We start from the raw sequence: 144,179 nt of genomic DNA on the forward strand, positions 1-144,179 counted from the left end.
CCTGCTGCTTGCACCGGTTGGAGAATTACTCTGTCACTTGATTGTGACCTGCGATGCTGCACCATACATAATCCTGTCCAGATTTTCTACAACCAATTTGCAGGAGTTTTCTTTTATTTTGGAAAATGAATTTTGTTGTATGATTGTTTAAGCTCTTTACAGCCACTGAGGTTTCAAACGTGGTAGCATCTGGAATTTTAAAAAATAAAAATAAAAAAAACAAAGATCCTAGCTTCCTATCAATCTTTAAAATTGTTGAAAATTCTGAATATCAGCATGAACAATTTGGAATCACTAAATTGAAAGCAGATTAATTGTTAACAATGGATCATCTAGTGTCTTTCTTTAGACTATCTTTAGACTATGCTTTCCTTTTTTGTCTTCTGAGATGTTACCCTTCTATGCCTACTCAGGACCATATTGATTATCAGAGGACTTCCTCCTGGGCAAGCTCATACTGTGGAGAGTCATACATTTCAAGAAACAACCTGTTTTGTGGATCTTTGCCTATTAGACAGCACTCCATCGTCTTTTGGAATTTGCACATTTTTTGCTTTGTACCTACTAGCCTTAAAAGGTGTTTCCTAATTAAATTTTCACTGAGGCAAAGGATGTGGGACAAAGCCTCTGTGGTGGCTTTGCATAATAGGCATCTGGATGTGTTTCACCAGATAACCTGACATAGCAGTAATCCCAAGGGGAATCAGCCCAGATCTTGTTCGTATTAACTCTTTTTTTTCTGTTTTACAGACAGTGGCTGGGCCAGGTATTTTTGAGTTGTCAATATCTCATACAATTGGTGACCATTCATGTGCAGTGTTTTTCTCCAAAGTCGACACATCTTCCTCTGTGGACACAAGTTGAACTTGTTTTGGGGCTAGTTTAGTTAATTGTTTTACTTAGTCTCTTTTCCCTTTTTCCATAAACTGTTGGTCATTTAAGGCTGATGACAAGCAGCGGCTTCTCAGTGATTTTTCTTGCAAAAACACACCAGTGATTTTAAAGAGCAGTAAGTCACAAAACCGATGCGGAGCATAGGTGTTTGTTTTGTACCTTCAGTTCCAGGTGTAGCTGTGCTTAAGAGGTGCTGCCTGTCAGCTCGAAGAGCAGCCTGTATGCTGGATTGACATTAGGTTGTGTGTAGCCAATTTATTCATGGTAGGTTATCATCCCTAAGTGAGAGATGGCATTGGTTTGCAGTTCACTATTATGAGTACGGCACTGATGTTTGGGCCAGAGAGCTTGTTCAGTAGATGGGCGAATGAGTTATTTAATGATAGTGCTGTATTTGTCAGTGCTACAAGCTGGGCGGTAGTAGCACCCCACCAGCCCCGTTCGTTTAACCAGACTCCCAGATGTTTATAGTGTTTCGCTACTGCAATGTTAGTATCGTTAGTTGCCAGCAGCCATTGGTGTAGATCTTTTGGCCAAATATAACCATCTTGATTTTGTTTTTAATTATCTTAATATTGTTATCATTGCAGTATTTGTTCAAGGCATTCAGGGGTTGCTGAAGGCCAACTGGGGTTTGGTCCAGTATCACTGTGTCATCAGCACAACGTAAAAGATGTTAATATTTTGTTCTGCTAATTTCAGAGGAAATTAAGGTGAGGTTGTCAACTCCTTGTCTATGTATGCTAGTTATGCATTGAAAAGGACAAGGGCTAAAAAAAAGTCATTTGGTTTAGACCATTGGTCGTGTTGATATTTTGTGCCATGGCCCACTCCAGCTTTAGCTTCACTGTTACCCTTGTGTCCTGGTAGAGGCCTATGGTTGCTCTTGGTGGGCTGGATAGATGCCCCAGATGTTTAGTTTTCCCTTCAGCTTCCTTATGCCCTTGTCAAATCAATGAAAGCTGCATATGGTAAACAAGCCTTTCATTGTCATTGTTTTATCTATTAGCAGTGATGGAGTTAAATGCTTGCCCTCTATAGTGCAGGCTTTTTGGAAGCTGGTTTGGAAGTAAGGAACAGGCTTCATTGCCGCGGTCCATTGTTCCAGTTCATAATTTAAATTTGTAATTATAACATTTTCCCTCAGTACCCAGCAATGCTGATAGGTGATAATTTTCTGGTGATTTGGTGGCCCTTTTTTAGGTCTCTCTTGTGACAGATATGGTTTAATAGATCCATTGCTGGTCATAGGGGGACTTCTTTGTCACCCTTATTTGCCTCCTCTTTGCACATTTGGAACCAGATGTTCTAACTTTCAGCCAGTTGGAAAGAAATATCATTAACTGGTTTCATAGCCAATATGTCACGTGGGTTACTCATCAAATAGCTAGAAGCATGCATTTTGCTAAAATATTCTTCCCACCTGGGAGCGGGAATGACTGTAGTTAAAACAGGTGAAGAGCTCCCTCAGACGTATGGAGCTTTGACCATCTTCCAGAATTCGCTTTTGTGGCAGAGTGCACTAGTGCACTGTAGGGAAGCCCACGCTACAGCTGTGGTAGATGATTTCTTATGCTCCAAGGTTTTTTCATAATCTGACCTGCAGATATAGATAGCATCCACAGAGCGGGTTTAGACTTTAAGGCTACCATCAAATTCTTATTAGCAAGAGGTCAGTTCTTATCAAACCAACTGAGCTTTCACAGGGTATTGACAAGGAAGACTGTTCAAAAGGTTTTGAAGTGTCTTGCCAATAGACTCAAATACATTAAGAATACTTAACGGATCACCTTGTTCCCCCGACATACCATGAAATCAGCGCGCAGAGAGCTCTATTGGGTCACAGATTTTTAGAATAATCAATGTTGAGCCATTTGTATAGGATGCCTTTGTTTTTAGCCAAAGCAGATTCCAGAATCTCCTGAGGTTGTAAGGAGCTGCTACAGGCATGCTTAATTACATTAATGTGTTATGATCACTTGCACAACGCAGTGATCTTAAAATCCAATACAAAAAGGCATCAGCCAATGGAAAACAAAATTATTAAATCAATAGTTGAGGAAAGATCCCTTCTGTTGAAAGTAGGAACCCTCACAGATTAGTATTACACGTCTGATTAAAAAAATAAATTATATTTCAAAACAACATTGTTAAACACGTTACCCAGCATATCATGTTTAAAGAGAGTGATCGGGATTTGCTAAACCACAAACGTCAGTGGAATTGAGTGGGTAAAGTTCCATATTAAAATCCCTTAAAACAAATTAGCGACTTGGCCGCTTCGTTATCCTTGAATGGATGAGTTAAGTCAGAAACAAGGGTTTTAATAACATCCAACTTGTTATGAAGGAAATTATTATTGTAATAGTTTATCACTATCAATTTAGCTAGGCCTAAACCAGAAACCGAGGCATAACTTCAGGGGGGTATTTTGAGTGTTACACCTCCCCCCTGCACCCTCCCCCCAATAAATGCATTCTTGACTTGGTAGTTGAGTCTGGGGGCCCACAATCGGGTCTGCTATGCTTGTGTTGATTTTTCCCACTTATTCAGCTCGGAAATGTGAGATGCACACCCCCTGAGTCTCACTGGCCAAGCTATGCCCCTGCCGGAAACACATAACAATTGATAGTGCAGTGATTAACTTGGGACAATAGGCACTTTATAAGGGGGAAGTTAAAGATGTTAGAGTAGCCAAACCACCTTTAGCCCTTTGTCTCCGTGAAGCGGTGGCTAGAACAACATGCCTAATAAATCGATTGATGACAAAATGTTCCGTAACCCATGATTCTTGCGAACAAACAAAGTCAAACTGGGTAATAAAACTAACCGGCCATTGTTTGCTAAATTGGAGCTGACTTCCATCATATTCCACGAAACACACTGGAACACCTTAGGGTGAGTGGTGGGGGCATCACTATTAGGTACCAGGGAGAGAGGGCTGATGCTACATTGCTTAGATGGAAAATCTCTAACAAAAATACTTTGACTTAACAGACAAATAAAAGACAGCCCTGGGTTTCCCATCACCTGATAAAACGTTATATGTCAATCTCGCCATCAAATGTTTTGATTGGAGCAAATGAGTTAGATGTTGCAACATTGTAGACAGAATTGTGTTGAATAGGATTGTGAGCGTCTGCATCTAGCTAACAGTTAAAATGGAATGAGGGGCCCTGTATAAGTAGTCCAAGGGTAGAACATTTATACTGTCGTTTAGCCACACTAAATTTGATAAATATTATTGAATACGTTGTACAGCAGAAGAATGTTTAATATTCACTGCCAGACAAGTCACCTTTCCTCTCTTTAGGATTATTGCCAATTCAGGACACTCTTCTAACTATCATGGTATCATTATGACATCCAACACTGCCACTCTTTTTATTGAACCAATGGAAGACTATGGGCCTGATTACAACTTTGGAGGAGGTGTTAATCTGTCCCAAATGTGACGGATATACCACCAGCCGTATTACGAGTTCCATAGGATATAATGGACTCGTAATACGGCTGGTGGTATATCCGTCACTTTACCGGCACTTTTGGGACGGATTAACACCTCCTCCAAAGTTGTAATCAGGCCCTATGTTTTTCAACTTGGGCCACTGTTCCTTCTGGATATATCGTAGCTGAGGAAGATCAGGCACAATAACAACATAGGGAGTAGCATCAGGTGGTCGCTGGAGGTTAGGAATGCCTTACAGACTAGTCCTGAGATGGTTGATGATTGGGAGGAGGGTCTGCCTGTTGCACCCTCGATATTAAAACATTTTTGAGAGGGCGCATTAACCTGTCCTGTGACCCAACCTTTGCCTGACTGGGACCCAAACTAAGTATCACAAGTAGAAGTAACAGAGTCACTTCTCTGCCCAGAACTTATCCCCTCTATCTAACCCCAACTAGTCCCTTCTGTGACACCAGTGTGGCTAGACTGTGTGCCCTCCTTGGTCCCCAGTTTCATGGCAGCCTTGATTTCTAAAACCTCATCAGTAAGTGAAAACGAAATTTCAATACCACGTAATTTGTTTAAAAAAAGAGACAAAACTAATTTGAATGAGCTGTTAATTAATGCCTCCAAACAGTGATTAATCTGTAAAACAATAAGGGCCAGGGTCCTTGTCAGGAGGCCAGTGCAGTTTGCACCACACATCGCCCCTGCCAGCGCTACCAATGACATTAGTAAAACAAATAGTAACCACCACACTCCTACATGTGTGATAATTCAGGCTATTCCAGACCCCCTAAGATATAAGAGTGGATTGGGTAATAGTCATTTTGATGTATGCTGTATTAATAAATAACTGTTTTTATGCTCATCTCTAACTTAGACAGACAGTGCCACCATGTGGCAGACTGTAACAAGTGCTGGTGTCGAGCACCGGAAACCACTGGATCAAATTAAGCACTGCCTCCAACTGCGGCCCCAGTTTGTTCTACGAGAGCAGGCACTTGCCGAATGTCAACAGAGATTGGTGAGATCATGTCTCCAGGGCAGCTAGCCACAGGACAAATCGCTGATGATTTTTCCCTCATAATGTCTTATTTGTTTTTGCTGGGAGAGGATTGTGAAAATGCAAGTCTGACCTACACTTAATAAGGAGATGTCCACTACACGTGGGTTAGGGCCAAGCTTTGCAGGGGGAACACAAATGGGAGTCTTGTTGGCCCTGGTTACGTTTCAGAACCTAGGTCTGCTAGGTGCAAACATGCAGCTCCTTTCCGCTTGCAGGAGGAGCAGCACATCACGCATGGACCTTGGAAACTTGGCAGGGCTGAATCTGACTCTGAGCAGACCTGTTGTTTATCTCTGCTTTAAACCAGCATATATTACATCTGCTGCTTTTCCCTTTAAACACACAACAGGCCTCCTGTTTACCTTTACATTAAACCTAGAGGGGACTTAATTAGTCTCTCAGCAGTTAACCCACTGCAAACCTACTGCTTCTTTCTACATTAAACCTGCTGTTTCTCTGCATTATACCATGAAGAGCAAACATGTTGCCTTTGTAATATATAGAATTAGGTTCTGGCCTCTGCGTTGGCTCTAGATCCTGTCATTCTGAGCTAATCACTTAAGGCCAGATGTGCATATCTCAGTGTTTGTGATTTTCCAATAGTGAATGTTTCCGATTAGTAAATCGCAAAGTACTATGTGCCAAAGTGTGTTTCACACTGTTTGTGATTCCCAAAGGGTTGCAATGGGACCTGCCTCATCAATATTAATGAAGTAGGTTGTTATTTGTGACCCACTGGGAATGGCCAAAAATCAGAGGGCTAGTGGCCTGCTGGGTTCAGCAGACCACCATTTCAGTGATTCTTTTTCACATAAAGTAATTTTAGTTTTTCAAAAAAGCAAAATGAAAAGTTTTCTTTCCATTTTTTAAGTGTAGGCAGTGGTCCGTGGATGTTTGCATCCGTCTTGGGGACCTCTTTCCATTTGCGAATGGGTTACCACCTCCTTGAAGGAGTCGTTAAAATGTTAATGTTTTGCAACCGCATTTTGGTTGCAAAAAAATCATACATACCACTATAAGTCACTGTTGGGAAAGGTCCCCTTAACATGCCTGCCTAATACCAATTGCAAACCCATTTTGCAATTCCGTAATAGATTACTGAATTGCAAAACAGGGTTTGATACATGAGAAAATGCTTTTAAGTGGTCACAAACGGTCTGATTCTGTGTCGCAAACGGTACGATTCTCCATTTGCGATCGCTTAAAACCTTTGTACATCTGGCCCTATGCCTGCCTGTGCCTTAAAAACAAAAAGTACGATTTGACCTTCTGTAACTGGTGCACATGTAAAGTGCTCCAATGCCTTTGGGTCGAGTTCCCGCTATATATAAAATTGCCAAAAAATATCCCAATAACAGACCAGCAGCTTCTCAGCACATTAGCTTTACTTGTCGTCATTTAAATAGGTATCGAAAAGAAAACACGTGCACGCAAGAAACAGAAGCACGTCGAGATGACGAGCATGCGCTATCACGTATTATCACGTGACGCTGTGTGGCTTCCACAGTCCCGAAAATGTAGTTCCCAGCATGGGCGCACTGCTGCTACTGCGCGTGTCAACGAGATGTGACCTAGCCTCGAGCATGCGTCTTCGCGTTGTGCCCTTTGGCGCATGCTCAGGCATAGGTACACTCTCACGCGCATGCGCATCCGTTCCGATGTCCCTTCTGTTCGCTTTCAATTGTTCCTGCGCATGCCGTTGAGATGCGGCCGGTGGCTGTTGGTATTTTGTAGATTTTTTTGAGGGAGTAACTCCGATAAGAGTAATTTTTTTTTTTTAAGGGAACTGCCCGGTGCACCGTTTCCCCATGTTTACTGAGGGGCGAATTTTTAACTAAGGCATTTTCTCCTTGTTTTGAGCGGGGCCTCCACGTGCATTTTATTATTTCGTTGTTCAGCAAGGGGTTTTGTGCAGTTAGAGATCTCGAGACCTCTGCTGCTGAGCTGACCCCTTGTGCTTCTGTCCAGCCCTGACTCGGACTTTGCCCTTTCACCCGTGGGGTTACAGTGAAGATCAGGAAAGAAATGTCGCACCGTGAACCAAAGAATGTGAGTACATTATGTTTGACGTCAGTACATACATATAGTGTCCTGCAACTGTTATATCGCCGCCCTGCTAGCGCTCAGATGCGGGGCTGAATGTTAAGTCTGGGTTGTTGGCTGCTCGGCGGAGGTGGGATCCGCAGGCGGAGCACAGAAGCCCTTTCTCTGGTGGGTGTCCAGCTCACATCACAGGGGTGTGGAGTGTTATAAAAAAAATATCTACTTGTCCAAAGAGCATGATGCTTCTGAAATCCACTTGCCTCCTGCAAAAATACACTTGCCCCTTTTGGTGCCTGCAGCGTGGTGGCAAATTATGGCAGCTTCTCTAGTTATTTTATAAACACACCACCGCAAATGCGAAGGAAATGTAGAGGGTCAATTATTAGGCCCCTTCCCTTCCTTTACAGGTATCCAAAGGTATTTGGATAGATCACCTCACCAACTTTTGTCGTGGCATGCTTTATCATAGGTGGCCTACAACACCGTAATTGGAATGGTACCACCACAGTGGACTCAGCTAGATTACAAGCGTTCTTTTATAAAATGCACTGGTTAGAGACGAGGATTCTGTTCTAAAAAAAATACCTCTGGACATCCCACAGAAATGTACCTTTATTATCTGAGTGACCAGGGCATGACTAAAAACAAAAGTGTGGATAGTAATCAATATCTAATGCATCGTCTGTCCACTTATTTACATTAAATGTATCTAGCCAACATGTTTTGGGAAATTGCACTGATCCCTGACGAAGGCGCATGACCCATAGGAGTAATGATCAGGCTGAAAGATGTTGGCTAGATACATATAATCTGAATATCTTAAATGAGTGGATAGACAATGCATTCGATATTGATAACTAGCCACACTTTTGGTTTTAATCCTACCCAGCTAATAAAACTAAATTTCTGTCCTTGTTTCTATCCAGTATCATTTATAAAAGAACTCTCAGAATCCGCTTGAGTCAGATGTGGTGGTACTATTTCTACCACAGTGTGGTAAGTCCCCCTATAATGAAGCATGCCACGACACAAGTGAGTGAGGTGACGTATACAAATATCTTTGGATACCTGTACACTAAGGTAAGGGGCCTAAGAACAATTGATCCTCTGCATTTCCTTGGCATTCACTGTGGTGTTTATATAAATTATATCGGAGGTTATGTTAGGTTGAGTTCTGTCTGTCCATTGGTGTATTGAGGAATTGTGTGCTCGTATTATATCAGGGATTGAATTCTAGCAATGCTCACATTTCCCCAATTCCTGCAAATCTACATGCAGGATCTGCAAGTAGGTGTGAAGTGATAGTGCCAGGGTTGGAATGCCCTGTGAGATTGTGAACACCCACTAACTTGCATGTTAAAAAGTATTCTCCAAGTCAAGTCAAAAATGTTTAGGCAGGCCATACATTATAATTTGCACTGAAATAGTCCTAGTAAACCTATCTTGGTAAGATTTTATCTCATGTTTATGAAAGATGGACAATTGCAGTCTGTAGATGAAATTAGAAGAATACAATATGTTTCGTCCCAGGGAAAACAAAAAACAGGACTTCTTCAGGGCTGTCAAATGCATAAGACATAATAGGCAGTCATTACATTCACTTTGAAAAATACACCAATACCAAACTAAAGATATATATATATATATATATATATATATATCTTATCTCCAGGTTACACAAATTTCTGGTTCTGTCTCCCATGGATGGACAATGAATCAGAATGGCATGTCTGGCAAACACAATAAATAAATAAAAAGAGACATAGTTGTGAGGACTATCATCTGGTGTAATTTTGTTCTGCCTAAAATAGTTCCGTTTCGGCTTCTATGATGGGTGCAAAGCTGTCTTCATCCGACACCATATTGTATTGTCATACAAGACTTGTGTGAAGCACGAGCTGGAGAGAAGAAAACCCTGTGCCATTTGAACACATTATGTTCTATATCATGTTTGACCATGTTCATTTTCTGACTGTGGCATAAATGTTTGTTTGCAAACTCTCTTCCAGGCGCTGCTCACATTCCAAGATGTTGTTGCTGGTTTCTCACAAGTGGAGTTTGAGCTTTTACATAGCTGGCAGTCAGATCTTTATGCAAATCTGATGAAGGAAGTTCATCAAGCCTTCTTATCACTTGGTAAATTCACCTTGTCTTTTCGAAATTGTGCACAGTGTATTAATTAACAGACAATCTGCAGGTTTATTTGGCCATTGCCTATGTATTGCTAATGGTTTTTTTAAATTGAGTTCATATTTTAGAGATTTACAAGATAAGTGGACTACATTACGAGCATAGATTCACATATATTACTCTAATTGTATAGTTAGTTGGCTGTGACGTCAGACTTCATTCTATGCAGTGACGTCTGGATTCCTGCTAGGATCTGTGCTTCAAGGACTGCACAGCTGGGGTGAGGAATGTTAGAGGTCTGTAGTGCCACTGCGGCAGTGGGATATTTTAAACATGTGCCACCTGGAAGGGTGGAGTGGATACATTCTGTAATCTGCCTCAGAAGATTATTAAAAACCACGTGGCTGCATTGGCGATCTACACAAAGGGTATAAGGACTTTCTTTGATGGCTTTGTAGTGTGATGTGTGTATAAAATGTGTATGGTGGTGCCATGTCTTCTACAGTGTGCTGAAAGTAGTTTGTTGGAAACATGTTTTATTTTTTTTCATTAACTGATTTTACTGTACAGATTGGTAGTACTGCCTGGATGTGTTTTTCCTAGTTTAATTATGTATACATTTATTTTAATTTACTTTTATCATGTGTACTAAAGGTATAAGTGCCCAAAGGGGCATTTTGTGCACACTAATTCCTGGTTGAATCAATTGTGGGACATTTTCAGTAGAACAAATCCAGCACTAGTCTACATCTTGGTTACAGATATTGCCTTTTTTGAGATGATACTTAGAGGATAGTGTTTTTAGGTGATCCTAGGTGGTTATCCTGTTGCATCTTTACTAAGTATAGGCAGCTAGAAGAGAGGACCGACCGCCTGTGGCTCCCTTGGTTTGCAAAGTGGTGTCTCTTATGGGCTTTCCTGAAAGACATCAATCTGAGAATACAGGCGATCTCATTTTCCTACAGTGAAAATGAAAGTAAACCAACTTAAGATTCCCTGGCTTTATGCATTACGACTTATCTGATCACCATATAGTCCTCATCTCCCAAATATTTAGAGTCCGGATTCCATGTTTATCCTTGTGTTCTAGAAGTTCCTTCCATTCATTCATATATTCTTTCACCAAGTCCAAATGGTAGATAAATCTAAATGAATGCAACAAATAACATACATACATTTCACCTAGTTATTTTTAATAAACAGAAAACAGTGGCCAAACATTTGGTAGCCTTGTGTGAAAAAGCCAGTGCAAGCTTTGATTCAGTAACTTGTGGGACCCTTTTAGGCAACAATGTAAGAGATTAAGAATCTTTTCCCATTTCCTGGGAGAAATTCTGGTCCGCTCCTCGTTTTGATGGCATTTTTAATCCACAGCTGTGTGTCTGTAATTCCGCCACAAAATTTTAAGGGGTGTGAGGTCAGAACTTTGATTTGATTGTATGAGCTTTCTAATTTCTTACTGTTTACCCATTAAGTATCACCCTCATTGATGGTTTTTGGTATCCCCCAGCCCCCACCTGTACTGTTACCCTGGAGAAGGTATCCTGACACTGAGCAGGTCTGTGCCTAGCCAAACCCAGGGAGTAGTGGGGCTGCTGGAAAAGCCAGATTTTCAGCTTCTTGCAGAATTCAAAGAGTGAGTGTCATGCCACACCTTAGGATCAATGTAGGAGAAGTCTCAACTGCTAGATCTAGATTTCTGTATGTGTAGGATATGTGCAAGCAGGAGCCCATACAGGTGGATGTGTCTGGAAAGTTGGTTAAAGCAGATTCGACTGAGGTATGCTGGATCAGTGTGATGTAGTGCCTGGAAAGTGTGGGTGAGGAATTTGGATTGTGCTAGTTTGTGTATGTGGAGCTCCTTCAGGTGTGGTGTGATGCGAGTGTGGCATGGGAGGTTTAGAATGGTCCTGAATGCAGAGTTCTAAGTGGTCTACAGCCTTCTGGTGTGTGTGTGTTTTTTTTTTTTGTTAGTTTATCCTCCCCCTGCCCCCCCCCCCCCCCCCTCGCATGGAGGGTGTTCCCGTAGCCTAACTTACTTCTGGCCAGGGCGTGCATGACGCTCTTCTGGCTGCTGATTCAGTGCCATTTGGCATGTTTGGTATCAAACATGTCAGATACGTACCCCAATACTGTTGCCAATATTGGTTGTATGATTCCATGCACTCTGGGGGCTCCTTAGAGGACCCCCACCATTGCTCCTACTAGCCTTTTGGGGGTTTCCTGGCAGCCTGCGGTGCTGCCACCCCTAAGACAGGATTACCTGTGGGAGACTTGGTTAACACCCTCTCCCTTGGAAATAGGTGTTACGTGGCTTGGTTGAGGTAGCCTCCCCATGCCACTGGTATGCTTTAAAGGCCACATTTGGTGCCCGCCTTGCACTGAACTCTATGCCACTCTGCTCCACTCCACACAGTGCCACTCTGGGCCACTCTACTCTTAACCACTGAACTCTACGTCAGTGCTCTCTACACAACTGCAATCTGTCACTGCAGTCGATGTCAATACACTCTACTCTGCATCACTGCTCTCTATGCCACTCTACACCACTGCACTCTGACTCACTACTTTGCAACACTCCACTCTGCCATGGATCTTTCCACCTCTCTACTCTGCACTACTCCACTCTATGGCACTGCACTCTCTGGCACTATAGTCTACTCTGCACCACTCTATGCTACTCTGTTTTGCACCACTCTAAACCACTTGATTCTGTGCCACTCGACTGTACTCTGCACTCTATGCCACTGCCCTCTGCATCACTCTGCTCTGCGCCACTCTGCTCTTGGGCCCTCTACTGTGCTCCACGGTGCTTTAGTACACACCACTATAATCTACACCACAGGAGTCTGTGCCACTGCATTCTACGCCGCTAAATTCAGTGCCACTGCACTCTATACCACTATGCTCTGCAATACTGCACTCTACACCAGTCCACTCTACACCACTCAAGTATTTGCCACTCTGCATGTCTCCACACTATGCCAATTCAATATACAACACTCTCTGGCACTCCCCTCTGCAACACTCTACTCCACTCTTTGCCATTCCACTCTGTGACACTCTCCTCTATGCCACAAACTTTTAGCCATGCTGAACAGCAGCCACACTAGTGAACAACATGGCGAAAACACATTGGCAAAGCCAATAACGCTTGGCTTTGCCAATGCTTGTTTAAAATTTGCCTTCTGCAGCTCGATACTTTTCTGAACTATTACCAAAACTGGTTTGGGATCTATAGTCCTATTTCTATGTTATTTTAACTTCATTCTAAATAATGTTGCCAATGTTTTAGATATTGGAATTTTTTTACTTCGTAGATTTTAAGATTTTGATTATAATTCAATTTCATGTACTAGTCATATTGATTTTATATGATATTATGTGTATGTATTATGTTATGATCATCTTTGGAAGTGATTGAATAGAGAACTAAGTCAATTCACTAAAATAGTTTCTGACACGTGAGGAACCCCAGTGATAAAGCATTCCACCCAGATTGGTGGGTGGGGGTTCGCCTTACATTTTTGGTAAAATTTAGTGTATTTGTGGCCATATATATGAGTGATACGGGCCTCCACAGTTAGTTTAATATTCACACGAGTTATCCTTTTTCATCCTGACTGCCTTATATGTATACAAAGTACATAATTTGCAGTTGGAATTGAAGCACAAAAAGGTTTCAAGTATTTAAGTATGATATGACTGTGGAGCCCGCCATTGTTGCACCGATCATTGGTTTATATGTGAGATGCATTGGGTTGGAGTCCCATAGGAAACCTAAAAAGTTTGTAGGTAGGTAGTAGTACAAGCAGAGTTTGTCAAACTAGTTATTTTGTTCACTGCTCGGGGTTCAATTCTAACTATGGAAACATGATGACCAGCAACATCTTTCATTTGGATTTTAGGAGATGTGCTGCCATCCAGCTCTTAATGCCCTACCAGATTTTCAGTAGTCCAATATTTCCAGTAAATAGCCTTCTCTAACACACCTTTCATGAGTACATCACAACCTCAGTAGGCCAGCTGTCATTCAGGATATTACTGAACAGCCAGCTCTTCTCCTCAAAAGTGATCTTCGTAATCCTGCCGTTAAATTACTCACTCCTCTAATCCATCCTTTAGACACTTCCACTAACACAGTGGTCACCCTTTCACTTAACCCATGACCTTGACCGTGTCCTCTTCTTGGAATTGTCGACCACCACTGAGATGTCTTACACAAATATTTACATATACCTGCTAATTTTTACTACTGACTGGCTGTACATTGCCGATATAGCTTGATATTTGGCCTTCTGTCTGTATTTACCAGTATAAAACATTTTGACTGTTTGCTGGACAAAGCACATTTGTTGCAGTGACTGCCATTGCACGGGGCTCTTGTTTGCTGTTTATTAATCTTACTCCACTTTTCCTATTTACAGCTTGTATTATGACATGAATATCCAGTTATGTGCTTATTTTTTCAATTTATACTTATTCTCTTTAACTAGGCCCTGTGATATCAAACTTTGTCTTTTCGTTAAAAGAAAAGGAAGGCTTAGTCTTCGTGGATGATGACTCGGATAAAGGACACCGTCCAAGTGAGTAAAAAGGGGGGAGCATGTGTGTTTAATCAGTAAACTGAGGTGGTTTTTCACACAGCCACATTAATAATCACCATAATAAACAAAAAGGTATCCAGAAGGGATGAATATCAATTTAACTATCACAGTGAAAAACTCAATTATTCACTAGAGGATAATTTCTTTGGTGCACTGTAGTGTCCGCGCTTACCCTTCTTGGATCTATAACCGGCGTGTGTATTCTTTTAATCTCTCCGGTTTCTCCAGATAAATTAGCGGCTTTGTGTACCATATTGGTTTTTTCCAATGATTTTTCCAATGTTATCCAGGTCAGTCCCCCTGGCTATGCCCATTATACTTATTCCTTTTATATACTTGGTTGTCTATTTGTTTTTCTTTTTGTTGTTTTTCTTTCTATTGCTGTAGCTTTATCTATATCTTACACAGCTACGAAGTGGCTTTTTGACTCAGTTGGTTTTCCGCCTTTGGGTTTGGATGCAATTTGTTTGCGACCACCTTGCTAGCAGTTTAAGCTCCTGTCTTGGGAAGCATGTTTCCACTTAGATTTTTTCTGTGTCTTTTTTCTGGTGTTTTGTTCACTTGCCACTGTTTTGCTTTCTTGCACTTTGGGTGTTTCTTTACTGAATAGGTGGAGGTTCCCACCTCTTATGTGTTGGTATAGTTGGTATGAACCAGAATGTTTTTGGTAACTTTTGTATATTGTATATACAGGCACTGTTTTTATTGTCCTGAAGAGGCCGGATTTGCTAAGGCCGAAACGCGTCGACTGTATTCTTTGAGGAGTGACTCTTGGAATTTATGAATTAGGAGTTAAGCAATTATGGAATGTATCAGACTTTTTTCTCGGTGACTGCTCCTTTCCACTGGGATAAGATACGCTCCAAGGACTACTGTCATCTTCTCTGTTTTTGACGGCGGGTCATTGATTGAACTCGCTGATCATATTTGTTTATGGTGCTTTAATGGAATTTTTTTGTTGTTGTCTTTTGTGATGTATAATATGTATATACTGTATATTTTTAGTAGATGTATATAATATTTCTCTGGGTGCACAGGTATCTGTGGACACTATAGTTTAATTGCTGAATTTGTTAATAAAAGAAATTATCCTCTAGTGAATAATTGAGTTTTTCACTGTGATAGTTACATTGATATTCATCCCTTCTGGATACCTTTTTGTTTATTATATTGCTCTGTCCCTGATCCAGTGGGTTAATAGGGAACTCCCCTCCTGTTGCCAGTACATTAATAATCACCAACATGCACAATTGTGAACGTGCTTAGACTGCACTCAGGTAAGGTTTCGCTGTGTAAAAGGTTCATATAAAGGATTATATATAAATATATAAAGTTTTAAGGTTTTTACATGTACAGGAACAGGGAAAAAAAATAGTACGCTTACGTTAACATCAGTTGCTATCTGATAGAGACTTCTAGTTGCAGATTCATTACCTTAGAATTTCCCCCAGGTGTCAGACTGAATCCGGAGACTTTTCTTCGAGCAGTACCCTTGCGTGCTGTCGGGTGCGCCGGTCAACTCCACATCTGTCGTAGGCGTTGTGGTCGCCTTGCTGATGTCACGATCTTTTGGGCGAACTTTGACGCTTTGCAATAGTCTTTCATGCTGTTGTTACTAGATGCGTGTATCTCCACTATGGGGGCTTTAAGGGCCATCCAGTGCATGGCTAATTGCCCCTTGGCCAAAGGAGCATTCCATGGCAATGTGTGTGAGCAAATGCAATGTAAACGCACTTTGAATGAGAACAGCAAACATTTTTGCAACAATGTAAGGGTTTGGTAGGCCAGTAATAATACCATAAATGGTTCTGCTTGCTCTCCATCGTACTTGTGGTTGCCCCCGCTCCATTTAAAGGTGGGTTTCCTGTGGCACACCCGTAGGTGGCTCTGTCGATGGAAACCCTTGACCTGATGACTTGTCTGGCACTGGACTTCCAGGTCAGTTGCATTTGCCCCACCATATTTAGGGCAAGACAACCATTACTGGCCTGCTCAGGAGGCCAGAATCTCTGCTGACCTAGTGGGTAACAAGCAAAAGTATAAATATTCCGCTAAGTACTTGCACTAAACCATCAGCATCCAGGGATTTTTTTATTGATTCAGAATCAAGAGTCGAGGTTTTTACTAAGTAGATTTTTAACATACTGTTTTGTTCCAGCCCAACTCGGAGACCCCTTCAACATGGATATTATCTACCCTAGATGCAATTATTATTAGGCACACTCTCTGGAGAGCGATTTTTAAACAACAAAGTTTCCTTTGCATTTTAAAAACAATATTTTATATTATGGGATAGTATGTTCTCTAATAGTATATGTGGGTTGCTCTGTACAATTCTCTTGATACCCTTGACTCATGTTAATGCTTTGTGAAACTCTGTAAATAAATAGATATAAATTAAACGTCTGAATTAGCATGTGTGCTTAAAGCATGAAAGGCTGAGTGAGTAAAATCCAGACCATATTTGAACGCATACTTCTGAAGTTAAATACCTTATTGTTAAATGAGGATCCCTGTAGGTCCTGCGTTAGTATGAAAAGGCATCATCCAGTTCAGTACCAAGCATGAGTTCTGCAGTGGTGTTTATGTCCGAAGTCAGTCCGTGTCTCATCCCTCTTTATCTGGCAGTGCACAAATGTCCATATGAAGATCTTTAATAATGATGTAAAATATAAAGACACCACTGTGTTGTATTAGAAATGCAAACTGCATCACTTCGCAACCAAAAAACCTTTGGAGATGTATTATTCGGCTCAAGCAGTACACAGTACAATTTTGTTTACATATTTCCTGGTTCGTTGGTGTGGCAGTTTTCCCAGGAGTAAAGTAGGAGCCAGCTGTCCTTTGTTTGTGTGGTTTCGCTGCATAAATACAGCTTATTTTCTCTTCTTCACAACTTTAGAACTAAGATTTGTTCTATTCCCGCATTCTTTGTGTGATGGAGTTACCAAGAAAGTGTTGCTCATAAGAAGAACATGCCTAGATAACGGACTGCAGTTATCTGCATTCTAGTGCATGTGGTAGTGGCATTATCTTTATGCTCCTGCGTGGTGTTCTCTACAAAGACTGCACATAATATTAGTTGCACATCTCTGTTCTTCCCACAGTTAGAGAGTTGCTTTTATCTACTTGTACAAAGACTACAGCTAATTCTGGGTGGCACTGATCATACTGTTACTAGGCTGGCAGCATCACTTGGGCACATTTCTGTCAATGACTGAAGCTGGTGTTTTATCTCATGCTTTTAGGTTTCGCATAAGAGAATCAACAGTTAATGCTGCTGTGGTAAATTTTCCCTGGTTGCACTGAAGTCTACGTCTGAGTTTGCTTCCTCTGGATATTTAAGGTTTATACTTGTAGTCAGACAGTAAGTTATGTATGTTCTACTCCTCCTTTAGACTGGAAATGACAAACTCTTTACAAGACCCTTTAAAAAGTGTGCATTCCAACACAACGGAAATGCAAACAATACAGATTCCTTCTTTATGCACCTCGGAACACCGAGGTTTCCAGCTTAGAAGTAGGCGTAGATTGTGGAAGTGGTCATTACTACACCCTACCGCTGTACTGGTCTATGAAGAGAAAAGAGCAGTTCCTGCCCTTAAACAGTTTTTTTCTAGCCACCTCTGATTCATTTGCTCTGTAAAGTCATTTTATTTGACCAGGAATTAGTCATCGAGGGTATCTTTGCCAGTATACTAACTGTAAAAATGATGTCAGGCATGACTGTCATTTTTATTGAGTAAAGGGTCTTTATTTCAGACAGGTATCTATACATGGTACTCTTTCCAAGTCCTTTAGATTTGCTATACAGGTCAAACATAAAAAGTCAGTCATTGCTTGTGAAAATCTGTAGTCCCATCAACTGTTTGTGGGACTTCTTGCACCAGGCTTATTGCTCTGTTAATTCTTGGCCTCAGAAGAACACAAAAGAAATGTGAAATGCCCTGAGTAACTGGTTTCAAGCTCTCTTATCTGTCTCCCACCACCATTACCTGTGTTCGCTAAACAAGTGTAGTCCTTCAGTGACTTGTGGCCACACATACACAAACAGTAGTAGTGTGGTTTACTGTGCAAGGTCAAAAGTGTGCATGTGCCCATGTTGTCTCACAGCTGTGGTGCCCGCACTGCCCGCCAGAACTGCTACTAGCTCCGCAACTCCTTGAAGGGTGACAATAGTACTTGCCGACTGCCACGGCTCAGATTACAAGTCGTTGCAGATTGGTCCTCCATGCCCTTCTCACTGACATGCCGTCCGTGCTAGTTGATCGGGGCATCCTCCCATCTGGCAAGTTCTTCGCGGCATCCCTCCGTGGTCCACGCCGTCTGTTTCAGTTTTCCTGCTTGGCTTTCTTTGGATGTAATTTTGGGTTCAATTTGGAACGCCGGTCTTCCTGGCAGTGTCTGATCAGGCTCTTTGGACCTTCTTCTGAACCTGCTCCACCGTGCTGCCTCTAAGTTCCTGCTCTTCACTCTCCGCCTGGACACACCTCTTGGGCCAGCTTAAATCTTGTGCAATAGGCATGCCATGCCTGATGACAAGTACGTCGCCTTCAGACTAGGGCTTTTAACGTCTGCCTTACTGAAACAAGTGCCATGTTGTAGGGAATCTAAAAAATAAACAGGCTGTAGAAAATATGAAATGTGAAAATATTGCGCAACATCAAGCCCAAGCAGAAATCACACAGCTGTTCGTAGTTAAAAACTACTGTCGTAGTTGGACTGTTGCTCTGGGCAAGACAACTGTAATCCCCACCCTTCCGGATCACTAGCAGCACCTCAACAAAACCCAATCAGTTAAAGGTGATTTGTGGCAGCCTTTACGCATGCACTCAGAAGTATAACATCTCAGGGAGTGTTGTGGTTAAACGGCGATTACCTCTTTCTCACAGATACATTATGTCTCAATCAAACACAGGCAATGCCGAAGAAGTAAGGTTTTAATAGTTTTTATTTAACACAACTCCAATCTGCGATAAGGTATAAGGGCTGCAATGATTAAGATAACGAACAGTGCAAGGAACAGAATGGTAAAGACAAGAGTCATTATTATAAAGACCCCCACCACCTTGCAATAATACAAAAAGACATGAAGTGTGTAATATGTCCTAATACCCTATCATGATAGGCCTAACCTCCTACCTAAAGGAGAGCTTGGTATATTAAACCTAATCTGCCGGTGCCATGTCCCTGGAAGGAGCCCCCAACCCTTGTTACCTTGGAATGAGGTCTCTAGCTCAGACTCCGTAGGGACACGAAGTCCAGGTCAGCATCAAGGCGACGTGCAGCATTGATAGCAGCAATGGTATCTGGTCGGAATCCCTCTGATTATCTGTCTCAAGTGTGATGTATTTATACAGATCTAATTGGACCCAAACAATAGATAACACCGCATGCTTGGGACAGTAATTAATATAAACAATTCCCTCGAAAGCATGAAGAGGGAAAGTATCTAATGTGAACACCTACAGTTTGTTTGTCTTTGCCGCTTGATTTGACGCCTTAGCACGGTGGCACTGATAAGCTAAACAAAAGGGCCTAACTATAAACAAGGCAGCCATCTTAGAAGAATTAATTAAATAAATGGGCTAAGACAGAGCAAGCTAAGTAGGTTAAAAGTCACTAGGTGACGGGGGCATGAGTCTGCAAGCCAAAGCTAACTCCTGTTATCCCATTAAAACAAACTAGGATTCACCACACTACCTTACTGACACGAGCAAGGTGAAAAGTTCATTTAAAAATGCAGTGCAATAGGAAACCTGAAAAGGTTTTCTGTTCCAACTCTTGTCTAACAGACTTAAAAGCATTTACGACATCACCACACAAATCCCCCAGCACGCCCTCCGTGCCTTCAAACAGATTGTGGCCTGATTATACAATAGGTTCATAATCAAATTTGTTGAGAGCACACAGGTGCTTGATTAAACAGTGGGAGCAGGAAAGAAACTGCGTTCTGAGCACACAAGGGTCTCAGAGACACGATGCTGCTGGCACACGATTTAAGTAAATTGCATCTACCATAAAACACACCTGCTTATGCCACCCTAAGGGACCCCTCACCAAACACATGCACACTGGCTTTGCAGCTTGTGTTTGCTAGTAGGGAGAAAAATATAAAATCGACATGGCATCCTTCTCAGGGTGCTATGCCCACAAACCACTGCCTCTGGCATAGTTGTCACCCCTTTAGCAGGCCTTACAGCCCTAAGGCAGAGTGCACTCTACCACAGGTGAGGGCATAGCTGCATGAGCAATATGCCCCTACAGTGTCTGTCCATTCTTAAACATCGTAAGTGCAGTGTAGCGATCCTGATTAAATGGGCTTGGAGTCTGTCATTACGAACTCCACAGCTCCATGATGGCTTCACTGAAGTCTGGGAAGTTTGGTATCAAACATCTCAGCACAGTAAACCAACACTGATGCCTGTGTTGGATTTATTGTGAAATGCACAAAGAGGGCATCTTAGAGATGCCCTCTGTATTTTACCCAACCCTTTAGTGCAGGACTGACCAGTCTGTGTCATCCTTCCACTAACAGACAAGTTTCTGACCCCATTGGGCGAGAGCCTTTGTGCTCTCTGGGGTCCCCAGGGCATTCCAGCAAGTGCAGTTGCCCGCTACCCCCGCTTCCCCCCCCCACCCTTCCCCAGACCAGGCCCCACTTTTGGCGGCAGGTCTGGCAGGAAAATTAGGTAAAACAGGGAGGAGTGACCAATGCAGCTAGGACCACCCCTAAGGTGTCCAGAGCTGAAGTGCCCCCCTCCTTGCAGAATCCTCCATCTTGTTTTGGAGGATAGGGACCAGTAGGGTTAGAACTGTGTCTCTCTCCCCAAAGGGAGTGGGCACCGAAAGAGTGTAGCCGCCCTCAGGGATAGTAGCCACTGGCTACTGCCCTCTGACCCCTGTAGCGCCCCTAGATCTAATATTTAGGGGCATCCCTGAACCTTACCACATTCCTGGCGACCTCAGAAGAAAAAAGGACTGCTAAGCTGACCCCAGTAGTGAAGACTCCAGATGACAATTGACTCAAGGGTTGACACCTCCTGGCCACTACAATGATGATGGCAGCCTGAATCCAGAGGCCCCCCTGACCGCGACCAGATCCAGTGAAGGTTCCCAGCGCCTCAATGTACCCCTGCACCTGTAGGAAAGTACCATCTTGCCTGGCATGTTACCCCCATATTTCACTGTATATATGTTGTTTTAGTTGTATGTGTCACTGGGACCCTGCCAGCCAGGGCCCCAGTGCTCATAAGTGTGCCCTGTATGTGTTACCTGTGTTATGACTAACTGTCTCACTGAGGCTCTGCTAACCAGAACCTCAGTGGTTATGCTCTCTCATTTCTTTCCAAATTGTCACTAACAGGCTAGTGACCAATTTTACCAATTTAGATTGGCATACTGGAACACCCTTATAATTCCCTAGTATATGGTACTGAGGTACCCAGGGTATTGGGGTTCCAGGAGATCCCTATGGGCTGCAGCATTTCTTTTGCCACCCATAGGGAGCTCTGGCAATTCTTACACAGGCCTGCCACTGCAGCCTGAGTGAAATAACGTCCACGTTATTTTCCAGCCATTATTTTACAGCCATTTACCACTGCACTTAAGTAACTTATAAGTCACCTATATGTCTAACCTTTACCTGGTAAAGGTTGGGTGCTAAGTTACTTAGTGTGTGGGCACCCTGGCACTAGCCAGGGTGCTCCCACATTGTTCAGGGCAAATTCCCCGGACTTTGTTAGTGCGGGGACACCATTACACGCGTGCACTATACATAGGTCACTACCTATGTATAGCTTCACAATGGTAACTCCGAACATGGCCATGTAACATGTCTAAGATCGTGGAATTGCCCCCCCAATGCCATCCTTGTATTGGGGAGACAATCCCATGATCCCCCGGGTCTCTAGCACAGACCCTTCCCGGGGTTTCACTGCAGCTGCTGCTGCTGCCAACCCCTCAGACAGGTTTCTGCCCTCCTGGGGTCCAGCCAGGCCTGGCCTAGGAAGGCAGAACAAAAGACTTCCTCAGAGAGAGGTGTTACACCCTCTCTCTTTGGAAAAAGGTGTCAGGGCTGGGGAGGAGTAGCCTCCCCCAGCCTCTGGAAATGCTTTGATGGGCACAGATGGTGCCCATCTCTGCATAAGCCAGTCTTCACCGGTTCAGGGATCCCCCAGCCCTGCTTTGGCGCAAAACTGGACAAAGGAAAGGGGAGTGACCACTCCCCTGACCTGCACCTCCCCTGGGAGGTGCCCAGAGCTCCTCCAGTGTGCTCCAGACCTCTGCCATCTTGGAAACAGAGGTGCTGCTGGCACACTGGACTTCTCTGAGTGGCCAGGGCCAGCAGGTGACGTCAGAGACTCCTTCTGATAGGCTCCTCCAGGTGTTGCTAGCCTATCCTCTCTCCTAAGTAGCCAAACCTCCTTTTCTGGCTATTTAGGGTCTCTGCTTTGGGGAATTCTTTAGATAACGAATGCAAGAGCTCATCAGAGTTCCTCTGCATCTCTCTCTTCACCTTCTGCCAAGGAATCTACTGCTGACCGCGCTGGAAGTCTGCAAAACTGCAACAAAGTAGCAAAGACGACTACTGCGACCTTGTAATGCTGATCCTGCCGCCTTCTCGACTGTTTTCCTGGTGGTGCATGCTGTGGGGGTAGTCTGCCTCCTCTCTGCACTAGAAGCTCTGAAGAAATCTCCCGTGGGTCGACGGAATCTTCCCCCTGCAACCGCAGGCACCAAAGAACTGCATCACCGGTCTTCTGGGTCTCCTCTCAGCACGACGAGTGAGGTCCCTTGAACTCAGCAACTCTGTCCAAGTGACTCCCACAGTCCAGTGACTCTTCAGTCCAAGTTTGGTGGAGGTAAGTCCTTGCCTCCCCACGCTAGACTGCATTGCTGGGTACCGCGTGATTTGCAGCTGCTCCGGCTCCTGTGCACTCTTCCAGGATTTCCTTTGTGCACAGCCAAGCCTGGGTCCCCGGCACTCTAACTGCAGTGCACGACCTCCTGAGTTGTCCTCCGGCGTCGTGGGACCTTCCTTTGTGACTTCGGGTGAGCTCCGGTTCACTCCACTTCGTAATGCCTGTTCCGGCACTTCTTCGGGTGCTGCTTGCTTCTGAGTGGGCTCCTTGTCTTGCTGGATGCCCCCTCTGTCTCCTCACGCAATTGGCGACATCCTGGTCCCTCCTGGGCCACAGCAGCATCCAAAAACCCTAACCGCGACCCTTGCAGCTAGCAAGGCTTGTTTGCGGTCTTTCTGCACGAAAACACCTCTGCAAGCTTCTTTGCGACGTGGAACATCCATCCTCCAAAGGGGAAGTTTCTAGCCCTCTTCGTTCTTGCAGAATCCACAGCTTCTACCATCCGGTGGCAGCTTCTTTGCACCCACAGCTGGCATTTCCCGGGCATCTGCCCACTCCCGACTTGATCGTGACTTTTGGACTTGGTCCCCTTGTTCCACAGGTACTCTCGTCTGGAAATCCATTGTTGTTGCATTGCTGGTGTTGGTCTTTCTTGCAGAATTCCCCTATCACGACTTCTGTGCTCTCTGGGGAACTTAGGTGCACTTTGCACCCACTTTTCAGGGTCTTAGGGTGGGCTATTTTTCTAACCCTCACTGTTTTCTTACAGTCCCAGCGACCCTCTACGAGCTCACATAGGTTTGGGGTCCATTCGTGGTTCGCATTCCACTTCTAGAGTATATGGTTTGTGTTGCCCCTATCCCTATGTGCTCCCATTGCATTCTATTGTGACTATACATTGTTTGCACTGTTTTCTATTGCTATTACTGCATATTTTGGTATTGTGTACATATATCTTGTGTATATCTGCTATCCTCATACTGAGGGTACTCACTGAGATACTTTGGCATATTGTCATAAAAATAAAGTACCTTTATTTTTAGTATATGTGTGTATTGTGTTTTCTTATGGTATTGTGCATATGACACTAGTGGTACTGTAGGAGCTTCACTCGTCTCCTAGTTCAGCCTAAGCTGCTCTGCTAAGCTACCATTTTCTATCAGCCTAAGCTGCTAGACACCACTCTACACTAATACGGGATACCTGGACCTGGTGCAAGGTGTAAGTACCCCTTGGTACTCACTACAAGCCAGGCCAGCCCCCTATAGCACTCACACCCCCCTGGCCTTGGGGAATCCGATCAATGGTCTACCAATGGCCCAGCACCTTGAGACCCTCATGGGTAGGTAGTCGCGCTTTACAAAAACTGATTGATTGGTTGATGTCCAGCAGGCGCCTCTCATTCCTGTCCAGCCTTTAGTTTCCCAGAACCGACCCCCTGGACCTAGCCTGCAGCCTCTTTGTGGCCCCCTGGGTTCCCTCATAGAAAAGTATTGGGCGCCTGATGCTGTGTTTGCAACTTGCACCCATCCCTGCCCCTGTGCTGCTGAGGGTGTGTGTTTGGTGCTGACCTGTGGAAACCCTCCCTCCCCCACCCTAACCTCCGAGGACTGGATTCGTAAGTTCTGTACTTACCTACTTTCTGTGCTAACACTTTTCTCCCCCAGGACTCTATTGACTTCTATGAAAAATTGCACTAAGTATCTACTTTTGAAATTGAGAAGTGTTAATTACTTGTGAACTGTTTTACTTGCAAAATCCAAACAAAATACATTTGATACATATGCTTGATACATACTTACAACTGAACTTACCTGCAGCTGAGATCCTTTGGTTCTAGTAATAAAGTAACAAAGTATATTTTGTCTATATAAAAACAATTGGCCTGGAGTTATCATTGAGTGTTTGTTTCATTTCTTGACTGTGTGTGTACAACAAATGCTTTGCACTACCCTCTGGTAAGCCTAACTGCCCGACCACACTACCACAAAAGAGCATTTGTATTATTTACTTTAGCCTCTGGGGAACCCCTGGACTCTACACACCACACCTCATTTTGGTATAGTATATACAGAGCGCGTTTCCTACAATGGCTCCTGCCGGCCAAATTGTTTACCTGGTTCAAAGTCTGTATTGACTGGCTTTTTCCAGCATTGGAAAGGTCACTGTGGATCAAGTTTAGGCTAGATACTCTTTCACCAAAAACTGATCTAGCAATCACCAGGATTCTGCTGCCTGTAAGTGCGAACAAGGTGGAGATGGATTCTTAATTCATTTCATGCTTAAAGTCTTTACAAGCTAGGGCAGTGCATCAACAAGATCTTTTTTTTGGACGCAGTAGAAAACATTGCAGTGCAGCCACGTTACTCTGCCTCTGATCAGACTCTGAACTGTTTTTCAGCCCTGTAGCTGCCTACATCTCCGCTGCAAAGAAAGCAACAAGGTGCAACACTTACGTTGCATCCGTTCGCACTACAGCTGTGGGGTTAGTTAGTTTGTAGAGCTGCTATTTTGTATATTATTTTATCTAAATATCAAATGTACATTTGAGTGAGGAAGTGCAGTAACCTTCTCAATGCTTGCTGCATGTTGGTTTAAAGTCGGTGTTTACAGCTCGTTTTTAAATTATTTGCTAGTGTTACTGGCACCTTGATACAACCTTTCATCCGCTATCCAATTTGCCAGTTTAGCTGGGAATGAATTATTGCAGGCTGCATTTTAGGCACTTACTATGGAATTGCAGAATGTGTAATCTTGAGTCTGATTTTTAAATAACTTGTTGTTGCAATTTATGTTTTTATTCTGTGGCTTGTATATGTAAGGCTGAAACAATAAAGGCATTGGATTTCCATAACTCTAAGTTGGGAATTTCTTTTTTTTTTTATAACCAAATTTTATTGTTTTTAAAGAAGGTACAGGTAAAATATACAAGTAACTTACAAACCTTGGTCTATTTGACACCGACTGGACAGTTAATTCTGGTCTAACATTTCTGTGTTCGAGATACCTAGGAAGTTCCAAAGTACCATAATTTGGCAGTACAGAGAGAAAGGAAAGAGGAGCATGTGTACACATTTGTCTGAGCCTCTTTAGCTTAGCAGTCCCGCCCATTTCCCCCATATTTTCTCATATTTATGGGGACATCCCCTTGATTCATATACCACTTTTTCTTGGGCTGCACACCAGTCCACTCCCCGTCTCCATTTCTGAAGGGAGGGACCCCTGGCGGTTTTCCAAGCGGCCGCTATGTCTCTCTTGGCCACCATAGTCGCTGTTCCGACCAACATCTTATCTGCTCCAGATCCCTTCATGTCATTCACCACTCCCAGTAGTACCATTTTGGAGGTCAATACCTGTGATGATCCCAAGGCATTGTTCAGCTCGTGATTTACTCCCTCACAGAACTTTCGAATCACGGGGCAGGACCATATCATATGAAAGAAATCAGCCTGGTCCTCCCTGCATCGTGGGCATTGAGCAGAACCGAGGGCACCCATCTTGTACAGTCTGTCTGGAGACAGATATGCTTAATGTAAAAAATAGAATTGTGTCGTCCTCAGCCTCGTCGACACCACCAGCGTCCGGGGAGCCATCAGTGCCTCCGTCCAGGCTTCTTCCTCAAGTGGTCCCACCCACTTCTCCCATCCCTTCCTAAGGTGGCCTAGGTCCCCGGGTGCATTTGTGACCAGCATTTTGTAGATCTGGGAGACACCTTTCTTCCCAAGGCTGCCCATGAGTGTTTTGGCCGCGACTGGATTGAACTGCGGTACAGGGGACGTTTCTTTCAGGTGCCTAGAAAGGGCGTGCTGGAGATATCTAAAGAATTGCTTCGGGGATAGTTGAAACTCTTGCTGCATTTCTTGAAAGGACTTCATCAAACTTCCTTTCCACACGTCCCCCACCAAGGATATGCCCAGTGTGTCCCATTTCCCGAATCCCTCCAATTTGGCTGTCTCTCTCAGCCAGCTACCGTGCCACAAAGGTGTTTGCCGGGTAACCACTTTGTTCCAGCTAGTATGCCTTAGAGCCGCTCTCCATGCTAAGAAGACCGCCTTGGTGATGGACTCCAATTGCTTGGGGATCAGAGCCCCGTATAACACATCCAGGATACGGGAGTACCCCAAAGCGTCTAATTCTACCTGATATGCTGGGTCTGACCAACCCCCGTTGAACCAATCGTGCACCACCAGGAGTTGTGTCGCCAGGTAGTACAGGTAAGGATCGGCCATGCCCAGTCCCCCATCATATACCTCTCTTCGGCAGCTCTGGGACGCTACTCTGTCTCGCTCCTCCCCACATGAAGGAGGTGGTAATTCCATCCAGTTTTCGAAACCACGAGCGCGGGATCGTGAATGGCAAGTTCTGGACCACATACAAGAGACGCGGTAGGACCATCATCTTGTACAGAGCTATACGGCCCAAAATATTCAGTGGCAATGAATGCCAGTGCTTAAGGTCTTCCCGTACACGAGACACCAGTGGATTGAGGTTCAGGGACCAGGATAAATCAGGGAGCAGTGCAACCCATATCCCAAAATATTTAAAACTTAGCCGGCGCAGTGGGACCACCTTCTGCCAGTCGAAGCAGTCTCGTGACCAGTACCGATTTGGACGGGTTCATTTTGAGCCCTGAGGCCTCCTCGAAGTGCCGCAGTAGATGGAAGCTTTGGGGTCCGGTCACTCCCGGGTTTGCCATGTATACCAGGACTTCGTCCGCATATAAGGCCACTCGGTCTTCGCAAGAGAGGCCCCACCTCCAACCCTGGTAAATCGGGTCTTCTCTCATCATTCCTGCCAATGGCTCAATGGCCAGGGCAAAAAGGAGAGGAGAGAGGGGGGAACCTTGTCGGGTTCCCTGATGAATCGGAAAGGCCGAGGACAAGACTCCATTGACCCGCGCCGTGGGCTTGGTATACAAGGCCTGGACCAGTCTGCAGAATCTTGGCCCGAAACCGGCCCGCCGGAGCACCGCATAAAGGAATTCCCAAGTAACTGAATCGAACGCCTTTTCGAAGTCGATGAATAGGAGAGCCAAGTGCTGGGGGTAATCGGTGTCGCCTTGCGAGGGCCACCTGGAGCCTTCGTATACAGTGGCGCGTGCTACGTCCGGTCATGAATCCACACTGAACCGGGTGCACTAGTAGGGGCATCACCCTCTTAAGGCGGGAGGCCAGCATTGTGGCGTAGATCTTTACTTCACTGTTAATCAGAGATATGGGTCTATAATCTGCGCAGGAAAGGGAGGGGGGTTGGGTCTTACAATGGTGGCAACATCTAGCCCGTCCGGAAAGAGGCCTTTCTGATCTACCTCGGCATAGAGATTCATTAGGTGTGGGACTAGTTCCTCCTTAAATGTCTTGTAGTACTCTGGAGGAAACCCATCAGGCCCGGGAGTTTTCCCAACTCCCATCGCCGCTATGGCCTCGCCGATCTCCGCCTCCGTGAACGGTTCCTCCAATGCCCGTACGTCTGCCGTGGGCAGAACCGGGAGTGAAGAGTTTGCCAGGAACCGGTCTGGGGAGCCCGTATTCTCTGGACTTGTCGCTCGGTATAAGGCCTTGTAGAATTCAGCGAACGTTTCGGTCACCTCTTGGAGTTCAACCAACCGTTCCCCTTGCTCATTGCTTATCTCAGGGACGATTCGGGAGCCTGTTGTTGGGAAATGAGCCAATATAGTAGTTTCCCTGTCTTGTTGCCCCAACTGTACACTCGTGCCGTGGAGGCGCGCCACATGTGTTTTGCAGCCTCTAGGGATAGACTACGAATCTCCTCCTGAATCAGCAAGAGGTGTCTGGTTATCCGTTCGTTCGAGTGTGTTTCTTGCTCTGTTGCAAGAAGAGTGGCACGGGCCTCCAGTTGGGCGATTCGGGAGTCCCGGGCGCGTTCCCGTGCACGGATTAGGCCCTTAGCTGTCCATCTCAGCACCACCTTGCTTGCAGCCCATAGGGTTCCGGGTGATCTCACCAAGCCCTCGTTTATATTTAAGTAATCGCGTAACGACTCCCTCAAGCTATCAACAACTTCTTCGTCCTGTAAATACCATGCGTTTAGCCTCCATATGGGGCGGATCAGCGGGTCTGCGAGGCCCATCTTGAGCCGAACCAGCGCGTGGTCCGAGATCCCACGCGGTAGAATCTCGATGTGGGAAAGGTGACCACAGTCCCTGGCCGACACGAACACCAGGTCTATCCTGGATTGTGTGCTGTGGGCTGCCGAAATATGCGTGAATTGTTTGCGTCTAGGGTGCCACGCCCTCCAGGCGTCACAAAGCCCGTTGATGTCATCCATCCTTCCAAACTAGTGGCCAAGGCCTGTCTATGGGCTGAGGGTCCCCCACTCGTATCCAGCCCTGGGTTTGGGACTGCGTTGAAGTCGCACCCTATTACCGTGTTCCCAGGGGGCAGTTCCGCTAATAGTCTTGTCAGATCTCCTAGAGTCTTACGCACCATGTTCGGGGGAGCATATGCGCTCACAATGTTCATTGTCTGGCCCTCTACCGTACCTGAGACCGCCACATATCTCCCTTGCGGGTCTCTCCATTCTTGTCTCACCACCAGAGGTAGTGAGTGATGCAGCAATACTGCAACCCCTCTTGAGCCTCTCATAAACCCTGCGTGAAATACCCTGTCAAATCCCTTATGGGCTAAGAAGGGGCATTGATTCCCCATGAGATGTGTCTCCTGCATCAGGAGTATATTGGGTTTATGTCTGTGAATGTAAGCAAGCACCGCTGACCTTTTTATCTTATCAAGGAGCCCGTTAACGTTCCATTATATTATGTGAGTCACCCCCATTCCTCCCCCCGTCCATCCATAAACTGACCTCATTAATCTTTCCCTCGGTTCCTTCCGTGCGAACCCGGGCTGACAGAATTCAGCTCGGCCTGTGTGCATTCTTTGTCGGAGTGACCTACTACTATTATTTCCAGCCGGTAGTAGAGACCATAGACCTACATTAACTGTAAAGAACAATAACAACAGCCTGCTGGCTGGGTAGAACCAAACATGTCCCCCAACTCCCCGCCCACCCCATACTTCCCCCCAGAAGCATCTGTCGCCCAATACCAACAGCTCATTCCCGAACATAACGAGCTGATAACTTTTAGTGTCTGAGCTATGGTGGACCCCTCCATACTTGCGGATTAAGAAGTGTTATGTTTTGTTACGCTTAAGCATAAGCGCCGTGACCTCGTCTTGGTCTCTGGCCCTCTTGCCCCAGCTTTCCCCTCTCCGGAGGGGGGCTCACAACACTGGGCTTCGTGAGAGGTCAGTGTCTTCTGCTGTTACGGGGAGCAGTTCCCCAGAATCTCCGGGTCGACGGTCCCCTCTTGTGTCTCTTGGTCTCTCCTCTGCCACAGGCCCCTGGGTTGTCTCCTCCGCGGATCCTCGGGGGGAGCCCGAGATCGAGTTTCCGCTCTCCTTGCGCCTTCTGGAACGAGTTCTCCGGCGGGACCCCCCCGGTCGTCGCGACTGGCTGTTCCCCTGCTGCCCAATGAGTGCCAGCCGCCGCTCCTCCCCACCAAGGCCCATCGGGACCTCTTCAGTTAGCCATTCAAAGAAGTAGGTCTTGTTGTTGTGAACCACCCTTAGTTTGGCTGGGAAGAGAAGGCGGAACGGCACCTCCATCGCCCTCAGCTTTTGTTTAACTTCTGTGAACGAGCGGCGTTGCATTTGAACGTCTTTTGTATAATCTGGGAACACCATGATTTTGGTTCCATCACAGTGCAGGTCTCCTCTTGATCGTGCCGCTTGGAGTATCGCATCCCTGTCTCTGAAGTTGAAGAGTCTAAGGATCACTGTCCTCGGTGGAGAGCCCGGGGGGGGGGGGTCTAGCCTGCAAGGCCCGATGGGCGCGTTCAATCGCAAACCAGGGTGTCAGAAGGTCCCGGGGCATCCAGGACTGGAACCAGTCTTCCAGGAATATAGCCAGGGAGGGGGCGGCAGTGTTTTCTGGCAATTCCACAATTCTGAGGTTGTTGCGGCGGGATCTGTTTTCGGCATCTTCAGCCCTTCGGTATAGTTCTGCTGTCCGGGTTGTTAGCGTTGATACCTGTGTTTTGAGGGCAGCCAGATCGTCCTCCTCCGTGGAGATTCTGGACTCTGTTTCCTCAATCCTCGCTGTCGCATTGCGAAGGTCCTGGCGTACTAGTGCCACATCCACCCTCACTTCTACAATTTTGGCTTCCACCGCTTCTTGGGATGACTGTATCGCTTGAAGGATAGCCGCCAGGTCGCTGTTCCCAGCCCGCTTTCCTTCGCCACTCTCTGCCCTTCGGTCATCTTTCGGGGCTCCACCGGGGCAAATTGGTCGATGTGCGCCTGCGCCGCGGCGGGGCGGGTCTGTCTATCTTTGCCCATTTTAACTGCCTTCTGGGGCCTGCTTGTAGGTTACACCCATACCGCGTTTCTCATCAACGTTTGCCGGAATGCCCACTTCTGCCGGTGTGCCCACCTCTGCCGATGTGTCTTTGGCCGTAATTCCCCTCTCGTGGCACAGATTAGGGGGGTGAGGGGGAGGAACACTCCTTGCCTTTGACCACCGTCTCCTTTCACGCCAGCATCCCCAGTAGGGCCTGCTCCCCTCCTCGTCCACCTCACACTGGGGCTCCCGGTGTCTGAAGGTTATTAGTCAAGGGGGGGGGGGGTGGGAGGAGAAGAAATCGCTCCCTCTGTCTCTCAGGGCCCCGGCGTCATCTCCGCTGTGTCTTCCAGGAGGGGGGGGGATTCCTTGAGGGCGCATCCCGGGTCGATGGGGCCAGGGGCAGCAGTCACTCACCAGCGCAGGGGAGAAGAAGCAGGGAGGCCACCGCGACCTGTCCTCGCCCTTCGGGGCGCTCCCTGGTGCTCGCCGGGCCGTCGGATTTGCCTCAGCGCCGCTCGCGCCTCTCTCCGGTCTGGTGTCGCCCTCTCTCACCTCTTGTCCGTGGGAGCACGGGCCTCACCCAGCCGCGGCCGCTAGGTTCTGTCGCTTCTTGCCATCGGAGCGCCCGCCATTTTGTGCGCGGGATGCACCATGCGGAGAATCTCCTCTTTCCCCCTCAGTTTTGCCGGGTTTGCTGCGCGGACCAGGTGTCACCGGTCCCACGCGCTGTCTCTGCGGTTCCCCCTCTTTTCAGGAAGGCCGCCTGCGGCCCCCAGTCACCGCCAGTCCGCCGGCCGCCTTCTATGTGTTCGGAGCGCCCGCCATTTTGAATGCGAGGCGCTCCGTTAGTTTTCGGCTCCTCTTGGGGCTGCGGGCTCCGGGACGCAAATCGGATGTCCCAGGAGCTGCCCATTGCTTTCCGCTGTCTCCCTTCTCCTCTAGGGAGGGCCGTCAATGCGCTTTTCTTGAGCGGATGACGGAGGGGTCCGGAGCACCTTTTAAGGTGCGGCCGCCATCTTGACGCTCAAGCCACGCCCTCCGGGAAATTTATTTTTATTGACTTGTGCACACTGGTCAAATAGAATGAGCCAAGGTCATACAGGAATTTCTAATAAGAGTCTAACCTGGGTAATTTTCTCAGGATCACTTGTGGCACATAAGCTTAAAGAGGAAATAAAGCAGGGCTGTCCTGAAGCTTTTTGCCACAGAGAATGTTCCAGTTTTCATATGAATCAGATGTGTGTCCCAGGCACACGGTTGTGTAAAGTAAATAATACAGTGACATGAAAAATATCATGGCTAATTACATTATGCGGAATATGCTGATAGATGGCATTGCAGAACAGTCACCTTTCAATATTTCATGCTCTTTTGCATGTACTTTGCTGAGATTTAATATGATTGTTCCTATTCTGTGTTTCTTGCAGATGATATTGTTGCTACGGCTGTGATTTCACAAAGTTTTACAGGCGACAACAAAAAACTTTTCAAGCAAGAGTCTGAGAATGAACAAAGAAACACAGGCAAGTCATGAGATCCTAGCATAAAACTGTTGGGTAAAATGTATTACCAGCCTTTCTACATTTCCAAAGGTTTATGAGAATATCTTACAGAAAAGACAGATATGACAGCTCTTAATTCAGCAAACATGAAAGAGGAGAGAGATGATTGTTTTCTGGATCAACTGAAACTCTGAGATGAAAGGAAGGAGTGATACTTTTAAAAGCAAGTATATGGCATTCTTGTGAAAAAGATATGGAAGTGACCTTCTCTAAACCTGCATTAGGATAGTTTACTTCTGTGTTCATTAGTTGTTGCCTTCTCGTCCATTATGACTTCAGTTTGCATAGTTCCTGCTTTGTGATTCTTTTGTTAGTTGTATTTCCCCTTATCCCAGAATTCTTTTTTTTGTCAGTTATTCATGGTTGTTCTCTACCCATGGCAGCAGTTCTATCCTGCCCCTTTTGCCTAGTTCCTGCCTGGTTTCACCTCTTCCTGCTTGTTCACTGCCCACATCCCCATGTAGTTGGCAACATGAGAGCCCTCTTTAGGAGATTGTTTCAGATTATCCCCTGCAAAACCAAAGACCCTGTGGCTTGGGGGTATATCAAAAGTGTAAGTCACCCTGGGCAAGGATGTCTAGAGTGTGGCTGACAGTAGCAGCGGATTCTCAAGTTAAAGAGCATGGCTTGTTTTTACCTGTACCCCTGGGCAGGAGACGACCTGGAGTAAAGTCATTACAGAGACAGAGAGAGAGATATGGATGTGTGTGTGTCTCTGAGGGTGTAGTAACATGAGTGCCATTTATTTGTGGAGTCCATTTAAAATATGGCACATTTCCTAGTGGTTCTCCTTTAAGCTGTTTTTGATAAGCTCCTGAAGTTGCTGGGACCTAGACTCTCAGCCCCAGGGAAAGGGGACATCTGAAAACACCAGCCCTGAGTCCTTGTTTCTCCATGTGATGTGCTGGGACATACCTGTGCAAAGGCTAGTTGTTCAGGGACTCTGGCTCATGATTCCTACTCCACATCCACTGACCATATAATGCCAGCCCTTATTCCTCCAATGAAGATGACAAGGAGGATAGCCTGCAAAGATGCACACTGGTGTAGTTTTGTAAGGAGTCTCAGTTTTGAAGATGATCAAGAATGGTTAGCTTTAGATTCCAGTCTGTGCCCCACCTGAGATAAATATTGGTGTCCTTCAGCTAGTAATTTGTAGTTGGGCTACAAAAGGTTGCCTGTGACCAGCTCAGAGACATTTAACAGAAGTAGGATATCAAATGTGTTTTTACCTTCAGGCCAGAACCAGGCCCATAACCTGGATAGAAGACATGTTGCTATCAGGTGAACGTTTTATAGCCCTGTGTGGAGAAGAGCAGGCCTCATTAGCAGATTCAGAGCAAGGGATGTCATCTTAAAGATTAAGCCAGTATGGAACGACGAGAACCAGGCACCCCATTTGGCTATACTGACAGGACGTTTGAGCTCAGCCGGCCAAACCCAACCTAAGAATCCCTGTCATGCCTCTCAAAATCTGAACAATGTTTCCAGACCAGCAGATCTAGTGACTTTAATAATCTACTTGATCTAACAGTAATGTGCTTGACCCATACACTGGTATAAAATTGTGTGATCCTAGGCAAATATTTTATTTTACAGTTGACTTTCTTCATTATCCCATATAAGAGCGCTTTCAAATATGTGAGTTTCGCATTTCTGAAGTACAAAAAAGGATTTTGTTTGACTTTCTATACTAAACCTTTGTTTCATGTTCAGTAGGAATCTAGCCCACATTTAGGGTACCCATGACTTGTGACCTTTCACTGACACTAATCGCATTGTCATCAGGGCAGGGACAGGAATGTTTCTCAGTATGTTTAAAATTTCACTTTTAATAAATATATTACTAAGCATGATGTGGTAGTGCACTGTCATTTACAGACTGCTCATTTTCCATGGAAATGGCCACAAACCTTCTCACTGACACACAGTTTTACTGATAAAACTATGTAGTGTATAAAAATAATATATGGAAATTGGGTTTCAGCAAACATATCATTTCCACATCACCAAGAGGAGTTTTCCTATTTGTTTCCATCCTAATAAAATCTTTTTTCCATCACACAGAATAGCAAAAAGTGTTTTCCTTGCTACCAAAATGTATTGTGAGATGTATACAGTCCATTTACAAGCTATTTAGATATTGTTTGTCAGAAAAAAAACTGACAGCCTTCCACATCACACTCCTTGTACTGCACAGTTCACTTCACAAAATCCTCTAATGTTGCAGTCAGAGAAGGAAATGCCAATCTCCAGGATAAAATAAGCAGCAAGTTGTAAGGTGTAAGCTGACATGTTATCTGTCTTTGAACACAGAGAAAATGTGTTAAGATAAAAGTAAGATTTAACGTATCTTTATGTTCAATGGCATGTGTAGCTGCAGCTACACATGCTATGCATAGATTCCACCATCTAGTGTTACAAGTTGTTTTTCTTCGAAGAAGTCTTTTTTTCGAGTCCCGGGATCGAGTGACTCCTCTCGATCATAGTGCGCATGGGCATCGACTCCTTTGTTAGATTGTTTTCTTTCCGCTGTCTGGTTCGGATGTGTTTCCTCTCGCTCCGAGATTTTCGATTCAGAAACTTTATATATCTCTATTTAACCATAGGTATTGTTTCGATTGTGTTTTCCATCTATAGTCGAGCCGATAGTACAGTTGAAAACCAAAAAATGCCCTTTTGGGCACGTGCGCCCAACTTGGGCCTGTTCAGGCCTACCACGCAAAGCCTGATGGATCGGACTCCATTCCGATTCCGTCCTTGATGCCTCGCGAAATTTCCATATACAGATCAACACATGGTTTGTAATCTCTCTCTCTCTCTCCCAATCATGGAGAAGAAGACTGTGAAGCCTGTCGGTCGTTCCGGTCGAAAAAGACACTGCGTGACCGGAGAGCCAAAAGACTTGAGACGACGTCTAAAAAATACAGAGTACATCGACACCATAGAGGAAGATCAGGCCCAGACGGCAGTTTCCATTCAGGACACCGACTCTCAAGATGACTTGGGGGAAGATAGCCAACGAATCACTGCGGCTCAGCATGTGAGTACAACTGCCCCTATGCCCACTACCAAATGACCAGTTAAGGCCTTGGGTGCACCACTGCCAGAGAGCTATGGTTCCATCCGAAAGAAAATAGTAGGCGACTGACTTTCAGGTTCGGCACCGAAAAAGGCCACACCGCCTTTGATGTCTGAGTCTAGCAAATCTATCAAAAGCTCCACATCCGAACCGAGCCAGCGTTCACACTCTTCGGAGCCGAAAGTTCGATGTCCAGCTTCAGAGCCAAAACCACAGGCTTTATCTTCGGTACCGAAAAAATTGTCAGCTTCGGACCTGAAAAAATATTCGTATACAGAGGAACAAGGACTTTCGAGCCGATTAATACAGAGCTCCAAGACATTCGATAAACAGTCCTCTAAATCTCCAAAAACATCAAAATAGATTTCTGAAGATTCAGACATTCAGCCTATACTTGAGATCATGGATGCCAAAAAAACAAGGATTCACATCCACAAAGAGACTGGCAGGATCATTGCTTCACCTCCTCCACAAACAAAGAGAAAGTTGTCATTTCAATAACATCTTGATACTGCTCCACCACCAGCAAAGAACTTTAAAAGAAAGAAGAAGCCATTACCTTTGCAAAATTCTCTACCTCATTTGCCACAACTTTCTTTCTCACCACCACCTGTTAGCCCACCACCATTGCCTTCACCAACACACTCTCACACTTATTTGCATGGTGATACAATGGATCCCTGGGATTTGTATGATTCAGATCCCATACCACTAAATGACCCAGACTTCTATCCTTCCAAACCTTCACCACCAGAAGATACAACAGCATGCACACAGGTCATTTTAAGGGCAGCTGCGTACCATGGGGTACTTATGAATAGTGAGCCCTTAGAAGAGGATTTCATTTTCAATACACTATCCTCCACACATTCAAGTTACCAGTGCCTGCCAATGCTGCCTGGCATGCTCAGGCATGCAGACAAAATATTTAAAGAACCGGTTAAGGCTAGGATTTTAACGCCACGTATAGACAAAAAATACAAGCCTGGACCTACAGACCCAGCTTACATCACGCATTGGGTACCACCAGACTCTGTTGTCGTCAGTGCTGCTAGAAAAAGGGCAAATAGCCAGTCTTCAGGGGCTACCCCTCCCCCTGACACAGAAAGCAGAAAGTTTGACGCTGCTGGTAAGAGGGTAGCTACATAGACAGCTAACCAATGGCGCATTGCCAGTTCACAAGCCTTGCTAGCAAGATACGTTAGGGCACACTGGGACGAAATGCAGGAATTGTTACAACACCTGCCAAAAGAACATCAAAAAGGGCTCAGCAAATTGTTGAAGAAGGTTAGGCAGTAAGCAACAATCAAATAAGGCCTGCTCTTGATGCTGCAGATACAGCAGATAGGAGCGTGAATGCTGCCATAACCATACGTAGACATGCATGGTTAAAATCCTCTGGTTTCAAGTCAGAAATACAACAAGCAGTGCTCAATATGATATTCGAGAAAAAACACCTATTTGGTCCTGAGGTTGACACAACAATCGAAAAACTCCGGAAAGATTCAGACACTGCAAAAGCAATGGGCGCTCTATACACAACACCTTTTATAGATGCTCCTTTCGTAAACAACCATTTATGGGAGGCTTCAAGCCCCAATCTACAGATGCTTCCACCTCCCAGCATCAACAGGGCCAGCAACAAAACCAAAGAGGAACATTTAGAGGCTCTTCTAGAGGCCAACACTTCGAGCCAGAGGAAAATTCCAGGCCTCCAAAAGTGTCACCACTCCATCAAAACAGTGACTTCATAAGCATGCCACAACCCCACGCATCTCCTGCGGGGGACAGACTGCAGCAATTCCACTCCCAATGGCAAAATATCACCACAGACCAATGCGTACTTTCAATTATCCGACAAGGTTATTGCCTAGAACTGATTTCAACTCCTCCAAACATTCCTCCTCGTTATCGCAGGTTGTCCCCAGAACACAGCGTTCTATTACAACAAGAGGTACAATCGCTATTACTAAAAGGTGCAATAGAATTAGTACCAAAATCTCAACACGGAACAGGGGTATATTCACTATACTTCCTCATTCCCTAAAAAGATGGCACTCTCAGACCCTTTCTAGATCTCAGACCACTAAATCTGTATATCCTGTCAGTACACTTTCACATGGTGACTGCAGGGCATCATTCCGCTACTACAGAAACAAGATTACATGACTGCATAAATACCTAAGGTTTGTGATAGCGGGAAAGCACTACCAATTCAAAGGTCTTCCATTTAGCATAACAACAGCTCCAAGAGTATTCACAAACTGTCTAACGGTAGTAGCAGCTTACCTAAGAAGACAACAAATACATATCTTTCCTTATCTAGACGATTGGCTAATAAAATCAAGCACTATTGCACAATGTCAACAACACACTCAATACACAATACAAACCCTACACACTTTAGGGTTCACTATCAATTACCAAAAATCTCATCTTCAACCAGCACAGATTCAACCTTACCTAGGTGCTATTCTCAATACGTAAAAAGCCTTCGCCTATCCAAATACACAAAGGATACAAGCTTTCCAAAAACTCATACCACAAATGCAGTCAAATCAACATTACACGGTAAGGTTTATCATGAGACTATTGGGAATGACGGAATCCTGCATAGCAATAGTACTGCATGCAAGATTAAATATGAGAACACTACAACAGTGTCTCTCACAGCAATGGTCTCAAGCACAGGGTCAATTGCAAGATCTAGTGTTGTTAGACCGCCAGACACACAAGTCCCTTCAATGGTGGAATCACAGCAATTTAATGAAGGGGCGGTCTTTTCAGGACCCTGTACCTCAGACCACAATAACAACAGATGCATCAGTGATAGGTTGGGGAGCTCATCTCAACAACCTTACCATACAAGGGGAATGGAATTCAAAACAGTTAACTTATCACATAAACCATTTAGAATTGTTAGCTGTGTTCCTTGCCCTAAAAGCTTTTCAACCCCTTCTCAAACACAAAACTGTCTTGATAAAAGCAGACAATATGAAAGCCATGTATTATTTGAAGAAACAAGGGGGGACACATTCATCTCAACTGTCTCTTCTAGCCCAAACAATTTGGAAATGGGCAATTCTGATGGATACAACTACCTGTGGATTCCTCACCTTATGAATTTGATCCTTGCGCCAATATCTGACGGAAAATCTTCTTCCTAGCTGTCTACGTCGACGAGGACGTCATAATGGCAACTGACGTCAACGTGCCAATAAGAGGTCCTCGTCGGCGTACTGACGTCAGTTTTCCTTTTTTCCGTTCTTCGACGCCAACGGTTTTTCTTCCTGGCCCGTTGGTAACTGTAACGATTTCTCGAAGTTACAATGTCGCCTCCGAAGAAGTCCGGTTTCAAGCCGTGTAGGGAATGCGGGGGTCGGATGTCAGTGACCGACCCCCATTCGGACTGTATTTGGTGTTTAAGCTCCGAACATGATGTGGAAGGTTGTTCTTCGTGCCAGAGCATGAATCCGAAAGCTCTGAAGGAACGTGAGGCGAAGCTCTTCTTAGCCAAGGCAAAGAAGAAGGGACACAAGAAGGTTTCCTCCCATGCTTCTCCCAAAAAACATAAGAAGCGGCGTCATCATGACTCTCGGCGCCGTTCGGAGCGGAGCCGATCGAGGAGTCGATCGAGGTCAAGGTCTCGTTCGTCACGGCGCCAGAAGACGTGGGAGATGAGTCCTACAGTCACGCCTCAGCCGGAGAGTCTGGGGTTGTCACCGGCTCCTTCAGTTTATGAGGTCACTCAAGGTAGTCCTCACCTTTCACCGGCGCCGATGGACCCTGATGCTCAGCAGACATCTGCACAGCAGTACCCAGCTTTTCCGACTCCAGGGATGGATCCGGCCGCATTTTTGAATGCGATGTATGCTGTTTTTCAATCCATGGCCCCTGCTGGTGCACCGGTGGGTCCCACGGGGCCATTGGCTTTCAATTTGGGCTCGCCGGCGTCGTACAGGGCTGCTCCATTCATGCCCTTCTGCCCTTCAGAGACTGGTGGTTCGGCACCGGGGGTCTCCCCTGGCAAGAGTCCTTTGCCTGGGACCGTGGATCCGTCGGCATGTCAACCGACTCCTTCTCCGCGCCATCCGGCGTCATTGATGGCCTCATCCAGACCGGCTCCATCTCCTTCCGTCCATTCGGCTTCAAGAAGGTCATCTGCCGACTTCGGGTCGGCACCGGCACCGACGCCGGTTGAATCTAGGAGCCTTCCTGAACCGGTTCGGGGTTTGAGATCGTCGGCGTCGATGGTTTCCTTGTCGACGCCGGCTCTGGAAACTCATCTTAGATCTCGGAGGAAGGCATTGAGACTTCTGGAGGAGGAAGAATACAGAAGGCTTGAGGAAGGTGAGATAGAGCCTTCCGATGACTTCCAGGGTTTTGCCACTGCAAGTGGTTTGGATACTTCCCCGGAGTGGGACATTGCGTCTCCGGGGGAGTTTACTGAGGAGGCCGCCTCCTTCCATGCGGTGGTGAGGATCTGGATTTGCCTTTGTCCACGGCAGAAGTAAAGACTAACCTGCTTACAGAGGTTCTTCATCCATCTTCCTCCAGTGCTGACCCTTTGCTGCCTTTCAATGAGGCTTTGACAGAGCCCATTTTAGACCTATGGAAAAAGCTGGTTACATCTCCTGCTGTGAACAGGGCAGTGGCGAGGAGGCATAGAAGTGCCCCAGGAGATCCAGTTTTTCTGTCTTGTCACCCTACTCCGGAGAGCTTGGTGGTTCAGGCATCATGTTCGGCAAAGTCTGCCCCCGGTACATTCCCAGGTGTAACGACTGACAGTGAATCCAAGAGGATGGAGATCGATGGCTACGAGAAGGCATGCCTGGTTAAGGTCTTCGGGTTTCTCATCAGATGTACAATCCACTTCAATGGACCTTCCGTTTGATGGGGAAAAGCTATTTGGGGACAAGGCAGACTCTGCCCTTGAACGGTTTAAGGACTGTCGGGCTACAGCTAAGTCCCTGGGTTTACAGGCCCCTTCTACTACATCGTACAGACCTTTTCGTAGGTTTCGAGGATTTGTTAGAGGCTCTGCCTTTCGAAGGTCCCAATCTTATGCCCAGCAGCCTGCCAATCCGCCCTATCGTGCCTTTAGAGGGCGGGGTAGGGCTAGAGGTCCAGCCCAGCAGCTCTCTTCTTCTTCATCCTCCTCTGGTGGACAACAGCAGAAGCAGCCCTAGTTTTCCCCATTTTATCAGTCATACTTCTCCTGTAGGGGGAAGGTTGAGTCTTTTTCTACAGAAATGGAGGTCATTTACAACGGACTCGTGGGTGCTAGGAATTGTGGAAAAGGGCTATGCTCTCCCCTTTCAGGAGTTCCCTCCTCCCTTTCCCCCCGTCCCTCCTTTTGATCAGAAGACCATCTTCTGTTGTTGCAACAGGAGGTTGTAACCATGTTGGCAAAGGGCGCTATAGAGTTGGTGCCGTTGCAGGAAAGGGGTCAGGGTTGTTACTCGAGATATTTCCTGATTCCCAAAGTGGATGGTCGGTTGCGGCCGATCCTAGACTTGAGGATTTTGAATTTGTTCCTCAAGCAGGAAAAATTCAAAATACTGACCCTAGCGCAGGTACTATTGGCGTTGAACGAAGGAGACTGGATGGTGTCTGTCGACTTGCAGGACGCGTACTTTCATGTTCCCATAATCAAGTCGCACAGGAAGTATCTCCGTTTTGTGGTCGGATCGCAACATTACCAGTTTGCGGTCCTTCCGTTTGGACTTACTTCAGCACCCCGGGTTTTCGCAAAGGTGATGGCAGTTGTTGCAGCACATCTCAGAAAGAGGGAAGTAGCGTTTTTTCCCTACCTGGACGATTGGTTGATCAAAGCCAAGTCTCCAGAGCTTGTGTTGTCTCATCTGCGAATGACAACCCAGTTGTTGTTCGATCTGGGTTTTTCGGTAAACGTACCCAAATCTCACCTGGAGCCTTCTCAACGCCTCCTGTTCATAGCGGCAGTACTGGACACGACAATGTTTCGGGCCTACCCTCCGCCTCAGCGGGTTCGGGACATTCAGGCGCTGATTCCTTTGTTTCAAAGTGGAGCGGCAGTTCCAGTCCTCAAGGTCTTACGCCTGCTAGGTCTGTTTGCTTCTTGCATTCTGTTGGTCACTCACTCTCGCTGGAATATGCGGGCTCTTCAGTGGTGCCTCCGCAGACAGTGGTTCCAGCACAAGGGAGATCTCAGAGACACAATAAAGATCTCCAAGAACGCTGTAGCGGATCTTCTTTGGTGGGCAGAGGACGGCAACCTTTCTCAAGGGAAACCATTTTCACTGACCCCTCCAGTGGCCACAGTGATTTCGGATGCTTCCACTCTAGGGTGGGGAGCTCATCTGGGGGACCTGGAGATCAAGGGTCATTGGTCTCCAGCGGAACGGATGTTGCATATCAATCTGTTGGAATTGCGGGCGGTACGTTTGGCGCTCAAGGCCTTCCTCCCTTCTCTTCGCGGTCAGTCAGTTCAGATCCTGACGGACAACACTACCGCAATGTGGTATATAAACAAGCAGGGAGGTGTGGGGTCGTATCTTCTCTGCCGAAAAGCCCTCCGACTGTGGTCCTGGGCTCAGGACCATCAGATTTGCTTGATGGCAAATCATTTGGCCGGAGTGTTGAATGTACGTGTGGACGTTCTCAGTCGTCACTTCTCATTGGATCACGAGTGGCGTCTCCATCCGGATCTAGTCCTCCACATCTTCGAGATGTGGGGTACTCCTCAGGTGGATTTATTCGCCACTCGGGAGAACGCGCATTGCCCGTTATTCGGCAGCCTACAGTATCCGATGCAAGGGGCTTTGGGGGACGCGTTTCAGATGTCCTGGACCGGCCAGTTGCTTTACGCGTTTCCCCCCCCCCCCATACCCTTGATTCCTCGGGTTTTGAGGAAGGTTCGTCAAGACCGGGCCCAAGTCATCTTGGTGGCACCGGACTGGCCGAGAAGGGTATGGTATACAGACCTGCTTCAACTCTCTCAGTGCCCTCCGCTCCGTCTCCCGCTCAGGGAAGATCTCCTCTCTCAATCGCAGGGGCAGGTTTTACACCCCCACCTCCAGAGCCTGCACCTTCATACCTGGAGATTGAACGGGGCAACCTGAATTCCTTTTCTCTCCCACCGGATGTAGTGGATGTTATACTATCGTCCAGGCGACACTCCACTAAATCTATTTATGCCGGAAGGTGGGCAAAATTTGTGCTGTGGTGTGGAGAGAACTAAAAAGATCCCTTAAAGGCCCATCTTTCAGATGTACTTTTGTTTGTTCTTAGTTTGGCGAAGAAAGGCTGTGCGATAGCTACAGTTAAGGGTTACTTGGCAGCTCTGTCGGCGTTTCTTTGCCTTCCGGACCAGCCATCTTTATTCAAGTCTCCAATTGTACATAGGTTTCTTAAGGGTTTGGTGAATAGCTTTCCTCCTACTCCTTTTCATATGCCTCAGTGGGACTTAAATCTTGTTTTAACATTCTTAATGGGTTCGCCTTTTGAGCCCATGCATTCATGTCCATTGAGATATTCAGCCTTGAAGACCATTTTCTTAATCGCAATTACTTCTGCCAGAAGGATTGGAGAGCTTCAGGCCCTTTCTGTGAAGCCTCCTTTCACCATGTTTTTCCCTGATAAAGTGGTTCTAAAAACCAGGACTGCTTTTCTACCGAAAGTTGTCACCCCTTTTCATATAGGGCAAACTATCACTCTTCCTGCGTTTTACCCTCCTCCCCACCTGTCTAAAGAAGAAGAGAGACTCCATAGGTTGGACCGTAAGAGGGCCCTGAGTTTTTACCTAGAAAGGACTAAGGACTTTCGTTTAGATGAGCAACTGTTCGTTGGATATGCTGGTCAGCGAAAGGGCAGAGCGGTTCAGAAAAGAACACTCTCCAGGTGGGTCATCTTGTGTATCAAGATCTGTTACTCTTTGGCAGAGGTATCAGGGCCCACTCTACTAGAGCTAAATCTGCATCCTCGGCTCTGGCGAGGGGAGTTCCATTAATTAATAGATATATGTAAAGCGGCAACTTGGGCGTCCCTCCATATTTTCGTGAAACATTACTGTTTAGACTCTGAGATGAGGAGGGACGGTCATTTTGCTCGCTCGGTATTGCAAGATTTCTTGGTGTAATCAGGCGGGCACCCACCACCGAGTGCGGTACTGCTTGGGACTCTATTCATAAGGTGAGGAATCCACAGGTAGTTGTATCCATCAGAAGAACAAGTTACTTACCTTCGGTAACGCTTTTTCTGGTGGATACACTAGCTACCTGTGGATTCCTCACGGTCCCTCCCGCCTCCCCGTTGCCTGCCTGATTTCGCAGTTATCTTGCAGTTTTTGGTTTAATATTTCTTCTTATATTTATATATTTGTATGTATGTATGTGTATATATATATATATATATATATATATATATATATATGTTCGATGGCATGTGTAGCTGCAGATACACATGCTGTGCACATCCCGCCATCTGGTGTTGGGCTCGGAGTGTTACAAGTTGTTTTTCTTCGAAGAAGTCTTTTTTCGAGTCACGAGACCGAGGGACTCCTCCCATTTCGACTCCATTGCGCATGGGCGTCGACTCCATCTTAGATTGTTTTTTTTCCGCCATCGGGTTCGGGCGTGTTCCTTTTCGCTCCGTGTTTCGGGACGGAAAGTTAGTTAGAATCTCGGAAAAATCGTCGGTATTGTTTGCGTTCGGTATAGGGTTAGTTACAACAGATCGACACCGAATTAAGAAGAGCTCCGGTGGCCCTTCGGGGTTTTCTTCCATTCCCGTCGGGGCCTGGTCGGCCCGGCCACGTGTCTCTTTAAGGCTGATGGAACGGACCCCATTCCGCTTCTGTCCAAAATGCAATAACAAGTATCCATATACAGATCAACATCTGGGCTGTAACTTGTGTTTGTCACTAGAACACAAGGAGGATACTTGTGAGGCCTGTCGAGCGTTTCGGTCCAGGAAGACACTCAGGGACCGAAGAGCAAGAAGACTGCAAATGGCGTCGGCGCCGACAGGACAAGAGCGTTTTGAGGAGGAGGAAGAAACATTCTCCACCCAGGAGTCGGACTCTGAGGAGATCGATCCCGAGGAAACGCCGAAAACCGTGAGTAAGACGTTGAAACCAAGAACTCACGAGAAAAGCGCTAAAGCCCAGGGGACGCCACCGCCAACAGGCCATGGCTTAACCCGAAAAGTAGGTGACCGTTCATCGGCACCGAAAAAGGGCGAGCTGGTCTCCAAGTCATCCGACTCCGGTCGAGATACCGGCACACAGCAATCTCGGGCCCGAGATAGTGGCTCAGAGAAGATTCGGCACCGAGACAGCGGCACCGAAACGGGTCGGCACCGAGAGAGTACGACGCCGAAAGTAAAAAAGGTTTCGTCGGAGCTGAAAAAAGCAGCCGAAAAGGTTTCGGTACCAAAATATCCGGCCTCGGAACCGAAAACAAGTTCCTACACTGAGGAACAAGGACTGTCCACACAAATGAAGACACATAGATTTGGACAGGAATTACAGGCAATAGAGCCAGATCACACACAAAGACGGCTCTTTATTCAAAAAGATACAGGGAAGATCAGCACTCTTCCTCCAGTCAAAATGAAACGCAAGCTTGCCTACCAAGACAAAGACAAACAGCCACACGCAAAGGTGGCTAAACAAGTAACACCGCCATCATCCCCACATCACTCTCTGCAACCATCACCGGTAGCAACTCCACCAATGATGCAATCCCCAACTCATACAGGAATGAGTCAAGATGAACCTGACGCATGGGACCTTTATGACGCACCAGTGTCAGATAATAGTCCAGAATGCTATCCAGCTAAACCATCGCCACCAGAGGATAGTACAGGCTACGCACAGGTGGTGTCAAGAGCAGCTGCATTTCATAATGTCAGCCTTCATTCAGAGCCCATTGAAGACGACTTTCTTTTTAATACACTGTCGTCCACACACAGCCAATATCAGAGTGTTCCTATGCTACCCGGAATGCTAAAACACTCCAAACAAGTGTTTGAGGAGCCTGTTAAAGGGAGAGCCATTACTCCAAGAGTAGATAAAAAATATAAACCGCCACCAACAGACCCAGTGTACATTACACAACAGCTAACAGTTAGTGGGAGCAGCGCGCAAAAGAGCCAACTCTCATACTTCAGGAGATGCACCACCTCCAGATAAAGAAAGTTGAAAATTCGATGCTGCAGGCAAAAGGGTGGCGGCACAGGCAGCAAACCAGTGGCGTATTGCAAATTCGCAAGCTTTGCTAGCCAGATATGATAGGGCCCATTGGGATGAGATGCAACACCTTATTGAACATTTACCCAAGGAGTTCCAAAAAAGAGCGCAGCAAGTAGTAGAAGAAGGACAGGGTATCTCCAATAATCAGATACGGTCAGCAATGGATGCTGCAGACACAGCTGCTAGAACTGTCAACACAGCTGTAACAATAAGGAGACATGCATGGCTGCGTACATCAGGATTTAAACCAGAGATACAGCAAGCTGTGCTGAATATGCCATTCAACGGACAGCAGTTGTTTGGGCCGGAGGTGGACACTGCGATCGAAAAACTTAAGAAAGACACTGACACGGCCAAAGCCATGGGCGCACTCTACTCCCCACAGAGCAGAGGCACATTTCGAAAGACACAATTTCGAGGGGGGTTTCGAGGGCAAACCACAGAAGCCACAACCTCACAAACAAAGCCCACTTACCAGAGCCAGTATCAGCGGGGAGGTTTTCGGGGACAATATAGAGGGGGACAATTTCAAAGGAATAGAGGAAAGTTCCAAAGTCCCAAAACTCCTCCAAACAAGCAGTGACTTCAAGGTCACAAATCCCCAACACATAACACCTGTGGGGGGGAGACTAACCAAGTTTTACAAACATTGGGAGGAAATAACAACAGACACTTGGGTCTTAGCAATTATCCAGCATGGTTATTGCATAGAATTTCTCAAATTCCCTCCAAACATCCCACCGAAAACACACAATATGTCAAAACAACATATAGATCTTCTAGGACTAGAAGTTCAGGCATTGCTACAAAAAGAAGCAATAGAGTTAGTACCAAAACAACAAATAAACACAGGAGTTTACTCCCTGTACTTTCTGATACCCAAAAAAGACAAGAGTCTGAGACCTATACTAGATCTCAGAACATTAAATGCCTACATCAAATCAGATCACTTTCACATGGTTACATTACAAGACGTAATCCCACTGCTCAAACAACAAGACTACATGACAACACTAGACCTAAAAGATGCATATTTCCATATACCAATACATCCTTCACACAGAAAGTACCTAAGGTTTGTATTCCAAGGGATACATTACCAATTCAAAGTGTTGCCATTCGGAATAACAACTGCACCAAGAGTTTTTACAAAATGCCTAGCAGTAGTAGCTGCACATATCAGAAGGCAGCAAATACATGTGTTCCCGTACCTAGACGATTGGTTAATCAAAACCAACACGCTAAGACGGTGTTCACAACACACAAAATATGTCATAGAAATCCTCCACAAACTAGGTTTCTCAATCAATTACACAAAGTCACACCTTCTGCCGTGTCAAACACAGCAATACATAGGAGCAACAATCAACACAGCAAAAGGGATTGCCACTACAAGTCCACAAAGAGTTCACACATTTCACAATGTGATACAGACCATGTATCCAAATCAAAAGATACAAGTCAAACTGGTGATGAAACTACTAGGCATGATGTCTTCATGCATAGCCATTGTCCCAAACGCAAGGTTGCACATGCGGCCCTTACAACAGTGCCTAGCATCACAATGGTCACAAGCACAGGGTCAGCTTCTAGATCTGGTGTTGATAGACCGCCAAACATACATCTTGCTTCAATGGTGGAACAGTATAAATTTAAACCAAGGGCGGCCTTTCCAAGACCCAGTGCCACAATACGTAATAACAACAGATGCTTCCATGATAGGGTGGGGAGCACACCTCAATCAACACAGCATCCAAGGACAATGGGACATACAGCAAAAACAGTTTCACATAAATCACTTAGAACTGTTAGCGGTATTTCTAGCGCTCAAAGCATTTCAACCCATAATAAGACACAAACACATTCTTGTCAAAACAGACAACATGACAACAATGTATTACCTAAACAAACAGGGAGGCACACACTCGACACAGTTGTGTCTCCTAACACAGAAAATATGGCATTGGGCGATTCACAACCACATTCGCCTAATAGCACAATTTATTCCAGGAATTCAGAACCAGTTAGCAGACAATCTCTCTCGGGATCACCAACAGATCCACGAATGGGAGATTCACCCCCAAATACTAAGCACTTACTTCCAAATGTGGGGAACACCACAAATAGATCTATTTGCAACAAAAGAAAACTCAAAATGCCAAAACTTCGCATCCAGGTACCCACAAGATCAGTCTCAGGGCAATGCGTTATGGATGAGCTGGTCAGGGATATTTGCATACGCTTTTCCCTCTCTCCCACTCCTTCCATATCTAGTAAACAAATTGAGTCAAAACAAACTCAAACTCATACTAATAGTACCGACATGGGCAAGACAACCTTGGTACACAACACTACTAGACCTCTCAGTAGTACCTCATGTCAAACTACCAAACAGACCAGATCTGTTAACACAACACAAACAACAGATCAGACATCCAAATTCAGCATCGCTGAATCTAGCAATTTGGCTCCTGAAATCCTAGAATTCGGACACTTAGACCTCACACAAGAATGTATGGAGGTCATAAGACAAGCTAGGAAACCTACCACTAGACACTGCTATGCAAATAAGTGGAAAAGATTTGTTTATTACTGCCATAATAATCAAACTCAACCCTTACACGCACCTGCCAAAGATATAGTAGGATACTTACTACAATTGCAAAAGTCAAAGCTAGCTTTCTCTTCAATAAAGATACATCTGACCGCAATTTCAGCCTACCTGCAAATTACGCACTCAACTTCATTATTTAGGATACCAGTCATAAAAGCATTTATGGAAGGCCTAAAGAGAATTATACCACCACGAACACCACCAGTTCCTTCATGGAACCTCAACATTGTCTTAACACGACTCATGGGTCCACCTTTTGAGCCCATGCACTCTTGTGAAATGCAATATTTAACTTGAAAAGTTGCATTTTTTATTGCCATCACATCTCTAAGAAGAGTGAGTGAAATTCAAGCATTTACCATACAAGAACCATTAATTCAAATACACAAGCATAAAGTAGTTCTACGGACAAATCCAAAAATGTTACCAAAAGTGATCTCACCGTTCCACTTGAATCAAACGGTAGAATTACAAGTGTTCTTCCCACAGCCAGATTCTGTAGCTGAAAGAGCACTGCATACATTAGACATCAAAAGAGCACTAATGTACTACATTGACAGAACAAAACTAATTCGAAAAACAAAACAACTATTTATTGCTTTCCAAAAACCTCATACAGGGAATCCAATTTCTAAACAAGGCATTGCTAGATGGATAGTTAAGTGTATTCAAACCTGCTATCTTAAAGCAAAGAGAGACCTGCCTATTACACCAAAGGCACACTCAACCAGAAAAAAAGGTGCTACCATGGCCTTTCTAGGAAATATTCCAATGAACGAAATATGTAAGGCAGCAACATGGTCTACGCCTCATACATTTACCAAACACTACTGTGTAGATGTGTTAACGGCACAACAAGCCACAGTAGGTCAAGCTGTACTACGAACATTATTTCAAACAACTTCAACTCCTACAGGCTGAACCACCGCTTTTGGGGAGATAACTGCTTACTAGTCTATGCACAGCATGTGTATCTGCAGCTACACATGCCATCGAACGGAAAATGTCACTTACCCAGTGTACATCTGTTCGTGACATTAGTCGCTGCAGATTCACCGGACTACTCTACGACTGTGAGTACCAAAACCTGTCCCCCCTGAGCCCCCACAGCGCCGCCTGCAGAGGGAATCCCGAGGCTTCCCCTGACCGCGACTCTCTGAAACCTAAGTCCCGACGCCTGGAAAAGACCCTGCACCCGCAGCCCCCAGGACCTGAAGGACCGGACTTTCACTGCAGAAGTGACCCCCAGGAGCCCCTCTCCCTTGCCCGAGTGGAGGTTTCCCCGAGGAAGCCCCCCTTGCCTGCCTGCAGCGCTGAAGAGATCCCTTGATCTCTCATTGACTTCCATTGCGAACCCGACACTTGTTCTAACACTGCACCCGGCCGCCCCTGCGCCGCTGAGGGTGAAATTTCTGTGTGGGCTTGTGTCCCCCCCGGTGCCCTACAAAACCCCCCTGGTCTGCCCTCCGAAGACGCGGGTACTTACCTGCTGGCAGACTGGAACCGGGGCACCCCCTTCTCTCCATTGAAGCCTATGCGTTTTTGGGCACCACTTTGAACTCTGCACCTGACCGGCCCTGAGCTGCTGGTGTGGTAACCTTGGGGTTGCTCTGAACCCCCAACGGTGGGATACCTTGGACCAAGAACTGAACCCTGTAAGTGTCTTACTTACCTGGTAAAACTAACAAAAACTTACCTCCCCCAGGAACTGTGAAAATTGCACTGTGTCCACTTTTAAAATAGCTATTTGTGAATAACTTGAAAAGTATACATGCAATTGAAATGATTCAAAGTTCCTAATGTACTTACCTGCAATACCTTTCAAACAAGATATTACATGCTAAATTTGAACCTGTGGTTCTTAAAATAAACTAAGAAAAGATATTTTTCTATACAAAACCTATTGGCTGGATTTGTCTCTGAGTGTGTGTACCTCATTTATTGTCTATGTGTATGTACAACAAATGCTTAACACTACTCCTTGGATAAGCCTACTGCTCGACCACACTACCACAAAATAGAGCATTAGTATTATCTCTTTTTACCACTATTTTACCTCTAAGGGGAACCCTTGGACTCTGTGCATGCTATTCCTTACTTTGAAATAGCACATACAGAGCCAACTTCCTACAGTATATCTTTCTATATTAAATATAATTTTTCATGGTCGGTTTACACCTGTTTGCCTTAAGGGCACGAAAAAAATGAGGTGAAACTGACGTCAGTACGCCGACGAGGACCTCTTATTGGCACGTTGACGTCAGACGGAGTCACGTGGAGCCGTGACATTATGACGTCCTCGTCGACGTAGACAGCTAGGAAGAAGACTTTCCGTCGGATGCTGGCACAAGGATCGAATTCATAAGGTGATGAACCCACAGGTAGCTAGTGTATCCACCAGAAAAAGCGTTACCGAAGGTAAGTAACTTGTTCTTCACAATCACATTTACTTACTAGCAGAATACATCCCAGGAATACACAATCAGCTAGCTGACCTGCTAAGCAGTACTTTCAAAGGTGGGGAACACCAGAAATAGACCTCTTCGCAACAAGCGAATATGCAAAATGCCAAAACTTCGCATCCAGGCACCCACACCCTCTGTCTGTGGATCAACTGGTCAGGGATATTTGCTTACGCTTTCCCCCCCTCTCCCGCTTTGTCAGGCTGTGTCAAACTTCTCTCGCCGTGATACTCATAGCCCCCACGCGGGAACAACAACATTGGTACACAACACTTCTAGATCTGTCTGTAGTACCTCACTTCAAACTTCCAAACAGACCGGATTTGTTAACTCAAAGCAAAGGTCAAATCAGACATCCCAATCCCAGTGCTCTCGACTTAGCAATTTGGCTCCTGAAGTAATAGAATTTGGATACTTGCAACTTCCTTTAGAATGTATGGAAGTTCTCAAACAAGCATGCAAACCCACAACTAGACAGTGTTATGCTAACAAGTGGAAAAGTTTTGTTTATTACTGTGAATCTAAAAATATTGACCCACTTACAGCATCAATACAAGATATTGTATCCTACCTACTTCATTTACAAAAGGCACATTTAGCTTTCTCATATATTAAAATTAATCTTACTGCTATATCAGCATACTTACAAACTATACAACATACCTCTCTCTTTAGAGTTCCAGTTATTAAAGCCTTCATAGAAGGACTAAAACGTATTATTCCAAGAACCCCACCAGTTCTTTCTTGAAATGAAAATATTGTACTCACAAGACTAATGGGGCCACCATTTGAACCCATACATTCGTGTGGGGTTCAATTTTTAACTTGGGAAGTTGCTTTCTTAGTAGCAATTACTTCATTAAGAAGAGTTAGTGAAATACATGTATTCACTCTAGAGGAACCTTTTTTCCAAGTACACAAGCATAAAGTTGTACTTAAAACTAATCCAAAATTCTTGCCAAAGGTAGTCTCTCCTTTTCACATTAACCAAACAGTGGAATTGTCAGTCTTATTCCCACAGCCAGATTCAACTGCTGAAAGAGCCCTTCACACTCTTGACCTTAAAAGAGCTCTAAACTATTATGTAGATAAAACAAAAGAGTTTAGTATAAATTAACCACTTTTCATTGCTTTTCAACAACCACATAAAGGAAATCCTATCTCTAAACAAGGATTAGCTAGATGGATTGTAAGATGTATTGAAACATGTTACTTTAAAGCAAAGCAACAACTTTTGATAACTCCTAAAGCTCATTCCACCAGGAAAAAAGGTGCTTCTATGGCATTTTTAGGAAACATACCAATGGCAGACATATGCAAAGCTGCTACATGGTCTACACCGCATACATTTACAAAGCATTACTGTGTGGATGTATTTTCAAAGCAACAGGCCAGTGTTGGTCAAGCTGTACTAAGAACATTATTAGAAACAACTTCAACTCCTACAGGCTAGCCACTGCATATTTTGGGCAGAAGAACTGCTTTTCAGTCTATGCATAGCATGTGTATCTGCAGCTACACATGCCATCGAACTGAACATGTCACTTACCCAGTGTACATCTGTTCGTGGCATGTAGTGCTGCAGATTCACCTGCATCCCCGCTCCTCCCCAGAAGCCTGTAGTCGTTGCAGTGCCTTATTTGTACATATGTATACATATTTACATTTGCATGGACATCTTATTTACTTATTACATTTTGTAGCACATTTACAGTCTTTCACTCTCACTCCTCCCTACATCCTTTTGCGGGAAAACAATCTAACAAAGGAGTCGATGCCCATGCGCAATATGACCGAGAGGAGGTGTCACTCGATCCTGTGGCTCGAATAAAAGACTTCTTCGGAGAAAAACAACTTGTAACACTCCTGGCCCACTACTAGATGGTGGAATCTATGCATAGCATGTGAATCTGCAGCACTACATGCCACAAACAGATGTACACTGGGAAAGTGACATTTTCATTCTTATTCAGATTCTGAGTTAATAGAACACCTATTCTTTGTCAGCTCACCAGAACGGGTTAGTAGTCCCTAAAAATAGCTCGCCCTGATAAAATGGCGAGTAGATGTCTCGAGGCCTGCCTGTTTATCAAAAGGGTTGAGGACCTGAAGAGAGCATTCAGGGGGTGCACGTGTGGCGCACTTCCGTTGGTCTCCGATACACTGTTTACGCATTTAGTAGGAATCCAAAGCTGCATATATGCAGCTGAGAGAGGCATGCAGGTTCTTTTTTTTTTCTCAAGCTAGGATGTAGGCTAGTCTCGTTAGCTGCCACAGGTTGATTTGATTCTCGAACCCAGGTCCTAATTTTTCCTTTATTGAGGTGTCCTTCAAAGCAACCACGAAAAATGAAAACCCTCCAGCTCCTCCACCAAAGCCTTTTGTCTGGTATCCATCCCTTGCCTGGTGTGGTCGACTTACTCCTCTGCCTCCAGTCCCAAGGGTCCACCATTGAGGCCCTGCTTTCCCTTTCTAAAGAGAGAAAAACAAGCATTTTATTCACCCAGGTATTCGTGGTTAAAAGGGAGTGTCCGGTCTTTGTGTGTCAGAAACTACTGATCTCCCACAGAGCACTGAGAGTAGCCATCAGTACTTTGCTTCAGACATCTATGCTCCTGACTCACCTTTGTGCACGTGGAAGACCTGATGTTGCACAGCAGTTCACACCCAGCACAAGTTTCTCCCTTCTCTGTGCGTCTGGTAAAACTTTCAAACATCCATCTAGCCTGTACTCTGCCTGAGTCTTACTTGTGAGCATCTGCCCTCTGGGGTTGCCCTCCCTGCAGGTTGCTCCTGGTGAGGCAGCGGATGACCAGCCAGGTCAGTCTCCTCCATGCTAATGCAATGACATTATTCTCCATGTGACTGTCTGCAGAACGATTAAGCATATTGAAGCCATTTGGTGCCTAAACATTGTTTACAAAGCTTCTGGCTCCTCAGAGGCACGTCTCAAGGACCATGACTGCGATCTAGCACTCCTAGTGTCTTGGAATCCAGGAATTCAGTGATCTTTTACAAATGTTAGTTGATCAGGAATTAATCATCGAGAGCATCTTTGCCATTATACTAACATTTGCCAGCATCCTGTTCTTGAGGCCACCTCTGGTGTGATTGACCCACTAAAATATTTTTTATTTGAGCAGGAACTAATCTTTTCAGCGCCTTCTTTGGCAATTGTCCTAATGCTTCCTGTAATTGTGGGAGTAACGGATACATCTCCTGATGATTGTGCTCTCTTTGTGTGCTCGTAGTCCCATCTGCTCATGAACCTGTCCTCAGACTATTAAAGTTTATTCATATGCACAAATGTTTACATACCTCCTTAATCACTCTTTGAGAATAACAGACTGATTCCACCGCCCTAGAGCAACATGCATGTTAGAGTGCAAACAACAATGTTTTATGAGTTCATGGTGATTTGGTGATTATTGTTGACGTAGAAACACTGCTATTCTTTTGTATCTTCCATTACTAAATACTAAAACTCGTAGTGCTTTGGTTTTAAAGAAGGAGGCACTGTGTGGAAATTGGGTTTCAGCAAAATACTTATCACCTCCACATCACCAAGTGGAGTGTTATTTGTTTCCGTCCTATGAAAGTCTTTTTCATCACACAGAGAATTACAAAAAATGTGCTTTCCTAACTACTGAAATATATTGTGAAATAATTGTACAGTCCGTATACAAGCTATTTAAATATTGTGTGTCAGAAAAAATTTAGGCAGTCTAATGAAAGTTTTTGCTGCTCCTACCAGTGTGAGGCCTGATTTCTATGGATTCTGGGGGAGCTGGTAGTTATTGGGCAGTAACTGTAGGGGGCACTGTCACTTACCTCCCAGTGCTGTGAACACTGTTGCACCTAACCCTCGAGTGCCGTCTGTACTGATTAATTGCAACACCCTAGCAAATAAAAACGGTCAAAGTGAGTATCTTGGGTATCAAAATACAGAGCAGCAGTATTTCTGGCCCTCATAATCTACAGTTGTACCATAATGGATCTTGTGCTGTAGCCATTCACATCCACTCAGCTCCAAAGAAGAGTGTCTGTCAGTCATTCGTTTGTATTTACAAAGCAGGGTTGTCATTTGGTGGGGGGGTCACAGTTGCAACTTATTTGCTCTCACTACTGATTACTATTTGGTAGACAGGAAATTCAAGTAGCAATAGACTTTCATTAGTCCAGGGATCCTCATACTTTTCACATTTAGGCCACAATGCCAGTGTGTTAAAAAAAAAAAAAACTGGGGGTAGTCTAGGTATTCTGCTGTTTTCGTGTTGATTTAGTGGTTGGCTAATAACTCTAAATTGGGTATTATGAGTTTAGTGACTTGGGCGCAATGGTGTAATAGAAAGAGCCAAGGCCATACAGGAATATGAAACAAGACTCAAATCTGCGTTGTCTTATCAGAATTACTTGTGCGAGCAAAAGTATAAAAGGGAAGTAAAGCCGCAATCTACTCTTTAACACCAGAAAGTCTTTCAGTATCTGTATGAATCAGATGTGTGTTTAATGTCCGTTGCACACAGTTATGTGAAGTGGCGCATGGAAAATAGCCTGGATCCCACCCATGCCTATTACATCCTGCGTAATATGCACACAGATGGCATTGCAGAACAGTCACTGTTCAGTGTTTCATTCACCTCTGCATGAGCTCCGCTGAGATATCATAGAATTGTTCCTATTATTGTTTGTTTCTTGCAGGTCATATCATTACAACTGTGATTTCACAGAGCTTTATTGATGAAAACAAAGCACTTTTCCATCAAGGGTCTGAGGATGAACAAGGAAATGCAGGTGAGCCAGATCAGCTTTTAGCGTAAAACCGATGGTTAAAATGTATTCCCTAATCTTGCTTTATTCCCAAAGGTTTACTAGACTATCTTACAAGGAAAGCTGAATATCATAGCTCTTAATTCAGCGACCATGTAAGAGAGGAGAGTGGGGTTGTTTTGTGGATCGTGTGAAATCTGAGATGACCGGAAGCATTGACGGTGTCCTTGTGAAAGTCCTATCTTTATGTGCTGAGATTTCACAGTCATGAAGATACTACTCACAAGATACCTTTGTTAATTGCAAACAGTGGTAAGTTTAAACACAAGTGTAAATTTACCTTTGTGGATCAGGCCCCTTGTGCTTTGTTTTTAAAGGCGGTAGCACTGGGGAGTATAACATCAACCCCTGCAATTACTGTGCCTCCCTTATCCCAGAGGGAACTCTTGTTGACCTGAGGCATTTATAGCTGTGAGGCAAAGAGCCTATTGAAGTTGTACAGTGATTGCTACTGCTACCAGCGTGAGGCATTATTTGTGGATTCTGGGCAGCGTCCGTGGTGGACACTGTCTCTTACCTCCCACTGCCATGAACATTTTTGCACCAAACACTTGCGTGCTTTCTAGACTAAACCTCGGTTGCTTAATTGCACCACTCTTGGAAATTGAAGATGTCAAAGCGAGTATCTTGGTTATCAAAATAGAATGTAAGAGTATTTGTGGCCCTCTCAATCTACTGTTACCATAATGGGTTTATGCTGTAATCACTCTCATCCACTCAGCTAAAAAATGCCTCAGTGTCATACAGTAACTTATCTTTTCAAAGCAGGGATGTCATTAAAGGGGTCATAATTGCCACCTCTTTTCTCTCTCAACAGATGCATACTTGGTAGACTGGATTTTCAAGACATCAGTCTTTGATTAGTCCAAGACTCCTCATACATTTCACTTTTAGGCCTCAATGACCAAGGCTTAGGCAACTGGGAGAACTCTAGGTAGGCTACAGTTTTCATGGCCATTTAATGGCGACCGACAAACATTGTCTAGTGACATCTTTCATTTGGAGGTTGCGACTTTAGTGACTTGGGCACATTAATCTAATAGATTGAGCCAAGGCCAGGCAGTAATTCTAAAGTCTAATCTGTGTCGTTTTATCAGGATTACTTGATGATATACTCGCACTCTTAACCATTCTCTCTCCATCTGTATGAATCAGATGTGTATTTTGATGTCCAACCCACATAGTGTAGTACAATAAAGATCAACTGACGCATGAAAAATAACATGGAACTCACTTGCGCTTATTACATTGTGTGGAATGTGATTAGAGATGGCATTGCGGAAAAGTCACCTTTCATTGTTTCAAAGGAATGTTCCTATATTTCGGTGTTTCTTGCAGGTGACAGTGTTGCTAAGTCTGTGATTTCAGAGAGCTTTATTGATGACAACAGAACACTTTTCAAACAAGAGAGTGAGGATGAACATGGAAACGCAGGTGAGTCATGGGCTCCCAGTATAAAACCAATAGCTAAAATGTTTTCCCAGGCTTCCTATGTTTCCAAAGGTTTATTCGAATTTCTTACAAAACAGAGAGATATCACAAGCTCTAGATTCAGCAAGCGTGAAAGAGGAAATACAGGATTGTTTTGTGGATCAACTGGGCTCCGAGATAAAAGGAAGCACTGATAATCTTAAAAGCAAGATAATGACATCAGTGTAAATAATGTATGAGTGACCTCCTCTAGACCTGCATTAGGATAGTTTACTTCTATGTTCATTAACTCTTGCCTGCTTCTCATCCTGTTATAACTTCACTTTGCCTAGTTACTACTTTGCAATTCATGTGTTTTATTTCCCCTGATCCATTCATTCTTTATCATTTATTTATGGGAGCCTGTTTGTGAAACAGCTGCCTGTTTTGCTCATTTAACTGACTGACCTTACCTTTATGCCACAAAACTATTACTCTTTATGTTGCTATATGTCACATTATGGCCCCTATATCAACCAGAGACGAAGGGTAAATTAAAATGTGGCTTTACATTTCCTATTCGTTACCGTCTTATTTAGTAGATATGTAAATCAACCTGCAATTTCAGTGGTTGTTCCCTACTCTTTGAAGCTGTGCCATTCTGCCCGGTTTGACTTGTTTTTGTATGGTTTCACCTCTTCCTGTTTGGTTTCTTCTCAATCCCACGTGTACTAGACAACATGGGAATCCTCTTCCTGTAATTATTTTGTCTCAGATTACCACATGCAAAATCAAAGACTCTGGCTCTGGGATATGCCAAAAGTTTACGTCCCCTCAGTCAAGGATGACACCCGTTCATTTTTAGGCTATTCTAGAGTTAAGGACCACAGGCCTTTAAGTGTACCCTTGTTCACTCCTGCATAACTGAATTCATTAATACTGTTGTGTGTGTGTGTGTGAAATGAATGGAATTTGGTTGTGGTGTCTTTTAAAAGTTGATTGATATACAGTGGAGAGCCTGCGGAATATTGCCTGAATCTGTGGTTCTCCTTCAAGTTGTTTTTGATAACCTCCTAAAGTCTCAGGGAGTCGGAACCTCTGAAAAAAACAATGTTGAGTTTTTGTTTCTCCATGTGTCATGCCTGCATTTGCCTGAGTAGTGGGGGATACTGACTCCTACTCCACATCCACAGTCCATTTAGTGCAGTCCTCCAGTGTAGACGACAAGGAAGAAAACCTGCAAAAAATGTTCTAACCTGAGATAAATATTGGTGTCCTTCTGCTGATAATTTGTAGTTTGACTGCAAATGGTTGGCTGTGACCAGCTCAGAGATGTTTAACAGAAGCAGGACATCACATGTGGTTTACCCTCAAGGTAAGAACCCATGATCTGGCAGGAAGACATAGTACTGTTAAATGGAAGTTTTATAGCTCTGTGTGGAGAGGAGCAGCCCTCTGACAGCAGAGTCAGAGCAAGGAATGCCATCTTAACCAGTGAGCCATTATGGAACAACGTGGACTTGGCAACCCAATTGGCTATACCCATTGGCCGTTGCCCGCCCCAATCTAAGAATAACTGTTCATCAAACCTGCAGTGTTGTTCGATGCACTGTTTATGCTCTTAGTAAGACCTTAAAGCTACATATATGCAGCTGAGAGAGGCTCTTGGGTTCTTTTCCTTCAAGCAAGGATGTCGGCTAGTGTCCTGTTGTCTGTCGCAGGTTGATTTGGTTCTGGAATCTGAGTCCCACAGATTGCCTTGATTCTGGAACTCAAGCCCCAATTTTTTCTTTCTTCCGTTGTCCTTAAAAGCATTCACAATAAGGGAAACCCTGAAGGTCCTCCGCAAAGCGTTTGTCTGCAGTCCACCACTTGGCTAGTGTGCTCAAGTTACTCCTCTGCTTCCAGTGCCAAACGGGCACCGCTGATGTGCTGCTTTCTCTTCCTAACGAGGGACCAAGTGGAGTTTTCTTCACAGACTTATTCATGGACTTATCTAGGCAGTTGATGTGTGCCGGTGAACTATTCCACTTAGTGTGTGTCAGGGGAATTCCTTGTAGGAAAGTCACTCTTTTTGGCATGAGTACCCCAACGTTTTGCATGTTTATCAGTGCGTTTAGACTGTTTCACCATACACCAGGCCAGCTTCCTAATTTGGTGGCAGCAGTGGAGTAATACACTCGCAATTGGCTTACCACTCTGTCACTGATAACATCCCACAGGGACGTCCGCCACTAGTCTTGGGTTTCACTAGACTTCTAGCTTAGGTAAAGTGGGGGTCTGGCTTAGCTCGTTTTCTAATCTCGTTAGAAAGTAGACCTAGACCCCACTGGGGAGGGTCAGGAAGAAACTGAGGAACACAGTAGTCCTACAGGGAGCACTCATGGCAGTGAAAAGGGGTGACACACCAGTAGGCTCACTTTCACTCTCAGGGGGTTATGCAAAGGGTCTCCAGGAGGAGGGGTAGGTCCTCCTCATCTCCCCATATCCATGTCTTAGCAGTATGTGATGAGACTACCACCTTAGCTCAGAGGGGGGAGTCCCTAGTTAGGGATTAGAGGAAACTCTAAAGGCTAGAGAAGGCCAGACTGAGGCTGCAGCAGCAACAGTTAGACGTTGATGGGGAGGCCTTGGCAGTGGAAAGGGAAAGGCAGAGTTTGGGACTTACACCCATGGTGGCAGCAACAATTATAGGGACACCAGGGAATAAAACTGTCCCATCTTACAATGTTGGAGATGATATCCACAAGTAGTCCACTTCCTTGGTGGGGGCCTGTAACGTTCAAAAGGTCCCTCAAAGGCAGCGGGCAGCCATCTTGTGTCTTTCCTTTTGTGACAAAGGCAGGGACAAACTCCTCACTGTCAGAGAAGAGGATGCAGGTAACTATCAAGCACTTAAGAATGCACTCCTTAATGTGTTTGGGTTGACCACAGAGGAGTATAGAATCAAATTTGAGGAGACTAGGAAAAAGTCCTCCCAGGATTGGGTTGATTTTGTGGACAGCTCTGTCAAGTACCTGGAAGGCTGGTTACATGTCGGCAACATGGATGATTTTCAGGGCTTGCACAATCTTCTTGTGTGAGAGCACATTCTTAATAATTGCACATCTGATAGACTGCATCAGTTCCTGGTGGACTCAGATCTGACCACCCCCAAAAATTGGGTCAGTTCAGGCAGCATCCCCTTATCAGTGGTGTTGAGGCGGAGGCCTGCAGGGACACGTGCCAGTGTCACAATGGTGACTGGAAAACTGGTGTCACCTGAACACCAACTACTTGGTCACAGTTACCAAGTTACTGACACTCACAACAACACTCAGTGCCACCCCATGGCTGTTGTTGACCTTAGCTGGGGGTAGGGTTACTGGCCCAAAGAAAGATGTGGTATCCCCTGATCTACCTGTAGAGTGTCTGTTAGGTAGTGATTTGGAGACTTCAGCTTGGGCTGAAGTGGAGTTGGAAGCCCATGCAGCAATGCTGGGTATCCCTGGGTACATCTGTGCTTTAACCAGAGCACAGACCAAGAAGCAGGGAGTGCAAGGAGCACTGGAGCCTGGAAAATGGCATAGGAAGCTCCCAAAAAGAGAGGCAGGGAGGGTAAAGAGTTACCCTCTGTTCAGACCTCCAATGAGAATCCCACTCCTAAGGGAGCGGAACCTGCCCCCCGATACAGCTGAGCTCTTGGGTGCGGAGGACCCACCAGGAAAGAACTTAGTCTAGAGCAGCAGTCCTGTCCTGCTCTAGAAAGTATAAGACAGCAAGTTGCAGCTCAGGATGTCAGTGGGACCCATAGGGTCCAGTGGGACAATAACCTTATCTTGAGGCAATGGACCTCAAACCTGGGGCCACCAGGAGGTTGGTCATTCCTCAAAAGCTTAGGGAGTTTTTGTTGACTGTGGCACATGACATCCCCCTTGCAGGCCATTTTGGGCAAAGCAAGACTTGGTACGGGCTTGCCCCTCACTTTCACTGGCCCCACATTTCTGAGGATACAAAGGAGTTTTGTCACACCTGTGTAACATGTCAAGCCAGTGGCAAGACAGGTGGCACTCCAAATGCCCCCCTAATTCCGCTACCAGTGGTTGGGGTACCCTTTGAGAGGTTTTGGGTGGACATTGTTGCCCCCCTGGACATTCCAACTGCCTCTAGGAACAATTTTATACTGGTGGTGGTGGATCATGCCACCAGCTACCCAGAAGCAATTCCTTTCAGGACCACTACAGCTCCTGCAGTGGCGAAGGCCCTCCTGGGAATTTTTTTCAGGATGGGGTTTCCTAAGGAGGTGGTGTCGGACAGAGGTGCCAACTTCATGTCTGCATATCTTAAAGTTATGTAGAGTAACTTACAAATTCACCACCCCTGATCATCCACAAACAAAAGGGTTAGTTGGGAGATTCAACTAAACCCTCAGGGGCATAATCATGGGACTCTCAAAAAAACTCAGAGGGTGATGGAATGTCCTATTGCCTTGCCTCCTCTTCACCTACAGGGAAGTTCCACAAAAGGGAGTGGGCTACAGCCCCTTTGAGCATTTGATGGGATATCCATTTAGGGGTCCACGTGCCCTTGTGAAGGAGGGTTGGGAGCAACCTCTCAAACTCCCCAATCAGGACATAGTTGGTAAGGTGCTGGGCCTAAGATCCAGGATGACTGTGTACATGAAGAGGGCATCTAAAAACCTTAAGGCCAGCCAAGAACTGCAAAAGCAGCGGGATGACCAAAAGGCTTTGCTGACTTTTTACCGGCCAGGACAAAAGGTGTGGGTCCTGGAGCCTGTGGCTTCCCGGGCACTCCACAATAAATGGAGTGGTCCTCACACTATTATGGAGAAAAAAGGTGAGGTCACCTATTTATTTGACCTATGTACTGCCAGAAACCCCTACAGGGTGCTTCATGTGAATCGCTTCAAACCCTCTCCCTGACCTCTTCCCCCACAACCCAGCTAGTGGTTCAGTAGAGGGAGTAATTCTTGCTGACTGCTTCTCTGACCAGCAAAAATATGACTGTAAAAATCTCCTGGGTCAGTTCTCTGAACTATTTTCCCTGACCCGTGGTCAAACCATATGGTTTGAACACCATATTGACACAGGTGACAGTCTGCCTGTAAAGAGCAAAATATATAGGTAGCCTGATCATGTCAGAGAAGGCATCAAAGCAGAAGTGCAAAAGATACTTGAATTGGGACTCATTGAGACTTCAGACAGCCTTTGGGCTAGTCCTGTAGTCTTATTGCCCAAGCCCCACTCTCAAAATGGTAAGAGAGAGATGGGGTTATGTGTTTACAACAGAGGCCTCAATACAGTCACCAGGACTGATGCTCATCCAGTCCCTAGGCCAGATGACCTGGTAGATACTCTGCCTGCTGCCAAGTATCTCAGTACATTTGATTTGACTGCTGGATACTGGCAGATCAAATTATCAGAAGATGCCAAACCTAAAACAGCATTCTCAACACCTAGTGGGCATTACCACTTTACAGTGATACCCTTTGGTTTGAAGAATGTTCCTCCAACTTTTCAAAGGTTGGTGATCAAAGTTCTCCAAGGCCTGGAAAGCTTTAGTGCAGCATATCTATGTGATATAACTGTCTTTAGCTCCACCAGGGAGGATCACCTGGTCCAATGTGGAAATGTACTTGAGGCCCTAAAAAAGGCAGGCCTCACTATCATGGCATCCAGATATAGGGCAGGGCAAAGTTGTTAATTTGGGCCACCTAGTAGGTGGAGGCCAAATTCAGCCGCTAAAGGGCAAAATCCAGACATTCTTGGATGGGGTTGCCCCTACTACTCAAACCCAAGTCAGAGCCTTTTTGGGCCTGACTGGGTACTACAGGAGGTTTATTAAAGGGCATGGTTCCATTGTAGCACCCTTAAATGACCTCACATCCAAAATGATGCCAAAGAAAATCTTGTGGACAGCTAGCTGCCAGAAGGCCTTTGATAACCCGAAACAGGCCATGTGCTCTGCTCCCATTCTGAGAAGCCCTGATTACTCCAAACAATCCATTGTCCAAATAGATGCTTCTGAGGTAGGTATAGGAGCAGGTCTTTCACAACTAAATGAAGAGGGCCAGGTTCAACCAGTTGCTTTTATAAGTAGAAGGTGTAAAGAAATGGCTCCCTGTTGCAGTTACCCCCCACTTTTTGCCTGATACTGATGCTGACTTGACTGAGAAGTGTGCTGGGACCCTGCTAACCAGGCCCCAGCACCAGTGTTCCTTCACCTAAAATGTACCATTGTATCCACAATTGGCACACCCTGGCATTCAGATAAGTCCCTTGTAACTGGTACTTCTAGTACCAAGGGCCCTGATGCCAAGAAAGGTCTCTAAGGGCTGCAGCATGTCTTATGCCACCCTAGAGACCCCTCACTCAGCACAGACACACTGCTTACAAGCCTGTGTGTGCTGGTGAGAACAAAATGAGTAAGTCGACATGGCACTCCCCTCAGGGTGCCATGCCAGCCTCTCACTGCCTATGCAGTATAGGTAAGACACCCCTCTAGCAGGCCTTACAGCCCTAAGGCAGGGTGCACTATACCATAGGTGAGGGTACCAGTGCATGAGCATGGTACCCCTACAGTGTCTAAACAAAACCTTAGACATTGTAAGTGCAGGGTAGCCATAAGAGTATATGGTCTGGGAGTTTGTCAAACACGAACTCCACAGCACCATAATGGCTACACTGAAAACTGGGAAGTTTGGTATCAAACTTCTCAGCACAATAAATGCACACTGATGCCAGTGTACATTTTATTGAAAAATACACCACAGAGGGCACCTTAGAGGTGCCCCCTGAAACTTAACCGACTATCTGTGTAGGCTGACTAGTTTTAGCAGCCTGCCACAAACCGAGACATGTTGCTGGCCCCATGGGGAGAGTGCCTTTGTCACTCTGAGGCCAGTAACAAAGCCTGCACTGGGTGGAGATGCTAACACCTCTCCCAGGCAGGAATTGTCACACCTGGCGGTGAGCCTCAAAGGCTCACCTCCTTTGTGCCAACCCAGCAGGACACTCCAGCTAGTGGAGTTGCCCGCCCCCTCCGGCCAGGCCCCACTTTTGGCGGCAAGGCCGGAGAAAATAATGAGAAAAACAAGGAGGAGTCACTGGCCAGTCAGGACAGCCCCTAAGGTGTCCTGAGCTGAAGTGACTCTAACTTTTAGAAATCCTCCATCTTGCAGATGGAGGATTCCCCCAATAGGGTTAGGATTGTGTCCCCCTCCCCTTGGGAGGAGGCACAAAGAGGGTGTACCCACCCTCAGGGCTAGTAGCCATTGGCTACTAACCCCCCAGACCTAAACACGCCCTTAAATTTAGTATTTAAGGGCTACCCTGAACCCTAGAAAATTAGATTCCTGCAACTACAAGAAGAAGGACTGCCTAGCTGAAAACCCCTGCAGCGGAAGACCAGAAGACGACAACTGCCTTGGCTCCAGAAACTCACCGGCCTGTCTCCTGCCTTCCAAAGATCCTGCTCCAGCGACGCCTTCCAAAGGGACCAGCGACCTCGACATCCTCTGAGGACTGCCCCTGCTTCGAAAAAGACAAGAAACTCCCGAGGACAGCGGACCTGCTCCAAGAAAAGCTGCAACTTTGTTTCCAGCAGCTTTAAAGAACCCTGCAAGCTCCCCGCAAGAAGCGTGAGACTTGCAACACTGCACCCGGCGACCCCGACTCGGCTGGTGGAGAACCGACACCTCAGGAGGGACCCCAGGACTACTCTGATACTGTGAGTACCAAAACCTGTCCCCCCTGAGCCCCCACAGCGCCGCCTGCAGAGGGAATCCCGAGGCTTCCCCTGACCGCGACTCTTTGAACCTAAAGTCCCGACGCCTGGGAGAGACCCTGCACCCGCAGCCCCCAGGACCTGAAGGACCGGACTTTCACTGGAGAAGTGACCCCCAGGAGTCCCTCTCCCTTGCCCAAGTGGAGGTTTCCCCGAGGAATCCCCCCCTTGCCTGCCTGCAGCGCTGAAGAGATCCCGAGATCTCTCATAGACTAACATTGCGAACCCGACGCCTGTTCCTACACTGCACCCGGCCGCCCCCGCGCTGCTGAGGGTGAAATCTCTGTGTGGACTTGTGTCCCCCCTGGTCTGCCCTCCGAAGACGCGGGTACTTACCTGCAAGCAGACCGGAACCGGGGCACCCCCTTCTCTCCATTCTAGCCCATGTGTTTTGGGCACCACTTTGAACTCTGCACCTGACCGGCCCTGAGCTGCTGGTGTGGTGACTTTGGGGTTGCTCTGAACCCCCAACGGTGGGCTACCTTGGACCAAGAACTGAACCCTGTAAGTGTCTTACTTACCTGGAAAAACTAACAAAAACTTACCTCCCCCAGGAACTGTGAAAATTGCACTAAGTGTCCACTTTTAAAACAGCTATTTGTCAATAACTTGAAAAGTATACATGCAATTTTGATGATTTGAAGTTCCTAAAGTACTTACCTGCAATACCTTTCGAATGAGATATTACATGTAGAATTTGAACCTGTGGTTCTTAAAATAAACTAAGAAAAGATATTTTTCTATATAAAAACCTATTGGCTGGATTTGTCTCTGAGTGTGTGTACCTCATTTATTGTCTATGTGTATGTACAACAAATGCTTAACACTACTCCTTGGATAAGCCTACTGCTCGACCACACTACCACAAAATAGAGCATTAGTATTATCTATTTTTACCACTATTTTACCTCTAAGGGGAACCCTTGGACTCTGTGCATGCTATTCCTTACTTTGAAATAGCACATACAGAGCCAACTTCCTACAGAAGGTTACTTCTACCCTCCCCCCCGCCAGAGAGAAGCGTTGGTCAGCCATTGAGAGGGAGGCTTTTGCTGAGGCCATACCTCTTTGACACTCACTTCCTTGTTCAGACAGATCACAAGCCCCTCCTATGGCTTGAACAGATGAAAGGTGAACATCCCAAATTTCCAGATATTTCCACTTAGACAATGAAGACGTAACTTGGCAAGGTTAGTCTTATTCTCCTTCATTTGGGGGGGGGAGGGGAGGAGAGGGGTGTAGGAAAGTCAGTCTTTTTGGCAAGGTTACCCCCACTCTACCTGTTCGGTGTGTTTAGACTGTTTTCACTGGGATCCTGCTACCCAGGACCCCAGTGATAGAGCTCTCTCCTCTAAATTTGGTTGCTCTCGTACCCTTTACACACCACAATTGGCATACTGATGTACCCTTGTAAGTCCCTAGTATATAGTACTTGGGTACCCAGGGCATTGGTATACCAGGGGTCCCCCAAGGGGCTGCAGCGTGTATTATGCCACCCATGGGAGCCCATGCAAACTGTCTCTGCAGGCCTGCCATTGCAGCCTGCATGAAAAGGTGCATGCACCCTGTAAAGAAATGGCTCCCTGTTGCAGTTACCCCCCCACTTTTTGCCTGATACTGATGCTGACTTGACTGAGAAGTGTGCTGGGACCCTGCTAACCAGGCCCCAACACCAGTGTTCTTTCACCTAACATGTACCATTGTCTCCACAATTGGCACAACCCTGGCACCCAGGTAAGTCCCTTGTAACTGGTACCCCTGGTACCAGGGGCCCTGATGCCAGGGAAGGTCTCTAAGGGCTGCAGCATGACTTATGTCCACCCTAGGGACCCCTCACTCAGCACAGACACACTGCTTGCCAGCTTGTGTGTGCTGGTGGGGAGAAAATGAGTAAGTCGACATGGCACTCCCCTCAGGGTGCCATGCCAACCTCACACTGCCTGTGGCATAGGTAAGTCACCCCTCTAGCAGGCCTTACCGCCCTAAGGCAGGGTGCGCTATACCACAGGTGAGGGCATATGTGCATGAGCACTATGCCCCTACAGTGTCTAAGAAAAACCTTAGACATTGTAAGTGCAGGGTAGCCATAAGAGTATATGGTCTGGGAGTCTGTCAGAAACGAACTCCACAGCTCCATAATGGCTACACTGAATACTGGGAAGTTTAGTATCAAACTTCTCAGAATAATAAACCCACACTGATGCCAGTGTTGGATTTATTAAAAAATGCACACAGAGGGCATCTTAGAGATGCCCCCCGTATTTTACCCAATTGTTCAGTGCAGGACTGACTGGTCTGTGCCAGCCTGCTGCTGAGAGACGAGTGTCTGACCTCATGCGGTGAGAGCCTTTGTGCTCTCTGAGGACAGAAACAAAGCCTGCTCTGGGTGGAGGTGCTTCACACCTCCCCCCTGCAGGAACTGTAACACCTAGCAGTGAGCTTCAAAGGCTCAAGCTTCCTGTTACAATGCCCCAGGGCACTCCAGCTAGTGGAGATGCCCGCCCCCTGGACCCAGCCCCCACTTTTGGCGGCAAGTCCAGGAGAGATAATGAGAAAAACAAGGAGGAGTCACTGGCCAGTCAGGACAGCCCCTAAGGTGTCCTGAGCTGAGGTGACTCTGACTTTTAGAAATCCTCCATCTTGCAGATGGAGGATTCCCCCAATAGGGATAGGAATGTGACCCCCTCCCCTTGGGAGGAGGCCCAAAGAGGGTGTACCCACCCTCAGGGCTAGTAGCCATTGGCTACTAACCCCCAGACCTAAACACGCCCTTAAATTTAGTATTTAAGGGCTTCCCTGAACCTAAAGATTTAGATTCCAGCAACTTAAAGAAGAAGAGGACTGCTGAGCTGAAAAACCCTGCATAGAAGAAGAAGACACCAACTGCTTTGGCCCCAGCCCTACCGGCCTGTCTCCCTCCTTCAGAAGAAACCTGCTCCAGCGACGCTTTCCCCAGGACCAGCGACCTCTGAATCCTCAGAGGACTGCCCTGCTTCCAAAAGACCAAGAAACTCCTGAGGACAGCGGCCCTGTTCAACAAAGACTGCAACTTTGTTTCCAGAGGAGCAGATTTAAAGACCCCTGCAATCCCTGCAAGAAGCGTGAGACTTGCAACACTGCACCCGGCGACCCCGACTCGACTGGTGGAGACACAACGCTACAGGAAGGACCCCCAGGCGACTCCAAGACTGTGAGTAACCAAAGTTGTCCCCCTTGAGCCCACACAGCGACGCCTGCAGAGGGAATCCCGAGGCTCCCCCAGACCGCGACTGCCTGACTCTAAAATCCCGACGGCTGGAAAAGACCCTGCACCCGCAGGCCCCAGCACCTGAAGGATCGGAACTCCAGTGAAGGAGTGACCCCCAGGAGGCCCTCTCCCTTGCCCAGGCAGTGGCTACCCCGAGGAGCCCCCCCCCCCTTGCCTGCCTGCACCGCTGAAGAGACCCCTTGGTCTCCCATTGGAACCCATTACAAACCCGACGCTTGTTTGCACACTGCACCCGGCCGCCCCCGCGCTGCTGAGGGTGTACTTTCTGTGTGGACTTGTGTCCCCCCCGGTGCCCTACAAAACCCCCCTGGTCTGCCCTCCGAAGACGCGGATACTTACCTGCTGGCAGACTGGAACCGGGGCACCCCCTTCTCCATTGAAGCCTTTGTGTTTTGGGCACCCCTTTGAACTCTGCACCTGACCGGCCCTGAGCTGCTGGTGTGGTGACTTTGGGGTTTCTCTGAACCCCCAACAGTGGGCTACCTTGGACCCCAATTTGAACCCCGTAGGTGGTTTACTTACCTGCAAGAACTAACATTACTTTACCTCCCCCAGGAACTGTGAAAATTGCACTGTGTCCACTTTTGAAATAGCTATATGTGTTTTATGTAAAAAGTATATATGCTATTGTGATTATTCAAAGTTCCTAAAGTACTTACCTGCAATACCTTTCAAATGAGATATTACATGTAGAATTTGAACCTGTGGTTCTTAAAATAAACTAAGAAAAGATATTTTTCTATAACAAAAACCTATTGGCCTGGAATTGTTTCTGAGTGTGTGTTCCTCATTTATTGCCTGTGTGTATGTACAACAAATACTTAACACTACTCCTTTGATAAGCCTACTGCTCGACCACACTACCACAAAATAGAGCATTAGTATTATCTCTTTTTGCCACTATCTTACCTCTAAGGGGAACCCTTGGACTCTGTGCATACTATTCCTTACTTTGAAATAGTGCATACAGAGCCAACTTCCTACACACCCTTTCACTGCTGGTCACTGCACCAGGTCACTGTAAGTCACCCCTATGGTAGGCCCTCCTAGCCCGGAGGGCAGGGTGCAGTTTCCAGTTTTTGAGCATGAGCAGAGGTGGCCCTATAAACCCCACTTCCAATGCACTGGACTTCGGAAGTGTGGGGAAGCTATTTTACCCGTGTAATGGACACAGTACCTGTGGTCCAGCTACATAATGGTCACTCCAAACCTAGGGATGTTTGGTATGAAACATGTCAAACGTTATACCCCAATACTAATGCCACTATTGGTGGCACTCTAGGGGCTCTTTAGCGGACTCCCCAGTATTGCTCCTACCAGTCTTCCAGTCAGCCCACGCAGCTGCAACCCTTCATACAGGTTTCTGCCCTCCTGTTTCTTCACTAGCTCAGGCAGGGGAAGGCAGAACAAATGATTTTCTGTGGTAGAGGAGAGGAAACACCCTCTCCCTTGGAAATAGGTGTTACAAAGCTTGGGAGGGGTAGCTTCCCCAAGCCACTGTTTTGTTTGGAGGGCACATTTGGTTCCCTCCTTGCAGAAACCGTATTGCACCAGCTCAGGGTAAACTGGTCCCTGCTCTGGCACGAAATTGGTCAAAGGAAAGGGGGGTGATCACTCCCCTGTCCATCACCACCCCAGGGGTGGTGCCCAGAGCTTCTTTAGGTAGCCACTCGATTCTGCCATCTTGAAACCAAGAAGGGAAAAGGCCCCTAGGAGCATCTGAGTGGCCAGGTCAGGCAGGTGACGTCAAAGACCCCTCCTGACAGTTGGTCACCATGCAAGGTGACCAAGCCCCCTTTTAGGGCTATTTTAGGACTCTGTTGTGGGTGGGTCCCCAGATATGACGTGCAAGACCCCACCAGGACTCCTGTGCATTGCTTACTTCTGCTCCTGGCCACTGAAATCACAACTGGACACTTCAGGAACCGACTAGACTGAAACTCCCGAGACGACCTTGCCTTGCAACATTGTTTCCCCAGCTCTTTCCAGCAACTGCAACATTTTCCAGGCTGTGCAACCTCTGGGTCGGTGAGACTTCAGCCTGCAGCAAGAAGGCATTGCCCTTAGAGTGAAGGAGTCACTCCCCTGGATCTGCAGGCACCTGCAGCAACGAAGACCAGCTGTGTGGATCTGCCCTCCTCTGGAACCACGTGGATTCTGCAGCACTGGTGGTGTTCTGGAGTGGTCCCCTTTTCCTCTCAACCCGCTGTCCAACTTGAGAGATGGTGAGTCCTTGCCTCTCCTTGCAGGCAAGAGTCCCGGTGCACCGCGACTCTTGCAGCAACCAAGGCTTGTTGTCTTCTGCTCCAAAGGATCTTCAGGCTCCGGGTAGCCCCGGCCCTCAGCACTTCATTCTCGCAAGGATAGTCTCTCCTCTGCTGCTCCAGCAACGTGGGCTCCTTTCCAGGTGTGCTGGTTGGGCCTCACTGCAACTTACTGTACCTACTGCCAGTGGATTGCCTGTGGGGGCTGCAACTGCATTTGCTTACTCTCCTGACTGCTGAGGGTCAGCCCGGACTCCCCTTCAAGGGTCCAGTCGCCTTGACCTTGCTGGTCCTCTTCAGCCTTGCAACTCTTCTTTTGCCTCTTGCATTTGCCAAGGCTTGTTAGTGGTTCTCCTAATCACTGACCATCTGCAACCTGGCGACCGACGTGGGGCACCACCTGCACCAGGCCAAGGACTCCTTTAGAGCTCCCGGATGGCACAGCTGGTCGTCTTCTTCCCCCGTCGATCCGGATCTTCATCCACAGAATTGGTGGGTAGTGGCTCCTGCCCCGACTGGACACTCCATCATGGACTGGACTATGTCCCCTTCTTTTGCAGGTCCTCTTCTTCCAGAATCCACCTTTGGTTTCCTCTGGCGTGGTCCTGTTGTTGCACAATCCATTTTCTAAGTCCTTTTGTTTGTCCTTGTGAAAACCAGGAACTTATCTCTGCTCCCCTGGTCGCTGGGGGTCACTAAGGTACTCACATCTTGGGGATTATGAGTTCTCCCAGCTCCTCTCTAACTACTCCACACCTTTGGGTGGGGGACTTCACTTTGCATTCTACTCTTTTAGTATATGGTTTGGCCCTCCCCTAGGGTCCTAGCTATTTTCTACAATTCATGCCAATGCTTGGGGGGGGGGCGGGGTACCATATTTAAAAGGGGCACTTTCCTACAAGTACTTATGCAAGTAATGATGCCACACTTCGAACCAATGCATGAGTGTTCACAAAGTGCTTGGCTGTGGTCGCAGTGCATCTCAGGCGAAAGGAAATATATGCCTACCCATAATTAGATGACTGGCTAGTGAAAGCGCAGATAAGCAACCTGTGCATTAAGAATATGATCAAGGTTTCTCCATCAATTATGAAAAATCGCCACAGAACCCTGACATGAAAACGTTCCTGAGGCTATCCTGAACTTACATAAGATGAAGGCGATGTGAGTAGACAAGATTCAAAGCTATCATAGAGCAGAGTCTCTTCTACAATAAGGGGCAATGACTGATGATGAGAACAGTGGGGAAAATAATGGGCATGATTGCTTTCTGCATTCCCCTAGTACGACATGCAAGACTACATGAGACCAGTACAGGAATGGGTCGAACAGCAATGGTCTCAGATAACCAAGAGTTGGAACGCGCTAGTGGTTGTTGCGGGCAAACGTCCAGAGAGAAATGCATTGGTGCAACCTACAGAATCCCTGAGTGGGGAAACCATACACACCACCAACACCGTCCGTGGCCATCACAGTGGACGCATCCCACATAGGATGGGGAGCTTGCATGGGGAAGCTCAATGTAAGAGGACTCTGGAACTCGGAGGAAGCAGTGCAACACATAAATATGCTGGAGCCGAGGATGGTCTTCCTAGCACTGAAGGCCTTCAGTCCTAGGAAGACAGCTGAAATTCCTAGGTCTAAGACTGTATTCCTCGTCGCTGTCACCTCGCTAAGGAGGGTCAGTGAAACTCAAGCAGTAATCACCCAAGAATCTTATCTTCTAATGCATAAGCACAAAGTGGTGATGAGAACAACCCCGAGGTTCATACCAAATGTGGTAACGAAATTCCACGTTACCCAGGCCATCCACTTAACAGCCCTTTTTCAACAACCTAAAACGCAAGCAAAGAAGGCCCTGCATGTACTAGACTTCTGAAGGGCAGTGTTGTACTAATTAGAAGGAACAAAACCCACTAGGAAAGGGAAACACACAAGAAGCGGCTTTCCGGCCACCCGCGGAACTGTCGTGAGATGGATAGTGCAAACCATACAATATTGTCACAAGGCATGGGCAGCAACACTTACAGAAAAAACGCAGGCACATTCAACTAGGAAGAAGGGAGCAGCACATTCAACTAGGAAGAAGGGAGCAAAACATTTGCCTTCACAGGTAGCATAGCGCTAAAATAAATTCACCCAGCTGCCACATGGTCATCAGTACATATCTTTGCAAAGCACTACTACGTGCACATCGTCTACATCAAAAGGGAGGCAGAAGTGAGAAAGAGTGCTGAAACATTTGCTTGTAAACACACTCTAAAGAACCCACCCTATCCACAGGAAGAAATACCTCTTTATAATCCATGCTCAGCATGTGAATCCAGAAAAGGTTCATGCTTCAAAACGAGTTCAAGTTTATTTAAAGTGCATAGTTAATCAAAACCATTACACCGTATAAAGTAAAAAAGATTGAAAACACATAAATACATTCTTTACTGTGTACCCATAAATTAATTATAGGATTTGTGCACTACATGAAAAACTGAGTACAGCATATAATACCACAAAGACATTCTCGCAGTACCATACAGCTAATGACTGACAAGGTACCTAGTTTGAAAGTGCACCAGTATTTAAAATGTAATCCTTAAATATTTTCATTTACAGGGATTAAGCTCCCTAATGTTTTATAGGGTGTAACCCTATCATCCCACCAAAATAGCAGTAAAGTTCTGCAAAACGAAATGGTTACTGACCGATCGGAGTAGTTTTTTAACTTGAAGAATTTTCTGGATTTACATGCAACCCACCCACCTCCACCAGGAGAGGTGTATTCCCAAACTCAACAACAAGAGAGGACTAACAAACATAAAGGAGACCGATGTATTGTGTTGCCAGGAATAAAGAAAGGAAGAAAAAAGAATCTGAAGATGGTGACTGTGTCGAAGGATTTCTAGGGCATACATCCGACATCACTGATGGGATTGGGGTTCAAGCCCAAATGGTTGACGCCGCCCACGAAAAAAAGAGAGAAGCGTCTACAAGAAGACTATTCCGGACCTAACCACTAAATGGCAAAACAATACACAGCATGTGAACCCATAATTTTCTTCAAGCTGCAAAACTACTCCAATTGGTAAGTAACCATTTTTGTTAGAGGTTTTGGTTTTATTGATGAACACATGTATTTGGCAAAATGAGGTAATGCCATAAAGTAATTTTAGACAAGGCACTGATCAGTGGCATTTGAGATGGAATAACATGTCGATGTAAAGAAGGCCAGGATCAGATGTGTGTTGGAAAGCAACCTATACACGTTCTATAAAGTACGTAGTACTTTACCAAATTAGAAGTAATAAGACATAATGAAACTGAGCTGCTCCAGACTGATTATATTACATTTTACTTAGTTTGCTAGCAAGCAACATTGGAAAACAATTTGAATTCAATTTTCCGTCTACTTTTTGATGGTGTTGTAGTGAGATGTGATAGAATTGTTCCTATAATTGTGTTTTTATTTCAGGTTATGAGGATGCTCCTTTTGGAATATCACAGAGATTTACAGATGATAACAAACCAGTTTTCCTGCTGGATGAACGAGGAAACATAGGTGAGTGGTCTATAAGAGCGGTTTACCATGCAGCAGGAGGATGATGAAGAGAGAACTGACACCCTGTTTGTATGGGATGTTGGCAGAGCAGCAAACTGCAGGGGACATTTGTTTGGAACTTGTAAATTGGGGAGGGTTTTCCCCACTACCGTAGAAGCATGCTCTGACAGTGCCAGCTAGCATCTTATAAAACCCTTTGTATGATTCTCTACAAAAGGCCACACTAATAATAATGACATGTTATTTATATGGTGACTTTTATCCAAAACACTTAACACATTCATATACATATACAATTACTACTACTACTCCATCCAAATTCAAGTTTTCTTCAAAACTATAAAAAGCTGCCTTGCCACTGCCGTGAGTGGAACTGGTGATACTCATATAGGCCCAGCGGGAAATAATTTACTTACTGACCTGTGTAGGATTTGTTCTAGGCTAGTAGTTCCCAACCTGTGGTCTGGAGACCCCTGGGGGTCCACGAAGCCTCATCAGGGTGTCCATGACTGCTTAGAAAATTAAATAAGATAAATATATTAGGTCTCCAGCTTTCAGTAATGACTTGGGGTGGAGGGGGCCCAATAATGATTTTTGGGGGGGATTTCCTGGCTCCAGTAATGAAAAAGTGAGGGTCTACAGAAGTTAAAAGGTTGGTAAGCACTCTTCTAGGCAACGAGTTACGGACAGAGACCATATGGACGGGTTAAAATCATATGCATAAGATTGGAAAGCTGAGTGGGACCGAGACTTGAGTTTTAGGGACGGAACTGCGTGGAAGGCTTTGTTTGCCCCCGAGTGATCATCAGCTTTATTCAAAAGTGCAAGGCAGTGATAAAAGCACATAAATAAATTAATTCATCAATAAAACACTAATCACAACCTAGTTAATACAAATACTCTCATTTACAGTAATACACTAGAGTTAATCAATAAAACACTAATCATAAAGATGATTCATTACAATTCATACATTTACAACAATATGCAGCTGATTAAAAAAAATAAAAAAATAACACCCTTCTCTATAGCACGCATCCTCATTAGGTAACCTCTGCAGAAACCGAAGAGCTACTCTGCATTGATGACATTTATGCTCCCTTAAAAGTGGTATCGAAAATTGAGCTCTAAACCAACATAAAAATAGTTTGAGTGAAGCGCGTTCACACAGGCACATACTTAGTTTCACTACCAAATAGTCACAACTGGAAAACACAAAAGATGAATATTCCTGCCATCTCCAAATCTCAGTAGCAAGGCCCCTTCCATCTACTGCAAACTAGAACCAAAACAGGCTCTGTACCCGAATTTTACTTGAGTTACTTATTGTTGCACCAATGGTTTTCCTAATTCAGTACTTTCCATTAGCTGACATCTGTATTCCAAGAAAGTCCTCATCTTTCTTAAATGTTCATTGGTTGTGTAAACAAAACAGGACTTCCCAATTCCCCAAAGCTCTTTTTAACATAGCAAGCCATGGTATTTTATCCTGCAGTCACAACTTAATCAGTCTCCAATGATTGCCTGCTATAAAGTAACCTGGAGATTATTCCAGACTGAGAGCCATAACATAAGAGGTCTCAGCTTGACAAGATCCTCAGGATGCGCCTGGCCAATTTGTTCAGGGTACAAATAGTGCAAAGATGAATAGGAAAGCGAAAGAAGAGTCTTACCAGAAACAGTTTTCCTCCACCTGTAGTGCTCGACAGTCAGCGCAGCCCCAGATGCCGATCCATAGCACGTAATCGCCATACATTGTGTTTTAGACATTTTCAAAAGAGGAGGATTGGCTTGGGCTGGACTCCGATACTACCCCAAACGTGGGAAACTGAACACATGGACTCATTTATTGTCACTGATGGAAGAAGTGTGAATGTTAATGCTTTTTGCACCACAAACCATAGTATGTGAACAGTGTAGGCATTGTGTGCTAGGAGTACAACATCATCTGCATACAAAAGCACTGGTGCCAGGACAGATTTGACTAATAGAACATCTTTTTTTTTGTAAACAAAGTTTATTGCAATTTCGATCAACCAATGATTAGGTAAACATAGTATAAGAGAATATACAGTGACCTACATAGACTCTGAGATCAAGAGCTTTTTCAATCTACACATCTCTGCACTAACAGCAATCTGATGTTGCAACAACTACCCTACCCCCCCATCCCTCAACCTCCCCAACAGTGCCCCACCCCCCAGTGATGGTACTGGTAGCTTATCTGGACATTTGTATTGTATGTAGGTGTGCTATGAAGGAGTCAATCCTCCGCTCACAGTGTGAGAGTGTTTACCCCGTCTAGTCCAACCGTAGGATCCTGCCCCGGGGTCATCTGTACTGGCACCAATGGATTGGGACTATTGGTAACTTCTCAAAACATCCAAACATCATTCAATCAGGGGGCTGGACCTAATCGGCATTCCTCCTTAAAGGAGTCTAATATCGCGTCCCAACCTTGCGCCACCTCCAGGGGCCGCCAACCCCTTCTGGCCTCGCTATGTAAAACAGCGCTCTCACACCCAGCCCACCTAGTTAATTCTCTGGTCCATAGGGACAGTCTCGGCCCAACTGGATTCTTCCAGGACATCGCTATTTCCCTCTTGGCCAGTACGTAGGCCAAGTCCCGGAACCTGTTGGTTATTTTGTACTTAGCCGTGCGTGGAAACCAGCCAAGCAGACAATGCCCTATTGTGCAAGGGACTTCTCTTCCTATCGCTCCAGCCACCAGACGGCTCACCTCCGCCCAATACACCTCCGCCGTAGGGCAGCTCCAGAACATATGCCTAAATTCTGCCTTCTCTAGTCCGCACCTCGGGCAATTTACTCCTTCCACTTCAAAGTACCTGCTGATCCGCTCAGGGGTGAGATATGCCCTATGAAGTACATAAAAATTAATCAGCTTAAATCTGGCATTGCGAGTCATTTTGGGGAAGCCCCCCAGAATACGCTCCCAGTCCATATCGGATATAGTTGTGCCCAGGTCTACTTCCCATGACGATTTGAGTTGAGTCAAAGGTATGTTCCTATCCGCTTGAACCCTGCTGTAGAGATTAGAAACTGCCTTAAAGGTGCCAGAAGAAGTCGCCAAATATGTACAGGTTGTTTGTGTAGTGAGCTCTCCTGTCCGTGTCAGCCAGTGTTTCCTGATACTAGCCACTACTGAGCCATACAATAAGAAGTGTCCTCCCTGTAGACCGAATTGTGTCCGAAGGACTTCAAACGACATCAGTGCCCCCTCCTTAAATAGTGCTCCTACCGTCTGTATCCCGGACTCCACCCAGGACTGGAGTCCTCCCCAGTCACCCCGATGGGGCAAAGCTCTTAGGGACAAGAGGGGTAGGTCGGGGGAGTAAGGGGCCTTTACTTTAAGTTTACGCAAAAAGCTCCTCCAACAGCGCGCAAGGACTTTAAATTCAAGGGAATCATGCGTCCCAGTACCCGGACACCCCAACAATAGTTCGTATAATCTAGTCTCTGGGGGAGTAAATGCCTTTACCCCCAACCCTGTTGCTGATCTGTTGGCTATCCATTGCGCCAACCATTGGAATTGCGCTGCCAAGTAGTAAGCCTCAAAGTCCGGGACTGCTAGGCCTCCGTCTGTGGACCGCCTCTAAAGTTTGGCCAGAGCCACTCGCTTCCGTCCACCCCCCCAGATAAAGGCCACGACCATGGATTCTAGTTCTGCAAATATGGCCTTAGGAATCCATACCGGCAGGACCGTGAAGTGATACAGAAGGCGAGGCAACACCACCATTTTAAGGATGGCTACCCTCCCCGCTACAGATAGAGGTAAGGTTTGCCAGAAAGCCATGTTGGAACGGAGGGAACGCAATGAGCCTCCAATATTGCTGTCTATTATATCCTTTGGGTCATGGAAAATCTTGACCCCCAAGTATGAGAGGCATCTTGGAACCCACTGGACATTTCCCAACTCCAATGGTGGGGCTACAGTAGCGTTCAACGGAAACAGGCCGGTCTTGCCCCAATTCACCCGAAGACCAGAAAGCTCACCAAACTGCGAAAGTAACTGCTGGGTCCGGGAAAGGTCTCTGTGTACATCGTCTAAGAAGATCAATAGATCATCCGCATACAACGCTATTTGATGTCTCTTGCCCCCTGCCACTATGCCGGGACCCCCCCCACCACCGCGCGCTGCGGCCGCTAATGGCTCCATAGCCAGTGCAAATAGCAGCGGCGATAGGGGACACCCCTGTCTGGTACCCCGCTCAACGACATAAGGTCTGGATATTATCCGTCCTGTCCGTACCCTAGCAGTGGGCTCAGTATACAACAATCTGACCCAGGCAATGTATTCAGGTCCGAAACGAAGGCGGGACATCACTGTATAAAGGAAGGCCCACTCCAAGCTATCAAAGGCCTTTTCTATATCGACTGCAAGCACTCCAGGGGCTGGGCTAGACGATTTTCGATCGTTCATGACTGCTATAAATCTGCGTATGTTATCCGCTGTGTTGCGCCCCGGGATGAACCCTGCCTGGTCAGTATGTATTAGTGTTGCCATGTGGGGGAGAAGCCTAGAGGCCAGAATCTTGCTGAGGAGCTTGTAATCCAGGTTCAGCATGGATAAAGCTCTGTATGCCCCAGCTTCCGCAGGATTTTTCCCAGGTTTAAGCAAGGGCACTATTACCGCCTCCCTCGCTGTTGCCGGCAAAATTCCTCGGTCTCTGGCGGATTGATATAGTATCTCAAGCCTAGGAGCTAACAAATCTATATACGTGGCATAGAATTCGATAGGGAGACTGTAAGGAAATGCCTCCTTGGCATGGTTGCCCCCTGACTTTTTGCCTTTGCTGATGCTATGTTTGCAATTGAAAGTGTGCTGAGGCCTGCTAACCAGGCCCCAGCACCAGTGTTCTTTCCCTAACCTGTACTTTTGTATCCACAATTGGCAGATCCAGGCATCCAGATAAGTCCCTTGTAACTGGTACTTCTAGTACCAAGGGCCCTGATGCCAAGGAAGGTCTCTAAGGGCTGCAGCATGTCTTATGCCACCCTGGAGACCTCTCACTCAGCACAGACACACTGCTTGCCAGCTTGTGTGTGCTAGTGAGGACAAAACGAGTAAGTCGACATGGCACTCCCCTCAGGGTGCCATGCCAGCCTCTCACTGCCTATGCAGTATAGGTAAGACACCCCTCTAGCAGGCCTTACAGCCCTAAGGCAGGGTGCACTATACCATAGGTGAGGGTACCAGTGCATGAGCATGGTACCCCTACAGTGTCTAAACAAAACCTTAGACATTGTAAGTGCAGGGTAGCCATAAGAGTATATGGTCTGGGAGTCTGTCAAACACGAACTCCACAGCACCATAATGGCTACACTGAAAACTGGGAAGTTTGGTATCAAACTTCTCAGCACAATAAATGCACACTGATGCCAGTGTACATTTTATTGTAAAATACACCACAGAGGGCACCTTAGAGGTGCCCCCTGAAACTTAACCAACTATCTGTGTAGGCTGACTGGTTCCAGCAGCCTGCCACACTAGAGACATGTTGCTGGCCCCATGGGGAGAGTGCCTTTGTCACTCTGAGGCCAGTAACAAAGCCTGCAGGAGCTGTAACACCTGGCGGTGAGCCTCAAAGGCTCACCCCTTTGTCACAGCCCAGCAGGGCACTCCAGCTTAGTGGAGTTGCCCGCCCCCTCCGGCCACGGCCCCCACTTTTGGCGGCAAGGTTGGAGGGAACAAAGAAAGCAACAAGGAGGAGTCACTGGCCAGTCAGGACAGCCCCTAAGGTGTCCTGAGCTGAGGTGACTCTGACTTTTAGAAATCCTCCATCTTGCAGATGGAGGATTCCCCCAATAGGGTTAGGATTGTGACCCCCTCCCCTTGGGAGGAGGCACAAAGAGGGTGTACCCACCCTCAGGGCTAGTAGCCATTGGCTACTAACCCCCCAGACCTAAAACACGCCCTTAAATTTAGTATTTAAGGGCTACCCTGAACCCTAGAAAATTAGATTCCTGCAACTACAAGAAGAAGGACTGCCCAGCTGAAAACCCCTGCAGCGGAAGACCAGAAGACGACAACTGCCTTGGCTCCAGAAACTCACCGGCCTGTCTCCTGCCTTCCAAAGATCCTGCTCCAGCGACGCCTTCCAAAGGGACCAGCGACCTCGACATCCTCTGAGGACTGCCCCTGCTTCGAAAAGACAAGAAACTCCCGAGGACAGCGGACCTGCTCCAAGAAAAGCTGCAACTTTGTTTCCAGCAGCTTTAAAGAACCCTGCAAGCTCCCCGCAAGAAGCGTGAGACTTGCAACACTGCACCCGGCGACCCCGACTCGGCTGGTGGCGATCCAACACCTCAGGAGGGACCCCAGGACTACTCTGATACTGTGAGTACCAAAACCTGTCCCCCCTGAGCCCCCACAGCGCCGCCTGCAGAGGGAATCCCGAGGCTTCCCCTGACCGCGACTCTTTGAACCTAAAGTCCCGACGCCTGGGAGAGACCCTGCACCCGCAGCCCCCAGGACCTGAAGGACCGGACTTTCACTGGAGAAGTGACCCCCAGGAGTCCCTCTCCCTTGCCCAAGTGGAGGTTTCCCCGAGGAATCCCCCCCTTGCCTGCCTGCAGCGCTGAAGAGATCCCGAGATCTCTCATAGACTAACATTGCGAACCCGACGCTTGTTTCTACACTGCACCCGGCCGCCCCCGCGCCGCTGAGGGTGAAATTTCTGTGTGGACTTGTGTCCCCCCCGGTGCCCTACAAAACCCCCCTGGTCTGCCCTCCGAAGACGCGGGTACTTACCTGCAAGCAGACCGGAACCGGGGCACCCCCTTCTCTCCATTCTAGCCTATGTGTTTTGGGCACCACTTTGAACTCTGCACCTGACCGGCCCTGAGCTGCTGGTGTGGTGACTTTGGGGTTGCTCTGAACCCCCAACGGTGGGCTACCTTGGACCAAGAACTAAGCCCTGTAAGTGTCTTACTTACCTGGTTAACCTAACAAATACTTACCTCCCCTAGGAACTGTGAAAATTGCACTAAGTGGCCACTTTTAAAACAGCTATTTGTGAATAACTTGAAAAGTATACATGCAATTTTGATGATTTGAAGTTCCTAAAGTACTTACCTGCAATACCTTTCGAATGAGATATTACATGTAGAATTTGAACCTGTGGTTCTTAAAATAAACTAAGAAAAGATATTTTTCTATATAAAAACCTATTGGCTGGATTTGTCTCTGAGTGTGTGTACCTCATTTATTGTCTATGTGTATGTACAACAAATGCTTAACACTACTCCTTGGATAAGCCTACTGCTCGACCACACTACCACAAAATAGAGCATTAGTATTATCTATTTTTACCACTATTTTACCTCTAAGGGGAACCCTTGGACTCTGTGCATGCTATTCCTTACTTTGAAATAGCACATACAGAGCCAACTTCCTACATTGGTGGATCAGCGGTGGGGTACAAGACTTTGCATTTGCTGGACTACTCAGCCAATACCTGATCACACGACAAATTCCAAAATTGTCATTAGAAATTCATTTTTGCAATTTGAAAAGTTTTCTAAATTCTTAAAAGACCTGCTAGGGCCTTGTGTTAGATCCTGTTTAGCATTTCTTTTTAGAGTTTAAAAGTTTGTAAAAGTTTGAATTAGATTCTAGAACCAGTTGTAGATTCTTAAAAAGTATTCCAACTTTTAGAAGCAAAATGTCTAGCACAGATGTGACTGTGGTGGAACTCGACACCACACCTTACCTCCATCTTAAGATGAGGGAGCTAAGGTCACTCTGTAAAATAAAGAAAATAACAATGGGCCCCAAACCTACCAAAATACAGCTCCAGGAGCTTTTGGCAGAGTTTGAAAAGGCCAACCCCTCTGAGGGTGGCAACTCAGAGGAAGAGGATAGTGACTTGGAGGAAAATTCCCCCCTACCAGTCCTATCTAGGGAGAACAGGGTCCCTCAAACCCTGACTCCAAAAATAATAGTCAGAGATGCTGGTTCCCTCACAGGAGAGACCAACACCTCTGAAATCACTGAGGATAACCCCAGTGAAGAGGACATCCAGTTAGCCAGGATGGCCAAAAGATTGGCTTTGGAAAGACAGATCCTAGCCATAGAGAGGGAAAGACAAGAGATGGGCCTAGGACCCATCAATGGTGGCAGCAACATAAATAGGGTCAGAGATTCTCCTGACATGTTGAAAATCCCTAAAGGGATTGTAACTAAATATGAAGATGGTGATGACATCACCAAGTGGTTCACAGCTTTTGAGAGGGCTTGTGTAACCAGAAAAGTGAACAGATCTCACTGGGGTGCTCTCCTTTGGGAAATGTTCACTGGAAAGTGTAGGGATAGACTCCTCACACTCTCTGGAAAAGATGCAGAATCTTATGACCTCATGAAGGGTACCCTGATTGAGGGCTTTGGATTCTCCACTGAGGAGTACAGGATTAGGTTCAGGGGGGCTCAAAAATCCTCGAGCCAGACCTGGGTTGACTTTGTTGACTACTCAGTGAAAACACTAGATGGTTGGATTCAAGGCAGTGGTGTAAGTAATTATGATGGGCTGTACAATTTATTTGTGAAAGAACACCTGTTAAGTAATTGTTTCAATGATAAACTGCATCAGCATCTGGTAGACCTAGGACCAATTTCTCCCCAAGAATTGGGAAAGAAGGCGGACCATTGGGTCAAGACAAGGGTGTCCAAGACTTCAACAGGGGGTGACCAAAAGAAAGGGGTCACAAAGACTCCCCAGGGGAAGGGTGATGAGACAACCAAAACTAAAAATAGTAAAGAGTCTTCTACAGGCCCCCAAAAACCTGCACAGGAGGGTGGGCCCAGAGCCTCTTCACAAAACAATGGGTACAAGGGTAAAAACTTTGATCCCAAAAAGGCCTGGTGTCATAGCTGTAAACAGCATGGACACCAAACTGGAGACAAGGCCTGTCCCAAGAAAGGTTCCACTCCAAACTCCCATCCAGGTAACACTGGTATGGCTAGTCTCCAAGTGGGATCAACAGTGTGCCCAGAGCAAATCAGGGTCCACACTGAAGCTACTCTAGTTTCTGAGGGTGGGGTGGATTTAGCCACACTAGCTGTCTGGCCGCCTAACATGCAAAAATACAGACAGCAACTCTTAATTAATGGGACTAGAATAGAGGGCCTGAGGGATACAGGTGCCAGTGTCACCATGGTGACAGAGAAACTGGTTTCCCCTGGCCAATACCTGACTGGAAAAACTTACACAGTCACCAACGCTGACAATCAGAGAAAAGTACATCCCATGGCAATGGTTACTTTAGAATGGAGAGGGGTCAATGGCCTGAAACAGGTGGTGGTCTCCTCAAATATCCCAGTGGACTGTCTGCTTGGAAATGACCTGGAGTCCTCAGCATGGGCTGAGGTAGAACTAAAAACCCATGCAGCAATGCTGGGTATCCCTGAACTGGTGTGTGTGAAAACAAGAGCACAGTGCAAGGCACAGGGTGAACAAGTAGAGCTGGAGTCTGGAAGAATGGCCCAGCCTACCAAGAGAACAGGAAAGTCAGCTGGGAAACCAACTGCAACACAGCAAAAGAAAGGGAACCTCTCTTCTCAGGAAGAAGTTCTGCCCTCTGAGGGAACTGAGCCTTTGGAGCTTGAACCTTATCAGGTTGAGCTCTTAGGCCCAGGGGGACCCTCAAGGGAGGAGCTGTGTAAGGGACAAGAAACCTGTCCCTCTCTTGAAGGCCTTAGGCAGCAAGCTGCTGAAGAGTCCAAAGGCAAGAAAAATGGAACGCATAGGGTCTATTGGGAAGATGGACTCCTGTACACTGAGGCCAGAGACCCCAAACCTGGTGCCACTAGGAGAGTGGTAGTGCCTCAGCTGTTCAGGAAGTTCATCCTAACATTGGCCCATGACATTCCCCTTGCTGGACATTTGGGACAAACCAAGACGTGGGAGAGGTTAGTCAACCACTTCTACTGGCCCAATATGTCCAACATGGTTAAGGAGTTTTGCCTCTCCTGCCCCACCTGTCAAGCCAGTGGTAAGACAGGTGGGCATCCAAAGGCCCCCCTCATTCCACTTCCAGTGGTGGGGGTTCCCTTTGAAAGAGTGGGTGTGGACATAGTTGGTCCACTAGAACCTCCCACAGCCTCAGGAAATATGTATATCCTGGTAGTAGTGGATCATGCTACCAGGTATCCTGAAGCTATTCCCCTTAGGTCGACTACTGCCCCTGCAGTAGCCAAGGCCCTCATTGGTATCTTTACCAGAGTGGGTTTCCCTAAGGAGGTGGTGTCTGACAGAGGTACCAACTTCATGTCAGCATACCTAAAGCACATGTGGAATGAGTGTGGAGTGACTTATAAATTCACTACACCATACCATCCACAAACTAATGGCTTAGTTGAGAGATTCAACAAGACATTAAAGGGCATGATCATGGGGCTCCCAGAAAAACTCAAAAGGAGATGGGATGTCCTCTTGCCATGTCTGCTTTTCGCTTACAGAGAGGTGCCACAGAAGGGAGTAGGATTCTCACCCTTTGAACTTCTGTTTGGTCATCCTGTAAGGGGACCACTTGCCCTTGTTAAAGAAGGCTGGGAGAGACCTCTCCATGAGCCTAAACAGGACATAGTGGACTATGTACTTGGCCTTCGCTCTAGAATGGCAGAGTACATGGAAAAGGCAACCAAAAACCTTGAGGCCAGCCAACAGCTCCAGAAGTTTTGGTATGACCAAAAGGCTGCACTGGTTGAGTTCCAACCAGGGCAGAAAGTCTGGGTTCTGGAGCCTGTGGCTCCCAGGGCACTCCAGGACAAATGGAGTGGCCCTTACCCAGTACTAGAAAGGAAGAGTCAGGTCACCTACCTGGTGGACCTGGGCACAAGCAGGAGCCCCAAGAGGGTGATCCATGTGAACCGCCTTAAGCTCTTCCATGACAGGGCTGATGTCAATCTGTTGATGGTAACAGATGAGGATCAGGAGGCAGAGAGTGAACCTCTCCCTGATCTTCTGTCATCAGACCCAAAAGATGGCACAGTAGATGGAGTGATCTACTCAGACACCCTCTCTGGCCAACAGCAAGCTGATTGTAGGAGAGTCCTACAACAGTTTCCTGAACTCTTCTCCTTAACCCCTGGTCAGACACACCTGTGTACCCATGATGTGGACACAGGAGACAGCATGCCTGTCAAGAACAAAATCTTTAGACAGTCTGACCATGTTAAGGAAAGCATCAAGGTGGAAGTCCACAAGATGCTGGAATTGGGAGTAATTGAGCGCTCTGACAGCCCCTGGGCTAGCCCAGTGGTCTTAGTCCCCAAACCTCACACCAAAGATGGAAAGAAAGAGATGAGGTTTTGTGTGGACTACAGAGGGCTCAATTCTGTCACCAAGACAGATGCCCATCCAATTCCAAGAGCTGATGAGCTCATTGATAAATTAGGTGCTGCCAAATTTCTAAGTACCTTTGACTTGACAGCAGGGTACTGGCAAATAAAAATGGCACCTGGAGCAAAAGAAAAGACAGCCTTCTCCACACCTGATGGGCATTATCAGTTTACTGTTATGCCCTTTGGTTTAAAGAATGCCCCTGCCACCTTCCAAAGGTTGGTGAATCAAGTCCTTGCTGGCTTGGAGTCCTTTAGCACAGCTTATCTTGATGATATTGCTGTCTTTAGCTCCACCTGGCAGGATCACCTGGTCCACCTGAGGAAGGTTTTGAAGGCTCTGCAATCTGCAGGCCTCTCTATCAAGGCATCCAAATGCCAGATAGGGCAGGGAACTGTGGTTTACTTGGGCCACCTTGTAGGTGGAGGCCAAGTTCAGCCACTCCAACCCAAGATCCAGACTATTCTGGACTGGGTAGCTCCAAAAACCCAGACTCAAGTCAGGGCATTCCTTGGCTTGACTGGGTATTACAGGAGGTTTGTGAAGGGATATGGATCCATTGTGACAGCCCTCACTGAACTCACCTCCAAGAAAATGCCCAAGAAAGTGAACTGGACTGTGGAATGCCAACAGGCCTTTGACACCCTGAAACAGGCAATGTGCTCAGCACCAGTTCTCAAAGCTCCAGATTATTCTAAGCAGTTCATTGTGCAGACTGATGCCTCTGAACATGGGATAGGGGCAGTTTTGTCCCAAACAAATGATGATGGCCTTGACCAGCCTGTTGCTTTCATTAGCAGGAGGTTACTCCCCAGGGAGCAGCGTTGGAGTGCCATTGAGAGGGAGGCCTTTGCTGTGGTTTGGTCCCTGAAGAAGCTGAGACCATACCTCTTTGGGACTCACTTCCTAGTTCAAACTGACCACAGACCTCTCAAATGGCTGATGCAAATGAAAGGTGAAAATCCTAAACTGTTGAGGTGGTCCATCTCCCTACAGGGAATGGACTTTATAGTGGAACACAGACCTGGGACTGCCCATGCCAATGCAGATGGCCTTTCCAGGTTCTTCCACTTAGAAAATGAAGACTCTCTTGGGAAAGGTTAGTCTCATCCTCTTTCGTTTGGGGGGGGGGTTGTGTAAGGAAATGCCTCCTTGGCATGGTTGCCCCCTGACTTTTTGCCTTTGCTGATGCTATGTTTGCAATTGAAAGTGTGCTGAGGCCTGCTAACCAGGCCCCAGCACCAGTGTTCTTTCCCTAACCTGTACTTTTGTATCCACAATTGGCAGACCCAGGCATCCAGATAAGTCCCTTGTAACTGGTACTTCTAGTACCAAGGGCCCTGATGCCAAGGAAGGTCTCTAAGGGCTGCAGCATGTCTTATGCCACCCTGGAGACCTCTCACTCAGCACAGACACACTGCTTGCCAGCTTGTGTGTGCTAGTGAGGACAAAACGAGTAAGTCGACATGGCACTCCCCTCAGGGTGCCATGCCAGCCTCTCACTGCCTATGCAGTATAGGTAAGACACCCCTCTAGCAGGCCTTACAGCCCTAAGGCAGGGTGCACTATACCATAGGTGAGGGTACCAGTGCATGAGCATGGTACCCCTACAGTGTCTAAACAAAACCTTAGACATTGTAAGTGCAGGGTAGCCATAAGAGTATATGGTCTGGGAGTCTGTCAAACACGAACTCCACAGCACCATAATGGCTACACTGAAAACTGGGAAGTTTGGTATCAAACTTCTCAGCACAATAAATGCACACTGATGCCAGTGTACATTTTATTGTAAAATACACCACAGAGGGCACCTTAGAGGTGCCCCCTGAAACTTAACCAACTATCTGTGTAGGCTGACTGGTTCCAGCAGCCTGCCACACTAGAGACATGTTGCTGGCCCCATGGGGAGAGTGCCTTTGTCACTCTGAGGCCAGTAACAAAGCCTGCACTGGGTGGAGATGCTAACACCTCCCCCAGGCAGGAGCTGTGTAAAGAAATGGCTCCCTGTTGCAGTTACCCCCCACTTTTTGCCTGATACTGATGCTGACTTGACTGAGAAGAGTGCTGGGACCCTGCTAACCAGGCCCCAGCACCGGTGTTCCTTCACCTAAAATGTACCATTGTCTCCACAATTGGCACACCCTGGCATTCAGATAAGTCCCTTGTAACTGGTACTTCTAGTACCAAGGGCCCTGATGCCAAGGAAGGTCTCTAAGGGCTGCAGCATGTCTTATGCCACCCTAGAGACCCCTCACTCAGCACAGACACACTGCTTACAAGCCTGTGTGTGCTAGTGAGAACAAAATGAGTAAGTCGACATGGCACTCCCCTCAGGGTGCCATGCCAGCCTCTCACTGCCTATGCAGTATAGGTAAGACACCCCTCTAGCAGGCCTTACAGCCCTAAGGTAGGGTGCACTATACCATAGGTGAGGGTACCAGTGCATGAGCATGGTACCCCTACAGTGTCTAAACAAAACCTTAGACATTGTAAGTGCAGGGTAGCCATAAGAGTATATGGTCTGGGAGTCTGTCAAGCACGAACTCCACAGCACCATAATGGCTACACTGAAAACTGGGAAGTTTGGTATCAAACTTCTCAGCACAATAAATGCACACTGATGCCAGTGTACATTTTATTGTAAAATACACCACAGAGGGCACCTTAGAGGTGCCCCCTGAAACTTAACCGACTGTCTGTGTAGGCTGACTAGTTCCAGCAGCCTGCCACACCAGAGACATGTTGCTGGCCCCATGGGGAGAGTGCCTTTGTCACTCTGAGGCCAGTAACAAAGCCTGCACTGGGTGGAGATGCTAACACCTCCCCCAGGCAGGAGCTGTAACACCTGGCGGTGAGCCTCAAAGGCTCACCCCTTTGTCACAGCCCAGCAGGGCACTCCAGCTTAGTGGAGTTGCCCGCCCCCTCCGGCCACGGCCCCCACTTTTGGCGGCAAGGCTGGAGGGAACAAAGAAAGCAACAAGGAGGAGTCACTGGCCAGTCAGGACAGCCCCTAAGGTGTCCTGAGCTGAGGTGACTCTGACTTTTAGAAATCCTCCATCTTGCAGATGGAGGATTCCCCCAATAGGGTTAGGATTGTGACCCCCTCCCCTTGGGAGGAGGCACAAAGAGGGTGTACCCACCCTCAGGGCTAGTAGCCATTGGCTACTAACCCCCCAGACCTAAACACGCCCTTAAATTTAGTATTTAAGGGCTACCCTGAACCCTAGAAAATTAGATTCCTGCAACTACAAGAAGAAGGACTGCCCAGCTGAAAACCCCTGCAGCGGAAGACCAGAAGACGACAACTGCCTTGGCTCCAGAAACTCACCGGCCTGTCTCCTGCCTTCCAAAGATCCTGCTCCAGCGACGCCTTCCAAAGGGACCAGCGACCTCGACATCCTCTGAGGACTGCCCCTGCTTCGAAAAGACAAGAAACTCCCGAGGACAGCGGACCTGCTCCAAGAAAAGCTGCAACTTTGTTTCCAGCAGCTTTAAAGAACCCTGCAAGCTCCCCGCAAGAAGCGTGAGACTTGCCACACTGCACCCGGCGACCCCGACTCGGCTGGTGGCGATCCAACACCTCAGGAGGGACCCCAGGACTACTCTGATACTGTGAGTACCAAAACCTGTCCCCCCTGAGCCCCCCACAGCGCCGCCTGCAGAGAGAATCCCGAGGCTTCCCCTGACCGCGACTCTTTGAACCTAAAGTCCCGACGCCTGGGAGAGACCCTGCACCCGCAGCCCCCAGGACCTGAAGGACCGGACTTTCACTGGAGGAGTGACCCCCAGGAGTCCCTCTCCCTCGCCCAAGTGGAGGTTTCCCCGAGGAATCCCCCCCTTGCCTGCCTGCAGCGCTGAAGAGATCCCGAGATCTCTCATAGACTAACATTGAAAACCCGACACTTGTTTCTACACTGCACCCGGCCGCCCCCGCGCTGCTGAGGGTGAAATTTCTGTGTGGGCTTGTGTCCCCCCCCCCGGTGCCCTACAAAACCCCCCTGGTCTGCCCTCCGAAGACGTGGGTACTTACCTGCAAGCAGACCGGAACCGGGGCACCCCCTTCTCTCCATTCTAGCCTATGCGTTTTGGGCACCACTTTGAACTCTGCACCTGACCGGCCCTGAGCTGCTGGTGTGGTGACTTTGGGGTTGCTCTGAACCCCCAACGGTGGGCTACCTTGGACCAAGAACTGAACCCTGTAAGTGTCTTACTTACCTGGTAAAACTAACAAATACTTACCTCCCCTAGGAACTGTGAAAATTGCACTAAGTGTCCACTTTTAAAACAGCTATTTGTGAATAACTTGAAAAGTATACATGCAATTTTGATGATTTGAAGTTCCTAAAGTACTTACCTGCAATACCTTTCGAATGAGATATTACATGTAGAATTTGAACCTGTGGTTCTTAAAATAAACTAAGAAAATATATTTTTCTATATAAAAACCTATTGGCTGGATTTGTCTCTGAGTGTGTGTACCTCATTTATTGTCTATGTGTATGTACAACAAATGCTTAACACTACTCCTTGGATAAGCCTACTGCTCGACCACACTACCACAAAATAGAGCATTAGTATTATCTATTTTTACCACTATTTTACCTCTAAGGGGAACCCTTGGACTCTGTGCATGCTATTCCTTACTTTGAAATAGCACATACAGAGCCAACTTCCTACATTGGTGGATCAGCGGTGGGGTACAAGACTTTGCATTTGCTGGACTACTCAGCCAATACCTGATCACACGACAAATTCCAAAATTGTCATTAGAAATTGATTGTTGCAATTTGAAAAGTTTTCTAAATTCTTAAAAGACCTGCTAGGGCCTTGTGTTAGATCCTGTTTAGCATTTCTTTTAGAGTTTAAAAGTTTGTAAAAGTTTGAATTAGACTCTAGAACCAGTTGTAGATTCTTAAAAAGTATTCCAACTTTTAGAAGCAAAATGTCTAGCACAGATGTGACTGTGGTGGAACTCGACACCACACCTTACCTCCATCTTAAGATGAGGGAGCTAAGGTCACTCTGTAAAATAAAGAAAATAACAATGGGCCCCAAACCTACCAAAATACAGCTCCAGGAGCTTTTGGCAGAGTTTGAAAAGGCCAACCCCTCTGAGGGTGGCAACTCAGAGGAAGAGGATAGTGACTTGGAGGACAATTCCCCCCTACCAGTCCTATCTAGGGAGAACAGGGTCCCTCAAACCCTGACTCCAAAAATAATAGTCAGAGATGCTGGTTCCCTCACAAGAGAGACCAACACCTCTGAAGTCACTGAGGATAACTCCAGTGAAGATGACCCCCTGTTAGCCAGGATGGTCAAAAGATTGGCTTTGGAAAAGCAGCTCCTAGCCATAGAAAGGGAAAGAAAAGAGATGGGCCTAGGTCCCATCGATGGTGGCAGCAACTTAAATAGGGTCAGAGATTCTCCTGACATCCTAAAAATCCCCAAAGGGATTGTAACAAAATATGAAGATGGTGATGACATCACCAAATGGTTCACAGCTTTTGAGAGGGCTTGTGTAACCAGAAAAGTAAACAGATCTCACTGGGGTGCTCTCCTTTGGGAAATGTTCACTGGAAAGTGTAGGGATAGACTCCTCACACTCTCTGGAAAAGATGCAGAATCTTATGACCTCATGAAGGGTACCCTGATTGAGGGCTTTGGATTCTCCACTGAGGAGTATAGAATTAGATTCAGGGGGGCTCAAAAATCCTCGAGCCAGACCTGGGTTGATTTTGTAGACTACTCAGTAAAAACACTAGATGGTTGGTTAACTGGAAATGAAGTGTGTGACTATGTTGGGCTTTATAATTTGTTTATGAAAGAACACATTCTAAGTAACTGCTTCAATGAAAAGTTGCATCAGTATCTGGTAGACCTAGGTCCAATTTCTCCCCAAGAATTGGGAAAGAAGGCAGACCACTGGGTCAAGACTAGGGTAACCAAAACTTCCACTGGGGGTGACCAAAAGAAAGGGGTTACAAAAACTCCCCAGGAGAAAGTGGGTGACACTAGAAACAAAGAAAAAGAGTCCTCTGTAGGCCCCCAAAAACCAGAACAGGTGGGTGGGCCCCAAGACACAACCCAAAACAAAGGTGGGTACCAGGGTAAGAACTGGGATGCCACTAAGGCATGGTGCCACAACTGTAAACAGTCTGGGCACCACACCAAGGACACTTCTTGTCCCAAAAACAAACCCCAGAACAAAATTCCAGGGGTAACCAGTGTAGCCATGGGGGATGACTCCTCAGATGAGGAGGTCTTCATAGCCTTCAACTGGAAACGGGGCCCAACAGGTGAGTTGGAGATTCCAGAGGGAAGTAGACACTTCCACCACCTACTGGTGAATGGAATCCCAACCACTGCCCTGAGAGACACTTGTGCCAGTCACACTATTGTGCATGACAGGCTGGTGCTCTCAAACCAGTACATCCCAGGTGAGACTGCCAGGGTAAGAGTTAGCCTAGACAGGGTCACTAAGAGGCCTGTGGCTTTAGTACCCATAGAAGTGGGTGGCACTCTTAGCTGGAGAAGGGTAGTAGTCAGTACAGACCTCCCCCTTGATTGTCTCCTTGGAAATGACTACCCAGAGGTTAGTCAGAGCCCAAGAGAGGAACTGGTCCAGTGCCAGTCTTCTCCCAAGGATTCTGGAAGTCCTGCCTCTGCAGTAAATGCAAGCAGGCCCCAGAAGAAGAAGAAAAGAAAACAGAGTAGGAAGGGTGGACAACCTTTAGCCAAGGTTACAGCAAGCCAAGGAGATTCTGCTCCAGTAGGGGAGAACTCCAAAAATGGCCCTGATAAAGTCCAACCTGACCCACAAGAAGTCCTGGCTAGTCAGGCAACTGTTAAACCTGAGTGGGTGGCTCCTCAGCTAACAGAAGAAAGAGTGGAAGAAGGGTGTTTACTACAAGATGTGGTAACCCCCCACTCTAATACAGCAGACAGGCAACCTGAACCACAAGAGGCCTGTAACTTAGCCCCTTCCCTTTTAGGTGAAGAGCTAAAGGTGTGGTTCTGGGCACTGACATCTGTCAGTGGCCTCTGCTGGGTGTTAGCCTTTATGGCTGCACTATCCTTAGCATGGTGGTCTGACCCCATGCCAAATAGCAAGTTAGGCCCCCTGACCCTATTGGTCATGGTGGGGTTACTCCAGCTCTGGGTAACCTCTCTGGGTAAGCTAGGGGTAACCCTGGCCAAGATAAGGTTAGCAGAGGTGGATACCTCTAAGACCAAAATAGAAAGAATGGGTGGAGACATTGAAGAGGCAGACAAGAGGCAATTCAGACTAGGTCCTATCACTGTGGAAGTAGGTCAGTTCCCCAAAGGGAATGACCTGAACAGAAGGATGTAAGGCAGAGTAGGCCCTGCAACTAACCATCCTATTTCTCCTACTCTTCCTCGCCTGACAGACTAGGAAGACTCTCCCAGCTTGGGCTGAGTCTCCTGGCCTGTGGGCTGGGGGGGGCTTGTGTAAAGAAATGGCTCCCTGTTGCAGTTACCCCCCACTTTTTGCCTGATACTGATGCTGACTTGACTGAGAAGAGTGCTGGGACCCTGCTAACCAGGCCCCAGCACCGGTGTTCCTTCACCTAAAATGTACCATTGTCTCCACAATTGGCACACCCTGGCATTCAGATAAGTCCCTTGTAACTGGTACTTCTAGTACCAAGGGCCCTGATGCCAAGGAAGGTCTCTAAGGGCTGCAGCATGTCTTATGCCACCCTGGAGACCTCTCACTCAGCACAGACACACTGCTTGCCAGCTTGTGTGTGCTAGTGAGGACAAAACGAGTAAGTCGACATGGCACTCCCCTCAGGGTGCCATGCCAGCCTCTCACTGCCTATGCAGTATAGGTAAGACACCCCTCTAGCAGGCCTTACAGCCCTAAGGTAGGGTGCACTATACCATAGGTGAGGGTACCAGTGCATGAGCATGGTACCCCTACAGTGTCTAAACAAAACCTTAGACATTGTAAGTGCAGGGTAGCCATAAGAGTATATGGTCTGGGAGTCTGTCAAGCACGAACTCCACAGCACCATAATGGCTACACTGAAAACTGGGAAGTTTGGTATCAAACTTCTCAGCACAATAAATGCACACTGATGCCAGTGTACATTTTATTGTAAAATACACCACAGAGGGCACCTTAGAGGTGCCCCCTGAAACTTAACCGACTGTCTGTGTAGGCTGACTAGTTCCAGCAGCCTGCCACACCAGAGACATGTTGCTGGCCCCATGGGGAGAGTGCCTTTGTCACTCTGAGGCCAGTAACAAAGCCTGCACTGGGTGGAGATGCTAACACCTCCCCCAGGCAGGAGCTGTAACACCTGGCGGTGAGCCTCAAAGGCTCACCCCTTTGTCACAGCCCAGCAGGGCACTCCAGCTTAGTGGAGTTGCCCGCCCCCTCCGGCCACGGCCCCCACTTTTGGCGGCAAGGCTGGAGGGAACAAAGAAAGCAACAAGGAGGAGTCACTGGCCAGTCAGGACAGCCCCTAAGGTGTCCTGAGCTGAGGTGACTCTGACTTTTAGAAATCCTCCATCTTGCAGATGGAGGATTCCCCCAATAGGGTTAGGATTGTGACCCCCTCCCCTTGGGAGGAGGCACAAAGAGGGTGTACCCACCCTCAGGGCTAGTAGCCATTGGCTACTAACCCCCCAGACCTAAACACGCCCTTAAATTTAGTATTTAAGGGCTACCCTGAACCCTAGAAAATTAGATTCCTGCAACTACAAGAAGAAGGACTGCCCAGCTGAAAACCCCTGCAGCGGAAGACCAGAAGACGACAACTGCCTTGGCTCCAGAAACTCACCGGCCTGTCTCCTGCCTTCCAAAGATCCTGCTCCAGCGACGCCTTCCAAAGGGACCAGCGACCTCGACATCCTCTGAGGACTGCCCCTGCTTCGAAAAGACAAGAAACTCCTGAGGACAGCGGACCTGCTCCAAGAAAAGCTGCAACTTTGTTTCCAGCAGCTTTAAAGAACCCTGCAAGCTCCCCGCAAGAAGCGTGAGACTTGCCACACTGCACCCGGCGACCCCGACTCGGCTGGTGGCGATCCAACACCTCAGGCGGGACCCCAGGACTACTCTGATACTGTGAGTACCAAAACCTGTCCCCCCTGAGCCCCCCACAGCGCCGCCTGCAGAGAGAATCCCGAGGCTTCCCCTGACCGCGACTCTTTGAACCTAAAGTCCCGACGCCTGGGAGAGACCCTGCACCCGCAGCCCCCAGGACCTGAAGGACCGGACTTTCACTGGAGGAGTGACCCCCAGGAGTCCCTCTCCCTCGCCCAAGTGGAGGTTTCCCCGAGGAATCCCCCCCTTGCCTGCCTGCAGCGCTGAAGAGATCCCGAGATCTCTCATAGACTAACATTGAAAACCCGACGCTTGTTTCTACACTGCACCCGGCCGCCCCCGCGCTGCTGAGGGTGAAATTTCTGTGTGGGCTTGTGTCCCCCCCCCGGTGCCCTACAAAACCCCCCTGGTCTGCCCTCCGAAGACGCGGGTACTTACCTGCAAGCAGACCGGAACCGGGGCACCCCCTTCTCTCCATTCTAGCCTATGCGTTTTGGGCACCACTTTGAACTCTGCACCTGACCGGCCCTGAGCTGCTGGTGTGGTGACTTTGGGGTTGCTCTGAACCCCCAACGGTGGGCTACCTTGGACCAAGAACTGAACCCTGTAAGTGTCTTACTTACCTGGTAAAACTAACAAATACTTACCTCCCCTAGGAACTGTGAAAATTGCACTAAGTGTCCACTTTTAAAACAGCTATTTGTGAATAACTTGAAAAGTATACATGCAATTTTGATGATTTGAAGTTCCTAAAGTACTTACCTGCAATACCTTTCGAATGAGATATTACATGTAGAATTTGAACCTGTGGTTCTTAAAATAAACTAAGAAAATATATTTTTCTATATAAAAACCTATTGGCTGGATTTGTCTCTGAGTGTGTGTACCTCATTTATTGTCTATGTGTATGTACAACAAATGCTTAACACTACTCCTTGGATAAGCCTACTGCTCGACCACACTACCACAAAATAGAGCATTAGTATTATCTATTTTTACCACTATTTTACCTCTAAGGGGAACCCTTGGACTCTGTGCATGCTATTCCTTACTTTGAAATAGCACATACAGAGCCAACTTCCTACAAGCTGTAACACCTGGCGGTGAGCCTCAAAGGCTCACCCCTTTGTCACAGCCCAGCAGGGCACTCCAGCTTAGTGGAGTTGCCCGCCCCCTCCGGCCACGGCCCCCACTTTTGGCGGCAAGGTTGGAGGGAACAAAGAAAGCAACAAGGAGGAGTCACTGGCCAGTCAGGACAGCCCCTAAGGTGTCCTGAGCTGAGGTGACTCTGACTTTTAGAAATCCTCCATCTTGCAGATGGAGGATTCCCCCAATAGGGTTAGGATTGTGACCCCCTCCCCTTGGGAGGAGGCACAAAGAGGGTGTACCCACCCTCAGGGCTAGTAGCCATTGGCTACTAACCCCCCAGACCTAAAACACGCCCTTAAATTTAGTATTTAAGGGCTACCCTGAACCCTAGAAAATTAGATTCCTGCAACTACAAGAAGAAGGACTGCCCAGCTGAAAACCCCTGCAGCGGAAGACCAGAAGACGACAACTGCCTTGGCTCCAGAAACTCACCGGCCTGTCTCCTGCCTTCCAAAGATCCTGCTCCAGCGACGCCTTCCAAAGGGACCAGCGACCTCGACATCCTCTGAGGACTGCCCCTGCTTCGAAAAGACAAGAAACTCCCGAGGACAGCGGACCTGCTCCAAGAAAAGCTGCAACTTTGTTTCCAGCAGCTTTAAAGAACCCTGCAAGCTCCCCGCAAGAAGCGTGAGACTTGCAACACTGCACCCGGCGACCCCGACTCGGCTGGTGGCGATCCAACACCTCAGGAGGGACCCCAGGACTACTCTGATACTGTGAGTACCAAAACCTGTCCCCCCTGAGCCCCCACAGCGCCGCCTGCAGAGGGAATCCCGAGGCTTCCCCTGACCGCGACTCTTTGAACCTAAAGTCCCGACGCCTGGGAGAGACCCTGCACCCGCAGCCCCCAGGACCTGAAGGACCGGACTTTCACTGGAGAAGTGACCCCCAGGAGTCCCTCTCCCTTGCCCAAGTGGAGGTTTCCCCGAGGAATCCCCCCCTTGCCTGCCTGCAGCGCTGAAGAGATCCCGAGATCTCTCATAGACTAACATTGCGAACCCGACGCTTGTTTCTACACTGCACCCGGCCGCCCCCGCGCCGCTGAGGGTGAAATTTCTGTGTGGACTTGTGTCCCCCCCGGTGCCCTACAAAACCCCCCTGGTCTGCCCTCCGAAGACGCGGGTACTTACCTGCAAGCAGACCGGAACCGGGGCACCCCCTTCTCTCCATTCTAGCCTATGTGTTTTGGGCACCACTTTGAACTCTGCACCTGACCGGCCCTGAGCTGCTGGTGTGGTGACTTTGGGGTTGCTCTGAACCCCCAACGGTGGGCTACCTTGGACCAAGAACTAAGCCCTGTAAGTGTCTTACTTACCTGGTTAACCTAACAAATACTTACCTCCCCTAGGAACTGTGAAAATTGCACTAAGTGGCCACTTTTAAAACAGCTATTTGTGAATAACTTGAAAAGTATACATGCAATTTTGATGATTTGAAGTTCCTAAAGTACTTACCTGCAATACCTTTCGAATGAGATATTACATGTAGAATTTGAACCTGTGGTTCTTAAAATAAACTAAGAAAAGATATTTTTCTATATAAAAACCTATTGGCTGGATTTGTCTCTGAGTGTGTGTACCTCATTTATTGTCTATGTGTATGTACAACAAATGCTTAACACTACTCCTTGGATAAGCCTACTGCTCGACCACACTACCACAAAATAGAGCATTAGTATTATCTATTTTTACCACTATTTTACCTCTAAGGGGAACCCTTGGACTCTGTGCATGCTATTCCTTACTTTGAAATAGCACATACAGAGCCAACTTCCTACAGAGACCATCTGTCCCCGGAGTCTTTCCCCTCGATAGTTCTCTAATGGCCCTCCGAATCTCTGGTTGTGTTATGGCTCCCTCAAGTTGTGTCGCAACATCTGGTGGTAGTGTCTGCAACTGCAGACTAGATACATAACTATCGGTGGAGTTACCGACAGGACGAAGAGTGCTTTTATATAATCGTTCGTAAAAGGACACGAGGTGAGAGTTAATTTGCTCCTGCCCGTGAAGGGGATCTCCACTCTCCGATATCATTTCCAGGATAGGGGATGTTTTATGCGTTTGCGATATTACCCAAGCTAACATCCGACCCGCTTTGTCTCTCTCCCCGTGTGCTTGTGTAATATAGTTTTGGTAGTCAAAGCATCGAAGACGCTCCACACAGTCAGCGACCGTTGCTCTAAGCTCTAAGATAGTAGGCTGAAGGAGCGGACTTTCAGGTCTTTTTTTCTCCATCTCTCGCAGCTCACTCTCCGCTTGTTCAGTGTCCCTAAGTAGAGTCCTTCGGACCCCTACCGCTCCCGCAATACAGCGCCCACGCACCACCACTTTAAAAGCGTCCCATTCAATCAAGGGGTTATTGGTCGAAGCCTCGTTATCTACAAAGTAGTGGGTAATATGTTGTCTTAGCTCCTCCCGAAAGGGTGCGTCTTCTAGGGACTCAGTCTTCAGCCGCCAGGTGGGGATGCGAGAGGGGGGCGAACCCCAGCGTGACTCTAGTAATAGAGGGTTATGATCAGAAATTGTGCGGGTCAGGTATTCAACATTATGCACCTGAGGGAAAATGTCTGGGGAGCAGAAAAACACATCCAAGCGGACATGGAGCTCATGCCGGGGGGAGAAGAAGGAATAGTCTCTGGTCTCTGGGTGTACTCGTCTCCAGATATCCACCAGCCCCCAACTCGCCTGCCAGGAGGAGAATAGCCCTGCTACTCTCATCAGAGGGGAATCATGTAACGGAGGGTGGGAGCGATCCCTGGAGGGATCGGCCACACAATTAAAGTCGCCCCCCATCACTAGGGGGAACTGCAAATAGGTGGCTAGGAGGCCCGATAAGCGTGTAAAGAACTCACCCTGGTCCCAGTTCGGGGCATAGACATTGATCAACGCTAGATCTCTTCCCTCCAATCGACCCCGGATTGCTACAAAACGTCCCTCTGGGTCTATGAGTGTGTCTAATAACTGGAATGGAACCCCGGCTCTGATCCATATCAAGGCACCCCTGGCGAATGCGGAATAAGAGGTATAGTATGCCTGGCCCCTCCACCTTTTCTGTAGTGCTAGCCCTTCAGCCTGGGTTAAATGTGTTTCTTGGAGCAACGCAATCTGAATCCCCCTCCGCTGTAAATGTGAGAATACCTTATATCTCTTAGACATTGTGTGCATGCCCCGTACATTCCATGAGAGAAATTTATAAGTGCCTAACGACGCCATAACTGTGTTTCAATCCCCATCTGTGACATACCCCATGCAGGGCTAGCATATACCACGAAGATCCCTACTCTCACATTATATAACATCAGCAGACCAGTGTTAAACATCCACCACTCATCACTCCCCCTAAACAATCCCCAACATTTAACATCCCAACTCCCCTTCCCCGGGACAAAAGTTTGAACTACTCTCATCCAAACTTCGCGAAATGTCAACTAGATTATCGAAAGTGGGGTAACTCCTAGATCACAAAAGGAGTGGGCCATCGCCCTAATCCCCACTACCGATTGCAAGATATAGTAGTACTTGTGGACCCCGGTCTCATCCATCTGGTGGGTACGACCGCCATAGTGACAGCTAGTACACCCTCCTCACCGGCCACCATGGTGCCTGCCAGGGGAGGCTCTCATTACCAGGACAACTGGCTCAAGTGTAGTTCGATGGGAAGACTTTCATATGATACAGTCAGAAGTGCCCGGTGTTATGGCCGGGCCCGATCTGTCGGATACTTGGGAAGTCTCGGATTCATGGTCCGAATCAGATGGTTCACAGTCCGCAGCAGTCTGTACTTGGGATCCGCGATCAGAGCCGCTCAATGAAGCTGCTGCCTCCATGGCTTTTCGTCTCTCAGTTTGCATCTCCACAGGTGAGGGACTATTTACTATACGGGCCGTGTTGCGTTTAGCCCCTCTCCTCCGTCCATGCTCAGGGCCCTGTGCCGGAGGACCATTCCCCTCATGTGGAAGCAGATCAATCCATTGCCATACCTCCTCCGCCGTAGTGAAAATCTGTGTACTGTCTTTGGTCACTACCCTAAGCTTCGCCGGGAATAGCATGCCATATTGTAGACCCAATTGACGCAGTTTCTGTTTTGCAGCTCTGAAGGTGGCCCGTTGTTTCTGTACTTCCCGGGAGAAGTCTGGGAAGATACGAACCGTGTGATTGTCCATTGTGCGGTCCCCTTTGGCCCTGCTTTGATGCAACAGGTAATCCCTATCCCGGTAATGAAGAAGCCTGGCTATTATAGGTCGCGGGGGGGCTCCCGGAGGGGGAGGACGCGACGGAACTCTGTGCCCTCTCGATCGCAAAAAAAGGAGAAAGTCCGTCGCCCGCTAAGTCCTCTCGGAGCCACCGCTCGAGGAACTCCGCCAGGCCAGTTTGTGGAACACTTTCAGGCATACCAATCACCCGTATGTTATTGCGACGCGATCTATTTTCCGCGTCTTCGGCCCTTAATTCCAGGGCCTTGATCCTGGTCTCCAGCTGCTGTGTAGACTTAGTGGCATCTTTGACCTCTGGAAGGAGCTCTTTAAGTTGTCTGTCGGTGGTGGACACCTTTTCGGCTAGGCGGCGGTGATCATCTCGCAGTACTGTGAGATCTGTGGCCAAAGCGTCGATTTTCCCCTCCAGTGCTACACGGGAAGCCGTTATAGCTTGTAGGACATCTTGAAGTGTGGGGTCGGCACGGCCCTCTCCTGAAGCGTCATTCCTGGGTTCAGGCGGGACTGCCTGTGCCTCAGCTGGGGACCCACCTTTTTGTTCTATGTCCCTCCGGCGACCGACTTTACCCATTTTCTGGGGTATGGCTCCAGCTCCGTCTGATCGGTGGGCTCTGGACCCCTACTCTCCCACCACCGCGCTGTATACTGCACTGCCAGAGGGATCGCCAAACTTTTTATTAGAGACTTGCTGTTTCTGGCGCTCGGTACACGTGTAAGAGGATTATCGCCTTCCAGTGCCAGCCGCACTCCGCACTCTAGGCCGCTAAGAACCCCTGAGGTACTCCACACGCCAGGTAGATAGGACACTCTCTCTCCTCCCAGTCAGGGTGTGGACCCGTCGAGCCAAAAAGCCTTGCCGTTCGTGGAGGGTGCCTTCAAGCATGCATGACTCCCATCCAGTGTCTGGGGGCCCCCTGCACTCTCCTGTATGTAGCACTGCGCATCTAGGGGGACCCCCGTAGAGGGGGGCCGCATGCACCGTGTCCCAGTGCAGGCCAGGTTCGCCCCATCAAGTCGCCGACTTCGCCCTCCTCGTTCCAGCTCACCTGAGGCGGTCCATGGGGTCAAGCCTCCCAGAAGTACCCCCCGGCGCTGTCGTGTAGACTGCGATCAGATGTCCTCAGAGGAGAGCTGCCAAAGGAGCTCTGGGGGAACCCCGGAATTTTCGCCTCTCACCTTGATCCACTCGGTCCTTCCCTCGGGTGTCGGTCGCCATGTTGTGTGTGCTCCGCGGTCCTTATCCGAGCACAGACGCCGCGCTGGGCCCCTCTGTTCGTCGGCGTGGGACCCCAGAGGGAACCACCAGGACCCCTTGTACTTCCTGTCTCCCAGAGGGGTGAGCGGGAAAGGAGCATGGAATTGCTTTAGTGGCTCTTCTGCCACCGGGGACGCCGTTCAGATCGCGGCCGCCATCTTTTTTTTTCCGCGGCACTCCGTCGGCCGCCAATTCAGCTCCGAACCTCTCTTCACTCCGGGACCGGACCCCTCAAAATGAGCCTCGGGACCCCTGCGCATATTCAGCCGGGCAATGGAGCGGTTTGGGGGTCCACTGCCTTTCAGGCTGGACCGGAGTGGGAATCGCTGGCAGGAGCCTCACGGAGAGGCTTCCTCTGCCATCGGCGTCAGGCCACGCCCCACCGACTAATAGAACATCTTGTGTAACTAATTATAAATAAATGTTCTTTAAGTTTTTGTTAATATATAAAATGAACAAAAGTGGAGCTGGGAGTAAATGGTAGCGGGAGTATTGGGGACGTGGGGGGTAGTTAAAGGTGTGTTTCAACTTGGTGCCAGTTTGGCCAGATGTTGGTCATGTCATGTGGCCTTTAAATACTCCTGTTGTACTGTGTTGATGAATGCTAATAAACATATATATATTTTTTTTTAAGTGGAGCAGGGACACACTCTTGCAATACTCCTCTTTGCAATTTAACGTGGACTGAAAGATCCCGTTTAGGTCCAAATCTGGTCATAGCCGATTAATTGTGATGCATGATCGCCAAATATGTAGAATTGTGGCATCCAGCCCCATGTCATATAAAAGCATCCAAAGTGTAGCCCGATTTATCTTGTCAAAAGCATATGACAAACCCTTGAATGCAAGGTACAGTGGGCAGCCCTTTGCTACTGTATACTTTCCTATAAGCAAATGCACATTTTAGCACTACTTCATTGTACCTAACTTCTCCCTTAAACCATATTGACAAGAATAAATTCTATAAAAAATACCCCTTCCTTTAATCTTGACCGTAGATTCAAATAATTAAATTGTCGTATAACTTTTTAGGGTCAGTACAATTGCCTTTCTTAAATATTGGAACGATGTTTGAGCATGACCAGGAAAAAGGAATTTCTGTTCTACAAATATTGTCCAATATGTTAGTCAACAATGGTGCCCACAAATCAACCTTACATGCAGAGATATCCATCGGGCACAAGAGCATAAACTATCAAACCAGTGCTGAAGGAGAGAATTCGGCCTGGTGGATGGACTAAGTAAAGATTTTTTTTTATAATAAAAAACGCAGTTCAGTAAAACCTGAGGCAAAATTACCTACATGTGTCAGTATCATCTGACAAGTGGGCCATACAACTACTCAAATAAGCTTTAATTAAAAATGTAAATGATTGCTTGGATTGGATATGTGCCATACTAGCCAAAGCTCATTGTGTTGATCCCGCAGCGGAACAATAGTTTTGTCTGGGCAGCTCACATAATGCAACCAAAAAACAAAAGTCGCTAAAAGAGGGTTATGATCATTTTAATTGACATCTAGGGTCTCACTCCTTTTAATAAGGTCTCAAACGTATCAAAACAGTCATTCAAAAAGGTAAAATCCTCAGTATTCACTGCATGACCTCCCCCCCCCCCTCCCACCACTGGTCTCTGTACTCTTTTGGCCGCTACCACACCTTCCATGCTCAACCCCTCTCTTCCTTTTGACCGGCTGTTCATTTGGTGACAAAACAGTATTGGGAGCAAGTAACAATAACCCCTAATTTATCTCCGGACCAGCAGTGCAGGAGTTAACCCCTTCCATAACACATGAGACAGTAGACTCAGAATGACTGCTCACAATGGAGGGGCCTGCTCCTTCAATCAGCATCATCCTCTTGTCTGTTTTGTAATTACCCCCCACTGCTGGTTCCAAAATGGAATTGATGGTAGTACCTTTAGATGCATGGGCAGGATTACATACAATTTTCCTTTTGTCCATTTTGAACAATGACTCGCCCCAACAAATGCCCATGTGGAAATATAGTTGCCTATCCTGACCCCTCCCAGGCTTTTGAGCTGGGTTTAATCTCAAGAATAAGCAGGGGGGTTGGAGTGTGCTTATTAATAGTGCTGTCATCCTAATCCTGCCTCCTCCAGGCTAGGATGGTCCTTTTAGCACACCCCTCTCGGTCTGCCCCCCTCCAGCTGCCAACAACAGCAATACAGTACAGTAGTCCAGTGCACTCTAATAGTGTAATGCAGTCCACTCCACTTACCTCCTCCTTTGTTGCTCAGCCTTTAGCCGCTGCTACCACCCTGCCAAAAAATGCTGAGTTTGTAACAGATCATTGTGGTGCCCACATCGGTACCAATGCAACATCAAACATGGTTATCGCCGGTTCCCCTTGCCAATACAGCTGAGGTCCGGACCTCTGGATCTGGACTCCAGCCCCCCGTCGCCTCTGACCCCGCTGCCTCCACTGCACTTTAGAATGGTGCAATGCCCTGCTTCATGGCCGGCCTACCAGCTCACCAAGAGATCCCAAACACAGTGGAGGCACTCCGCCTCCTGCAAACAAAGGGTACTTAGCAGTGGCTTCGATCAGTAGGCCAAAAAATCAGTACAGCAGCAGGCCAAGTTGGTGGACCAGGTCGGCGGAAACCCCTTCATAACCCTCTTGTCCTGGGGTGATTCCAGGCTGATCCTCAGCAGATCCACGTAGATCACTCTCGCTCCAAATCCTTTGGTGGCAAAGGGCCACATGAACATGCGGCTAGGTAATGTAAAAGGGAGGAGTACGTGTATGGTAAGTACAGGTATGCTGTTTGACCTGAATGATTTTGCGGGCAGGGGCAGGTTTAGTGCTGGGTGCCTAGACCGGTGGGCAGGAATATGTGAAAGCAATGCACCAAAACTGGGAACTCACAAACCCGGAAATATAGAGTGGGACTCTAGCAACTATAGAGCAAATGAGCACCATTGAAAACTGCCTGGAGTGCTTCATTTTTATTTAGTTGAATAAGGGGAGATGGTGAAGATGGAAAAATACCTCACTGAATTTGATGGGGTCCCTCGGCCAAGGACAAGGAACGACCCTCAAATAAACGTGATGTCCTAAAGCTGTTTATTTGCATCTCAGTGTATGAAGTAGTTGAAAAATGTTGAACCCATGCATGCACTGCTTTAAGCACCTCATTTGAGTTTGAAAATAGTGCATTTTGTGTGCCCTTTCATGAGCCAAATGGACTGAAATGGACCCAGAATGAGTCTGCATAGTGTTGTGGTTGTGAGAACCAGGCCTTCCAGGCCTTCAGTGAGAAGGGTGATGAGGAATGCAGCCAGAGACCGTACGCTGTAATGGTAACTTTCTTCAGCATAGCACCATGATTCCTTCACTGAGTCCCACAGTCTCACCAGGCATCAAGTGAACTTCAGCAGAACTACTTGGAGGTAATTCAAGAATAGAACATACTCTTGTGTTTCTAAGTGTAAACCCAGAGCTTCCAAACTATCCAGCAAGCTGCCCCTTACACACAGCCTCCCTACTAATGGCTACCCGCCACTATCAAATAAAATCAATATTGACAGGTGCATGACAACCCCCTATATTCAAACATACTTATTCTATTAAGACAGCTTCACTTAATATACTTTCTATGACTTAATTGTTACAGGAGCTTCTGAATGTAGATATCCAGCAACGCGAGCACTATGAGAAATATGGTAGTACCTAAAAGAATGTAGTTTAATGTCTGCACAATACAGCACAATGAATGCAAGCTATACCCTCCTATCTATAAGAAAAACCTGTCCGCATTTCAAAACAAAAGTACACGTTAGGAATGTGAACACAGATTGTCGTCTGCTGTCTCTTGCAGGCTCCCATCTCTGCTTTTGTTGGTATTAAGAAAGAGTGGCAGAATGCCTCCTGATTCACGAACATTAACGAGAGAAGAAGTTTTACAAGCTTGTATGTTTTTGGATGAGATTGAATAGTGTATAAGTGCAAAGAACAGATGATGGATGGAAACTCACCTTTTTTTTTTTGCTCACCACACCACCACACTTTGGACCCAGCTATATGCAAATCAGTCTTCACCCTTCTCCACATGGGAACAGTCCAGTCTGGACTGCCAGTCCACATCCTCCTTCGACTGGAAAGAAGTATCATGGGACTGGTTTCAGGGTATCACCCCTCATCAGCCACACTTGTTTGAATCCAGTGTGGTCTTTATGGAGGAGCCCTGCAGGCACATTGAATGCCTGGAGAACTGTGTGAAATAGAAGTATTGACAACCAGAGTTGCATCAGGGACTTACTTTGTGCCTTGACATTGTTTTCTCATCAATGTGTTATCTTTAGCGGTGGCTAGTGCAAGATGTTAACCACTAATAACAAGGTATGCAGTTTCGTGAATCCTACTCATCCACGTTCGTATAAGTGGATTAGTTTAGGTCTCCAGAAGTATCCTTTTCATAATACATGAGCCCACACACACCAAAGTGGCATGCTTCATCACTGGGCTCTGGTCCTTGCTGGGTAGGCGCTACAATAGCCAGTGGGCCACAGAGATGGCTCTTTGCTGGAGATCTTTTGTCTCTCCCTCTGATGTTGGTCAGGCGAAAAAGATCTTAGCCCTTCTCTTTCTAGGTAGGAAGGTTTAGAGTAGACTGAGAATGAGATATGAATAAAATTATCCTGTGGACCACCAAAAATATACCCAGTGGTAACACAGCGCTTTCTTTTATCAGAAGGTGTGGCAGCAGAAGAGGATGCCTCATTGTGATCCAAGGAGAGAAAGTGGCTACACACCTGGTGATAGTCGGACCAGCAATAATTGGCTTAACACCAATGGCAATTTTGAAAAGGAGTCCTTTCCATCACGGGGGTGCATTTTTTGCTCCAAACACGACGGAACAGGCCCCAGAGGAGTGAGGCCTCAAACAGGGTGTCAAAGAGGTCCCAGTAATCAAAACTGATATTAAGCGCTCCAACACAAGATGGTAAAGATCTACCAATTTGTTTTATCGATTGATGTAGATAAACTGAGTTAGCCAGATGACAATGACAACCTACTGGGTGTTGACCTGGAGCTTTGTGGAACACATCTGAACAAGATGGCAAAAAAAAAACAATCTAACAATGGAGCTGATGCCCATGCTCGTTACCAGCAGTAGGGGTAGTCATTATACCCTGTGAATCGAAGACTTCTTTGAAGAAAACAAGTTGCACATTCGGCTGTGTTCTCTCAGTGCCTGCTGACTCCTAGGCCACTACTCCCATGCACTGTGGGATACAGCAGTCCAAATTCTACAAACTCACAACCTCCGGCCACTACTAACCTAGGGAATGCAGGATTGGCAGCATGCAGCAAAGTTTGTGATGTGCTCTAGCTTGGACACAACTGACTGCTTCGGTCAGGAGACCTGCATGAGTGTGGCACTTTGATATCTCACCATCCTTAATGAATATCAGACACAAAGGTGGTAGGAGGAATGCTTGCAAAATGTCTAACCACAGTTAGTCACTCTGGGTAACATTCCAGACCATCATTTTTTCGCCCATCATGCCGTCTCCGCTTGGTCCCCAACAAATGTAAATCAATTTTGACTCCTCTCCAAAATGAACACAAGCATCCCAAAACCGGTTTTGCCCTGATTTTCAATAGATATGCCAATTGATGGTTTCTACCTGTTGGGCAGGAAAGTGGATTCAGCCCTGGAACGTTCTCAGGAGAGCTGGGCCACATGTTTATGGCTAACCCACGAACTCAATATGGGCAGGGTTCTGGATAAATTGAAGTCGTCCATCAAATTCTGGAATTTCCTAAGTTGATCAGTAATGGGTAAAGTGGCGCTGTTAAAAATTGTTGTATTACGCCACTGCATCTATATATTTCAGGGGACGCTCCATGACATCCCTAGAAAGAATTTTTCTGAACTCAATAAATTGATTGTCGAATTGCTCTGAGCATTGGGAGGAAGAGAGAAGGCCTCACCACTGTGAACTTGGTTCAGAGGGGGGTTCGAGTTACCTGATCTGGATTTGTACTATTTGGTCACGCAGCTGCAACATGCAGTACATTGGCTTACAAATGCCGAGAACTTGGAAAAACAACTACTGGTTGGGAGATACAGGGGTCACTCCCTACCAAAATTAGTCACGATGGGTTCTGGGGTCCCAGCTGGGCTACCGGATGTAATCAGGCGTGCCCGCAGGTCTTGGAAACCTGCGGTTAAGAGGTTGTTGTGCCGTGTGCCCTATGCTGCAGCTCTGCCTTTGTGGATTCTTAAACCCTTCCATCAGGTGGCCCAGCAACCGATGACATGCAGGGGACTGCAAAACTTTGGGCGACCTATAACCTGACGACCGGTTTATAACCCTGGCTGATGCTTTGACGACTTTCAGATTGGACTCTGGGCAGTTCCTTCAGTAGGCTAAGATATCAGCGATGGCCAGGCGATTTGGCCCTCCTTTCCAGAGGCGCCCACTGGGTCTGATGACCTGTTTGACCCTGGAGGGGGGACGCCGGTTGGCGTCCCACCTCTACAGAGCTCTGAGGGAGGATCAACCTCCCAAGGAGCGCCCAGTGCAAATTAAATGGCAGGCTGTACTGGACGAGCCGTTGTTGCCCAAAGATTGGGTTGCCATCCATGAAGTGTCTTCCAGTGCCCGCTTTAAGCTGGCACAATATAACATCATACACCAGGTGTACCTATCCCCTAAGATCTTCATTTCATATATCCCTCGAGGCCCTCTGCCTGTCCACGGTGTGGCCAGGTCGAGACTGACTTTCTACACTTGATGTGGTGTTGCCAGAGACGGTGGCTTACTGGGATGGGATACTGTCAGCACGTCAGGGTGCCACCGGGAAGTCCATGCCCAGAGAGATCGTCACTATTTGTTGGGCTGGGTCCAGATTAGCAAGATATGGAAAATGTGCAGGAAGCTCCAATTGATGGGGCTCACTTTAGCCAAGCTACAACTGATAATACGGTTGTTGTCCCCCAGGATAACCTCATTGCTGGAGTGGAAGAGGGACATAATTGAATGGGCGAATGCTGAGGAGAACCATATGCAGAGAGACACGAAATTGGGGGCAAACCTACAGGCCTGGGCAGCCATGCTGGCTGATTTGCTTGACCCGCCAGCTGTGGATCTGTTGCGGTCGGGGATTCGTCTAGGGTGAGTCCTGATGGAAGTACGAGGGCCACTGTTAATGAGGTGCCGGTAATAGGTAATCCTGATACAGTTAGTGCTGATGCAACGGTAATTTCCCTGTGACGTGTGTAGCGTGAATACCGTTGAATTGTGAGGGAGGGGACATGGGAGGGTCTATGCATGTTTACACTTGTAGAACTACCATGTACCACATGTATTTCTGGGTACTGCCTAGCATAATGTAACAATAAACTGTCATGCTACTGTTATACTGCAAAATACCAATAAAAAAATAAAAATAAAAAAGAGGCCCTTACTGGGCATTATGGGGCATTCCTTGCTTGGACAAGTGATTAATAAATGAGGGGCTCCTGTTGCTAATTTTTTTTTTTTTTTATTGTTTGGGTGTCATGGTGCTGAGCCAGGACACCCACGAATTAGATTTTTGTTAGCGGCACGGGGGAAGCCCCAGGGTCCCTGCTGACTACCTGCAAGTGGCCTTATGGGCAGTGCAGGAGCCGCCAACCCTTTTAAAAAAAAAATTGTATTATTTTATTTGGGTGCCCTGGTGACCACTCAGGGCACCCCACAGCATTTTTAATTTTGGAGCTGTGGGGGGGAGCCCCAATGCCCTCTCAGCCACCATGCCAGCACCAAATCCGAGAATTGATCCTACCCGGTGGGAGCAACTTTTTGTTGTTTTGCAGGCAGGGAAACTGCGTGTCCCAGAAATGGGGTCTCTAGCACCATGTTAGTGAGCTGTCCCCTGGGGATGCGGTCCCGAGGGTCTCAAGGAGACTTAGAGAGGGTGGCTGCATGTTTTCCTCCCCTTTAATTAAGATAGCCTCAGGGGATGTGGGTCCCTGGGGCCCCTGCACCATACATGTTTTTTTTACACTTTTTTCAGAGCAGGGGACTGAGTACCTGAATCCCAAAATGTCTGCTATTATATCTTTGTTGATATGGTGGCGGGCAATCAGATCTTATCTCTAGATCTGTTGGCTTTGCAGCATAACTTATACAAAGTTTTGATCCTGAACAGAATTACACCAAATCTTTAAAAGGATGCTATCTAGACCAAGATCTTGCTTTTTGCCCAATTTTGTGTAATTCCTTTCAGCCGTTTAGTCTTTAGCTGTGTCTAGTTTTTCTATAAAAAAAATAAATGGAAAGCATATTTTGGGACCCTCCTCCCCCTTTTCTCGGCACCTGTATGACAAATCAACCCAAAAATTACCAGAAAGGGACTAAGGTCTTTGGGACTATTATGGAAAAGTTTTTTGAAGACTTGTCAGATCTTAAATGTCTTTGCTGTAAAAATGGTAACTGCATTTGTTTTTTTCTGGCTCAGCATCAATCAATCAAAGAATTTAAGTGCACTACTCACCCGGTAGGGTCTCACGGCGCTGGGAGGGGGTGGGGGGCAGTTACTGCTCGAAAAGCAGCCATGTTTTTAGGTGCTTTCTGAAGGTTAGGAGGTCCTGGGTCTTGCGTAGGTTGATGAGGAGGGTGTTCCAGGTCTTGGCGGCGAGGTGGGAGAAAGATCTGCCGCCGGAGGTGGTGCGTTGGATGCGGGGGACTGTAGTGTGGGCGAGGTCGGCGGAGCCATGGATGGCACTGTGTTAATCCTATGCTGAAAACTCTGCTAAAAAAACCAGACATTTGAGATGAACAGATTTTGAGCATCGCCAGTGTGGTAAGCTGCTCCACATAAACAAGCTGCTTTCCGTCTCAAGTAGGGAACTACCCAGAGTTACTTTCTTCCTTTGTTGCATAGGTTATTTAGCAGTCTAAGCCTAAAAGGGTATTGTGAATATATATATGTGTATATATATAGATGAATGTAGGACTACTTGATTAAATGAATAATTAAGGGAAGAAAGCAAATGTCTGTATAAGCTGTGTAAAAGCACCCATACCAATTATTATTTATGGAGCGAAAAAGAATAAAGATGGATAACCACTGATTTTTACAATTGTTGAAAACCTTTGAGAACACTGAAAAGTACCCACCAGAACTGAGAATAAATAGAAACTGTAAATAGGAAAGTAAACTCATCATTGTCATGTTCACGGTATGATTAGTGCAACCTCACTAGAATCACAGTATGCACACTACATTCACCCTGGATCCTAGTTACATGGCACACAGTGTCCTGGTTCCATATGCACAAGTGAAACATAAATTGATGTTATAAAGATAAGTCCAGAAGCCCATTTTCTTTTCAGGGGTATAGATAAAGGCCTATTCCATTAAGATTTAAACTCAGCTGCCACAAAGTTCCAGTCTGCCCACAGACTCGCATGAGGGGTGCAGTCATCATCCTCAAGTACGGGTGATGACACGTATTTGGCCCTGCTGATCCCTGTATTCTCCCAACGAGCGTCAGTGGGTGGAGCACCTCATTGATTATTGAGTCTGTTGGTTGGAAATCACTAAGCTGGTCTGTTTAAAGGTGAACATGAGTAGGTTGGCTCAGTTTCCTGAGCCAATGTGAGGGATTTGGGCACTTTTTTTTGGGGGGTGGGGGGGAGGCAGAGGTGGTGGGGTGGAGATTAGTAAACGGCAACATCTGAACTCTGTCCCATAGCATCATCCTCTTCCTCTGTTCCAGCTATAACATTACGTGTGTGTGTGTGTGTTTTTAACAAAACTTTTTCCTTTACATGTTTTTTTATCTTTCTTTTAATTTTTCAGTGCACGGATCAGAGACTGGACATATGAGCGACAAAGAAGCCTTTACATGCTCTTTAAAAGAACTTTCAAGAAACCACGCGAGTGAGGCATGCTTTGATTGCACTGTGTGCGCGAAGAGATTTCACACGAAGGCACTGCTTACGGCTCACCAAAGAATTCATCAAGAAATGAGATCTTACCTTTGCACCAAGTTTGAACATAGCTTTACTGAAAACTCAAGTCTTCTAAAGGATCAAAGGTCATGTACTCAAGCAAATCCCTCTCATTGCACACAGTCTGAGAAGAGCTTCACTCAAAATCAAAACTGTGAAACACTTCCTGTAGGAGGTCCATATCACTGCAATGACTGTGATAAAAGCTTTACTCGAAAGTTAAATCTTCGTTATCATCAAAGAACACACACAGGAGAGAAGCCCTATCACTGCACCGACTGTGACAAAAGCTTTGCTCTCAGGCAAACTCTTCTAGAACATCAACGAATACACACAGGAGAGAGACCCTATCAGTGCAAGGCGTGTGAGAAAAGCTTTACTCAAAAGTCACATCTTCGTTATCATCAAAGAACACATACAGGAGAGAGGCCCTACCACTGCACAGAGTGTGGGAAAAGCTTTACACGTATGTTCCAACTTAAAGAACATCAAAGAAAACACACAGGAGAGAATCCCTATCACTGCACTGAGTGTGGGAATAGCTTCACAACTATGTCAAATCTTAAATGGCATATAAGGACACACACAGGAAAGTAACATTCTTTATCATAAAACAATAAGCGCAGGAGAGAGGCACTATCAGTGCACCAAGTGTGAGGAAAGCTTTATACCTATGTCAAATCTTAAACAGCATCAAAGAACACTCACAGGAGAGAGACTATATCATTGCATGGAATGAGATAAAAGCTTTAATGACAAGAAAACTTTTAAAGTCCACCAAAGAATGCACGCAGGAGACAGGCCCTGTCATTACACTGATTGTGATCAAACATATGTTTCAATGTCAGATCTTAAATGCCATCAAAGACCTCATACAGACTTGAAACCCTTTCATTTCACACTTTTTCTCGTTCGATATTGACATGCACCTAGGAATCCACATATCAACCCATAGACTGCAGTATACATGAGATGTTTACACAAGAGAATTCCTCTCCATCACCAATTAATGCATAGGAGTGAATAACTTTTCACTGCACCACATTTGCTAAGAGACTCTCCTAAGTCACACCTGTTGTGGCTCCTGAAAATCTACTTTGGCTTAGGCTCTTTTCAGTGTACTGTCAGAAAAATTATACATTGAAGACTGTTATATCACCAGTGGTTTCAGACGGGAAATAAGCTCTTCTCCGTCACTACAAGAAAACCTTCACTGTGAAATCCTCATTTTAGTCAATCCTGAGAGGCGAGGCCAGAAAAGGGATCCTCCGAGACCCCAGTATGATTTTAAAAAATAATTGCTGGACTTGCTGAGCTGTAGAGGTGATGTGCCTGAGGTGAAGGAGTTGAGAAACCAGAGGATATGTTTGTGCTAACGATCTAAAGTTTTTTGTGGCGCTGCTAGGTTGTCATGGGCCCTATCGCAAGCAAGGACAAGCCATCTATTTGATCCTCCTGGACACTGAACCCAAGGCATCTGCTGCCATCCGTGCACCCCTAACCCTGCAAGCATACTCTGAACCACCACCCTAATACCACCATGCCCAGGTTTCCAACCCTATTGTGTTAGGAGACATTTGGCAACAGTGACCCGAAGACCGGCCACAAGAGCTTTATGTATAATGTTGTCTGCACACAGGTTTAAAAATAGTGACATGCTAATGTTGGCATCGATAATTTGAGCTGTGTCCCGATAGCGACATGCACATTCCAACAGGAGCTGGATCCCAATAGTAGTGGTTAGCCCAACACACTGTAACATGAGCTGTACCACTATAGTAGCCACTTGTCCTGTTATATGACTATACTGACATAGCTGTGAACTGCACACCGCGAAGGTTATTCTAGCAGCTTGAACACTGCTGCAAGGTCTGTGTTGCTTTGCATTACTGTCACTTCAGTAGTAATCACTAGTACCAAAAAAATGGCCTTTCATTAACCAAGGTGGTAACCACTTGATTGGAGGTATCTTAGCAGATGGATGTCTGAAGATCTCCACGCGTGCACTCTCTCTCTCTCCCCCCCTTCACTAGTTTCTTTCAAAAGTTGCAGCATCCTTGTAGATTTGAAAACTGTGCACCGGAGAACTAAGTAAGAAACTTGTCGGTGTGAGAGGTTTATGAAGTCATGTTTTTTTAATATCATTGGTATTCTTAAACTGACACTAAACAAAAGCAAAACTACAAGTCCCAGAATGAAAGGTGATAAACGAGACAGAAAAGCTGCTCATGCCTAGCATGGGACAACTTGAGATCTCCTCGTAAGTGACTGAGTAATTACATTTATGTGGCATACTTTACTGCCAGTCAGTGACTTGGTGCAGTGGCTAACTTAGCAGGCCATTGATAAATATTGCAGGACCTCGAGGGAGCAGATAATGACGATGGTAGTATACTCAGGCTGCGGTCTATGTTTTCTAGATTATCTGAGGTCCTTTTCGTCACATACTGCAATTAAACCTTATCGGTGCTCCAGGCAATCATTCTTGTTGGAAATCATTATCGGTGCTAGGTGGTTCGATGTCCCATGTGACAATTCCAGCTGGTAGTGCAGCAGCAGAACGGTGCAGTGCATTGTGGGACTTGTACTTTGGTTTTAGCATTTGGGTAGCATGGGCTTAAAGGTCCAAACATGCAAAGTGCTGCTCAATATAAAGAGCCAACGCCAAAGTTAACAACACATGACGGGAATGTTTTTGGCAACTCTCAACTTTGCATACTGAGATTTGGAAGTCATAGGTATGTGGGTAAAACTGGTACCAAAGTTCCAGAATGTTGGCTAAACAGCCTGAAATGGCAAAAGTTGCAGCAGAAAACGATGATCCACTCAGAAGCTATGAAAAGGTGATATGCAGTTTGCATAGCTGCCAAGTTTTCGGATTGCTTATGTGTGACATTTCTATGGTCTAAGTGTGTGAATGAGTGATATTTCTATTGCCAAATATCTGACACTTAAAGTGATATTTCCTCAGGAGTAAATCTGAGCAGTGACTAGTATTTTTGCCTTGTAGGGTTTGGATTATTGAGTCAAGACATATAACCCAATAATCAATAACCAGACCAGTTGGTGTTGTCTATACGTGTTAACAGTATCAGATGAATGAGTACTTATAAAGGTTTTGTTGTGACTTGGAACTAAAAATGTTTCAGTTCTAAAAATTGAGTGTGACGTAAACGTTAGTAGGGTCTGTGGAAGAGGAGTGGTCTTCACAGAGCTTCAGTCGGTCGCGTAACCTACTCATGCTGTCTTCTGAGGTTTCTCATTCGTTTAGCCACTTTCATTCTTTCTTTTCTGTAACTTTCTGAGCGTTTCCATACGTGTATCTCGCACGTCATGTCCTTTCTATTCATCTCTGACTTTATAGTCTGCCCTACTGCATCTACTTCCTTGTGTCAACCCCCACCTTCCCACCGTTCACTGTGCTTTCGCTCACTCACATAAATGGCCCTCACCCTCCTCACCTGTAAATGCAATTTCTTTACTCTTTGACCTGTCAATATTTCAACAGGTGTGTACCTCATTCACACACTCCCACATAAAATGGTTATTATAATCAACAATACTGTTGTGATACTTGCTCAGTGCGCTCTGCAGAGAGGCTAATGTTTAAAGGAACATGTAGTCTGAGCACCATTATGACCCACTTACATGCTTGTTGAAAAACGTGCGCTGCCTGGGGCTCACTATCGTGCCCCATCAGTAACGCCTACCCCACATCCTGAGATCAGGCAGTCACCTAGAGGTGATGTGGTTCACGGAATACAGCATATACTGCTTGACAAAAGAATAGAAAACTACTTGCAGGAGAAAGCAAATATTCTTACCGAATTCAAGGTGAAGTATAGCATATGAATTGAAAACTGGCTCTGCATCTCTGACATGAATTACCTCTAGGTGCTACAGTCCTTCTGAAGAAACTCAAGAGCTTCAACTTCTTGCTGGTAGCATAGTGTCAAGCCTGACGATTTTGCACAAAAGTAGACTGGATTTAGTGCAGAACTAAATGCTCTCTGAGTCCTGCTTCCCTCCTCAGAGGCTGCTGTCCTGGTAACGCCACATGTTTGGATGTTTGGGGAGTAGAGGGGGTGCAGAGGGCATTAGACCCCACTGTGTTACCCAGGCTGTCATGAAGAAAATAATTTAATGTTCAGACGAACATGATTCTATATCTGCGCCTGCTGACAGGCGCACGAGCAGCACTGTAGCAACCACTCACCTTCTCATGACCTGGCTCTGACAGCTCTTGGCTGCACATAAGAAGAGCACTGGACGATCTGATACTAGAACAACAGAGTCTGGTACGCGGAATTGTTTAATTGTGTGTGAAAATGCATTTTAATGCTGTGATGTGAACCCTAGCATTAAAATGAGTTATATAAACCTGCGATGCGTGGCACTTGGCAGGGCTGAGTTTGTTCTCGAAGATCAGCCCGGCTATGGTGATTTAATCGCCTCAGTTAGAAGTCTAATCACAAGGACACCATTACATGCAGACAACAGAGATGCAACCCTCTTCTTTAATGATAGGAGTTGCTACACCACCGCCCTGACTGAAGAACACAACTTTAGTTGGTCCTGCTTTGAACGTGGAGCTCTCAATTATCCAGAATAGGATCTTGCATTGAGTCTCATGCTTGATTTATTCCCTGATGTCACACTAGGAACCCAGGTAACTGTTAATACATCAGTGCAACCATACAATCAATATCCTGGAAATACAATCAGAATATTTCATACTATGCACATCATTGTACATGATCCAGCCAGTCAGAGGCCAACCCCTCATCTCCTCCCTTGCCAGATTTTCTACCGCATGGTCTTGTGTGGGAACCCATAGACCATTCTAGAGAGAAGATATTTACAGTTTTCCCCATCTTCTTGAGCAATAGAACATCTAAGTTTGGCAGCATGGCAGAAATCCCACACAGGTTGTAACAATTTAAACCTTGTAAGACTTGAAAAAAATGTATATAGCTGACCCACACTGAAAGTGTTTATATTCCTTGCACCTGAGTCACAGGCCTTCTGAGTGACACATTTGTATAACTTTTTCTCCAAAGACATTTAAGAATCATAAAAAAAGGCTGAGTTTTGCCGGTTTGGAAAGGATGATTGAGGATTTTCCTTCAAAACATTGAGTTAAGCCTTTTTTGTCATTAAAGAAATCCAACTTCAAGTTAAGTAAGACTTTCAAGCAGATTCTAGGACCTTCTCACCCTGCCTCTAAGGGTCAGACAATTGGTCAGCCACTAGCAGTTACATTAAAGCTCAAAACTATGGGTGTGAAGTCAAGGTACCGGAAAAGTGGTCAAAGATAAACTCAGATTTTGGGAATGGTTCCTGTGCAAGACATTGGCGGCAACAAAAATATTAGAAAAAGGTTCAAGTATGCCTGGAAATGAATTGATTAAAGTTTCGACAGTTAAGGTCCAATGGACGGTGTAGAGAGCATATTTGATGAAGAAATCTCAGATTATGACTGAGGACCACCCGTCCCATTCAATGACAATACTGTTTAAGAACAAAACAAATAGATTGTCCAGTCTCAAATAAACAGTATGCTGTGCAATTTACGAGTCATCCTTTAGTTTCAGTGGTATCGTATGCATCAGATGTTGGTGGCGTCCCCTATTCCAATACAGCCACCAAAAAGATCATTAAAATATGATTGTTGCAGGACAGGAAAAAGTTCCAGATTTAGATGAGTTAAAGCTTTTTTTCAGTGTCAATGAAGGAACGTGAAGAAGGGCTACTCGCCCAGTGGAATTATATATTCAGTACTTGGGTTCTGATAAGGTTAATGCAGAATCTAAATAGTCTCCACAGACTGATCATGCTTCTAGTCACCAAGACCTCTGCAATGGAAATGCAGGAAAGAATGGGTACATCCTTCACAATGCCGGGTCCAGGTGCATATGCAATTGTGAATTTTCATGAAAGGGCGCAGATTATGTCGGGAGATGAAAACAGTAACTGAAATGGTGATGCCAGAGTCCAGGGTAACTATGCAGGAGGGGAAATAGCATCACCATTGTCATATGTTGATGGTGCTGCATCTGCAGAGGACCCACTTGGTTTACCACGTAATGAATCAGAATGGAACCACTGCATAATTCCTGGTGAAACCAGATTTTTTCCCCTGATGACATTAAGGGGGAGAGTGGGAGGGGGGCTTCCTTCTTTAGTAGGGAAAGCGGCTGAGCATTTCAGTCACCCTATACTGCGGTTGAGGAGACTTTGGGCCCGATTTAGATCTTGGCAGAGGGGTGACTCCTTCACAACAGTGACAGATATCCCATCCACTGAAATCTAAATCCCATCATATCCATGCCCTTTGTTTTCTTTAAATTTTATAGAAAAAGCACACTGGATTGCTAGACAACATCCTGTATTAGGCCATAAATGGGAAGATGTTCTAATAGTGATGCAAAACCCTGACACATCCTCCTTTAATTTGTCATCGATAGAGACAAAATAAGCTACTGATGCTCTGGTATGTATCTTGAATCGGGTTAAAATCGATTCAGCAGTATAAGCTGTAGGACAACGAAGATCAAGAAACCTTTTTAATGCCATGTACAGCTCCCACTGATGAGGAAGGGACAAAGTGTGATTCAATATTCAAGAATATACATATTTTATCTGCAGGTAAGATTGCCAAATCATCTGCTTTGTTGCTGGTTTAGACAGGCAGCTGTGAAGCAAGAAACCACCCTGCCTGAAAAGACTACTAGAGGAAGATCGCGATAAGGCTCGATCCATACTAAAAGATGGGGAACAAGCCTCCGCTTCGCTAATAGATGCGTCATCTTGTGCTTTTAGGCAGATTAGAAATGCAGCAGTCATTCGGAAGTATGAGTGATTTAAAAATACTAATTTTAGAGTAGAGGCTGAATCACATGAAGGGTATGCCCTTTGATGGGAATGATGTCTTCTGTACAAAAAAACAAAGATGCTGCAATTCATACCGTTAAGGCTGATACTGCGACAGCTTAATCGCTAGGCATGCTTCAAAACAAACCAACATTCAACAGATGCTGAAGACAATATCAAAGGTCACTTTAGAATCATCAGGGATCCTTTTTTAACCTTACAAGTAGCATAGAACTTACGGCCAACTTATAGGGCATCAAAGGTAGCAGTGTGGCTGGACTAGCAGGCAAGGAAGAGGTAATCAGTCCTCAAAATATGATACAAAAGGACTTGACCAACAGCATTTCCTCTCTTGGTCGGTTGCTAGTGGTGGGAATGGTGAAATATTTTCTGAAAGACTGGCAAGAGATAACCACAACAGGATGGTCTTGGATATTGTTAAACGTGGTCATAAACTGGAATATTTGTAGGAACCTACTTCCCTGCCACCAAAGACAGAAAGACACAAACACTTAGGAGTTGCAGCAGAAAGTGCCAATGCTGATGATGAAGCTATAGAGGTAGTACATTCGGAGGAAAGAAACAAGGGCTTCTACTCCAGATTCTCTCATATTAATAAATACCAACATGTTAGAAGGTACCTTCGATTCATGGTAGATGGCAGCCCTTATTAGTTGAAAGCTCTTCCGTTGAGACTCACATACGCCCTACGAGTCATTACAGCATTCCTGGCCCTAGTGCTGGAGTCATAAGAAGGGAAGAATGTATGGTTTGTTCATACCTGGATGGCAGGCTCATTAGAGCAGACATCCAACAGAAAACAGAGTACATCACCCACTTAACAATGAAAGTCCTTTCAAAACTAGACTTAGCCATCAACAGATATCTGAGATGTGCAGAAATCTGGTATTTCCATGTGTAAGAGTAACAACATCCAGGCAAGTGGTATTTCCATCTTGAAAAAGTGGAAACAAATTGATTAGCCAGGCTATATTTTTATATTCTCTTAGCCAAAAAATGTACCTCTGTAAGAGTGCTCCAAACGATACTGGGAACAATGTTGCTTTGCGTTCAGTTGATACCTTCCTGCTGTCTATGAATGAGAATAATACAGGACCAATTAAGTGAGTGGTGGCAGCAAATTTACGGAGGATAGGTCGACACAGTATGAATAGCTCTGCACATGAAACACAAACATTTTCAACCACTGCACCCAGTAAAGGTTCATCTCTTCTTGACTGCAGGTGCATCACATGCAGGAAGGGAAGCTCATTTACACAATATGCAGATTAATGTTCTATGGTCAAAAGGAGATACAAGTTTGCATAAATATACTGGGGCTGAGAGCAATCAGGTTGGTGCTAAAAGCCTTTCTTACTGTAGCATAAGACAAGTCATGGTGAGAATGGACAACACTGCCACCATGTTCATTATTCAAAATCAGGCTGGAACAAGATCAGAAGAACAAACGTTATGTAATTGGTCTATTTACCACAAGTGGACACACCAGCAATACACAAAGGAATAGTGCCCTGCTTGAGCAGCAACTACTCGGACACACACAAGTGGGAGTTATGACGACATGCACTTAAGGATTTTTCAAAGATGGAGCAAGAACTAGTTGGACATGTTGGCCTCAGATCAGAATCACAAGTGCAAAATCTTCACAAGCAGATGATTCTGCCCACACTTACGAGGAATCACCTTCTCAGTAGAGTGGGCAGGAAAAAGTATACACATTCCACCCAATACCACTAAAGAAGATCAAAATGCAAAATAAGTAGAGAAAGTTGTAAGGTAATCCTGCCAGCCCTTGCATGGGCACATCAGCATTGCTATGAGGGAAATGTGTGTGGGGGGAAACAGTTCAATTCCAACCAGATGTAAAACTGCTTTAGAAGAATATAGCACAAATGCTTCACCACAGCCATAAGTCTATTCACTTAACAGCATCAAGACCTATAATTTTGCCAGCTGAACATTTCTCAAGAGTGTAGACTAGTCCTTACAGAGGCCAAAGCTCCTGCAACTATAAAGCCATATAATCTGAAGTGAAAATGTTACGTAGCATGGGAAGAAAAAATAAAATCTGAGCTTGCACCACACTAGTTCTTACCTTACCGTTTACCTAAGTCTGGATTGTCTTCATGCCAGTTAAGGTTCACTTGGCCACATAACTCATACTGATTTGTGAAAGAATTCATGAAAGGTGTATTCAGGAAATTTCTGCCCTCTCCCAAATTGGCTCCAGAATGGGAACTAAACATTGTATTGCCAGCTGTAATGAAGTCACCATTTCAGCATTTGACTTGGAAGACAACATTCATATTAGCCATAATTTCTTATAGCTTCTTATAGTAGCTGCTTCTTCACCTTTTGAATATTTCCCAGGCGTCGAACGTTGATCCAGAAACTTTTCTGCAATACCTAGGTGCGCCTTCAGGTAGTGCCATGCAGCTATGCACTATTCTGCTCAGCAAATGACTTGTGGAGCCCATAAACTCACCACCCTTAGGCACTGCCGTCAGGTCCTTCCTTCCCCCGCCACCAGATCCGCATCTCCTTGTTTGTCTGGAGTTGAGGCATGATTCAAAGGTCTGCAGCACTGCACACAATGAACCCAAAGGCCATTAAGGGCCATAAGGCGAAACTTTCCATCACCAAGCAAAAGACTCCTCCTTTTAGGGACCATTCCAAGTTGTGGTCCGTGTCCAAAGTTAGCTTCTGTTCTTGAAGTTGACAAAGGCATTCAAGAGGTTGCAGGGACAGCACTACACCTCTTGATCTTGCTCCTGAAGTCTGCAAACTTCTGAGCTGATACTGGGGCTGGTTCTGGCATCATCCAAGTTTCTTGGGCTGACAGCCACGCCACACCACTCCTGCACAGCCATGCTTCAGCTCTTCATAATCCTGCTGTGACTCCCTCTGGCGCACCTTTGGGCTCCAAGGAGCAGAGAGTCCTCCCATATGAACTACTGTAGATGGGTTCACCCTCTGCACCAGTTAAGCCCCCTGATATGTTGGTCGGGACTCTACTCCATCACCCTGTGTGATTCAATGGCAGAAGTCCTCATTGGTGTGTCCGAATACCTTAGACCTGTTCTTGCTCGAGCAATTGAAGATGGTCATGATGCGGCCAAGTTCACAATTTGTTGGGGCTTGGACACCATCCATTCCAACGGGCGGCCTTAGGCATCAGTGTTGCTGTTCTCTGCCATGCGTGTATGCGATCAACTGGGTTCTCAGGAGACAACCAGTCCTCCCTGATGGACATGCCCTTCACCTGTTTGGGGACAAGGCTGATTACGCTCTAGAACATTTAAAAAAGATCCCTGGTACATCCAATACCACTTGCTCTCTGGGCCTTTCCGCCACCAAAGATCATCAGTACAGAGCAGCAAGCTAAATAGACCACGGACCTCCTCCTTGTCCCAGTTTGTCATACTGTTGTGCTTTCAACCAAAACACCTACTGCTCCAAAGGTGCAACCAAAAGAGTTCAATAGTCCCTATAATACAATTGGAGGAGCAAAAACAATTGAACAAGTGAACTTCCTCAGGGCTGCAAAACAGACATATATACAATGTACATATTCCTCATTAATAACATGACACAACATCATAGCCTAAACATATGATAAAGCAACTGTGACACTGCATTTTACTGTTCAAGGATAGGAATGAAAAATAATACCCTAAACACCTCAATACCACGTTTAAAAAAGACATAAAACACTGCAGTGCATGTTAAGAATTAAAAAACAAATATCCACATAAGACTCATACCAATGAAGAATAAACTGTTTTTTTTGTTTACCATGGGTCCACTTCATAATTCTAATTGAACAATCAGAGTTCCCCCAAAATCTTGGTGTACGAATATGTCCTACATGATTGCATTATTACATTAATTAATTAGATGTATATTCTCATACTGCTGTTTGATATGGACATATTACCCCTAATGAGACCAACCATATTCCCTTAGTATTATAATCCAATTTGAAGTCATTGTAATGAAAAAAGGGGGGCTTAAATGAAAAGGGCTGTCAGACATATTATGAGCCACCATAGCCATCTGGTGTTGGGTCGGAGTGTTACAAGTTGTTTTTCTTCGAAGAAGTCTTTCGAGTCACGGGACCGAGGGACTCCTCCTCTTTGTCTCCATTGCGCATGGGCGTCGACTCCATCTTCGATTGTTTTCCCCGCAGAGGGTGAGGTAGGAGTTGTTTGTTAGTAATAGTGCCCATGCAATGGATTGAATAAGTATGTACCTTTTTAAGGTTTAATATATTTACAAATGTACAAAGTTGAAGCTAACTTCCAAACGGCTACAGGCTCCCGGGGAGGTGGGTGGGCACATGTGAATCTTCAGCGACTGATGCCACGAACAGATGTACACTGGGTAAGTGACATTTTCAGTTCGATGGCATCTGTCGCTGTAGATACACATGTTGTGCATAGACTAGTAAGCAGTTATCTCCCCAAAAGCGGTGGCTCAGCCTGTAGGAGTGGAAGTAGTCTGAAATAAGGTTCTTAGTACGGCTTGACCTACTGTGGCTTGTTGTGCGGATAACACGTCTACACAGTAGTGCTTGGTGAATGTGTGAGGCGTAGACCATGTGGCTGCCTTACATATTTCGTGCATTGGAATATTCCCTAGGAAGGCCATGGTAGCGCCTTTCTTTCTGGTTGAGTGTGCCCTTGGTGTAATGGGCAGTTGTCTTTTTGCTTTAAGGTAGCAGATTTGGATGCACTTAACTATCCATCTGGCTATACCCTGTTTCGATATTGGGTTTCCTGCGTGAGGTTTTTGAAATGCAATAAACAGTTGTTTAGTTTTTCTGATGTTTTTAGTTCTGTCGATGTAGTACATTAGTGCTCTTTTGACGTCTAATGTATGTAGTGCCCTTTCAGCTATGGAATCTGGCTGTGGGAAGAACACTGGTAGCTCTACCGTTTGATTTAGGTGGAACGGTGAAATAACCTTTGGCAGAAATTTAGGATTGGTCCTTAGGACTACTTTATTTTTGTGTAGTTGGATAAAAGGTTCTTGTATTGTAAACGCCTGAATTTCACTTACTCTTCTTAGAGATGTGATGGCGATGAGAAATGCAACTTTCCAGGTTAGGAATTGTATTTCGCAAGAATGCATAGGTTCAAAGGGTGGACCCATGAGTCTTGTTAAGACGATGTTGAGGTTCCATGAAGGAACGGGTGGTGTCCTTGGTGGTATAATTCTTTTGAGGCCTTCCATAAACGCTTTAATGACAGGTATCCTAAATAGTGAAGTTGAATGGGTAATCTGCAGGTATGCACATATTGCTGCGAGGTGTATTTTAATGGAAGAGAAGGCCAGGTTCGATTTTTGTAAGTGTAGTAAGTAACCCACTACATCCTTTGGAGATGCGTGTAATGGTTGAATTTGATTATGATGGCAGTAGCAAACAAACCTTTTCCATTTGCTTGCATAGCAGTGTCTAGTGGATGGTCTTCTAGCTTGCTTTATGACTTCCATACATTCTTGTGTGAGGTTTAAGTGTCCGAATTCTAGGATTTCAGGAGCCAGATTGCTAGATTCAGCGATGCTGGGTTTGGATGCCTGATCTGTTGTTTGTGTTGTGTTAACAGATCTGGCCTGTTGGGCAACTTGACGTGGGGTACTACTGATAGGTCTAGCAGTGTTGTGTACCATGGTTGCCTTGCCCATGTTGGTGCTATCAGTATGAGTTTGAGTTTGTTTTGACTCAATTTGTTTACTAGATATGGAGGGAGAGGGGGAAAAGCGTACGCAAATATCCCTGACCAGTTCATCCATAGGGCATTGCCTTGAGACTGCCTGTGTGGGTATCTGGATGCGAAGTTTTGGCATTTTGCGTTCTCCTTTGTTGCAAATAAGTCTATTTGAGGTGTTCCCCAACGTTTGAAGTAAGTGTTTAGAATTTGGGGGTGAATTTCCCATTCGTGGACCTGTTGGTGATCTCGAGAGAGATTGTCTGCAAGTTGATTCTGGATCCCTGGAATAAACTGTGCTATTAGGCGAATGTGGTTGTGAATTGCCCATTGCCATATTTTTTGTGCCAGAAGGCACAGCTGTGTCGAGTGTGTCCCCCCCTGTTTGTTTAGATAATACACTGTTGTCATGTTGTCCGTTTTGACAAGAATGTACTTGTGAGTTATGATTGGTTGAAATGCTTTTAATGCTTTGAAAACTGCTAGTAGTTCGAGGTGATTTATATGCAGCTTTCTTTGATGTACATCCCATTGTCCTTGTATGCTGTGTTGATTGAGGTGTGCTCCCCACCCTGTCATGGAAGCATCTGTTGTTATCACGTATTGTGGCACTGGGTCTTGGAAAGGCCGCCCTTTGTTTAAATTTATATTGTTCCACCATAGAAGCGAGAGGTATGTTAGGCGGTCTATTAACACCAGATCTAGAAGGCGACCCTGTGCTTGTGACCACTGTGATGCTAGGCACTGTTGTAAGGGCCTCATGTGTAGTCTTGCGTTCGGGACAGTGGCTATGCATGAAGACATCATGCCTAGGAGTTGTAATATCATCTTCGCCTGTATTTTTTGTGTTGGATTCATGCGTTGTATAATCTTTTGGAAAATTTGAACCCTTTGTGGACTTGGAGTGGCTATTCCCCTCGTTGTGTCTATTGTCGCTCCTAGGTATTGTTGTACTTTGCACGGCAGAATGTGTGATTTCGCATAGTTGATGGTGAAACCGAGTTTGTAGAGGGTTTGTATGACCTGATCTGTGTGGTGTGAGCACCCTGTCAGTGAGTCGGTCTTGATTAGCCAGTCGTCTAGATACGGGAATACATGTATTTGCTGCCTTGTGATGTGTGCAGCCACTACTGCTAGGCACTTTGTGAAGACTCTTGGTGCAGTTGTTAAACCGAACGGCAATACTTTGAATTGGTAATGTATTCCTTTGAATACGAACCTTAGGTATTGCCTGTGTGACGGATGTATTGGTATGTGGAAATACGCGTCTTTGAGATCTAAGGTTGCCATGTAATCTTGTTGCTTTAGCAATGGTAACACTTCCTGTAGCGTGACCATGTGAAAGTGTTCTGATTTGATGTATGTGTTTAGTGTTCTGAGGTCTAGGATTGGTCTCAGTGTTTTGTCCTTCTTCGGTATTAGAAAGTACAGTGAGTAAACCCCTGTATTTGTTTGTGTATCTGGTACCAGTTCTATTGCGTTCTTTTGCAGTAATGCTTGAACTTCTATTTCTAGGAGGTCCGAATGTTGTTTTGATATATTCTGTGTTTTTGGTGGTATGTTTGGAGGGATTTGTAGAAATTCTATGCAATAACCATGTTGGATAATTGCTAAAACCCAAGTGTCTGTTGTTATTTTCTCCCACTCTTGGTAATACTGACTTATTCTTCCCCCCCACTGGTGTTGTGTGGAGGGGATGAGTGACGTGTGAGTCACTGTTTGTTTGTAGGTGTTTTGGGGCCTTGAATTTTTCCCCTGCTTCTAGGGAATTGTCCCCCTCTGTATTGGCCCCAAAAGCCTCCCTTTGGTACTGTCCCTGGTAGGAGGACGGTGTTGACTGTGAGGTACTGGGTTGTGTGGCTTGACCCCGAAACCCCCCTCTAAAGGTTGTCTTGCGGAAGGTGTTGAAAGTGCCTCTGCTCTGCGGGGAGTAGAGCGCGCCCATGGCTTTTGCAGTGTCAGTGTCCTTTTTTAGCTTCTCAATTGCCGTGTCCACTTCAGGTCCGAACAATTGTTGCTCATTGAATGGCATATTGAGCACCGCCTGCTGTATCTCTGGTTTAAAACCAGATGTTCGTAGCCACGCGTGCCTTCGTATGGTTACTGCTGTGTTAATTGTTCTTGCTGCTGTGTCAGCTGCGTCCATAGAGGAGCGTATCTGGTTATTGGAGATGTTTTGGCCCTCCTCAACCACTTGTTTCACCCTCTTTTGTAGGTCTGTGGGTAGATGCTCAATGAGGTGTTGCATCTCATCCCAGTGGGCTCTGTCATATCGCGCTAGGAGCGCTTGAGAGTTTGCGATGCGCCACTGGTTTGCAGCCTGTACTGCGACCCTTTTACCGGCTGCATCGAACTTGCGGCTCTCCTTATCTGGGGGTGGTGCATCGCCCGATGTGTGAGAGTTTGCTCTCTTGCGAGCCGCCCCTACCACAACCGAATCTGGTGGCAGTTGTGAGGTGATGAAAGCTGGGTCTGTGGGAGGTGCTTTATATTTCTTTTCCACCCTCGGTGTTATTGCCCTACTTTTGACAGGCTCTTTGAATATGTCCTTTGCATGCCTTAGCATTCCTGGGAGCATAGGCAGGCTTTGGTAGGTGCTATGTGTGGAAGAGAGGGTGTTGAAGAGGAAGTCATCCTCGACAGGCTCCGAGTGTAGAGACACGTTGTGGAACTCTGCTGCTCTAGCCACCACTTGAGAATATGCTGTGCTGTCTTCTGGTGGTGAGGGCTTTGTAGGATACGCCTCTGGACTGTTGTCCGACACTGGGGCGTCGTATAAGTCCCAAGCATCTTGGTCCTGGTCACCTTGGCTTAAGGTGGTGTGAGCCGGTGAATGTGACAGAGTGTGTGCCGGTGAAATGTGAGCCACAGGTGGAGGAGAGGGCGGAGTTACCTTCTTCACCAGTTTTGTTTGTGGTGCTTGTTCTTGTTGGAATTCAAGTCTCCTCTTCCTCCTAATAGGGGGAAGGGTGCTTATTTTCCCTGTTCCACTCTGTATAAAAATCCGTTTTTGAGTGTGGTCCACCTCGGTGGATTGTAATTCCTCCTCGAATCTATGCTTTCGCATTTGAAAGGACAGTGATTGTTCCTCTGAATAGGAACCGGTAGTTGGCTCGGTTGCGGGTCGTTTTGGCACCAGAACTATGTCCACGCTCTTTTTCGGCTCCGAGGCGACTTTCCTCTTTTTCGGAGTCGAGCCCTCTCGGCGTCGATCCTCCTCGGTGCCGCTGTCTCTGCGTCGAGCAGCTTCGGCTCCGCTATCTCGGCGTCGATCTTTGTCGGCAGCACTATCTCGGTCCCGAGATGGCTGGGTGCCTGTGTCTCGACCCGAGTCGGACGATCTCGGCACTATTTCGGCCTTCTTCGGTGCCGATGGTCGGTCACCGATTTTATGGGTTGAGCCATGGCCTGATGGCAGTGGCGTCCCCTGGGCCTTGTCAGTTTTCTTATGTGTTATCTTCGACGTCTTACTCACTGTTTCATGGTCGTCGAATTTGTCCGAGTCCGATTCATGGATCGAGAAGGCTTCTACTTCTTCTTGTTCCTCGAAATCTCGGTGTCCTGTCGGCGTGGACGCCATTTGCAGTCTTCTGGCTCGGCGGTCACGGAGCGTTTTTCGGGACCGGAACGCACGACAGGCCTCACAAGTTTCTTCCCTGTGCTCGGGCGACAGGCACAGGTTACAGACCGAATGTTGGTCTGTATATGGGTATTTGTTGTGGCATTTAGGACAGAATCGGAACGGGGTCCGTTCCATCAGCCTCGATGTCGCACGCGGTCGGGCCGACCAGGCCCCGACGGGGGATCGAAAACTACCCCGAAGGGCAACGGAGATGTTATCGTATCGATGCGATGTCGATGCTATCTAACCCGATCCCGAACGCAACAATACCGACGTAATTTTCCGATTTTGAGCTAACTTTCCGTTCCGAAACCCGGAGCGAAAGGAACACGTCCGAACCCGATGGCGGAAAGAAAACAATCGAAGATGGAGTCGACGCCCATGCGCAATGGAGACAAAGAGGAGGAGTCCCTCGGTCCCGTGACTCGAAAGACTTCTTCGAAGAAAAACAACTTGTAACACTCCGACCCAACACCAGATGGCGGGCTATGCACAACATGTGACTCTTCAGCGACTGATGCCACGAACAGATGTACACTGGGTAAGTGACATTTTCATATTTAGCTACACCATGCTAAACATTCTTTTATGTACAAAGTCTTATCCCTAAATCATGTCTAAGGTGAATTCAATAAGCATTTACCACCCTTAGATGTGACACAAGGAGACTGGTTTACAAACGATGATTTGTAATAGTAAGGAACGTTGCAATCTTCACATACATCGGTTTCATAAATTTCAGTTGAGTAAATTCAGTTGCAATGTTCCTTTGTAACACATATAATAACTCCTAAAAACATTGCAAGACATCGTATGAGATATGGCCCTCATCATCCCCGAAGTCATTAGACATGAGATACATACAGTGGCAGGCCTAAATATTACTGATTCTACATTGAAATGTACGTGCAGGTTGGACTGGTTCGTTTGTAACTGCTTAACCGTCTAAACATTACAACAACATGACAATGCTTCCCTAACTTTAATAACCAAACCTATAGTGCAAATTATTATGCTGCTAGGAATCTCAAATGTAGTGACATGTCTTGCCAAAGTGTAATATAACATCACAAATTCTTTGTTAATCAGACAGTGTTTAAACTAACGAGTTCAATCCAATTTTATGTGCATGAACTAACATTGCCTGTTACTGCTTAATAGCAAATTATGTCAAAATCAGTAATGTGACTTTTAAGCATAAAATAACCTTGTCCATAAATCTATCCACAGAGGAAAGGTCACACAGTCTGGGTCACGCAGCACTCGATATTATCTCTTAAATGAATGCTGCCTTATGAGCCAGTCACAACTAAAGTAAGCTTTTTATTTTAAAAATATTTCCCCAGTTCAGTGTTAGGACGCTAACAAATACTTTCCAGCAAGTATAAAAGATGAATTACAGAAACTAAGGACAGAAGGGCTGTTTATGTCCTGACTCACCACTTTCAAAGCAACTCCAATCTAGATTTCCTTGCTAAGCCCCCTCGTAAGCCTTCCTTCCGGTCACTCAGTAAAACACCATGGTAAATTACCTTGCCTGCACAAATCGACTCCTATTTAAGTCTTCAATGGTGGTCACCTGATTGAACCTTTTAAAGTCAAATCCACAGACCCTTGCAAAGCAGCATTTTTTTATATATTAAACCTGCTAATCAGACTCCACAAAAAGCCATTCAACTAACATTCAGTTAAATTTGTTCATATACTTAAAAATATAGTGACAAAAAATGATTACTCAGAAGGCCCTCATGGGGGCAATAGGTCATGTCATATTGAAATCAACTTAGACCATTCTAATGATAGACCGGCCAGTGATCAATATAAGGAGATCCACCTGTTATAAATATTCAAAAGTCACTTTAACTACTCAAACTTATTTTAGAAAGACAAACCATAAAATTCCATAATTAGATACCAGTCATAGAATAGACCGGATTCGAACCCTGCATCAGTCCTGCACATTCAAATAGAACACAGGATGTATTACCCACTACACCACAGAAATCTTTCTCTGCATCAGTCCCACATGTTCAGATAGAGTTGCTATGTCATTACCCATATATGCGTATATCCACTAAACAACAAGAATAATCCTGGATCAAAACCTCAAAACTTTCCTAACTCAAAACAACCGTATTCTCCACCACGTTAAAAATAGCTGCAAACAATTCTAATAGTAAACATCATGCGTTTGTTCGCATGGTCCAGACTGAGGTAATAGAACATGTCATTCAGAACAATAAAGGGATTTCAAAGTTGAATGTTCATATCATATAAAAGGGCTATTAAAGAAAATAGTGAAACTCATTCTCAGTGTTGTGTCCCACCTCAACACAATGAAGGCAGCTGATCCAGCCTGCTTTATTGCATCTCAACATCAGTTCCCTATTACCATCCTGACATTCAGGGGAACATGGTCAATTCCGTGAATCCACACATAAACCATACACGCAAGTTCTTCAACCATATACAAAGTGATAGGATACCTATTGTCTTTGCTGCGCATAGCAAGTATATGTCCTTGTATACATGTCTTGAGGGATCTCACAGTGCTACCAACATATATATTAGACCACATCCACAGCCAATAACATTTGTCACAAACTTAGTTTTGCAGTTAACATAGTGCCGTATACCGAATTTGCGTTCCGAATTGTAACAAAATTCCTTAATCTTGTTTTTTCCATACCCACACGTTACATTCACTACATATGTAAAATCCCTTGTTTGATTCACACAACCATGTATTAGATACTCTAATGTCTGTTACATAGCTTGGACATAGCCAATCTCTTATTGTTCTGCCTCTACGGAACATTACCTTAGGTTTAGAGGTAATATTTTCTTTGATCCCTGGTACATCCAATAGTAAGTGCCAATCTTTCCAAATAATTTTATATAAATCATTACTCATACCAGTAATAAATGCCAATTATGATCCGTATTCTTAATGTTCCTCTGACTATTACCCAGTGTATTAGCCCTAGACATCCAATGAATTCTGTCCTCTGCCATTTGTAAATTCCTGTACCCATAACCTGTCACTAAAAATCTTTGTTTAACCCCTTGTGTGTGTTCATCAAATGTTTCCATTTCACTGCAATTGCGTCGAACACGCACCATTTCCCCTTATGGAATATTGTTTATCGTTGACCTAGGCTGCGCACTGGACGCCTGAAGAACACTATTGCAGGCAGTCACTTTTCTTAAAAGGGTGCTATGAACTCTGCCATCTTTGATGTAAACCTCAAGGGCCCAGAAAGTCAAATCTTATCTCTGCTACATGCCATAGTCGGTTTTCACATTGTAAGGAATGTCATTTAAATTTTCCAAATAACTCGTCAGTTGATCAGTTGTCCCTCTCCAAAGTACCATAATATAATTGATGTATCGCCCCCAAAATATGAGGTAATCCGTCCATCTGGAGGCACCTCTGCCCCAAGCATGCTCCCTCTCCCACCAGCCCATAAAAAGGCTGGCGTATGAGGGAGCAAACCTTTCTGCCACCACTTTACCCACCATAACCGTCCCACCGTTCCTTTCAGAGATTTGTCAGAGGTAGTCCACACGGCAGCCTCCACAAAGAACCCAGCAGTTTTGCAGTCAAGCCTGAGGTGCCCACCACGGTCAACGGGTTGCCCTGCCTACTGCTTGCCATGCAGCCCCACCTGCCAAACCGCTTTACTGTGCCCTTTTCAAGAACACAAGTGATGGGAGGCAGAATCCACCAATGTTTTTTTACAGGTTTTAAATTAATACAGCTAGGTTCTACAGATTGTTCACTGAGGTTAAGCTACTTCTTCCACCATCCCCCCCCAGTGGCTAATGGAGGACCATAACCCTATTTTGCAGCAGGAAGTGCAAGCCACTTTGGCCAAAGAGTTTTCCAGAGGGTCCCTGCATCAGAGGTAGTCCATGGCCATTAATCCTTCTACTTTCTGGTGCCCAAGAAAGATGGAGGCCTGTGGCCTGTTTTAGACCTGTGCCCTCAACATTTTACTCCAGAAGGAGAAATTCATAATGCTTATCTTAGCCCAGGTCTTGTCTGCCCTTGCACCTGGAGACTGGATGGTGGCATTGGACTTGCAGGACGCCTCATTTCATATAGCCATCAGACCGGCCCACCACCGCTGCCTGTGGTTTATGGTGGGACTAAAGCTTTTCCAGTTTGCGGTGCCTCCCTTTGTCCTCACCAGTGCCCATCCGATGTTCACGAACGTGATGGCTGTGGTGACAGCACACCTTTGGAGGTCAAGGGTGCCAGTCTTTACCTATTGTAAGGAAATGCCTCCTTGGCATGGTTACCCCCTGACTTTTTGCCTTTGCTGATGCTATGTTTTGAATTGAAAGTGTGCTGAGGCCTGCTAACCAGGCCCCAGCACCAGTGTTCTTTCCCTAACCTGTACTTTGTATCCACAATTGGCACACCCTTGCATCCAGATAAGTCCCTTGTAAATGGTACCCCTGGTACCAAGGGCCCTGATGCCAAGGACGGTCTCTAAGGGCTGCAGCATGTCTTATGCCACCCTGGAGACCCCTCACTCAGCACAGACACACTGCTTGCCAGCTTGTGTGTGCTGGTGAGAACAAAATGAGTAAGTCGACATGGCACTCCCCTCAGGGTGCCATGCCAGCCTCTCACTGCCTATGCAGGTGTAGATAAGTCACCCCTCTAGTAGGCCTTACTGCCCTAAGGCAGGGTGCACTATACCATAGGTGAGGGCACCAGTGCATGAGCACTGTGCCCCTACAGTGTCTAAGCAATACCTTAGACATTGTAAGTGCAGGGTAGCCATAAGAGTATATGGTCTGGGAGTCTGTTTTACACGAACTCCACAGCACCATAATGGCTACACTGAAAACTGGGAAGTTTGGTATCACACTTCTCAGCACAATAAATGCACACTGATGCCAGTGTACATTTTACTGTGAAATACACCCCAGAAGGCACCTTAGAGGTGCCCCCTGAAACCTTAACCGACTATCTGTGTAGGCTGACTGGTTCCAGCAGCCTGCCACAACCGAGACATGTTGCTGGCCCCATGGGGAGAGTGCCTTTGTCTCTCTGAGGCCAGTAACAAAGCCTGCACTGGGTGGAGATGCTAACACCTCCCCAGGCAGGAGCTGTCACACCTGGCGGTGAGCCTCAAAGGCTCACCCCTTTGTGCCAGCACCGCAGGACACTCCAGCTAGTGGAGTTGCCCGCCCCCTCCGGCCACGGCCCCCACTTTTGGCGGCAAGGCCGGAGAAAATAATGAGAATAACAAGGAGGAGTCACTGGCCAGTCAGGACAGCCCCTAAGGTGTCCTGAGCTGAAGTGACTCTAACTTTTAGAAATCCTCCATCTTGCAGATGGAGGATTCCCCAATAGGATTAGGGATGTGACCCCCTCCCCTTGGGAGGAGGCACAAAGAGGGTGTACCCACCCTCAGGGCTAGTAGCCATTGGCTACTAACCCCCCAGACCTAAACACGCCCTTAAATTTAGTATTTAAGGGCTTCCCTGAACCTAAAACTTTAGATTCCTGAAACTACAAGAAGAAGAAGACTGCTGAGCTGAAAAACCCCTGCAGAGGAAGAACAGAAGACACCAACTGCTTTGGCCCCAGACTTACCGGCCTGTCTCCTGCCTTCCAAAGAAACCTGCTCTAGCGACGCTTTCCAAGGGACCAGCGACCTCTGAATCCTCTGAGGACTGCCCTGCTTCAAGAAAGACAAGAAACTCCCGAGGACAGCGGCACTGCTCCAAAAGAACTGCAACTTTGTTTCAAGGAGCAGATTTAAAGACCCCTGCAACTCCCCGCAAGAAGCGTGAGACTTGCAACACTGCACCCGGCGACCCCGACTCGACTGGTGGAGAACCAACACCTCGGGGAGGACCCTCCGGCGACTCCGAGACCGCGAGTAACCAAAGTTGTCCCCCCTGAGCCCCCACAGCGACGCTTGCAGAGGGAATCACAAGGCTCCCCCTGACCGCGACTGCCTGAACTCCATTTCCCGACGGCTGGAAAAGACCCTGCACCCGCAGCCCCCAGCACCTAAAGGAACGGAACTCCTGTGCAGGAGTGACCCCCAGGAGGCCCTCTCCCTTGTCCAGGTGGTGGCTACCCCGAGGAGCCCCCCCTTGCCTGCCTGCAACGCTGAAGAGATCCCTTGATCTCTCATTGAAAACCATTGAAAACCCGACGCGTGTTTGCACACTGCACCCGGCCGCCCCCGCGCTACTGAGGGTGTACTTTTTGTGCTGACTTGTGTCCCCCCCGGTGCCCTACAAAACCCACCTGGTCTGCCCTCCGAAGACGCGGGTACTTACCTGCTGGCAGACTGGAACCGGGGCACCCCCTTCTCTCCATTGAAGCCTATGTGTTTTGGGCATCTCTTTGACCTCTGCACCTGACCGGCCCTGAGCTGCTGGTGTGGTAACTTTGGGGTTGCTCTGAACCCCCAACGGTGGGCTACCTTGGACCAAGAACTGAAACCTGTAAGTGACTTACTTACCTGTGAAACCTAACAATACTTTACCTCCCCCAGGAACTGTGAAAATTGCACTGTGTCCACTTTTAAAACAGCTTATTGTGTTTTATGTAAAAAGTATACATGCTAATGTAATGATTCAAAGTTCCTAAAGTACTTACCTGCAATACCTTTCAAATGAGATATTACATGTAGAATTTGAAGCTGTGGTTCTTAAAATAAACTAAGAAAATATATTTTTCTATAACAAAACCTATTGGCTGGATTTGTCTCTGAGTGTGTGTTCCTCATTTATTGCCTGTGTGTATGTACAACAAATGCTTAACACTACTCCTTTGATAAGCCTACTGCTCGACCACACTACCACAAAATAGAGCATTAGTATTATCTCTTTTTGCCACTATCTTACCTCTAAGGGGAACCCTTGGAATCTGTGCATACTATTCCTTACTTTGAAATAGTGCATACAGAGCCAACTTCCTACACCTATCTTGACAACTGGCTGTGTACTCTCAGTGCCAGAGCAGCTACCACTGTGTTACCACTCGGAGCCCCTACCCATTTACCAGGGGGCATTCGCATAGCACTACTGTCTAGACAGCCAGGTTTGGGGCTTTTGGCCTCTTGACTGTGCAGGACTTTCTGGTTTGAGTCCATTCACAGATGCGCCGCCCTTTGTAGGTAGTGCTTTGGCATCCATTCAGGAGGTGAGGAGTATGCAGCTAGAAATCTATCAAAAGAACCGATTACTTACGTTTGGGAACACTCTTTCTGGTAGAGACCACCTAGCCGGAGATTTCACACTGACCCTCTTGTCATGCCCCTTCGGTGATTGGACTCTTCCCATTAATAAGATCACTAGTTTAGGAATCTGCTCTCAACAAATGTGCTCTTGGGGCTCTATGTCTGGGGGCACGGACAGCCTGGAAAGCAAGTGATGTCAGCGTGCAGGGGTGGCCCTTATATGGGCTTTGTACTTAATTTCTGCAGTGGAACAGTGTCAGTGCGGAGCCGCACGATGACACCTGACAGTGCTGAGGTACTGCTTTTTATTTGCACAATTCAAACAATTTCTGGAAAACGAATCCGCTGTTTGTAGCCTTTGGTCCAGGAAATAACAGATAATCTGTTGCTAACAGACTCTAGTGAGATAGATTGCTGCCTGTATTATTGCAGTTTGTGTATCAATGTACAGACCATCAACAAAGTCAGTTAAAGCAGGCTGTACAAGAGTTATAGCGACACCGACTGACCTGTTTTCAGGCATTCCTTTAAGAGGTATTTGCGCAAAGGAGCAACTTAGAAAACAACACATACTTTTGTTATCCATTACTGCATTAATTTGCAAACCAGCAGTAAAACTAAATGCATCTAGCGGTACTCAAAAACCTTTTCTCATACGGTAAGCCTCATCCCATCTTCCTCAGCAGAATGTCTGCACAAAGATTCTTCCTGCGTGTAGACAGAATTGGGGTGTCGGATCTGTGTTTGACAGGGCTAAGCAAGTGCTGAAGAAGCAACATGTTATTGTTTTTACTAACCAAAATATTTTGAGTGGTGCAAAAAAGCTAATAGATTATTGGCATATAAAATCAATAAATGCAGCATTGCATAAAAACCTAAATAGATGATGGGGTAAATGCTATAACTGAATGTCAATGTTATCCTGTCCCATAATTATTGCTCATCCCTAAATACCTTCCATAGCTGTATGGAGTTCTTTCTTTATATTTATCTTGCCGGATTTTGATTTTCCCACAGTTAACCTCAACTTGTTAGCACAACTAGAGGAGTCTGTTACCACAGGAGAAGTTAGAATGACCATAAATGCATCTGGTGAAAAAGCGCCAGGGCCTGACAGTTTTACAGAATCTTTATGGGCGGCTTATTTTGATCCACTCGCAGAAAAAGGACACCAGACTCTGGAGCGGGATACAATGCAACCTGCCGTTCCTGGGAGAATTATTCAGTGGCGGCGAGGTCATGAATGCTGAAGTTTGTGTAGAGTAAAATTTATTGTTACTTAAAACCATAACAATATAAAAGAACAAATATCAGTGAAATACATGAATCAATACTAATCAAGAAAGCCCCCACTAGCATAATATGAAAATGTGCAAGAAAAACTACATTTGGTTTGCATCCTTGAAAATTTCAAAAACACATAGGTCATATATTAAGGATGCACCATTAATCAAAACCCTAACATTTAAAGTCATACAAAAATCCAGAAAATTTAATCTGATTTATTATGACTTGAATGAAACATTTACATTTGGGTGCCACACTATGAAATAGGTGAGAATGTAAAGCCCAGTAAGGAATGTACTAAGGCAATTCTGTGTCACTAATCCGTTGAGTTCTAGCCTCCATTAATGGCCTTGGATTCAGAGCCACATGCAGTTTTGCAAAGACGGCATCTTAATTTGGGTAACTCAGACTTCTGTTGCTCACTTTTGTTCTTCACTTCCTTCTGCACCCTAGGGAAAGAACTTGTGTCTTCAAGACCTGGGGTGCCTGGACTTGGGAGTTCATGCACAGTTTCCTTTTTCTGAAAGAGGATTATTTTGCAATATAAATAATCCTCTTTCGGAAAAAGGAAACTGTGCACGAACTCCCAAGTCCTGGAAATATATCAAATGTATTGTACTGGCTTCACCAACGCATTTCGGCCAGAGCCTTGATCACGGTATACATACATATATATATATGTATGGAAAATGTCACTTACCCAGTGTACATCTGTTGTTTTAGGGAACTGTCCGCCTCTATATTGTCCCCGAAACTCTCCTCTTTGATACTGGCCCTGATATGTGGGTCTGACTTGCGAGGTGGAAGGCTCTGTGGTTTGGGCACAAAACCCCCCTCTAAAGTGCGGCTTCCTAAAAGTGCCTCTGCTCTGTGGGGAGTAGAGCGCGCCCATGGCTTTGGCCGGGTCCGTGTCTTTTTTCAGTTTTTCTATTGCCGTATCAACCTCCGGCCCAAACAATTGTTGTTCGCTGAAAGGCATATTCAGCACAGCCTGCTGGATTTCTGGCTTAAATCTGGAGGTCCGTAACCATTCGTGTCTACGAATGGTTACTGCCGTGTTCACTTTCCTTGCCGCCGTGTCTGCTGAGTCCATAGCCGACCTTATTTGGTTGTTAGAGATAGTTTGGCCCTCCTCAACAACCTGTTGGGCACGTTTCTGAAACTCTTTGGGAAGGTGTTGAATGAGATGTTGCATTTCATCCCAATGTGCCCTGTCGTATCGTGCCAGTAGAGCCTGAGAATTGGCAATCCGCCATTGATTGGCTGCCTGTGCTGCCACCCTCTTGCCTGCTGCATCGAATTTCCGACTTTCCTTGTCGGGCGGTGGTGCGTCTCCTGAGGTTTGGGAGTTTGCCCTTTTCCGGGCTGCTCCCACTACCACCGAATCAGGAGTTAATTGTTGTGTGATATATACAGGGTCAGAAGGGGGAGGTTTATATTTCTTCTCCACCCTAGGCGTGATGGCTCTGCCTTTTACTGGGTCCTGAAACACTTGTTTGGCATGTTTTAACATGCCTGGCAGCATTGGAAAGTTTTGGTATTGGCTGTGAGTAGATGACAGGGTGTTGAATAAAAAGTCGTCCTCTATGGGCTCTGCATGCAATGCTACATTATGGAATGTAGCTGCCCTTGAAACCACTTGCATGTATGCAGTGCTGTCCTCAGGTGGTGACGGTCTTGCCGGGTAGCAATCAGGACTATTGTCTGAGACCGGTGCATCATACAAATCCCATGCATCCGGGTTATCTTGATCTTGGGTCATCCCCGTGTGTGTCGGTGACTGCATCATTGGGGGTGTTGCTACCGGGGACAGATGTGGCGAATGTGCTGGCGATTGTTGTGGCGAGAACCGTGGTGGTGTCTTTTCTTTAGCCACTTTCGCTTTTGGCTGCATTTCAGTTTCTTGGAATGCGAGCTTGCGCTTCAACTTTATTGGAGGAAGAGTTCGGATTCTCCCCGTGTCTTTTTGTATATGCAACCTCCTTTGGGTATGGTCTGGCTCTCCCATGCCCAGTTCTTGTTCAAATCTGTGCCCTTGTAATTGAGTTGAAAGGCCTTGTTCTTCTGTATAGGAGCCTGTTTTCGGCTGCGAGGCCTCATGTTTCGGCACAGAAAATTTTTTTTGACCGTCTTTTTCAGCTCCGAAGAAACCTTTTTGACTTTCGGGGTGCCGACCTCTCGGTGTTGAGTTTGTTCGGAGCCGGTATCTCGACCGGAGTCGGATGTCTTCGGCTGCTGGGAGGCCTTTTTCATGGCCGATGTTTGGTCACTGTGTTTTCGGGTTAAGCCATGGCCTGTTGGCGGTGGCGTCCCCTTGGCCTTCATTATTTTTGAGTGAGTTTTGGCTGGTTTACTCACGGTTTGCTGCGTCTTTTGCTGCTCGGACTCGTCCGAGTCCGAATCTCAAATGGAGAATCTCTCCTCTTCTTCGACGTCGATGTGTCCGGCCGGTGTTGACGCCATCTGGAGTCTTCGAGCTCTTCGATCCCGCAGTGTTTTCTTGGATCGAAATGCCCGACAGGCCTCGCAAGTATCCTCTTTGTGTTCAGGAGACAAACACAGATTACAGACCAAGTGTTGGTCTGTATAAGGATACTTTGCGTGGCAGTTGGGGCAGAAGCGGAAGGGGGTCCGGTCCATGAGGTTTGAAGATGGACGCGGTCGGGCTGACCAGGCCCGCTGAGGAGTGGAAGCCCCGAAGGGCCGCCGGAGTGCTTCTTTCTTCGGTGTCGATGTGCTAGCACTAACCCGGTACCGAGTGCAAACAATACCGTCGAATTGTCCGATAACTAACTAACTTTTCCGAACCAAAATGCGGAGCGAAGAGGAACACGTCCGAACCCCATGGCGGAAAGAAACCAATCTAAGATGGAGTCGACGCCCATGCGCAAGGAAGGAGTCCCTCGGTCTCGTGACTCGAAAAGACTTCTTCGAAGAAAAACAACTTTTAACACTCCGAGACCAACACTAGATGGCAGGATAATGCACAGCATGTGTATCTGCAGCTACACATGCCATCGAACATATATATATATATATGGAAAATGTCACTTACCCATTGTACATCTGTTCGTGGCATGTTCTGCTGCAGATTCACATGCTGTGCACTTCTCCTGCCATCTAGTGTTGGGCTCGGAGTGTTACAAGTTGTTTTTCTTCAAAGAAGTCTTTTCGAGTCACAGGACCAAGTGACTCCTCCCTTTCGGCTCCATTGCGCATGGGCATTGCCTCCATCTTAAGATTGTTTTCCCACATAGGGTGAGGTAGGAGTGGTAGAATGAGAATAATAAAGATGTCCATGCAATAGAATAGATATGTATGTACATAGTTTGTGCTAAAGGAATGTTTATTTACATATATACAATTTTTAATTGCAACTTAAACGGCTACAGGCTCCCGGGGAGGTGGGAGGGGGCATGTGAATCTGCAGCGGAACATGCCACTAACAGATGTACACTGGGTAAGTGACATTTTCCGTTTGATGGCATGTGTAGATGTAGATACACATACTGTGCATAGACTACAAAGCAGTAATCCTCCCCAAAGCGGTGGTCAGCTTGTAGGAGTTGAAGTAGTTTGAAATAATGTTCTTAGTACAGCCTGTCCTACTGTGGCTTGTTGTGTTGCTAGCACATCTACACAGTAGTGTTTGGTAAACGTATGAGGTGTAGACCAAGTGGCTGCCTTACAAATCTCTGTCATTGGTATGTTACCTAGAAAGGCCATTGTTGTTCCTTTCTTTCTAGTGAAGTGTGCCTTTTGGTGTAATGGGTATCTCTCTTTTAGCTTGGAGGTAACAGGTTTGTATGCATTTGACTATCCATCTGGCTATGCCCTCTTTGGATATAGGGTTACCAGCATGGGTTTTTTGGAAAGCAACGAACAATTGCTTAGTTTTACTAAATGGTTATTTTCTGTCTATGTAATACATTAGTGCTCTTTTTATGTCTAATGTATGCAGTGCTCTTTCTGCTACTGAGTCTGGCTGTGGGAAGAAGCCTGGGAGCTCTACAGTTTGATTTAGATGAAACAGTGAAATTACTTTTGGCAGAAATTTGGGATTTGTGCGGAGAACCACTTTATGTTTGTGTACTTGTATAAATGGTTCTTCGATAGTGAACGCCTTTATTTCGCTAACTCTTCGTAGTGAAGTGATGGCTATTAGAAATGCTACCTTCCAAGTTAAGAATTGGATTTGGCAAGAATGCATGTGTTCAAAAGGTGGGCCCATGAGTCGTGTAAGTACAATATTAAGATTCCACGAGGGTACTGGTGGGATTCTTAGAGGTATGATCCTTTTTAGTCCTTCCATAAAGGCTTTAATAACTGGGATTCTAAAAAGTTACTTTATATGTTTAATCTGCAGGTAAGCAGAGATTGCAGTGAGATGAATTTTGATGGAAGAAAAAGCGAGATTTGCTTTTTGTGGGTGTAGTAAATAACTCACAATGTTTTGTATTGAGGCATCTAACGGTGTGATTTGGTTTGCTTGGCAGTAGAAAACAAACCTTTTCCATTTATCAGCATAACAATGCCTTGTTGTCTGTTTTCTTGCCTGTTTAATGACTTCCATACACTCATTTGAAAGGTTTAGAAAGAAATTCTAAGACTTCAGGAGCCAGATTGCTAGGTTGAGCAATGATGGATTGGGGGGGGTCTGATCTTTTGTTTGTGTCGCGTTAACAGATCTCGTCTGTTTGGGGAGTTTGATGTGAGGTACTACTGAGATGTCCAACAGTGTGGTGTACCACGGTTGGCGAGCCCACGTTGGTGCTATGAGTATTAGTTTGAGTTTGTTTTGACTCAGTTTGTTGACTAGGAAAGGAATGAGTGGGAGAGGGGGGAAAATCGTGAGCAAATATCCCTGACCAATTGATCCATAGAGCATTGCCCTTGGACTGAGGGTGTGGGTACCTGGATGCAAAGTTTTGGCATTTTGCGTTTTGTTTTGTTGCGAACAGATCTATGTCTGGTGTTCCCCAACGGTAAAAGTATTCTTATAGAATCTGGGGATGTATTTCCCACTCGTGAGTTTGCTGGTGATCTCGACTGAGATTGCCAGCTAACTGATTGTGAATGCCTGGTATATATTGCGCTATCAGGCGAATGTTGTTGTGAATTGCCCAATGCCAATTTTCTTGTGCTAGGAGGCATTGTTGTGACGAGTGTGTCCCCCCCTGTTTGTTTAGATAGTACATTGTTGTCATATTGTCCGTCTTGACAAGAATGTGTTTGTGGACTAGAAGGGGTTGAAAGGCTTTTAGTGCTAGGGAGACCGCTAGCCGTTCTAAGTGATTTATGTGTAGTTGTTTTTGTTGATTGTCCCATTGTCCTTGTATATTGTGATTGTTGAGGTGTGCTCCCCACCCAATCATCGAAGCATCTGTTGTGAGAATGGCGTGAGGCACCGGGTCTTGAAATGGCCGCCCTTTGTTTACATTTACAGGGTTCCACCATTGAAGCGAAAAGTGTGTTTGGCGGTCTATCAACACTAGATCCTGAAGTTGACCCTGTGCCTGCATCCATTGTTTTGCTAGGCACTGCTGTAAAGGCCGCATGTGTAGCCGTGCGTTTGGACAATAGCGATGCATGATGTCATCATGCCTAGGAGCTTCGTGACAAATCTGACTGTGTACTGGTGATTTGGTTGTATGTTTGACACCATAGTTTGAAATGATTGAACTCTCCTTGGGCTTGGAGTGGTAATTGCTTTTTGTGTGTTGAGTGTTGCTCCCAAGTATTGTTGTAGTTGGGATGGTTGCAAGTGAGATTTTTTGTAATTTATAGAGAATAGTAGGGTATCTATTACATACTGCGTGTGATTTTGACACCAGTGTCGAGTGTTGGCTTTTATTAGCCAATCGTCGAGATATGGGAATACGTGCATGTGATGTCTCCTTATATGAGCTGCTACTACAGCGAGGCATTTTGTAAATACTCTGGGTGCTGTTGTTATCCCGAAGGGCAGTACCTTGAATTGATAGTGTTTGCCCTGTATGACAAATCTGAGGTATTTTCTGTGAGATGGATGGATGGATGGGTATATGGAAATACGCATCTTTTAGATCCAGTGTTGCCATGTATTCTCTATGTTTCAGTAAAGGAACTACATCTTGTAGTGTGACCATGTGGAAATGTTCTGATTTGATTAAGAGGTTTAATGTCGTGAGATCTAAAATTGGTCTTAGTGTTTTGTCTTTTTTGGGAATAAGGAAATATAGAGAATAAACCCCTGTTCCTTTTTGGTGGTGAGGTACTAATTCTATGGCCTGTTTTGTTAATAGTGCTTGTACCTCTATTTGTAATAGTTAAAGATGTTGTGCTGACAGTTTGTGTGCTTTTGGGGGAACATCTGGAGGGAAATCTGTGAACTCTATGCAGTAACCATGTTGGATAATTGATAGAACCCATGTGTCCGTGGTTATGTCTGACCAATGTTTGTGGTAAAGTGTTAATCTTCCCCCTACTGGTGATGTGTGTTGGGGAAGTGTGACATTGGAGTCACTGTTTGTTGCTGGGGGCCTGCTTGGTAGGCTGAAACTTTCCCCTTGATCTTGGGAATTGTCCCCTGAATGATCCGCGAAACCCCCCCTCTCTGGTATTGGGACTGGTAGGTGGGTTTTGCTTGAGAGGAGGATGCCTCTTAAGGTTGCGGTCTAAAACCCCCCGTAAATTGTGGTGTTCTAAATGTCCCTCTATACTGGGAAGAGTAGAGCACGCCCATGGCTTTGGCCGTGTCAGTGTCTTTCTTCATCTTTTCGATGGCTGTGACCACTTCCGGCCCAAACAGTTGCTGCTGATTAAACAGCATGTTTGATACTGCCTGCTGTGTTTCAGGTTTGAATCCTGAGCTTCGTAACCAAGCATGTCTCCTGATTGTGACTGCCATGTTTACAGTTCTTGCGGCAGTGTCAGCGGAGTCCAGTGCCAAACGAATCTGAGTGTTGGAGATGGCTTGCCCTTCCTCGACTACTTGTTGAGCCCATTTCTGATACTCTTTAGGTAGATGCTGAATGATGTCACTCATTTCATCCCAGTGAGCTCGGTCGTAACGGGCGAGGAGGGCCTGCAAATTTGCGATACACCATTGGTTGGCAGCTTGCGACTCCACTCTTTCCCTCTGCGTCATATTTGCTACTTTCTTTATCAGGAGGTGGTGCATCTCCTGATGATTGCGAGTTTGCATGTTTCCTTGTGGCACCAGCCACTACAGAGTCCGGTGGGAGCTTCTGCGTAATGAACACTGGGTCCGACGGGGTTGGTTGGTACTTTTTTTCCACCCGCGGTGTGATGGCTCTTCCCTTAACCGGCTCTTGAAACACTTGCTGTGTATGCTTAAGCATGCCTGGTAGCATAGGCAGGCTTTGGTATGACGCATGCGTGGAAGCCATGGTATTGAAGAGGAAGTCATCCTCCAATGGTTCCGTATGCATGCTGACATTATGGAATGTCGCAGCCCTGGCCAAGACTTGGGTATAGGAGGTGCTATCCTCTGGTGGAGATGGTTTTGAGGGGTAGCACTCAGGGCTATTGTCCGAGACGGGGATCGTAGAGGTCCCAGGGATCCACATCATCCTGTGTTTGCACAGTATATGTGGGTGACTGTGCAGTGGGAGTGCCAGTTGGTGACCCTGTCCTTTGTGGCGAATGTGGTGGCGATATTTCTGGAGAAAAATGGCGAGTTGGTGATTTCTCTCTAGCCACTTTAGCTCTTGGCTGATCAGTCTCAGTTTCTGTTTGTGGTTGAAAAGCCAACTTTCTCTTAAATTTGAGAGGAGGGGCAGTTTGAATCTTTCCAGTATCCTTATGGATCTGTATTCTTGCTTGAGTTTGGTCAAACTCTTCAATGTCCAGCTCCTCTTCAAATCTGTGCCTCTACTTCAGTTGTTTGGAGAGCCCATGTTCCTCTCTATAAGAGGTCTTTTTCAGCTCCGAAGCGGGT

At 46.3% G+C, this 144,179-nt stretch overlaps 1 protein-coding gene across 1 annotated transcript; it reads left to right on the forward strand.

The window, feature by feature from the left end:
* Positions 1-7,087: 7,087 nt before the first annotated feature.
* LOC138248867 (zinc finger protein 586-like) lies at positions 7,088-117,075 on the forward strand. Its single transcript, XM_069202829.1, has 8 exons — positions 7,088-7,460; positions 9,464-9,590; positions 14,081-14,170; positions 32,844-32,939; positions 56,072-56,164; positions 57,539-57,634; positions 74,394-74,480; positions 111,355-117,075. Exons 1-8 carry the CDS (start codon positions 7,437-7,439, stop codon positions 112,101-112,103), a joined length of 1,362 nt encoding a protein of 453 aa, XP_069058930.1. The 5' UTR covers positions 7,088-7,436; the 3' UTR covers positions 112,104-117,075.
* Positions 117,076-144,179: the final 27,104 nt, after the last annotated feature.

The sequence above is a fragment of the Pleurodeles waltl genome, chromosome 8 (genome assembly GCF_031143425.1).
Source record: "Pleurodeles waltl isolate 20211129_DDA chromosome 8, aPleWal1.hap1.20221129, whole genome shotgun sequence".
In the NCBI taxonomy this organism is placed as follows: Eukaryota; Metazoa; Chordata; class Amphibia; order Caudata; family Salamandridae; genus Pleurodeles; species Pleurodeles waltl.

Bases quoted from the DNA above. Each gene is read 5' to 3' on its own strand.
- LOC138248867 (XM_069202829.1), top strand. From the start codon at position 7,437: ATGTCGCACCGTGAACCAAAGAAT. The intron at 32,940-56,071 runs GCAAGTCATGAG...TGTTTCTTGCAG, and splicing joins GAATGAACAAAGAAACACAG to GTCATATCATTACAACTGTG. The intron at 74,481-111,354 runs GTGAGTGGTCTA...TTAATTTTTCAG, and splicing joins GGATGAACGAGGAAACATAG to TGCACGGATCAGAGACTGGA.